Here is a 142426-nt window from a genome sequence, read left to right as displayed (position 1 = left end):
GATGTGTCTATGTGTAATCCTTATTTCATCTGTTTTTTTATTCTGTGTACACACTGCACCTCCAAAAGTGCAGCCGTTCGGAAGGATTAAGGCATGGCAGGGAGCAAAGTTTGGGTAAAGTCGTCGCTTTCTGCTCCAAGGAATCGTGGGACCAGCAGCTGGCAGGTGCAGCAGTTTATCACAAACCCAGAAATAATTGAAAGTGACAACTGGCAGCACCACAAATGATTTATTAGTCTTTTACTCAGCTCCTAACCATCCTCGGGGCTGGAATCAATTATTCACCAACTATGTGTCTTCAAATCATTAATTCTACTGTGTGGAGCCAAACTCCATCCCAGCTTCATGTACCTCCTCGTGTACAAAAACCTAGGAGTTGTTTCCTCAAGTTCTGCTCCGGTAGGAAGACTATCGTTTCTGAGTGTCCAGCAGAATTAAAGTCACTCTTGGTCCGCGTCCCGGCTGGCTCTGGACGGGGTCACATGAGGTCATTTGAAGCCCTGAATGGAGGAACCGCATCAGATCGACTGCAGATGTACCATCAATCCAGTTCATTTGCAGTGTGAATCATCAGCAGAAACAACTTCTAGATTCAAGACTCAATCCTGTATCGCCAAGTTACAGATTGGAGTTCGTCCCAAGTGCAGCAGCAAGTTAAAAACACAGAAACAGCAGACATTTCCATACAATACCATGTTCATCTTTTAGTTCATACTAAGGTTAGACTGATATATCGGTTTAGAGGAAAAAAGAAGAAAAACTCCAAGGCGCTCTCCTCTGCATAAAGTTAAAAATACTTTATTATTCTTGGCTATTTCATCTTAAAATGTTAGAAAACGCCACCGGGCCTCCTTCAGGGTGAAAAGAATAAAGAAACATACAATGATATATCGGTTTATCTGGACGATATTTGCGTTTTATTAAAAAATTGTCCGGTCAGTGTCACCCACCTTCTCTATGATAGATATGATGCAGTTTGTTTGGTTACATATTTATTGTATAATCTACCAATACTACACTGGTTATCCATTAACCTGAACTGATTCTAATTATTGCCATTATTATTATCCTGTGTTTTCATGGAGAGTTTTAATGCTGTTTCAGAGGCTTTCCCACTCAGACAAGAAAGAAAAAAATCTAGTGGGAAACACTGAACACTTGTAATTTTCTGAAATTTTTTGGGCATGAAAATAGTCTAATTTCAATAATAATAATATTGAATATAATCACCACAGCACAAAATATCGGCTTCAGTTAAAAGATATCATATTGGTATCGGCCTTAGAAAATATCGGTCGAGTCCGTGCTGTCTAACACAAAACTTATAGTGTGTGAAAAATTTGTTAAGATTTGTAAACATCATTCATTTGAAAACTCATATCACAACAACATTATCTACCAAGTACAATAAATACAGAGGGATTTGTCTTGGTGACACTGGAGCAGGAATATAATGACAACTAACACAGACACGTACATTTATCTACTGCCAGTGAGACTCCATGTTTCTACTGCTGCTGAGGATATGAACACATCGAAACTGACTAAACCGGGCAGAGTGAGAGATATTTGCTCTCTTGCTTTATTCCCATCTAATCCTGATATATTTCCTCATGTCTCTGGGGTAGAAAAGGAAAAAAAATGCTGTGTGGTCCGGCCTGTCTGTCTTTTTTTTTGTCCAATTTCCTATCACTGTACACGCCGAGGTACTTAACTTTGCCATTCCTCGATTTTTATTTTACTTCATCTGATCAGTTCTGCTCCTTCTCTTGAGCATATTAAAATACAGACAACAAGCAATAAGGCAATAGGGGACAAATTCCTTATTTTTCATTCAAAAGGGTTTAAGTTGTATGTATAATTAATTTGGTGTGGTTTTAAAGTTCAGCAAGCAGTATTTTATCTGTTATAACTCAAGCCTTCTCATCTTTATGAATACAAAGCATATATAATGTGCTGCCTCCCTATTATTAATTATGGAAATAACACAACAAAAGCACATCCTAAATCCATTACTGTTGTAAGCTAGACTTGTCTCAATAAATCAGCATCTACAATCAAAATTGAAATAATTTTTTATGCATAATGTATGTGCTTGTTGCCACAACATCTGTTCATTATGCAGAGTAATGCATTCTTGTAGTTTTTAAAAACTTCAGTCCTATAAAATAATCATAATGACTGCTTCATTACAGAGCGTGAGAAGACAGAAGTACATTTTACAATACGTCTCATGATTTACAGTTTCATCTACTTTTTATAGTCAAGTCAATCACAAGTTTGAGGAGAGAAGTGTGGGGGAAGAGTCATTAAGGCAGATGTTTGTCAAATCACACAGATTCACGCAAAGTGCAGATCAGTCTGAGGGGGGTTTGGACCCCGGGGTCTGATCCCCCTGACACTCATAAAGGGACCTTCAGGAATACGTTCATTCATCTACTTTTTGTACATTTAATAATTTATTTTCACTTAAAGACACTTAAAACAGGGCAGGATGTCCTTAAACACCAAGATACCTTACTAATTAAAGTGGTAACCTGCGAGATTCTTGTTTTTTTTTTTTATTTTATTCATCGCTGTGGTGTTTCTGCTCTGCACTTCCCAGAGATCACCTGTCAATCAAACAGTGTGGGCGGGACTGTGACGTTTTTTTCCTTGGGTTTTCTGTTGATGAAGTTTGAGTGTCTGTAGGTGGCGCTCTTTTCTTTGTCTGTTCAGCCATGGTGGCTATCGCTGCTCATGCTAACTACCCAGTTCTTCTTCTTCTGTTTATCCCAAACAAACCAAAAACGTTACCGAAAAGGATTTTTCCCAGGAAAGAGCTACCAGACACCGAGAGTTTAGAACAGCAAAAGTAAAAGCTTTCATGAACTGGATATAGGTTGGATCACTATTGTGTTATATCAATTTGCAATAGAGAGTAGCAAAATGTAAATGTATTTATATGAAAATGTCACAGATTATTCCTTTAAAGCACACACTGGCCTTCCTCACCAAAAACAATGTGTGTAAGTGACCGTTTTTGTTTGCCACCCAGAATGTCTTTTAAAAAAAGTTGCCATGTATGTAATCTAGTGTGTAATTGAACGCTGTCATTTCAAAATGCTATTGATCAGTTTTGTCAAACAGTACGCATGGTTCAATATTTCAAAAAGACAGGAACAGAAAAAAATTAAAAAGCTTTACTCTTCTGTAAAGATGCAGTAGCCTTTATCGTATTGCATGATTTGCCATATTTTTCAAGTGGTGTCTGTCTTGATGTGGGATGAAACTTTTTTTTTTTTTTTTTTTTGAATCAACTCCTGAATATAATCTATGGATGAATACAGCACCCATGAAATTGGATGTAATGTAAGAGAAAAAATAAACTGCGATGTTCCTGGATCTTTCTGATGAGAACAGATAAAGATATGACAATATTATTCGCCAGCATCTGACACGTTCACATCCGACTCACTTTACCGTGTGAGACAAGATCGTTTCCTAAGAGCCTTAAGAGGATGATGCTGCTTTGAGACGGGTTGCATATAAACAGTTATTATCTGTGTCACAGTACTAGTGGCAGCGCTGGAGTGATGAAGAGGAATATTGTGTCGCCCCAGTGTGCCGCCATGGGACTGTTATCTCTGCAGCACATACATCAGACAGTGATGCACACACCTCTTCCCTCTGAATGCAACATGACAGGTTCCTTTAGTTTCCCACTTCCAATTCAGATAACACACCGGTCTTGATCCGGCGTGCGGCGCTTAAGAGATGTCGGCTGATATGAATTGAACTGTCAATAACGCACGTAGCGAAACACTAGGCTTTTTAAAATGTACATGGTCCCAAAGAAGACTCATAATATTTCCTCTGATACAGAGATTAGGCTATCAGTGTGCAGAGCGTCTGTGGAGAGCGCTGTTAAAGAACTGATTGAGAATGCAATGGGGCTTTCTGCGTTTTGATTATTTGCATTTACATAAGAAGCAAGGAAATCGATTTTCTTTCCAAACGGCACAGACTCTTACATTTACATTTTAGGTCTTTAGCTGCTGCTCTTATTGAGAGCGACTTGGAATGGGTGCAGCAGTGGAATAAGCTTTAATTTCTATAGATTGTTAAGATTACAAGCAACTAATAGTAAGGAGTGCAAGGGTCAAAGGTCACAGCCTACTATACATAAAGCTCCTACCATACATATCTGTATAACTGCATCCCTTCACTCTGTTTCAGCTGTCGATCAGAAATCTTCTGTATTAAATCTACATACACTATGCATCATATTGCTGTAAATGCAGATTAAAGATTTACATAAAAATATAACAGAGGCAAACTGTTTATGGATATACAGAGTGAGTTGATATTGCGTATTACTCATAAAATAATAATTATTGACATCTTTGATCTGAATCCTCTTTTAGTTAATTTCAGTTTGTGTTTAATTCAAACAAAGGCCTGTTTCAAATACCAGCCCAGTCTCATGAAATGTTTTGAAATGAGCACAAACTCTGAAACACAGATTACATGCTGTGGACACGAATTCGGTGAACATTACATTCCTCCACCAAGAATTGGATTACGTGACAACAGCATGAATTGGACACGCCATTTTTTTCCTTTTTGTCACTGAAATGGCAAGCTAACAGTCTATAGGCAAGTCAAACAGCTTTACAAGGTACAAGGTTAGGGTTAGGGTTGGGTTAGGGTTGGGGTTGGGTTAGGTTTTGGAAAAATGAAGACTTCACTCACAGTAGAAAGCGTTTGCATGTATTTCTTGCACTTTTCATGCACATTTGCAAACGTGAAGAGTAAAAAACGTAAAACTTGCATTTTAAGATGATAGTGCTCATTTCACAAAATTTGCTCCAAACAGTGGAACAGGCAAAATAGGCATAAAACCCAAAAACCTATTTGCCCAACTATTCCTTGTGCCTTGTGGCGTTTGAAAAAGAGCACAGTTTGGATTTCCCAAACGGTTCGCCTTCAGGGTGAAGCAATATTACGCCGCAGTACAGCAAGCACGCACTAAAAAGTGGATCTTCTATATTGGCCGACCCTTACAATATCCATTGTAGAAGAGATTGCTATTGGTACCGTGGCTCTCGCCTAGCATGATCAATCAAAGAGTGATTCAGTGAATGTCGTGTGACTAATCACTCCCTCTCTTTCTGGTGTGACGACAGTTTGTATGTTAATAGCGAGCTTTCAGGATCATTTTTCTACTTCCGTCAGTTCGACGAAAAATAGCCTCAGAGGTAGATTTAATATCCTTGTCTGACTTGATGTGAAAAGGCGACCCAACACTGCAACAATGCGGCATCCTGATGCAATAATCTCAAATTAAGTCATGAATAATGTAAGGAAAGTCATGAAGAAGAATTAATAATTCAATAGATAAATAATTTACAAAATAATCAAATAAATAAATAATGACACACCATAAATAAAGCATCAGATTAAATCTTTCCACCAGGCAGCCTCATGCAAGAAGCAACACAAACAAATAACAGCCACAGTCCAGGTTAGTTTGCCTATTGTTGAAAGGAATTAGAGGATAATTCTTGTTGTTGTTGTTGTTTTTGTTGTTGTTTTTTCTACTGATATTGAGGTTGTTTGACCTGACAGAACCAGTTAAAACTGGAATGTATGGTCTGGTAATCACTATTTGAACATTTGCAAACATTAGTTCTTCCAAATTGATGGGAAAATCATACTCATTTAGCGTAAAACAAAGGATTTATGTGATATGTGAAGGATTATAAAACATGTCATGGTTGCCCCTATGACTCCAATTCATTGAGAAGCAATGCGGCTACAGTTAGCTGCTGTATGTGTCCCGACTACAGTCCAGTTTCACCTCATCCATAACCTCCATCAGGCCAAAGAACAACCTGGATAGAACTGGGGAAAGAAAAAGGAAGCCCATAATTTAAGAAAAACATTTCCCTGATCTTTTGATCACTGATTTGCAGAATCCGACTGCATAGAATTACCCAAATTTAATGACGTCGAAAGAGTGGCAGTGCAGTAATAATGTATGAGGAAACGTCTGTGTTTAGGTTGTTTGGGCCCGGGGGCATGAGTGCATTCAAGCGCTTTTAGCTCTGTTAGTGTTTATTTTATCAGCCAGAGTTTTATAAGAAATGCCGTGAAATTCCACTATAGGCTTCCATGGCGAGGACTTCTTAGCCCGTGTTCCTCTCTGCCCATTGAAAACATCCCTTTCCCAGTGCCATCTGCCTATCAACCTTACACTATCAAGAAACTGAGGAACAATCAACAGAACCATCTGCGGTCTAGTCACCAGTTCTGTTATCCCTCCCAAACCAAATAATGACAAACTGGAAAAAGTAGGGTGAGTAAGTCATTGGTGTATCTATCAAGTGAGGATGTCATCCAGGAGGAGAGCCGAATCAAACAGGAAAACACTGACAGAAAATATTTGCTTTCTCAGTGATGATGTGGGCTGTGAAGGGACTTGGACTAAATATCTCAGTGCATTTTACATGAATTAAGAGAGAGTTAGATATATTAGCGTCAGGCAAAGGTAGCGGACAGCCAGCTGGAAGAAAGTCATTTTGGAATATTACTAATGGCACTGATTTTTACTTTGTCCTTTGATGATGAAGGAAATAAAAGTTAACGCTGCACAGGTACAGACTGCTTTGAGTTTGGATATTCTTTCAAACTGCTGCCCAAAAATCCAACAACTGCTCTCTCAAGCCATTAAAATTCATTCACTCTCGGTGATTGCAAACAATGAGGATCCAAACGAAAAAAGAGGTGGCAGACACAAAGATTAATTAGAAAAAAAAAAGAAAAAAAAACGCTGTACAATGGACACATGAATTGTTTCATTAGAAGCCAGTTGTGTGGCTGCAGAAATGCCAAGAAAATATGTATGAGGGTCCGGGATGGACAGCGCTTAAGATAAAACAGTCGAAAAATGTGCAACAGACAAAACCAGGCGATGTGGAATGGAGGAGGCCCCTAATGAAGCCAGCTGGTCCCAGTCCAGACAGGCAGAGGAGGGGGAAGGATTGATAGAGGGAGAGACCCACGGGGGTGGGTGGAGAGAGAGAGAGAGAGAGAGAGAGGGAGAGGGAGTAAGACATGCAGGATGTATGGCCGCCGAGGCAGCTCTATTGTATCAGGAGGCACCAGTAGGTGTATTTCTTCCAAACTCCGCGGAAAAACCTAAAGCCATGCCAAATACAGCACGTCTGCTAATCGTGCAGCAATTACTAGCCTAATAGATGTTTTTTTGTTCCGCTTCTCTCTCTCTCCCCCGCTCGCCGCCGCCATGTTGAGAGGGAAGAGCATCATTATGCGAGGCGGATGCAGAAATTCACCGGCTGCTTTTTCCGTACACCAACCGTGATCTTATCCACATCGCTCCAACTTCCTAGCAGTGTAACTGTTTCTCGGGGCGGCGGTCCAACATGCTGCCGGAGACCCGCCGTACCTCCGTACAGCTGCAGCCCGCTCCCCGCCATGCCGCCCCAATGCACATGCTGCTGAAATATATTTGTGGTGTGATATGTATAGTTGCTGTTGACTGTGCAGCATTTGTGTTTTTATGTAAGCATCATGATGTCTCCGCACAGATCTAAACAAGACAAATGTTTTTTTTTATATTTGGTGATTAAAATGATTCCTAGAGCAAGAGCAAATGCAACGTACCATGAAATGGCCTTTACATTACTACTGTATGTCATGTTGAAGGGATGCTCAAAATTTGTCATTTGTCTTGAGGTTAACTGGGAAGCAATCCTGTCTTCCACTACATGTTACTTAGCCTTTTGATATGTAAGAATCATTGCTTACTGTACAAATGTGACTTATCTTACTACTACTAGTCAAAGTGGTCCTAATTCTTTATTTTATTGTATCCTGGTTTTAAACTTTGTGCATATGTTTTTGGGTGTATATTGTGTTTTAATGGACCCCAGGAAGAATAGCTGACACCCTTGTGTACAGCTTATTAATAATCAATAAACAATATAATTGTAGAATACACTTCATCCGGTCATTGTCTGAGGGACACTGAAAATGAGGCTTAAACGTAATAAATAAATTCAGAATATTTTGTATACTGTATATATTTTATCACTGCTGCTGGATGTAAACCGTAGCTTCAAAAACTCATCTTTTCAGGAATAAAGAAAACTTTTCTTATTTTTTCAGAGTGACGACTTTCGGATGCAGCAAGCATCTAAATTCCACGTCTTAATAACAATCCGTTAAAAATGTATTGCCTTTACTCCCACCATTATAGCTTGGGGTATAGCAGCTAGATCAATGGCCACAGAGACACAAAATGTAGTCGCTGACAAGTTTAGACTCTTGTTTGAGTCATGAGAAGCTGCATCTGGTCTCTTTTTCGCCTTATATTGTTGGGTTTTTGGAACAAAGGTAGTTTTCATCTACAAATCCATCTTAAATTGCAATATGTTTTCTCTAGGCTACAAAGAACAGTGTACCTCAGTGTTCCTTGTTCAAGCCTACAGTGTGTGTGAAGGCGGTCTGAGAACAGTGGATGGACTCGAAATTCAAGCAAAAAATGTGAGATGTTCTGTGTTGGTTTTTCATTTTGAAAGACAACCAGCTCCACATCACACAGTGACTGTTTGGTCAGTGAAATGTTCCAAGTTGCTTGCTGAATCGTTGCCAGCTAACTTGCCGTCTATCCAGCATATTATTTAAATATCGACTCTGTTTACAGCGCTTGTAGCTTGAGTTTCTCTTTCCCGTCGGCCAGCTGTCTCTGCAGCTAGCTTGTCTGTCTGGACTGAAAACATCCAGCTTTGTTATCTCATCTCACTGAATAACTACACGAGGAAAATGATGTGCTTATGCTAGGGTTTGACCTATAGGGGTGTTTTGATACTGGGACTGAAGTCGCCCGTAGCTGATATTTTGTGCTGATGTTCCATATCTTTAAATTTGGCCATTTTCATGTAAAAAATGTACAAGTATTCAGTGTTTCCCCACAAAATGTTATTGTTGTCAGGGTGGTGGAAAAGCCTCTGAAACAGCATTTACACTATTATGGGACACTAAAACTCCCCACTGAAATCAAGACTAATTAAATTATTTTAGGGTTTACGGTTATCTTTAAGGTAGGGTGACCCACCACATGCATTCAAGGGAGAAATAACCCTAACCCTAACCCTAAACCTGACCCTAAACCTAACCAAAAAACACAACTAAAGAATAAAATCAATAATAAAAGCAAAGAAAACACAATTTCGTTGCAGGTTTTACAGGCTGTTTATCAAGGAGGAACCTCCATCTTATCAGCGGTGGATGACATGATTGGATGATATCTGATATTTAATAAAAAGCCATTATCGGCCCGATATATTGGTCTAACCCTAAATTATACAATGCATAACCTCCAACTGTAGCTCAGATTCTAAATCAGTGTGGTGGTAAAAGTACATTATTAAATGAGCAGAGGGCTCAGTTTAATTTTAAATATGTGGTCACTGTCATAGTAAGAGTGCAATTAAATTGTTTTTGTCTTAAACCACAGAACAGTGTATCCACATTTGCCCACTCATTCCAAAGTGGTTCTTACCAAATTTGCTGTGGCAAAGCAGATCCTTCATCCACACAACACTGTGTATTTTCATCTCCAAATAACATCTTCTTCTTTTAATTCTGGAGCATTACCATAACACAGCACCATGCTTATAAGATTCACTTTCGTACGGTTATCTATTAGGGAAGCATTTTTTCAAATGTATGAATTTATTTGGAGCGTCGTCGTTCCCAGGAGGTTTTCATAGTATAAACACTGGAAGCTCATTATTAATAGTTCTTTTGACATGGAAATGAACTTTTTTTTTCTGCCCTGCTCCTTCGTCTTCACTGACATGATAACATGTTCATTTAAATCTCTGTTACTTTTTAAAGATTTATTATTTGCTCTGAAAAACAACTTAAACTGTACTGAAGGATGCTGTTGAGGCGCTGGTCGTGTCTTCAGTCACCAGTTTGTTCTGCCTCCATCTGAAGCTCATAACCTGCAGTATGACTCAGCTCACTCATCTGACACATGACTCAGCGCAAGTATGACAACATCTGAGTCTCTTCCTTGACCCCGATTTGAATGAGTACCGATATAAAAGGCATTATTAAAGCAATGCCTCAATTCGGCACAGTATAACATTTCAGATTGTTAATACACATTAGTCTTGTGCATGTTTTGGCTGTGCCAGATATCTGAAGTGATGTCATGAGTTTCGCTTCTCTTTTCATTCTGGCAAACTGAACATTTTACTTAGAAACATACAAGTACTTTCCACAAGGTTGTGTTCTGTTTCTTTCCTTTATTTTCCACTGACATGAGATGTAAATAAGCTCCTAATTTGTTTCATTCTGCATACGTTTGAACAGTTGCTTCTCCTATTTTGGGTTTTTACTGTAATTTGGATTTTTTTATCACTGTTACATCAACTCTATTCAACCATGATGCAAATTAACAAAACACAACTATAACAAAGCATTGGTATTATTATTGAATCACATTGTGAACCACATGTCAGTTGGATGCTCTAATTAGCTGGCTCACTCGTCGTCTTGTGACATTATTGTTTATGGCAGCTACAGGCCACCGTAGCTCAAGGGGACAGGAACCCATATTGTGCCTGTCAGTGTTGTTGCACTTTCTACTGTTCACCAATAGAGCTTGATAGAAGTCATAGATTATTGAATGCACCTTTAAAAGATAGTAAGAGAGTTGAGAAAATGGCGAATAAACAGATGAATCAAGTGTCACAGATTTCAAGCTTGTAAGTGGTCATGTATGTTTGAATGACCGTCGCTTTAGACAGTCTTCTTCTTCACTTAGCTGATGCCAAGGCTTTGACTCTTCAGTGTGTGTTTTGTTAGGCAGACTGCCTCTTGATGATAGATGATTAACAGCATTTCCAAAAGCGGCAGTCGCTGAGCGTTAACCAAAGCGAGCACTTGAAGGGCATCGAGGGTTGATCTCCTGTGGGCTGTCGGCTGCTCCGTGGGTTCACATCCTTAATAGCCATTTGTCATTTCATAATCCCTGCAATTTTCTCAAGTGATGCCTGCAGAACACTTTCTTCATCATCAGCACAATTACATTTAATAAAGTTCCATCTAAAATCCACTACGCTTAATGTCTAAACCTGACACCAACCGAGATTCAAAGAGGATGCCATTACGTTATTTAGGGCTAATTTTTTTAGATGCCACGTTAATGATATTTGTGGAGGGGGGCGGGGGGGGGGGGAAGAGGAATCAAATGTAAATATGAGGCATCCTGGTTGATTTAGTGGAGTTATTGGCTTTGCAAATGTTTGAATAACTCCTCAAACAGCTCCCACTCTCCGCGGGTTTCAGCGTCTCATCACAGCTTTGGAGCAAAGTGATCGTTTGGTTAAACGAGGAGCCCCTGTCTCCGCGCCTTTGTGGGAGCTGTAATGACACTGTACTCTCAGCAGGGCTGAGCTACACGGCTTTGGAGAACGGGGGAGACTGCTGGGCCTCCAGCATGCCGTGGCCCTGACTCATTCCTCGCCTCCTATGGACCCATTACTCTACTGAGCGCTGATGCTCAAGCAGCAGCAGCAACGTCTCTTCCTATGGACCCATTAGGCTGCTGAATGCTGACAGTAAAAAAAAAGCAACAATGTGGATTCCAGATGCTGCAAGATGGTTCAATTCCTGCTTGTTAAGAATGTATTTAGCAGTTTATTTGCAACTAATTATTCAGATTCTCCACTGCTGTAAATGACATAAACATGACAAACAGTAAATATCAGGGGACGGCGATGGGGTTTTGAATGTAACAGCGGTGTCACCGTCTGAGATGACGCAGCTACAAGTGAATGGATTGTTTGGGAGACTGGGAAAATGAGTCAGCAAATATCAAAACTGACTATCTCCGAGGGAAACTGAGACAAATACACTGAATCTTGTTTGCAACCAATCTTTGTCTTTCAGGTTGCGTGATTGGTAAAAAAAAAAAAACGTCACAAATGTAAAAGAGCATACTATATTGCAGACTTAAGTGAAGTAGTTTGGATTGGCTTTGAGTTTCAGAAAGCGGGCATATCAACTTGGAGACTGAATTCACAATATGCTATTCCTATGATCTGACACAGTTCAGTCAATTTTCTCCCTATAAGCTAGAAACCAGAGAACAAAGGCTTTAATCTGTGATGTCACCAAGAGACTAAATGTAGGAAACAATCGCAAACTGTCCATGTGGACTTGTAGCGTTTGTTTTAGAGTTTCTGACGACCAAATAAGCCTCGTTTCATTGTGGCGCTAACAGGCGTGAACTGCAGCACATGCCCATATCCGTAAAATCAGCCTGCCTACTGGATTTATCTCTTTGAAAGATTTTGGATAGAGACTGATGTTCACAAACCGTAGTTTCAGTCAAGGAATCGATTGGTTAAAGCCGAGTTCCAACTGTATTGATAATTCCTGTGCTTTATTGGCTGTTATACCGACTTGTGGTAAACAGGTAGATCTTTCTTGTTCTCGCCTGCATTTTATTCTTCTGTAGGAGATGTATGCTACTTTTCCTTTTCAGCCAATACACATGCATTGGTCACCATGTATAAAAGCCATAATATCTTTAAGTACATTCTTTACTATGACTGTGGGTGCTTGGTACTTGGTACTGGCTGCGTTTTGCATTACCTTCGTACCCACAATCGCAGTAAAGAATGCCCTCTCACATATTATCTCTACGATCAAAACCTGAACTGTCCAAGATAATGTACAGTCTCCACATCTGACATCACATCCTTTTGGACATCTTTTTGATCTCTGCACAGTGAACATATTCTCTATACTACATACTGTTAACCTTTGCACATTCTCTGGTCAATATTTTGCACATTCCTGCACAACTGTACAGCTTTTTTGTTTCACTTTAAAAAAACCAGATATATTGCACATATTTTTTATTATATTTTTATTATATTTGTTTTCATATTCTGTATTATTTATGTTTCTTGACTTTCTTGACTTGCAGTACTTCCTCCTCTTCCTCCTCCCCCATACTGAAAACAGGAGTGAAAGGCCCAGGTCAGGGATTTCCTCCTTTATTTTATTTCCACTTTTATTTTTCTCCATGTTTATGTTTATTGTATGCACCTACATACCAAGGCAAATTCCTTGTATTGTGAAAACTTACTTGGCAATAAACCTGATTCTGATTCTGATAATGGATATAACATGTTGCTGCTGTCGGGTGAAAACCTCATATTTCCAAAATGTCAACTTTTCAGGAACTAGGAAAAACAGTCTTGTGTGTAGCTTGCCCACAATGTATTTTTGACTTTTTGACCAATGGCTGAAGGTCCTACAGGTAGTTACTGGCACACAGAAACTGTATCTGGTCTTGTTGGTAGATGCAGTTTCCACCGCATATCAGCGACTTTTTCTTCCTCACAAGGACTACATTTTGATGAAACACGCCTCTGTATTTGTTGAAAGTTGGTGAAATCATGTCAGTGGTGTTACCGAATAGACTAGACATTAAAAACTTAAGTACCGGCCATCAAACCATGCAGTCAAGCATTAAACAAAAGAAAACATTTTCCCGAGATAATTTTAATCTCATAGAAATTCAGTGGTTTGAGTCAAATTCAAGGACTGCAATTGTTTTGTGTACATCGACAGTAATTTTCACCACAAAATCTCCCCCCACCTTCCAAAAAAAACAAAAAAAAAAACCCATTACAAAACAAAGCAAATAAATAGTTTCTCAATCTTCAATGGGGAGGAGAACAAACACCCATTTACCAAATTGAGGAAAAACAATAGAAAAAAAAAAACAATGCAAAAAAATGTCTGAAGAAGAAAGACAGGCAGACGGAGCAGGAGGCTTTGACGACAACAGGGGATGGCATTGTCTGCAGATCACACAAGACGCATATAGGAGGCGTGTAAGTCATCAGCTACAGAATATCATTTGTTTCATGGATGAGAGAGAGAGAGAGGGAGAGAGAGAGAGATTCTCCTGGGGGATCAAGGAGTCGGACAGCTTTGTCTGCCCGGCGCTGGAGCGACGCCCCGATGAGGGAGCTGGGCGTGTCCGCACGGCCACCTGGGAGCTTGTGTTTTGGGGCAGAGGGCCAGGCGAGGCCCCCGGGGGCCTCGATGAGGGCCCGAGCCTCCAGAGTTCACGTCACGGAGAGCGACGTGGCTGCCTCCGACGCCTGCAGGAGGGAACAGGTGGGACGGATCCTGAAGGTGTAAATCAGGTGTTGATACTTGGAAATACATCTGTCTCATCAGCCTAAATCACAAAGTGAGGCTACAACAGAAAAGCCTCCTGTAGAGTCTCCCTATTTGCCCAAATTAACTTCTGGTCATTTCTCCACCCACAGGAAAAGACAAATTGAAACTTAAGAGTGACAGAGGAGAAATCCAAACTGTCTCCGTCCAGAGAAGATCTTCTCCTCTCTCGTCTCTTCAGTTTCCTTTGGTATAAAGCACCACAGACCAGCCGGATGGTAAACATGAGCGAGCTGTGTGCAGTTTACTGACCTCATGTTATTTCTTTCTTCAAACTGTTTTCAGACAGTTACCTCTCCCTGCCATTTGGGCCCGACAAAACATGCAAAATTGCCTAGTGCAGCTTTAATTAAAGCAATAATCTGCTAATAATTCATGTAAATAAATTTACATTTTGCTAATCTCTATCACTGATTGATATAGCACAATAGTGATTCAACCTATATCCAGTTCATGAAAGCTTTTACATTTGCTGTTCTAAACACCCGATGTCTGGTAGCTCTTTCCCAGGAAGCACCCTCTGGTGCACAGGAAGTGATGCGTTCTACGTTTCCAGCAGCAACAACAGCGGTTTGTTTGGAATAAATAGAAGAAGAAGAACTGGGTAGTTAGCATGAGCAGCGATAGCCACCAAGGCTGAACAGACAAAAGAAAAGAGAAACTCAAACTGCATCAACAGAAAAGCCAAGCTCCACCCACACCGTTTGATTGACAGGTGATCTCTGGGTGGGAAGTGCAGCGCAGAAACACCACAGCGATGAGCGCTGAGCAACAAAGATGTCACCATGATAAAAACCAAGATTGCAGGTATTACCACTTTAATTACAGTAAGAGAATCTGAGAAAAAGAACATAGTGAGCATAAAATGACATGTGATATGTGTCTCCTGGACAGTTTCAGAGCATGTGACCAAGCAAAAAACAAAAAAAATTGTTTGGATCCAACATCAGACCAATCTGTCACACACTTCCTCTTATTCACACCCAGCAAAACACAGAATACGCCTTCAACAGAACACAGCTCCGCTTTCCCCTTATTGATGCTCAAATCATATTATTTAATTTAATTTCAAGGCAATATGTTTGTAAAGAGAATAAAAGGAGCCACTCCACATCCTCAGACTCCTGTTTCCCATGCTCTGTGCCTTATGTTTAGCAACATGAAAAGCAGGGAAGCCGCCTGTTTCCCTCCGGAGCGCTAACATCTCTATTTGTGGTCCCGGGGGAGCGGCTTGTCAGCGTGCAGCTCTGCGGAGACAGATCCTCCTCTGACTCTGAGGGAAATCACCTCGTTTGTTTTATGTCAATCCGCTCAAATCCTACAATGGCATTGTGCCGCCGCTCCCTCGGCCCCGCCGCTCTCCCCGGAGAGCACAGGCAGCGCTATCTCTGTCTTCACACGATGAAGGCCGGAAAGGTCAGCTTCACCTGAAATAGACAGAAATAGAGTTTACCCAGCTTTTTTTTCAACTGATATGCAGTAAATATTTATGATTTGAATCCATTGTGTGATAGTAGGGTTAGACCGATGTACAGTATCAGGGCGATATTGGCCTTTTATTAAATATCAACTCCACTGTCAATATGATGGAGTTTCCTTCCTGACCACACCTACATTAAAACAGTCTGTAAAACCTGCAATGAAATTTGATTTCTTTGCTCATTTTACATATTCATTTAATCATTCATTCATGTTTTTAATTAATTAATTGTTCATTTATGTAAGAGTAAAATCTATCCCGCAGTTTCCTCTTGCCACTGAAGAGTTGGATAGGTTCTTAAAGAGCTGCGAACACTAACAGAATTTAATTAGTTTGGGTTTCAGTGTAGAGGTTTAGTGTCCCATGATGGTCTAAATGTTGTTTCAGAGGCTTTTCTACCCTACAAGAATAAAATTCTCAGGGGAAACACTGAATACTTGTACATTTTTGGCATGTAAATGGCCAAATTTAAAGATATGGAATATTACAGTAAACCCTAGCATGTAATGGTATACATATCAGTGTGTTTGGTATATTGGTGGCTGTTTACCTTTTGGTGATCATCAGCTGGATCATCAGTTCTTAGTTTTATTTTATTTTACCAACGCATCTGATAGCTATCATGGAAGCTCCTCATCCGATATAAGTACTGCTGCAGAATAAATTTTATGTAGTAATGCAAATAGTACAATAAAATTGGTGTGATTTCACGTCAATCTTTCAAATTTTTGGCAATTCCTAGAACTGTCTGTTTCCTTCTGAAACGAAAACAAATTCTGAAAAAAATTCTGAACAATTCCTCTAGGGGGCGGAGCTACAGCGCAGCAATACTGCGATGCTGCAGACCTGTAGATCACTGCAGGTGAAGCAGCTACAGAGTCTTCATCACATGGGAACACACTGTCAATTAAATCCTTTCATTAAAGCTTTTCTGTTTACTGTAAGAACAAAATGCAGGTGAAGCTGCATCTATCAGATTATAGATAGATAGATAGATAGATAGATAGATAGATAAACAGACAGATAGATAGATAAACAGACAGATAGATAGATAGATGGATAGACAGACAGACAGACAGACAGACAGATAGATAGATAGATAGATAGATAGATAGATAGATAGATAGATAGATAAACTGATAGATAGATAGATAGATAGATAGATAGATAGATAGATAGATAGATAGATAGATAGATAAACTGATAGATAGATAGATAGATAGATAGATAGATAGATAGATAAACAGACAGACATAGATAGATAGATGGATAGACAGACAGACAGACAGACAGACAGATAGATAGATAGATAGATATATAGATAAACAGACAGATAGATAGATAGATAAACAGACAGATAGATAGATAGATAGATAGATAGATAGATAAACAGACAGATAGATAGATAGATAAACAGACAGATAGATAGATAGATAGATAGATAGATAGATAGATAAACAGACAGATAGATAGATAGATAGATAGATAGATAGATAAACAGACAGATAGATAGATAGATAAATAGATAGATAGATAGATAGATAGATAAACAGACAGATAGATAGATAGATAGATAGATAGATATATAGATAAACAGACAGATAGATAGATAAACAGACAGACAGACAGATAGATAGATAGATAAACAGACAGACAGATAGATAGATAGATGGATAGACAGACAGACAGACAGACAGACAGACAGACAGACAGACAGACAGATAGATAGATAGATAGATAGATAGATAGATAGATAAACAGACAGATAGATAGATAAACAGACAGACAGACAGATAGATAGATAGATAGATAGATAAACAGACAGACAGATAGATAGATAGACAGACAGATAGATAGATAAACAGACAGACAGACAGATAGATATATAGATAGATAGATAAACAGACAGACAGATAGATAGATAGATAGACAGACAGATAGACAAACAGACAGACAGACAGATAGATATATAGATAGATAGATAGATAGATAGATAGACAGATAGATAGATAATAGATAGATAGATACAGTGACACTAACAGTTCACAGCACACAGACTTGTTGTTGCACCAGAGATAAAGAAGAAGTTCCACCAGCAGTCGTCCATGATGTGACTGCAGTTAGCTGAAGGTTGAAAGGAGGAGGGTGAGACGTGGGGTGAGACGTGGGGTGAGAGGGTGTTCAGGGTCGTCTGCTACAGTGAGTGCTTGAAATCCGCACCGTTATGTTCAGATGTTTTAAAAAGCATTTAAGTTTATGTGACTTCAAATGCTGATTGCACAACATGTGAGACAGGATGCTTCAGGCAGAAATCAAACCCGCCTCATCAAACGAGCCTCCTCGACGTGCAGCCTCACTGACGTACGTACTTAACCGTAAAAAGTTGCCCAATATCGAACCGCTAGTCAACCTGTTGGCGGCGACAGAGTTAATACTGCCCAAGTCGACAGCATGCGGCGGCGCAAACAACGTGAAACACCTCCAGCAGAAATAATAAGCATTGTGGAGCGGTGCACCGAAGCAGGTGCAAAGACGCCCACTTTTTCCTCCCCCATCCCGGACGAGCCCCCATATCACACACAGATGTTTCCCATCAAAGGCACCCACAAACCTCTCCACCCCGAGAATGCAAACCAAGATAAGGAGCCATTCAAACAGAGCGGCTCTACACACCGCACCTCGCTGCTTAGCTTTCGCTTTCTCTGCTCAAAACACACTTTACTAAGACAGGGAGCTGTGTGTGTGTGTGTGTGTGTGTGTTTTTTTTTTCTCTTTTCTGTGGGGTCACATATGCTCTAGCGCCATGAGCAAAACATGTAGGTAGGACGCGTGTGATAGGCATTTTGTAAATTGACAAGAAAAACGGATAATACCAGAGTGGTATTTGGACGAGGCGGGAAAAAAAAAGCGAATGATTGAATAACAGTAATTAAAGCAGTTATTCGTTCGGCGAGCACCTGCATGAGGGATGATATTGCTCCTTAATTCAGCTCAGTTTAACTTCTCTCAGCCGGTGGTTCCAGCGTCGCCTCATTAATCGCTGATTGGCATCGAGCTGTTCACAGGAACAAACTGTTTACTCTGTCATCGCCTGCTTTCTCCTGGCTGCGTGTGGCGAGGGCCGCTCTCAAACACTGCATTAAGGCCTATTGTGCCGAATGTGGCCCGGCTACGCGCTTTTTTTCAGCGTTCTTTTGTGGGGCGCTGTGACGCACCTCACGCATATACAAACACCGCAGAATATGATGTATTACGGCGCGGCGACATATGCGTCATATCTGAACACGTAATGTGGAGAAGAGGCGCGCTTAGTCAAAGACACAAACAGCACCAGTCGCTGACAAAGAGGGGTTCGACTGATATGGGTTTTGAAGGCCGATATCTTTAGAATGAATTCACCTATAGCCGATATTTAATGCTGATAGTCAATATCTTTAAATTTGACTATTTTCATGCTAAAAAATGACAAGTATTTACTGTTTCCCCCAGAGTTTTATTCTTGTCAGGGTGGAAAATCCTCTGAAACTGCATTTAGAGCATCATGGGACACTAAAACTCTCCACTGAAACCCAGACTAATGAAATCATTTTAGTGTCAGCAGCTCTTTAAGGCAGGGAGACCCACCACTCTTCAAATTCAATGGTAGAGGAAACTCAGGGATACAATTAATTTACATTAAAAATGTCACATTAAAACAAATTTTACATTAAATTTCACTGCAGGTTTCATGTAGCTGTGGTCAGAGAGGAATCTCCTTCATATCAGAAGAGGACAACATGACATGCCGATATCTGATATTTAGTAAAAAGCCAATACTGGCAAACATATACAGTATATCAACCCTACTGACTGTTAATGAAGTTTGACAACAATGTCTAAATACTTTCAACTGAAGTTGTTGTTGACTGGTGAGACATTTGTTTTAATGAATTTCTCCTTTAAACAACTATACTTATATAAAACACATTAATTAAGCTGACTTTAGCACACACACACACACACACACACACGTTTCTCGGGGCCATGCAGGGGCGAACCTCCCACTCCTGCTGCCTCTAAACACACCTGCCAGTCAACTTCAAGTGGGGTCAAATCCCAAAGGGCATCGACTGTAAAGCATCCTACAGACAAACACTCTAATGTATGCTAGACGGATTGGGGGTGGGAATAAACCATACATTCTCCAATATATCACAACACAATTAAGTGAACTGACAATTACAGTGAAAAGAGACCCCGTAATTATCTCTTCCCGGACTAAAACTTCAACCGATGCAAAATAATAGCCGGTTATGGATGATAACGTGGTCATATTGTTGTTTATCTGCCAAGCGAGTTTGATCAACTCACAAACGTAACTTATAAATAGTAAATTAGTAGTTTCATTATCACCAGCTCTATTTTTGAATGCGGCCTCCTATTCAATTATGCTGTTAATAATGCAAGGCTTACCAGCGACACTTAAGGAACCACATAGAAACCGAGCTTCAGTACGTGAACGCAGTATTTCTACTCTTCAATACTTAACTGTGCCAAATGTTGAATTACATTTATCACGATTATTGTCTCATATGCTGATACTTTAATAAGCTGTGTCACTGTACAGGGGAACAAATGCAGCATTTTTATTATTATTATTTAATTTTTATTAGCTCTATCATCACATTTTGTTATTTATTGTGTCTCAAGTGTGTTGTTGCCACGTGAAGAAAGCAACTTTTTTTTCAATGGGCGTTTTTTGCCGCTTTAATCTGATTTTTAGGGCCGTTTTGGTCCTTTTCGGCACTTCGGTTCAATTTTATTGAACTATGAAATAATAATAGTTTGCAAATTGGGAAATAAACATTAAATTTCTACCGCTGGAAATGGTGGATGGTGCTGTTTTCTCCTTTCTGTCCTCAACCAGTCCGTCTTCTGCCCCTCGATTGTTGAATTTTTTTACTATATTAGTTGTTTTATTTTTTGTTGACCCAGTGGTTTGTGGAGAGTTGGCTTTTTCTCCTACTGCTGGCTGCCAACATTTTCTCCTGCTTCAGGCTGTGTACTCGGGTGTTTTCTGATATTTCTCACGCAGAACGCACTGGAAAGAATCGTTATAGGCCCCCGTGGATCATCTACGGTGGCCCATGAGGGGCATTAGTCGCGTTCGCACATGAATATATGACAATAAAAAAAAGGTGAAATGCAAAAAAGGCTATTCCTCACTTTTGGGGGGCATTTTTTGCTCCATCAGTTTATATTTCACAGACATTTTATGTACTTTTAAGTTAATTTTTGCCTTGAGCCTCTTTAATTTCTGGTCTGGTGATGAGAGGGAACATTTGTCTACTGGAACACCACAGATCAAACCTCTTGTCAGCGAGCATCCGCCCTGCTGAAGTGTCTTCGAGCAAGGCACCGAATCCCTTCCGGCTCCAGGGGTTTCGGTTCTCTAGCTCAGTGGTTCTCAACCTGCGGGTCGGGACCCCCCAGGGGCGTCGCAAGATCATTTTGGCGGGTCGTGAGATGTTTTATGGGACAGGAAAAGCGTAGTTCGACTATACAAATTTATTATCATGCCTGTTTTTCAGATTTCTCTCTAATTTTGTATTTTTCCCTGTGAAATACTGAATAGTTTTCAGCCTCTCCGCCTCCACTGATATCAAATGAAACAACCCGAAAAGGGAAAATCATTCTTTGGTTGAACTCTTCACCTCTCTGCATATGCAGCCTGCGATGGGGGTCGCGAATTGGCATCGCTTCATTTTGAGGGGGTCACAAGCCAAAAAGGTTGAGAACCACTGCTCCAGCTGACCTTTGACCTCTGACCTCCCTGGAAAAGAGAGTTTCCCCATGAGGATCGATAAAGCATCACATATTACTTTATTATCTATCCAGTATGTGTTCAGTTCCATTGTCGTCACGTTTTGGAACGAGCGTGTGTGAAAGAGAGTTGTAGGGAGGGAGAGAGAGAGAGAGAGAGAGAGAGAGAGAGAGATATGGAGTGAATGAGCAGCTGTGGCAATATTTCCAATATTTACTCTCCTCCACCGAGTGCAGTTGCTCAGGCCTTTGAGGAGCAATCAAACACCCGGAGATGGTCGGAAGATTCTCCCTTTAAGCCACAAGGTTTTATTTGAGAGAGAATACCTTCTGTTCATAGGATTTGCAGCCATTTCATTTGATTCCGTCTGTTTTTAAGGTGAAAAAGAGAAAGGGGGGGGGGGGGGAGTGAGAAAAAAAACAACCCCCAAACAAACAAAAAAAAAAAAACAGGCTATTGAACAGAGCATGTTTGTGCATCATATTGTGCTTGATGTAATGTAGGTCAGTGTTCTGCACAGCACCAGATAAGACACAGGGAACAAGTGTTGTGTGTACTTACAAGCAAATATCTGTCAAAATAGCAATTGACAGATCTACAAGAGCCTTCTCTCCCTCTCTCTCTTTTTTTTTTTTTTTTTTTTTTTTTTGGCCGGGGAAGTGTTTCCTTCGTCATTAGCATTTTGAAAAAAGGGCCAGAGATTTGGGCCTATCTGCTTCCACTCGCTGCTGCAAAGCCAGTCTGGCCCAGGTTGTTATCTGTGCACTACAGAGGTGCAGCTGTTTAGCAAATGGATTTGCAGATTTTTAAAGGGAGATGAGGAAAAAAGAGGGGGAAGAATCAGGTATTCACAACAACCCTCCCCAAACTGGCGTTTTGTGTGTGTGTGTGTGTGTGTGTTTGCGCGGACATGTATGTGTATGCGTGTGTTTTCTTATAAATCTTTACCTTCTGTTTTCTGAGGCCCACATTATTTTTGGAAATGGCATTAAACACAAAAAAGCATGAAAAATGCTTATTCTCTCTTTCTGCGCGTTCCTTTATTCGCTCTCCAGCGTCCCGAGGGGCCGCTCCTCCTGCTGAGCCGGAGCCATCGCCGCTCCGCTCGCCTAACTGGACCGAGGCAGGCTGGGAGTGGAGCGGGGAACCAATGGGGCGCTTTAGGTGGGGTGGGGATGCTGCTGTCTTCGCCACAGCTGCTGGCAAGTGCGTCTCTTTTGTCTAATGCAATCCCAGCGAGGCCGACACACACTTACACACACACACATACGCACACACACACACACACACATTCACACAAACACACGTGGAGGAATTCTGGCCTGAGTCGAGGGCCCCCGCGGGAGAGGGAGAAGGGCCCCAAGCCATTGGAGACACTGAGAGTGGCTGGCTTTCCTGAGTGGGGGTATGTGTATGTACGCACACACACACACACAAACACACACACACACACACACACACACACACACGCACAGTGTCATTCACAGTCTCTGTTCTTTCTCTCTCTCTCAAAGACGCAAATACACAAGCACTTGCAAACACACATTCACACACACGTGGATGCGCTCACACACACAAATGCACATACACACACACACACACACACACACACACACACACCACACACAGACCATGCAATGTGGCTGTCACGCCTCAGAGCTGCAGCCTCTGTCTCGACCAGGAGGTGTCGTGTAACAAACCAGTGAATCCAGAGAGTCTCACCCAGAGAGGAGGGAGCTGAGCGTGACACCCACAGAAAACTAATGACACCCAGACACAACTAATGACACCCAGAACTCAGTATTTCAACTCCTGACCCGTCAGAAAGCATCTGCAAATCATTTTGGGCTTTTGAGTTTTACCTGGAGCCCCGGATGGTTTGCTAGACAATATACTGAACCTTATAACATGTGCCAAAATGTATTTGAAAGACAGTTAAGTATACAGATAAGCATAATATAAATGTATTTATATATTTATCTGTATATTTAACTGTCTTTCAAATACATTTTGGCACTATTGTCCTATGGAGCAAATATATATGTAGCAAATTCATAGATACTTTTCGTAATGATTCCACTATTTCATACTGTATACATGTTGATATTTCTAGATTATTATTATTTTATTTTATGTTTTAATGTGATGCGTTAAAAATGCCATGCACATATTTCATATTTAGTAATCCATATTTAAATGAGCAATCGACACTGTGAGTAACAACTATAAATAGTAACTGTAAGTCAATCCATGCATGTAAGTAATTCATATTCTTTCCTATTCTTCCCACCTATTCATTTCACTTCTACATAAGTTGAAATTGTCGGCTGCATGTGTTTATGTGACTCCAATTCTTTATAGTATAGTTTTATGTTTATATTCTATTTTTCCCCGCTGTATCCTGTTACTGTTGCTGTTGCAATGACACGATTTCCACATGGAGATCATTAAAGTTTCATCTTATCTTATCTCGGTAAGCTCCACCCATCTGGCACTTCAAGCAAGAATTGAAGAATTATTCACTACTATTTGACCCCAGTCTGTCTGACTCACACTGAGCGTCTCGTCATGTTATCAGCAGCGATGACTCAAATCATCTGGGAGAACTCAGCACAATGAAGTCTCAGTTAGTACATTTTGCTAATAAATGTGATCTTTTAAGTAATGAGTCTGAGTGAGAAATAACCTGATTTAACTCAACCTGGGATCAGTTATTTTAATACATTAAACATTAATTATGGAAGTTCATTTCAAAATAGTGAAAAGGTGACTAATAAAGTTTCCTAGCTTTTAATTACTGTTGAATATATCAGTGAGGAGGTCATGTGCAGAAGTAATACTGTTTCAGTAGAATCAAACATGAATTGCAATTAATTGATTTCTGTATATATGTCATGTGCCACTAACTCATGCAAATAATGAGTCAATACTTGAATCAAAAGCATCATTGGCTCTTCCATGGCACTAGGGACAGACATTTCCCATCATGCTCTGCAACTTTATTGTTTATGCTGTCTTGTCACATTTTCCTTAAATTGCTCAAAGTTTCCGTGCTCAAAAAACACAAATTTGACTTTGATCCTCTAAAAGTCAAAGTGATTATTTAATTTCAGTCATGACTGCTGCTCCACTATTAACTGCGCCCATTGTATTTAAAACCTGAGTAATGACTGCAGACTCCGGCTTAAAGCTCACAGTGATGGAAATTAATTCAGAGGAAGTTTCAGCATTCGTCTCAAAATGTCAAGTTATATTTTGTCTTTTTTTTTAAGCGAGAAATAAGATATTCCAAAAGTTAAATCAACAGATGCACTACTTTGCATTTGTTATCAATGTAATTGAATAGGCTATTGTGCTGATAAATGCTTAAATGCTTTAAACTGCAGCTTAGGGGACAGTAGGTGTTCTTGGTAATGACTGAACTCGCTTCCAAAATTAACAAAGAAATCTATTCAAATAGAAGAGAAGGGGTGTGCAGGTGTCTTTTAATTTTATTCATCTTTTTCTTTGCTGAGCCATTAGCGGTTTTTGTCTTTGCCCAACCATTGTGTGGGCGGCGAAGCTAACAATTAAACTATTGTTAAGACAATTGAGAACTGATAAAACTGTATTTAGAGAGTATAATATTCAAATATTGCTTTACTATAATTACTATTAAACCATTTAACCCTGAAGGATCCAGTGATCTAATGAAACTAAAAAAGAAAAGCAGAAAAGTTGAGGAATTATCAAATGTCAAAGTTTGTGAAACACAGAAAGATGAATGTTTTTTCATCAGTTTAAATGAGGGTAAATCAACTTTGGCCCTAATGTTTCTGAATTTCACCGTATCAGCATGTAACTTTGCTTTTCAGGCTGCAGAAGATCAGGATTAGTCAACAGAGAGGTGAAAGCACCGTTGTCATCGCTTTGACGAATGGGTGCAGAGGAGAGTTTTTTTGGCCTTCGTCGGTGGGTCTAACAGATGCTGCCTGTCCGCATGTTCCTCCCCTCTGCCAGAAATATCAGGCCGGGAATTAAGAGAGGCCATCTATAATTTAACGTAACAAGTGACAGTTCATATGCTGCAGCAGTGAGGAGCCACAACAGAAGTGCATCTCGGTGTTAGGGATCCAGGCTCGCCCCAAGCCATCGCCTCTTCCCTTAAAGTGGAGTAGGAGGGAGGGGGGAGGGGTGGGGTGGGGGTGATGAGGAAAGAAAACACAGCTAACACCAACACACACACACACACACACACACACACACACACACACACACATCCCCCGTGCTTCGCTCTCTTGGTTTCTGCCAGGGAGAGGAAAAAAGAACCTCCAGTGTGGCATAATGACTTTGCAGGGAAACAATAAGAAATAAATACCTTGGAGCTCCTCTATTAGTCAACACTTAAAAATCGTTTTTTCCCTCCCTCTCTCTCTCTCGCTCTTAATGAGCCTCTTGTTGGAGGGAGCTCGCGAGGTAACTAGGGCCGCCGCTCTGCTCCGCGGCGTTCGCCACGACGAGAGCGTTCCCTGTAATCACACAGAGGCTTGAGATGGAGGGAGCCTGGATTAGCTACTTTACCGTATGTGGAGTGTTTAACATGGCACCCGACACCGGCTTCTTCCTGTCTTCGCTAGACAAACACTCACCGTCATTAATTTCATTTGCTTATCACAATCACCCCCTTCCGCTCCTCCCTTCCCCACATCCCTCCAAAAACCTTCAATTTGGACCTTTCCTGCTTCTCGTTTCAGGCGTCAGTGCAAATTATTGCAGCCCGCTGCTAAGAATTACTAGGTAAGGAAGCTAAATGAAGATGAAGAATTGGAAAATGTTTCCAGTTGGAAGAATGTTGATTACCAGGCCGGGGTCCTGGAGGATTCCCCACTATTTATCCTCATATTTTGGGCTGCCTCGCCCTTCCCGCTCCCCTCCATGCTTCTCCTGGGGCCTTGGAGAAGCAGCTTGCACTCAGCGCTGCCAAAAGAATTTATTAGAGCAAATGGTATTGTAAGCCCTATGGAAGGCATACCTTATGTGAAGATTTAAAAGATATTAGGAGGATGGCGCAGGCGGGAACCCAGGTGTGCCTGGTAATAGCCATTGTCTTGACTGTGCGTGTGTGTGTGTGTGTGTGGTATGTGTGTGTGTGGTGTGTGTATTTACATGTGGCTCAGTTTCTGTGTTTATAGAGCTTCTGCCTGGAAGAGGAGAGGAGGAGCACAGTACGCCCAAGACAGCAGAGCAGACTGAGTCTAGCAGTCAGTGTGTATATACATAGCTCCTCATAAACCTGCGGCCAAGTCTTTCAGCAGTCTACAGTCAAGCTACTATACCCACCACACCCGGGTCAAATAGTACAAAATTATTCTCACTGTTTGTTTTTACTTGGCTGGTGCGCCAGATGGGTGGGGTTTACCGCACCAGGACAATCCTGATAGGTTCAGGTACGCTGTCAATCACAGAAAAGTATACCAAATTGAATTTCAAATATTTTCCTGTGATTGTCAAAACTTCTTGGTGCTCAGGACAACGGCAATGACAGCAGTAATGGATGTTAAAATAACTCTGCTGTCCTCATTTAGAGAGTTAATGAAGCAAACTAGCTGAGTATACAGATACAGACAATTCAATCAGTTTCTTTTTTATTCCTCCAGTTAAAATATATTTGTCTTGTGATTTGATTAGGACTTGATTAAACTACATTTTGCAAAAGTCATTCATCTATCCTATTCTATTCTGTTCTATTCTATTCTATTCTATTCTACCTGTGTAAGTTTACAAATAGTTTTACAAAAACAAAACATTTCCATTGCAAAATCAATTTTGGTCTCCCAAACTAAACTTGTAATGATTTTGGGCTTTTGTACCGGCTGGAACTGTTTTGGTGCTTAAAATGCGTATTAAGTGTAGTATGGTATCAACACCTTATCCACATTATGCAGCTCAATTATTCCATGAGCAACACCTGCAAAACAAATTTGGCATTCAAATTTGCTAAGGATGATCAAACAACGCCGAAACACTGTCATTATTTCTCCCTCACATACAGCAGTGAGGAAAAAAATGACTAGTTTTCTCTGGATGCACTGAATTAGCTATTCAGCTGGAAGCAAACTTCATTTTATAGGTTTCATTCACCTCATTTCCCAAAGTGTATTTAACTGTCATAGCAGAAACAACAACGTAAATCGATTTGGATCCACAAAATCTCGGCTGCCAAAAAATTCACTCTGAAAATACTCCAAAGGAACTTTTTGGGAAATTTTTTTTTTCCCCCTCCATAAAAGTGTGGATGTGTTCGGCCTCACCTTTGATAACGGAGCTGCTTGAGTTTAAGACGACTGCAGCCGCACCACAGAGACGCTTCCTCTCCAGTCAGGTATAAGCGGCTCTCAGAAACCCATAGGTTGACGAGGATTCTTAAACCCAAGACGCTCTGCTTTCTTCTTCCATCTGGCTGGGGAAAAAATAACAACATTTATCTTGCTCTGCACCACTAAGCTAGCCTTGCACTCTGACGCTAGATAAAGAGAAATCAGGGCTAATGAATTGCGCCTCCCCGGATATAATTCTGTAATAGCTATAATCAGGCCGTTCTGAGCGCATGAATATACATGGCCAGCATCAGCTGCAATCCTGTTGGTGGTCAATATTCTTGAAGCTTTGCCAGTCAGGGAATATTCCTGCTTCCCTGCTCTGCCTTAATGTTATCAGGTAACACACACTGGCATTAAATCCCACAACAAAATAAAAGCCCCTTTCTGGAAGCCTTCACAGTAGACAATGCGGCTCTCACCGAAAGCCCTTTAAGTGTTCGTGTTTTAATGTCATTACGGCACCACGAAGCACACAGACCGGGCGGGAGGAGGAAAAAAAAAGGCACAGCTTGAAAAGAGAAACCCTACACAAGACCTCAAGGTACATTTGCTCTGAGGAGAGACAAAAAGACTTGAGCAATGGCAAAAACAAACGGGACGGGTTTATTACGTTTGTGCGGTGAATAGTGGAACAACGGCCTCGGCAGTCCTCACTGACAGCTTCTAAAGCCGCAGATTTGTGCCCATTAGTCACACATTTTAGGAAGAAGGTGGTTTCTAAAGTGCATTGATAGGGATTACAGTTCTATCCTTTCCTGTCTTTCTTTCAGCACCGAAACATGCGGCTGATTCCTGAGACGCCAGGAGGTTTCTCCAAAGAAAAGAGTGGGGGAACTATTGTATTTGTTTTCTAAAATGGCAATCCATAGGGTATTAAGGGGCTTAATCTGCGATTAATATTTTAATGATACAAAATAAGCAGTGAATTCTGAAGTTTTCACCGTCCCACACCACAGGAAGGTTTATTTACATGGTGTCTGGGAGAGAGAGACACATGAATGCAGAACACGTTTGATTGAGATTACATGGTGGCACTTGGGTGCGATTACACCAAGAGGGATTTGAATAATCTCAGTTTATTGAGTTCGAGATATTTTGTAATCGTAGATTAGTTTTAACAGGAACATTCTTAACCATGCTCTCAAAAGCTAGGATTAAGGCAGATAAGAGTTTGTGTCAGTGAATCCAAAAGCAGTATTTCAGGCCCTCGGTACCATTAGTCCTTTCACAAACTCAGCAAGACAGATATTTCCCATATATATATATATTTAACCTTTATTCATCCAGGGGAAAGTCGTCTGAGCACGCTTGCTCTTTTTCCAGCGACTCCCTGCTTCACATTCATACATTTCCACACATTCACACCTGGAAGCTGCCAGTTGTCAGAGAATCTGGCTCGTGATTGGAAGATCGCTGGTTTGAATCCCAGCGATCTTCCAATCGCAAGGGAGCTCCTTTAGCTTCTAGGCTGCTGCCACTTGCATTATTAAAAAAAAATAGACCCGTCCTACTTTTCAATTAACAACATCAAGTCAACTAATAATTGTAAAGTCAACTGCTTTTACTGCCATCTCAGTAAACGCATGCACAAGCCTAATTCATATTCTAAAATATGCATGAAGGCCATAAAAAGTAGTGTCAGCTTTTTACCTATGAGGATAATAGTAGTTATCAATTTAAAAATCATGAAGTGTAATTTGTTCATAAGGTATTACCATCAAATACAAATGTAATCATATACCTGAAACCTTCACTCAGCATATTTGCTCTGTTTTTTTTTTTTTTACCTGCAAAAATCCTTGTAGGCCTAATAATCTTTGTGTGCAGAGAATCAAATAAAGATTTGCCTGATACTTGTAGAAAATGAAAATAAAATCTCAAGTGGGGTTTTTTTTTGGTCTTGCACGCACTCGTATCGTCTCCCATGACCTCAGACGTTGCTGGTTGGATCAAGGCAGGAAAAAAAAAAAAAAAAAAGACTAGATAACCATCAACGTCTCCAATATCTTTCCTCAAAGAGGCTGAAGGCCCACATTGCCTATAATTGGATTTGATTTGCACTCCCAGCATCAGTTAGAGAGATTAAGGGCAAGCACAGAAATCCCCACGATTCCTTTTCATCCAGATGACAAGCAAGGCCAAACAGATCCTGAAAGGAATATTTGTGATGGAAACCTTAGCGTCTCTCTGCTCGGAGACTGCTGAAAATGACAGTCCCAGGAACAATGAACATATAATAAAAGGTAGATTATTATGGGTGTCTTAAGGATTCGTTTGATGTTCCCGCGGCATCAAAGTGAGAAAGAAAGTGGCGTACCTGGATGATAAAGACGATGGAACATCTCTGTTGACAAAAACTTAACCGGAAATTCCTCAACGACTTGCAACTTAGAAGAGTTACAACTGCAAGTATTACAAGGTCGAACAATAGTTTTACTTGTTACAAAGAAGGAGATAAAATGCATACTTAAAGGTAGTGGAAAAAGTTCTAAAAAATGTTCCACAATATTCAGTATACAGGGAAAGAAATTCACGCAAACAAAAGCTCTCAGTCGGAATGATACATTTCTGCAAAGACTTAACTTATTTTTCTTCTTGTTCGTTGCCTGTGGGGAGAAGGAGGTTCTGTTCTGGCCTGATAAGTCATCTATTTGAATGGATCGTCGTTCTCACAGGTATGTAAATAAAAAAAACACAACAACCCATATTCCTCTTCCCTTTATTCCACTCTTTTGACAACGAGCAATGCTTACACTAGATTAAATATCACCATCAATAGACTTCCCCACGCCTGAGTGTCGTATTCACTCTACCCCATGCCAAAAGACTAATATTAGTATCTCCAGAAAATAATCTCTCTCTTTATTTCGCAACTTCCCCGCGAAGGCATTCACATTCGCATTTATCAGAGGATTTAAACGCGGATGAAATAGTATATAAGCTGGATCCCCCCAGGAGAGGTTCTCATTCTCTTGTATTCTTTCAGATGGGGAGAGAAAGAGAGGGAGGATGCTGCACCTTGGCGGAGAAAGGGAGGAGGAGGATGACGAGGAGGAGGAATTAATTTTTCCCCTCTGGGAGAAACACATGCTGGATCTCAAGAGTTGGAGGGAATCTTCCCATCTTGCTCTGATTGGCATTAAGAGGGTGGGGGGGGGGGGGGTGGGGGGGTGTGGAGAGGATGAGAGGGAAAGAGATGCTATGGTTGTTACTAATGATTTATTGTTTGAAATGTGAACGGTGTTTCGGTGGGTACTTGTCGTTCAAACCGTTCGGTAGATATCTCCTCACAGTACGCGCAGTTTGGCTCGCTGTCTTTCAGCTTCACTTCACTAAGGCTGGATTCATTGTCAGGTGGGTGAGGTTCAAACGACCAGGACGCTTGTTTCATCATCCCAGGCGAGCTGAGACTCAAATCGAGTGAAGCAAAAAACTTTGAGCCAAGGTTTGGTATCTGCATACAACAGACAAGAAGACAAATAACACAAATAACCGACAAAGACAAAAGAAAAACATGCCGTTATTCATATGATAGCCTTCGATACAGTTATAAATACACACACAATTAATGGCTTTGGTTCTTACAGTGTATGCACTGACCGGACTCTTCACTGACATCTCTGCTACATCACACTTTACACTTTTTGAACTTGGAGAGGAAATGGATTTATATCATGTATAAGAAACCTTAAAGTAATACTCCATCACATTTTCATATAAATACATTTCCATTTTGCTACTCTATAAGCAGTGCAGGAAGGTTTTTATATTTGCTGTTCTGTTCTTTCCTGGGAAAAATCCTCTGGCGCACAGGAAATTATGTTTTACGTTTCCAGCAGTAGCAAAACCGGTTTGTTTGGAATAAAAAGAAGAAGAACTGGGTAGTTAGCATGAGCAGCGACAGCCACCATGGCTGAACAGACAAATAAAAGAGCGCCACCTACGGAAACTCAAACTGCATCAACAGAAAATCCAAGGAAAAAGACGTCACAGTCCCGCCCACACTGTTTGATTGACAGATGAAGTCTGGGAAGTGCAGTGCAGAAACACCACAGCAATGAGCGCTTGGCAACAAAGATGTTGCCAAAATAAAGAGAAAAAAAAAACAAGAATCTCACGGATTACCACTTTAATATTTGATTGCATGTGGGTTTCCTATATAATTAAATGAGTTGAGACCTACACACCTAAAAAAAACTGAGCTTGGGTTTCATCACTGAAACAACTGGGACTTTGGTTTCATCATGACAGGCAGGCTCTGCTGTGAATCTAGGAAATGAAAAAAAAACAAAAAACAATCTTGCCCCAGAGTTTGATGCATTTACACAACAGACGCACAGATAATACAGTTAATGGGCAGACGTCTAGCCAGACACTGTCCTCTGAGTGTTGACGGGGAGACAGAAGGCTGCGGAGCTGCACACAGATCAGCCCATATTGACTGAATGTATTGACAAATGAATTTGGGGGCAAAGTCCTTCTGCGAGTTGTTGATTTAGGTGTCACAGTTCATTCCTGTTAGTGCCAACACTCACAGTACATATCTCTGCCTTGATCTGACAGCATGGGGAGTCAAGCTGTGAGTTCAAATATCCTTTTATTAGAGTATAATAAATCATAATTTTATACAATTATCATAATGCTGTGTATTTTCATAGCTCTGCTCATTAGATGAGAAACGAGACATTGCAAAGTGAAGCTTAGGATGCAAATAACAGTATGAAACATATCATAGTGAGCCATTAAAAATTCTGAAATAATGTCTGTGAATTCAAAATGGAAATGAGATGAATGCAACACAAAGTTTGTTTTCTGCAATATTATAGTCAACCGACTACATTAAAAAGCAATTAAACCTAACTATTGCATTACAAGGAAATGAATTAACTTTCAGCACACAGCAATGCATGTTTTCTCTATAAGCATGGTGTAAATGAAACTCTTCATTAAGGATTAAGAAATAATAAAGAAAATTAGTGAGTAGTATGAGCCTTTAAAATGTTCATTATTAGCTGTATTTGCTTTAATAAGCGCTCTGAGAAAAGAATAATAAACAATGCCGAAATAAAGCCGGCGTAAACTTTAATGCCTCGATAACTTGATATCAAGTTTCCAAGTTCATATTGGGGGAGAAGTTAACGAAATCTCCAAGCGAGATCAGCCAATTTCATTTCAGCAACTTCACGACTTTATACAAAGATACAGCAGGTGTTGGCTCCCGAGAAGAATTTTGGGTAAATATTGATCCTGTAAATATGTGTGCGCTATTCACACCCTCCCTATTTCTCCCTCCCCTTCCCGCTGCCTCCTCACAAAGAGACGCCACCCTCCCTGCAGCCAACATGGGAGCTAGTTAAGTGAGGTATCATCTTCAGTCCGCAGCTAGCCCACCATCTCCCACAAGGCCACTGTGGGTAGGGTACAACTGTTGCGAGTGGGTGGCACATCTGTTCCCTGAGACAGGCGAGGCCCCGGGGGTCACCGTGCGCCTCGGCTAGCGTTTCACACGCATCACTAATAACCGCTCTGATATCTCCGCTTAGCTGAAGACAAAGGGCCTTGACGGGTGCCACTCGCCTTCAGATCCGAGCCCCGACATTTCTAATAGAAAGTGCATTAAGAGTCATGTTTACCTTATTCTCAGCCGTCTATCCATCTGGCGCACCGTTCACACTTAGCGGGTTAAGTATATTCAAGATATACACGTCTGAAACGGAATACATTTGCAGTCGATAGCACAGGTTCTCGATTGAAGCACCATATGTACAGCGCCGCATTCTATAGTTGCCAGGTTTCAGAGACACAGGAGCTTATGAAATGTGCAAAGACACAATGAGGACAATTTATGGATAAATATGGTATCACTTTCTCAGCTTACCCCGGGAACTTTACTATAGGAATATTCAAAATCACAACAGTACAGCTTTTGTCAAAGTCAGTAGTACTTCCTCCTACAATAGCCAGGGATATGCCCACCCCCACACCAAACTAAAAGTTTAAATCCAACTCAAGCTCTGAAAGAGAGAGGGGACAGAGAGAGAGAGAGAGAGAGCGAGACAGAGAGAGATTGTGTGTGCATGTTTGCAATCCCTGTGCACGGTTAAAAGAGCCGGAGGGGGGGAAGAGGGTGGAACGGAGAGAGATAGCGGCAGGTGAGTTTGTGTTCTGTGTTGGAGGTAAAAAAAGAATGGGATGTGAGCTTGCGTGTGTGCATGTATCCACGGGGCTGGTTCAGTAGCGCATGGGGAGCGGCGATGGCTCCGGTAGTAGAGGGCGAGCAGAGAGCGTGGAGGATGAAAGATGGAGCCTAATCCTCCACATGTGGCGTCTTTTTCTTTTTTTAAAGGAAAGCCAACTGGAGCCATTCTTTGGACTCTAGGCCAGGGGCTCCAGGAAAGCATTGCCTCCAGCCAAAGCACATAGTGTGAAATGAGAAGCTAAAGCTTGAATGTGCTTTTGTTTATCAGAAAACTGCACTCTAAGTGGGATTGGCAGTAGAGGGGCCCAAACTCCATAAGTCATATAGACTGGCGCGGGCCGGAGTGGGGATGGCACGGGGAGGTTTCAGGCTTGAGCGGCCCAGGAAAGGCAGCTCGTCAGGCAGCCACTTGGCAGCCGCCCTCCCCCTTCATCGCCCCACTCCTATAATCTTGGTACCAACACAAAGGGGGATCAAAGAGGTCAATCTAAAGTAGGAAAATTTGGTCACAAGTTGAGAAAAGGGAGAGGAGGAAGCATTCGATATCCACCGGTCTGGTTGGAGCGACTGGAACAGCGCTAAGGGAGCTCCAAAGGCCAAACCTAAGCCCGGGGAATTGGGGACGCAGATTTCTGGGTGAGGCGAGGCCATGCAGGGTGCCAAAGACTGATCAATTTTTGAAATGGATTCTATAGAGAGATCCGTGACCGCGAGCCTCTTTGCTCTAAAGTAGCACAAAGATAACTTCAAAGTAGGCAGAAAGTTACAGAGGAGCTCAAAGCTTTGGGTGAAATTGAGAGGAGGTAGAGGATCCAGCAGGGACAAGCACAGTGTTGAGGGAAATACAATGCATTTCCACTTCCACTGGTTAACTGCTTTGGACATTTATAAGGATGCTGGACCTAAGGATACATTCTGTAATTAATTTGACCATCTAGATTTTGGATATATTCACGTATGTTCTTGAAGAGTTTGACTTATACTCATACCTCAAAATACAGGTTCTGTATTCCTCCAGTGGTTACAAACACACAAATGTGAAACCTTTTAGAGCCTTGCAACACCTGGGGTCCATCATTACATGTTGTGCATGTTGCACAGCCAAGCTTTGTTCAAATCCACAGAAGTTTATTTAAATTCTAGTCAAGATCCCAAAGATTTCCAAAGATACCAAACATGTCATGCTGAATTACAGGGAAATGCGTATAAAATGATGCACAAGACGTCTAGATTTTTTCCATTAGATGTAATGGTGTAGCCATAAAAAATGGCATCTTGGGTTTGAATATTTCACTCAATATAAGCGTGCTGTAGCTTCAGTGAAGCACTGGAACGAGTAGATACACAATATGTATGTAACAAAAGACGTTTTTTTCTAACTTTGAAGCTACTTAAGGGGAAACTGAAGTGGAAATCAGAGTGCAAGGGGTTAGGTCCTGATTTCACAAAACGATGATGGTAGCAGCTATGGACGACCACAGACATCGTCTCAGCTTTCAATTTGGAGTTATATTTACACAGGTTTTCATGGTGTGCAGGCCGTGGTATCAACATCAAAATACATCGAAAGTGATCTTGTAGTTACCACATTAAACAGTGATGCTGACAGCAGAAAAACAGAGCAGGCTCTCTCAGTCAAGCAGGTGATTACTGAGTGATGAACAAGGGTGTGAACCCTGTCAGTAATACACATGAAAATTTCCTTTATTGCTTTTCTTTTTAACCTTTATTTAGCTAGAGTGGGCGTGCTGACCACACATGCTTTAGTTTTCCCGTCCCGTTTTCCTTTATGTACCATGCATCATACGTAACTTCCACAGTTGACATTGACTTGCTCAAACAAACCAATCCTGCATGCAAGAGAAAGAAAAGTCGCAACTGGATCAGTTTTGAGACTTTAGGTCTGAGCAGATGGTTCCCTCAGGGATATCAATTCATACGGGACTAGTTTTACCTGAGGTTATTTTTGCTGGGCGTGCGCAGTCCGTAAAAATTACTGACATGGTAGATTCGGATGGGACTAAAATTATAGACATTACTCCACCTCGGCCTGCAAAACTAATCCCATTCAAAGAGGGCTAAGCTGTGAGTGAAGTTTTCATTTTCCTTCTTTTGTTAGATGGAAAACCCCATGATCAAAACCCAACCCTAACCCTAAATTTTAGTTTCCTAAACCTAACCCTAACCTTAATCAAAGTTGTTTTACTTGACTAAACTTAACCGTTAGCTAACCTTTTCACGTGACAAACACAAAAAACTGCTTGTCCAATCCATGCTATTGTCACATAATCCTTTTGTAGCGGAGGAACGTAATCTTCACATTATTCATGTCCACAACGCATAATCTGCATTTCAGCTTTCATGCTCATTTAACAACATTTTGTAAGACTGCATTGCCACTGGAGAATCAGGGGTTAATGCTTCATTCTGTAGTAGCTTTTCAGGGAATAAAGACTGTTAACAGGGATTCGAACCGGCAACCATCCGATCGCAAGCCCACTTCTCTAACTGTGGGATTGTATAACCATTCCCATTGATATCCAATACACTTCAGGGCCAAGATACTTTGTGGCTGGCCCTGTTAAACAACAATGCAATATAAAGCCAGCACATCATCCCAGTGCATTTACCACACCGCAGCAGCCCTGCGTTACTCTTTCATTTAAAAGGCTGTACCACTTTCAGTCACTCGAGGACAGACACAAAGAGCAGGCGCTTTTCAAAGGGCCCATTGTGGAGCCCAGTGAAATTATTCAATTAGTGAATTTAGCACCTGATCTGGTTAGCCAGTAGCCCTGAGGACGCTACAGCTGCAATGCTGAGAGAGAGAGAGAGAGGGAGAGAGAGAGAGAGAGAGAGAGCGGGAGAGAGGGAGAGAGGGAGAGAGAGAGATAAAAGAAGAGGGGGGGCTGGACGGACCAGACGGTGTAATATTCATTACCTCCCACTCCCCCCTGTTTTATGAGAGCGAAATTAGCCAGTATTCATATCACACACTGTAAAATATTGCTTTTCATAACACATATCCATCGCTCTTTACAGTGTAAGACATTATCACAAATTGTAGGCATACATGCATTTTTTTTAAACAGATTGTACATTTGTAATTTTCAGGTTTAATCAAGTACATTTACCCTGAATATCATCACACATGACATTGTGTTTTTTAGATAACAGGCAGCAAAGCAGGTGTATCTCGACACAGCATGAAAGAGCAGAAAGGAAAATGCTCCAAACTGATGAAGTCCTCCAGATGGTTCTTTATATTGTCTTGTTGTAGTGCTCTCTTTTAAAGATACAATAAGCAATTTATTGACCATCTGAATTGCAGATATATTAGCATATGTTTTTGAAGAGTGTGACTTGTAGAAGGAAAATAGGTTTTTTAGAACTTTCTTAATCATGATTAATCGTACAAGCATTACAAATGTGAACAAACCTTTAATCGCAATTGTATGAGCATTACAAATGTGAACAAACCTTTAATCGCAATTGTATGAGCATTACAAATGTGAACAAACCTTTAATTGCAATCGTACGAGCATTACAAATGTGAACAAACCTTTAATCGCAATCGTACGAGCATTACAAATGTGAACAAACCATTAATCGCAGCCGTACAAGCATTACAAATGTGAACAAATATTTAATCACAATTGTACAAGCATCACAAATGTGAACAAACCATTAATCGCAGCCGTACAAGCATTACAAATGTGAACAAATATTTAATCACAATTGTACAAGCATTACAAATGTGAACAAACATTTAATCGCAATTGTACGAGCATTACAAATGTGCACAGACCTATAATCACATTTTTATAAGCATCACAAATGTGAACAAACCTTCAATCGCAATCATATGAGCATTACAAATGTGAACAAACCTTTAACAGTCTCAAAATAAGTCATGTTCAGCTGTCAGATAAGGTCAGTCCTTATTTCAAATGTTCAAACTATAAATTTCAGAGTGGAAAAACGTAACATCAATCCTATAAATCAACATATAAACAAAGACAGAGGTGGAAAAATAGTGTTTCAAAGGAGGGTGTCACAGACTGGGGCTTTAAATTGGTTGGGCCTAATTCATGGCCAAACTACCTCTACATGTTCTTAGGTTATTCAAGACTATTATGTTAAATCCAAGGCAAATCAAAAGTGTTCTAACCTCACCAGCCGTCTGGATTTTGCAAGCTCCTTTTCAGTTTTCAGAAAGGATTGCATTGCGAAAAAATGAAATTTGAGCCCGCGAGAGCCAGATGGCTTGCAAGGTTAGAGTTGTACAGCACACAAGCCTTTTAAAAGACGGGAGCAGTGGTGAGTATATGGAGGACATTACAGTATACCATGCTTTCTGTATGAGTTTCACAGTGCTGTGATCATTTTGACAAACTGAAACTAATAAACTAGATCTAAATGGAGGAAAATGTGTTTTTTTTCTGATATGTATGGAAGATTCCTTGATCACTATAATTAGGAGAACTCTAATGAGGCAATTATAGACAACTGATGAAAGCTGTTTGATGAGTTGTACACAAAAAAGAGGGAATATCTGGAAAAAAGCAGCAATAAATGTAAGTTTGAATTGACCTGGGTAATTAAAGGCCATGTAAATACTTACTTCCAAAGTAGCTACACTAAATATTAATCATGCAGGTGCTGGCCAGAAATTTCCCAGAAGTTGTGGGCAAACTTCAGGAACAAAATGTACAGCAATGTATTAAATCACAAACCTACATGTAGAGCGAATTAAAATAGCACATTTACCAGCCAATTGTTACACTTTTACAGCATTTTTCTCAACTCAATCTCTCACTTCTCAGTGTTTGGAGAGACACTAGCTATAATCCAGTCTGAAACGCAGTGATGAGACAAGAGAGCTTCAGTAAAACTGTTTAGGCTTGGCTACCTAATTTGCGCTTGCAGCAGTGCAGCAAATACTTCCACTGCTTAGGGCAGATACCGAGCTGCTAGCTTACAGTTTATTGTTAAAGACCTATCCAAGATGCGGCGAAGACCAGCTGGGCTCCGACAGACATGTTTGTCACAAAACAGAACAGGGCTGCTGTTCTGTTTGAAGGAGTAGCACTGAAAATGCTTGATGTGAACAGCGAGTCTCCACTTTATGCTGTAATCAAGGTCGATTCGGATTTCCTCAGGCTACCTGAAATCTTTCTCACATCAGCCACAGAAGCTATCTTTTGAAGGGCCAGATAAGGACACAGCACATCCTCATCACCACCCTGCTGGTTATTTGATGACCGTGATGCAGAGGCGACAGAGTCACCTGATGCTGCTGACGTTACAGCGCTGGACGGGTGGCCGGTTTAGACTGACTGTCTGCGGTGTTTGTGTGGGCACCGTGTGCCAGCTCCACACAGCAGGAGTGTGGCCGAGGAGAAAGGAGGCGGCCCGGGGGCAGACTCTGTGTCAGCTGATAGTGCAGAGGGTGGGCAGGGCCGGGGGGAGGGTGGCGTGCCTGGGCGGGAGAGGCTCGCCAAGACCCACACTCTTTTGGCATTTTGGCAGGGGCAAGCGGCGCAATAAAATGATCCAATTTAAGCTGGTTTAGGAGTGCCGGAGAATATTCAAATATTTATTTTTGCAGGGCATTCAGGGAGGCTGTGCTTGCTCCGGAGATCAGCAGAGCCCAAGTTTTCGTCTAAGCCTCGGCGACGGCAGCGCCATCTTGATAGCCAGTTGGCCTCCAGTGGTGGAAAATGGATCTGACGGTGGAGTTGTGGATCCGCCTGCTTTGCTCTCTTTCTCTCTCTCTCTCTCTCTCTCTCTCTCTCTCTCTCTCTCTCTCTCTCTCTCTCTCTCTCTCTCTCTCTCTCTCTCTCTTCCTCCTTGTTCTCGATCCTCTTTCTACTCTCTCCTGCTCAGCTCTCCTTTCATAATTACTGTACTTCTCATTTCATGTGTCGTTTTCAGGTCCTTTTTTTTGTGTCAGTCTTTCTCCCTGCACCCTTATCTGGTCAGAACTTACAATCTGACATTGACTCAAAACCTAACGAGACAAAACCCATCGTCACGTTTTCCATCCAGCTGCGCATAAAATAATTATAGCACATCTTTGCATTTTATACTCCATTTGTATTTTGTTTTTGTTTCAGCTTTTACAGGCTTAGAGTACTTTGTCTGATATATGTAACTCATCTATGTGCGCTATGATAATAATGCCTACCCTAAATTCTCTGACATAAGTACCAAAAAATAATGTCCAGTGCCAATCTGTATTTTCTGTACGAGACTGACATTGACAGCGGGATCTTTCAAATGATTGCTTTTTAATGCCATTATTGTTATTATGGTTATTATTACTGCTAATGAGGGAAATACGGCCCTGGTTTTCCTCAGCACAAATTTCACCATGGAAATAAATGAGTAAAAAAGCCTTTATTGAATTACACTAAAAGCAATCTCAAATAAATGGGCCTTGAATCTGCCTCCATGAGACGATGCTTGCTATGGTATAATTTCATTGTGCGGGGAACGAGAACAGTGGGGCCAAAGACAGAGACAGACCCCTGATATGGAGTATTGTCTTGGAAATGGTAATGTGTGTGTATGTGTGTGTGTGTGTGTGTGTGTGCTGTGTGTAGGATGAACTAAATGTCTTTTTTATGTCGTTTTATGTGTCAACCTCTCCTACTTTCTATTTGAAAGATGTGAAGCAAAGCGGCACTGCTGCAGCTGCTGATCTGTGCAAGGTTGAACATATTCAATTTATAAATAGAACAATTATGCAATTATGATAACTGCAACTCTGACCTACTGTATGTGTCATTATGCAGCAACAAAGCTTTTCAGCATGCGCTCAACATCAATATAGAGTAGCAGCCGTTGCAGAAGCTCCCCTTCATGCATGGATCCTGCATCTGTACTGCAGAAAAGTTTTGAATGTTTTACAGCAGGACCATATTAGCATGTTGTACCACAAAAATATGACTGTTACCTATTAGTGATGGGACAATATGCTTATCTCACAATACGATTTGATACGCGATATGGGGTTCACGATTCGATACAACCACGATACGATGTAATAAATAAAAGTTAGAAGCTGACTGTGGAGAATTATGTTTATTTCTGAGCCAGAAAATCTTTCTAGCAATGGAATTGGCTCGCTAGAATGTAAAAAACAATTTAAAAATGTCATATAATAGAATTTCAACAGAGACATTTTTTCTGCCCAACGATACATATTGTCACATTTTTGTATTGCGATATATTAAAATTCGATATATCATCCCATCCCTATTACTTATAATTTAGTGAAATTTAGTGACTTATAATAGCTAAAAATTAGCAAAGCTTGATTCTTCCAACAAATTATCTTTGGTATGGAGCCAAAGTGCAGCAGCAGTTTAGCAAGCGTCCAGTAAAAAAAAAAGGGGATTTCTACAAAAGCTAAATCTGTAGCATTTCTGTGTTTAGACCGACGCACGGCTATCAACAAGTTACATCAACAGTCATTCTATGCACTATATGAGCCGCTGAAGTCTCTGGGGATGTTTATTGTGAGCACATCAATAGACTTTGTTATGGTTTCAGAGGTCAGGACCTCTGTCACATAAACCCTCCATTGTATGCTTGAATAGATGAACATCTCAGCAGGTCGCTGCAGCCTGTCGCTCTTATCAGATGAACACTGTGTGTCATTTTAGACTGGCAATCATGTTTTTTTTTCCACATTGTTTTGATCAAATTGTCCCTAGGATCCTAGAACTTTCTTAACCCACAGAGGAAAATGTAATCCTTCAACTCCGATAAATAGACGATCACTAAAACTGGAGATACAAGGTCTTCAACAGCGGCACGAGCTTCCGAAAAATATAGGAGCTCAGGAAAGGAGTTTAGCATGATCTGTGTAACTAATGGGACATTACCACCCAGGCTTAAAGTCTCAAGTTGGGCACTTGGTCCTTCTTCAATTCACTTTAAAGGAGGAAATGCTACTACAGCGTTAGTGCTGTGAAATCCTGCAGCCTATACCGAGTGACGAAAGAAGAAAAAGAAAGAACTACTTTATTCATTTCCTTGCTCATTTCTAGTACGCCTGATTTTCTAGGAATATTCTGTTACATCTATAATCAGGCTCTGACCTTTGCACTCCTTACTGTTGATTGCTTGTAATATTGATGAGCTAGGAACTTGATTTTTTTTTTCTGAAGGGGGAAAAGATGGAAGAGTCAGCTCAATACCTAACATGTAAATATAAATGTAAGATTGCTGTCTCCGATATCAAAAGGCCAAGTGTCAGGCTTTGTATGATGTGTGCTTGAGCAACTTGCAATGGGTAACTCTATATTCTGCTTACCTTTATGCTAATGTAATGTGTGAAACAGGTTTGATCTTGTGTTGCATTTTAAAAAAGGCACCAGAGCTGAGAATCCCAAAGCGAGTTCAGTTTTAACCTGACCTGAACATGGATCTTCAGCAATAAAGGAAGACTGGAGATACAGAGATACAGAGTCGTGTTACCACACACACACACACACACACACACACACACACACACACAGCATATAGTCACAATGAAACCTCATATTGAGAGCATCTTGCTTACTTCATGTGATGTATTTCCTGTTGAAACAGGATGCTGGGGCGGGACATAACGCAGGGAGGGATCATTAAAAAGTGTAAACCAATGGGAGATCAGTCAGGAAGAGAAAGGCAGTTTTATTTGATGGGCGGGGCGGAGGGGCGGGACTGTTCAAAAATCTGTGATGGTTTTATTGGTTGGAATTTGAATGTTGCCTCCTGGTACACGATGATATCACCACTAAAGAGTTTGTTTTCCAGGGGGTAAAACTGATGAGATTTTGATGTAAAAATACAAGGAAAGACATTTTTTTTTGGCATAAATTGTCAAATCAGAGTATGGTATGATGAGCTAAAAAGTCAGTCATAAAAAAGTCATTTTTAATTTCAGTGTGACTTTAAGTGGTTGGATAGTGGAATAGGTACAGTGAACATGCAAAGTTACAAATGTGCCAAAGTTTTAGTGTCTGTCTTCAGCCGCTCTGTGTACAAATTGCTGTCGTCCATTTTTGGGTGCTTTTCATGTTTTAACTTCACTTGAAGGATTACATGGTTCTCTATGGGTGGAGAAAAGTCTACGGCCCTTGGGCTTATGAAACCCTTTTAAAATCCTATTGGAAATCCTATTGCAAACTTTTCATAGTTCCTGAAGAGTTTACATTTTAGAGATACAAGGTTTTCACGACGATATGCATTAGAAATATGATACAATTCAGAACTTTTATGAACAATATTCTTGTAGCGTGTTGTAACCTGACCTGCCGCTTGCATGAGCAAAATAAAACAGAGAGGGAGTATGAGGTACCAGCATGTACGCATTTTAATCAATTATAGAAGAGATTGTGAAAATATCCATATGTACATATCTGGCACAGCGGCAGATGGAAACATTATTAACCCTGTTACCGCTCCAAAACGTCAACTGGAAAACTGGAAAAAACATCAGATGCATTTTGAAACTTACTGTAAGTATCTGATACACACTTTCTGCCATTACAAGCGCATAGACATGTATGAGCACATACTGTACGAACACACACACACACAGGGACACATGGACACACACACACACACACATGCAGATACACACACTTGAATGGTCTGATAAAGTCATCATCCATCAGGATTCTGTCAAAATCTCAAACCCAATCAGCAGACGAGAGGTTACAGCAGCAAACTGTTTCCACACATCCGCTCTCAACCTAAAGCTCAGGCAATTAATTGAAATTATCTGGGAGAACGCTAACAGAGTGGAGAGAAACAGACAGAGGTCACACCGCTGGCCTAAAAATAGTAGAGCGCCGCTCAAACGCTCGCGACGAGAGGAGAATTATTTTCTATTTAGAGCCAGTTAGGCACGTAGAAAATCAACCCATTTACTCTCTGCTGACTTTAAAACCCCGGAGCACGCATCAATCCACTTATTACGCAACCAGGGGTAAGAAATATAAACACCAGTGAAATTAATATTTACACTGGTGTTGGCATGTCTTACTTAGGCGTGCGTTTTAATCGTCAACATTAAAGTTAACAGTGTAATTCTATTGCACTTACTGCTCCGTCGTTATTTGTTACTGTCACCTCTGTTTCTATGGCTATGCAGCTCCATGGGTGATGATTTTTTTTTTTTTGTGAAGTGACTTTGCTTTGAGTGCTGTCAAAACCTGAAACCTTGAAATGTACCAAATTAACTTTAAATTTCATTACCTATTTGCTTGATAAAAGAAGTTTTGACAGTCAGCTCATTTCACGGTATGAATTCATATCTTTCTTGTTTTCTTTTACTGAAAAATGAAGTGGATGATATATAAAGCTCAGTGACCGGCTGGTGATACCCATTCAGTTCTACATTCAAACATTTTTTCACCTTCATAACAAAGTCCAGCAAGCATTTCTCTGCAGTTACTGAGACTGAGGAATCAGTAGATTAAGGTTCTGTCCCAGACTTGAGTCAAATGAGTGGAAATCAGTCAGTTGTCAATCACAGAACAGGCCTTAGTTTGTAAGTATTTTGTCTCTAAAGTGGCTTCAATTGAACACCGGATCCAAATAAAAGAAATTATTTATCCTGTCCTTGGAGAGCTGCAACAGTAAATTCCACTTATTCGTCTACTTTGACAACAAAGATCAGAAAACCTAACCAGGTCAAGGGTCAAAGCTGGAGGTGGAAAAACAAACACATTTTTTGCATTTTGTGTATCGTTAAAAAACACTTCACTTCAGTTTTTAAGAGAAATAATGTTGCAGTCTGTCTTTGGAGTTCATGTTATTGAGACTTGATGCCAAGAAAGACACATTTTTGATTTGTCTGTTGAAAATTTGTCTGAATTTCCAAGTCAGTTGCCTTGAGTTGAGGTTATAGTATGAAGGGCAAAATCAGAAAATGTTGCTCTACTGTATCTGTCCCCCAATACCAACAAGTAACACATTCAGATATGAAAATGACTGTAAAAAATGGAAAATGCCCAGCCACCGTGCCCTGCTCCGCCACTGAATTCGCTACCTGTATGTTTTGTCTCAGTTGCATATTACTGCCATACAAGGACTCCCATCAGGATGACTGATTAACCGAAGCAGTGGCGTTATTGTGCTTAAGTTGCACGGAGAGCTATTGCAGTAAATCAAAATGCCATGATCTGAGAAAAAGATAACTAACATTTAAGATCCAAGGGCACAGCAGCCGCGCCTGGTGATACACTTATTGCCCGAGGGCAAAGCCATGAATGAAACATCAGATTTCTCTTTCAGACAGTCTTTTATACACACCCAGCTAAAGGGAAAAAACACATCTCCATTAATGGTGCTCTTAGCATCCATTTGCTACCTGCAAATGAGACACATTGAGACACCTGCGTGTTCTAGTGAAACAAGAGGCCTCGGCGCCCTCCTCCCATTTACACTGGCAAAGATAACAGCAAGTAGTGAGTCGTTGGCGAATAGGGGAGGTGAGACCGTTAACTATGAGGGATGATGTCGATTTATCATGATATTACAGCTCTGACAGGGAAACACACCTGTACTTTTTGATGTAATTTATTGACTGGTTTGTGGATGCTGAGCGAGAGAGGGAAAAAATTAGCGCGGCTTTAATTACTGCTGCTGCTGGTTAAAATATTAATGGGGCACAGAGTGTTGCATGCTCATTTCTGTTGATTTTTAATTAGCAGTAATTCATTTCGCACAAAGCATGTTGATGCCTGTGCCGCAGACATTAGCGAAGAAGCTGAATAAAGATGTTTTTCAGGGGGAGAGAGGCAATGTGCATACTGAGCGGAGCTGGGCACGCATCTCAGACACTCTCCAGGCCAGAGAAGAGGCAAGGACAGGCGTCTCCGAAGAAAACCCCTCCATCAAGTCTGACAAATCCAAATCAGCGCCTTCGACTGCCGCTTTGGGGAAGAGAGCAGGGAGGAGGAGATGAAGGAGGGGATGAACTGGGAAGGGGGAAAAAAGGGAAATGGATATAAGCTGACTGAGTGTCTCACAGCAGTGTTTCGGTGAATGGCTGCCGTCTTATCACAGCTCAATCATTAGACAGCTTAATACGTGTTGTCTTCACATGCCGAACAAAATCGAATTAAGTCACAATGACCTCGGAGTCCGCATTCCCCTGCTTTTGTGTATCCAATCTTTTGCGAGATTGGATACATTCGGCGTGCGCACTGTGTATTTTTTTTTTTCTTTAAATGAAGCAATTTGCTTCTAAGTGACAGATGTGCGCAGGCCTATTAGTACACTGGCGATTAAGAATCTTCCAAAGGATGGAGAAGAAAAAAAAACAAAACACACTCACACCCACATCAGGTATATTTTAGATGTCGATTTGTGGCTGGCACGCGACCAAAGCTCTTTTCAAACATTTCCGTCAAAGCAGCGTTTCGCCCTCTGACCCTTAACAAGGAGGAACACGCTCTCTTCTCCATCCTACTCTATTACCCAGAGTTCCCTCCTCCTCCCTCCCTCCCCCTCCCCCCTCCCCCCCCGCCCCCCCCCTCTCCCTCTGGGTGTGCGTGCCACGCCAGAGTCCGGGCTGGCATCTGGGAGGCTGTGATTGAGAAGTGTAAATAAATAATAATCCCTGGAAAGGAGACCGGCACATCAGCATCTGTCGACTCCCCAGCTAATAGTTTTTATTGTGGCGCCATCAATTTAGCACTCTTTGTTTCCTCGATTCCCCCTCCCGCGCCGGAGCAGATAGCTCCCCGTTTTTTAATTGAACTGAACAGATTTTTGTTTAAGGATCTCTTCCTCCTGTCTGTGGCGTTTTGGAGTAAAATCCGGAAATATACTGTTGATGCTTTTACACACAGCGGCTCCGCAGCCCTCGACAACACAGTGGTGTATTTTGAGGCAGTTATCTCATTGAGAACGCCGGAGGAGCTAATGTGTGTTTGGTATATGTTGCGTGTATGCTCACTTGTGCATATGCAGAACACGGATGCATATGTGTAAGAGGATGCATGCATTTGCACGTAGCGCACAGAGTGGCGTGTGTGTGTGTGTGTATTTGGGTCAGGAGGCTGCAACGGTAGGATTTGGGTGGAAAATACCAAGTCTGTCTGTCTGTCAATGCTACAATATAAACTCTATTGATATTGCGTACGGTGGATTTGGACATCTGCATCCTTGTTTCTTCGTAAACAGAAGATCTCCGCTTCGACTCCCATCTCCGTAAAACTTCAACTGGAGATGATTGCAGCTAACTGGGAATGTTCGCTAATTGTCCAAACCTTTCCCGTCCCGCGGTTCCACATGACAGGCACACGCTCCTCAACACACACCCCGAAAATCAGTGAAAAGCGGCACTCTTTCAGGAGGCGCTGTGTGTGAGTTTAAAAGGTAAAAATATGCTGGTGTTTTGTGGACATGGGAAGCAGGCTGATGGGTGCATAAATAAGGCATGTTGGAACATCTGGTCTTTGTTGTGCGTTCAGCTTTTTAATGTCTTCAAAGAGCAACTCTGACGCATCGCTGACTACCACTCCTTGCTCCCGCTTCATTTTAGCACGGAATAATAAACCATCTTTGGGGAATTGAGTCCCTCAGTCTCTCTCTCTCTCTCTCTCTCTCTCTCTCTCTCTATTGCTTTCTCTCTCTCTCTCTCTTCATTTGGATATGCCATTGCCACCATCCCCCCCCCCCCCCCCCCCACCCCCCCTCCATTTATGGCAACTTTCTTTTTTACTTAGTTGATTTTAAATTTTTATACCTTGGGGAACGCTAGTGTGTGTCACTGTAGTCGCTGGCTGTGTTGCTGCAAGCGCAATTAAAATTCACGCACACTTTCCTTCGTCCCCGTTCCCCAGCATGCTCAGGCGCCGCTTCTTTGGACGGTGCCAGAGATGGCAAAGTTGTAAATTTCTGATTATATGCAGAATAGATTTAGTCTGGAAGGCCCCTCTCAACACAATTAGAGCACCCAACGCCCATAAATTAAACACATATAACACTTCGTATCTGAATGATAAAAACTAATCCTGTTGACCATGAGAGGCCTGTTCAACTTGTACATTCATTATGGGAGTAGTTAGCGATTGTGTTGGACCACAGCGCTCCTACTCAAGTCAAATCAACCAGCTACATGACACATTAGGCAATGTTTCTGCCGCCCCGCCGCAGAAAAGTTGCTCTATTGTGGGCGCCAAAGAGATGGCGGCGCACTCAGCTGAGTGTGTCACGCTGCTATTTTAAGAGAATTCATTCACTTTCGCACAAGGTAATTGAAAGATGACGGCAGACTCTGTTCCCTGAGAAAATGATAATTCGCTAGTGGGTTTCAATGGGAGGAAGTGTTGAGGAACAAAAGGCATTTTTATGACTTCAGTGAAATGTTATTGTGGGATCTGAATGCTGTGAAAATCGGTGCGCGCTCTGAGGTCAGTCCTGCTTTAATATTCGGTTATATTGCCTCACAGGAGACACATAATATGGATTCTGTGTGTCTGGCCAAGGAAACTGAATCGATGCGGCGCATAAGAAAACTGATGTCAGAGAAATCCTTACAGATATAAACAGACGAGTGATTCTGTGCTTTGATTTGAATGTGACATCTTTGAGCTCTTCATTCAAAATTTAGATTGTATCAGAATTGTATCAGAAATCAGTCAATAAAAAGGATCAGAGAGGATAAAGATTATAATATCCCCTAAAATTTCTCACATGGTACATAGTTCCATGCCAGACTCTCCTCATCCCTCTCTACAGCTGCAGCCATACTGTGTGCCACGCTGCCTCAATGCACATAGTGACAGAATGCTGACTGTACATATAGAGAGTGATATATATATAGTCTGCTGTCTAATGTATGACCTGTACTGTGCCTTTGCACTGTATGTTGGGTCCTCAGTCATCAGTATCTGCTTATGTCACGACATTAGTTGTTGCTGCTGATTCTAAGACAAATTCCTGTTAATTTACTGCATGTGGCAAATCAGATTTTGGTTCTGATTCTCTGCTCTGATGCTTTTCTGTGTTTCTGATTTTGCAGTGGTGTAATATCCTCACTGGCCACAAGGGGCTCTGCTGCAAACGCATTTATGGCACATTGGACCTGCCAATATTGTGACACAAAACCCATTTTTAACTAATTTCGCTGAAGTTATCATGTCCGAACGTTTTGCTCTGAGTGCAGACCTCTCGCACAGAAATAACAAAACGCATCAGAGAGGTGAAAAAGTGAAAAATCTCATTCCTTTCTGCACATTCAACCACCGTCGCGTCGAAGTCTACCACAGACTGGAAGGTAGATGCTCTTTTATGCACGGTAACAGGAAAAAAAGGTATGATACCAGAGGATTTACCTTCTTTTCCCTTGAAATCAACCATTAATTAGCAATAAACAATTTCTCCTCACTATCTAATTGGCATCACATTTGTCAAGATACAGTTAAAAAGACTGCTTAATTAATTAAACATGAAATAACACCTTCCCAGAGTGTTTGAGAATACAGATATAACCGTGGATTTTTCTCTACACCTCCCCCTCCCCACATCCCCCCCCCCCCCCCCCCCCTCCCCCCACCCTCTAAAAAAAAAAAATCCAGCGCCAGATTTGATAAGATTTGTTCTCTTTATCACTTTAATTAGCACCTCCCTCCTGTCCCCTTTGGAAATGAGGGGTAGGTGAGGAGGTTCGGGATTTGATAACTTAAAATGCACAGAGCTAACGAGTTATTCATACCCTGCACAGCTGTTAAGGCAATTTAACTGCTTCCACTCCATTCTCCCTCCTTTCTCTCGATGCTTACTTGCTGAGGAGGGAGGTGCGGCGAGGGGCCTTCGCAACTGTTCTGCTATCTTGGTAGAAAACCGATTCAAAAATGTCCACCGCAGCCCACAGCATCCATCATTCACATGCAACGGGAAAGATTTACATCCCGAACCTTGCATCTTTCCCGGATCTTATGCCCGTTTCTATGCGACTCTGCCCCGGCGGCGAAGAAGTAGGTGTTACACAGTCAGCTGGGGCGCCCAAAAACCCACCTGAACGCTTTGATGCGGCTCCGCTCAGAACTATGAGCACATTTCTATGCAGGCTGTATACTTGCGCGCTCCACCATTGCCCATCTGTCACTGTGCAATTATGATCAGAGGAAGGGAGTGCCTGAATGAAGTATCCGCACCTCAGCTCCCATGCAGATTGCCGACGAGGAAGTGTTGACTCGTGCACGTTTCTCCTGGATCAGCGTCCCGTGATTGGAAGATCACAACTCAGATCTACAAACACTGACACAGATGCAAGCGGCCATTTTAAACGCTTTGTCTGAATCCACTGAATTATATTCAATAAGGTTCAAATATTGCAAAGGTTCAACGTGGCTTAAGGACATTTAGGAATATAAAAAGCAGAGGCTGAGTGAAATTCCGCTCGTTCGGTTTGGTAATTTTATTGGACAGGCCTTCAATCTGTAAGCCTCCGAGGGCAAGTTTGTGAAAATGTCCAAGACTGCGAAATGTCATGCACAACATGACCACACACACACACACACACACACACACACACACACATATGCAGGCATGTAGGCAATGGTTTGCAAGGGAGGCTTACCCAACTTCATCTGCTGAGAGCAATGCACGCTGTCAACGCCGGCTTGAAAAACAACCAAAACCGTGAATATATTAAACACAATTCATTTTGATAAGTGGCGAGGCTCTCTCAAGCCCAATAATGAACCAATGGTTTGAAATCTGTGATGCAACTTTCACTGTTGAGTCTGTTTTGGTCAATGCATAAGTGGAACCATTGTGACAAGTGGCATCTGCTGAGTGGTGTTGTTCATCGATGAGTTATTGCTTTAAAATGAAAGTGGGGAGACAGGTTTAGAAAAGGAAAATGGGTTCAATTAGTACTTCAAATAACAAGAGGCCACTTCAGCTAAATTCCTCGAAAATGAACAACAGGCCGCAGACTCAATAAATAGAGATGAGTTGATTTTCACTGTAATTTTTCCTCCCTCTCACTGGCTGCACGGTAAGTAATGTGTAGTTCTCTGCAAGGCGAAGAAGAGGGGAGCAGAACCAGTATTTCTCCTGATTTAATAACACTTTTGCTGATTCTGGACTGCCCTTTTAGTTAAAAACGTATTTATTTTGTATTTTTTTAAGTATTTTTTGTTATTCTTTTTTAAATTCCTGCTCAAATGTATTGCAACATTCCTTTTAAGCGCACTTTAAATTCACTTAAAACTAAAATAAATGTAAAACAAACAAAAAAAAAAGCTATTCTCTTTTTCCATATGCAGGATTGCATTCATTTTATCTTGGAAACGTGACACAATGGAGGCATCACCCAAGTTTATGTACACTTAATATTGCCAGAGAAATAATTTAAGTAAATTAGCGCTGTGGCTCAAATCTTTAAAATGACTGGCACAGACTTTGAAGATAACCGAATTCTTTGGAGGCTCAATAGATCCATCTGTGCATTTCACAACATTATGCTTGAAATACCTGCATTGTAAACAGGGAGGTGGAAGGCAGGAGCGCTGCTGGAGCCACGGCTGCTGTGTTGTGTCTGCCTCGCACTTCAAACTAAAGCTGTTATGTCTGGAGCTGAGGGGGGAAATAAAAGGGCAGCCGGAGGTGTCGGCCCCAAACATAAATACAATACCTGGGACGGAATACTTCACGCTTCGGCTGAGATCGCTTACCGCCAGCCGAAGGGCCCCGACTTCACCGCAGATCAGACGCGATAGGGACGGCTAAAGTTCGGTTGCTTTCTCCAACGCTGAATTCACTGCGTCTGTCTGTTGATCTGAGGCTATAGAAATCACCTGACTGAGAAATGTTGGGCGGCATACTGAAAATTAAAACATGATAATAAAATTAATTATGATAAGGCAAGGCCATGTGCCACTTTTTCCACAAATCTCCATACATATTCATGTGAGTGTGATGTTGCTGAAATTAATGTGATCAGAAGGATGGTTTCAATCCCCCTGAGTTGGTTCATGTTTAATCTTGTCTCTTCAAAACCGGAAGGCAAAGAGCAGGAGAGGAGGGGAGAAAGCAACTCAGCGATTAATGTTATTAATTTCTACACCCTAACCTTCTGTTTCCGCTTCTCCACGTTTGGGGGTTGAAAAAAAAAAAAAAAACGTGTTTCTGAAAATGTTTGGCTTTGCCAAGCGGCTCGGCGGAGGGGAGAGAACTTCCCGATTTACGTCGGGTGATTCCGCGGAGATTGCTATCATTAGAATAACTTTATTAGGCTTTCTGCCGCATTTCCTGTTTGATTTACTGCGCAGTCCCAAGGGCTCATGGGTAGGCACTGAGGACTCCCCTGCACAAGCCAGACCTGCAGTTGTTGTGCTGCAGCAACCTGAGTGTAACGCCGCTATTAATCTGGAGCTAAACGTTGCAGAAACATTACCAAGGCGCTGCCCAATAAATCTGCTCCTCCAGGCCTTTAAGCACAGCACATGCACGGGCTGGTGTGTAAACGGCTGTATTGATAGAAAATCAACAACTATTTGTGGCCCTACATAGATTTATGGGTCGAGTGCAGCCCTAACACTGCCGTGGTTAGAGGTTTCACTCCCTGGGCCTTTCTCAAAATGTTTTCTTGAGCATTCTTATGTCTTACTCTTATGTTTGACACAAGGATGGAATAAGGATAAAGATGACAGAAGTTTACTCGCCACCTGAGGAAGCATCAGATGGTCACTTGTCCGATGAGCACGAACGCGAGGCCCCAAGATTCATTGTGAGAACGACGCATCGCATCCAAACAGTCTATAGTACAGAGCCGGGAGAAACATCTGGGAAAACGAACAGCTGCGCGTCTTCATCAGATCGCGTGACGTCGAGCGCACGGTCCGTCTCACGCTGCGAGGACGCCTCTCTGCTCTCGCGTTCTTGAGACGCTCGTTCTCTCCGAGACAATTTGGAAAGATCGTTCTCCACAAGGACACAAAGTACCGACTTGGCATTCTTGGAGCTGATCCTGAGCCTCTGTGCAGCTCAGCTAATATCGCATGGCACTTCTGTTTTCCACTGGGTTTCCATTGGCTTGTGTCTTGCAGTAGGTATAGAGCATCAACGCTGCAAGGGTTGGGGGTTCGATTCCCGCCGGGCTGCCCGGAATAAAACCGCACGCACTCCTGGTTCTGCAAAACGCTTTGGATGAACGTTTCCACTAAGTGATGCATGTTATATATTAAGCTTGTGAGCGCTTACACCGGCTTCTCTAAAGTATCGTAAGTGATGGATTGTATAAAAGAAAACTGCGGGGTGCCGAGCCAAATTTTGAGCCGTTCCATTCATGGTTTCCCCCCCCCAACAGACACACGTGAAGAAGAACCAACTGGCTGCCAGAGCTGCCGGTGTCTCAGACCCCACCAAGTGAAAAATGACTTTTTAGAGTTGTTAAGTGATGTACATAACGAGGAGATGATACAGGCTGGAAGAAAAATTACTATGCATGCTTGAAATCTGCATTTAAAAAGCCCAAACTCATGTTCCTCCGCAGCGGCTTTAAATGCAAGTGTTAAATACTCAAGGTGCGCTTTTGATTGACATCTCAGTGAGTTTGAAGCACGCCGGGGTTTTGTGTTCAGAGAAGCGTGTATACGTTCCTTAAATTTGGCCATATCGCACATGAGCATGCTTGCAATTTAAAAAAAAAAAAAAATGCCCCTCATCCCAATAAGTTACACCTAGTTTAAGTGATAAAGTCTGTTTAACTACAATATTTCATTAGTGCTGCTTTGCTTCTTACTGTCACTGTGAATTCATTTTCTGGCGGAATTCTAGTCTTGTACTTGTTCTTAAGATTCATCGAATAAATTCAATCAATCAATCAATCAATCAGTTCTTATCTGTTGTTTTACGATGCTCAACTCTCCGAACTCCTGCCCATCATTTTTCTTCTTCTAATCAGAACCGAACACGATGAACCGAGCTCTCGTCTCTGTTTAAATGTGTCTTATCAACGGATTATATCTTTATGAAGTTATGTATTCTACTACTTCTACTTCTACTCTGCTACTTTATAGTTGGGTGACAGCAGTGAGCCAAAAATGTGCACAAAAATAGAGCGATTTGTGCGTCTAACCGGGCTAGAATCGCACTTTATTCAGCAGCCTCGTCTCATGAGCTCCACCCAAACCTCAGCCAACCTCGTGCGTCAACAGCAACCTTTATGTGGATATTATGTTTATTTGCCAAGACGTCGAGTATGCCTAAAAATACCACTAGAAGATATCTGCTGTACCTTCTTCCACGAGCGAGCGGCGACGGTGTCTTATGAGCGCTTTCAGGGGGAAACTTATCTTCTACAACCTGCTAATGTTTAGAATAGGCGACGGCATCAGAAGCCTGAGGTAACGAGGGCAGTGATTCATCAGAAATAACCATTCTTCTTGTAATTATGATTCCTATTTTGACACCGTGGAGTGTGTTTGATACCGTGAAGAGCCGGCGAAAAGCCTGATGGTGAACGATTTTAAAACCGTCCTGTGCTTGCCAGTCTTCTCTGAGCAATCACCCATGATATCCGCCCGTGGCCCCGCTCCAGCGTTTAGCACAGAGCAGGAGCCTGATCCTGCACACACAAGAAGAAAGGTGCGAACTGGAACCCGCAAAATGGCTTTTCGGAGAAGAAGAGCCAATTCTGGTTCCACAAAAAAACCTTTCAGACCAAGGTTCATTAAAGAACCATTTCTGGAGTCCTTTGGTTAGACACCTGCATTGTGTTTTTGTTTATCTGCCCTTGTATAGACTCGTTTGCAATTGCACAATATATACTATGGAGGAGTTTGGTTATTTTTTTCACATTTATGCCGTCACCCACCATCCAGTAACTAAGAATTAAGAACCTTTTAATATCCCAAATAACCATATATGGCTGTTTAAAAGGTTCTTGAAAGGTTCTTTGTGGAACCAGAAACGGTTCTTCTATGACATCACTCCGAAGAGCCATTGTCGGTTCCAGTTTGCACTTTTATTTTTCTGTGTGTGGTTTTGTTATAAAACTGGGCTGCGGACAGAATGGTGAACTTTGCCACCAAATGATCACTGTTTTTATTTTCTTTTTTCAGGATAAATTGCCTAATTAATTATTGGACTATCACAAGAACTAAAAACATATTATTAGTAGTACATTACCAGTCAAAAGTTTGGACACACCTGATTGAATGCACTATGTTTTTCATCCTCTTAAAGCCATTTTGATCTAAAGGCTTATGCTTAAATGCTTGAAATTTGTTTCTTAGGCAAATATAAATAGTGAAGTTGATGCCTGTGTATGAATTTCTTTCCAAAGCGGCTACTTTAAAGAATCTAAAATATAAGATAGTTTTGACACTTTTTTGGTCGCTGCATAATTCCATTTGTGTTGTTTCATAGTTTTGATGTCTTTACTATTATTCTAAAATGTGGAAAATAGTAAAAATAAAGAAAAATGTGGTGTGTCCAAACTTTGGACTAGTGGTGTATTTTAAAATTAAAAAAATGTCAGAAATCATCTCACCAACCCCACTAAAAAAAATCTTGTGACCCGAACCAGTTGCGATAGAAAAGTATTCTGCCATCTGCGTGGAAAAACAATTTCTGAGGCTGAGGCAAATACGACAGATCCTTATGAAAACAACCATAATGAGGGAGAGTATTACGCTAGAGTTGCCTTTGTTTGTTAGTGCCTTCACCTCTGTTTGTCAGTGAGTAAATCACTTGTAATGTCAAAATCTGGAAATAATGAAGCTTAATGGCGCCTCTCTAATTGGTAATGTGTGGTATTCAAGGAGCTGTGACTGTTTTCCCCCCTTTCACGTGTCAACGCGCCCGCTGATCCTCCACCTTTACCCAAATGATGAATACCGCCTGAGCGTCTGACACTCCTGTTGTACATTTTCTTCCTCTGAACACACACAATGTTGCACTCTGGCTTTTTATTCAGGAAAAAAAAAAAAAGAGAGAGGGGGAAACATCAAGGGAACGCCGGCCCAGACTGGCTGGCACATATCGCAGGGTGTGAACAGGTGAAGGTAATTTCCTGGTGGTGCGGCTTCACCCGGGGTTCAGGCAGAGGTCGGGACACCTGCGCCGCTTTACATGTTTCCTCCCTGCAGAGGGCTTCGCTATTACAGGTGTTCACACCTAACATTTATTTATTTCAAACTTCACAGGTGCTTCAAATACACTCAGCAAGAGAAGTGAAGATGCATAAGAAGAGCCCAGATACAGTCGGTCTGATAGGAAGAGGCACGACATAAACGTTGATGGAAGATTTTCAATTGTTGTACGGTGAGCTCTTGCACAAACTTCAAATATATTTACAATAAACAATCAATGATTCATAAGATGTGATATTTACAGTTATTACAAATACATGTGTTCAGTGATTGCAACTGAATGAGTCAGTAACCGGAGTTGAAATCTCTTAGCAGTAATTTTCAAAACAATTCACTTTGTTGTTGTTTTTTTTTTTTTGTTTGTTGCCAGAGGGGGAAAACCCTTCTGATGTCAAAAGAGTCTGGTCAAGTTAATGCCAAGAAATCTGTGGTACAATACAAACAGTTTAATTGTGTAATTAACAATCAATAACCACTTCTAGTTAGAACATTTCTGCATAAAGGAACCGAGAAACACTTATAAAACAGTCAGTCGTAACAAAATAACTGGTGTTCTCATTGAAATAAACTCATAAAAAAGAAACACTTTTATACAGAATATTTATACAGGAATAGCTTTTGAATTGGATTGTTAACCAAAGGAAGACACATCGCAGACATCGATTTTCACACAGATTGCATATGTTTTTCTTTCTAAGGTGTTCTATAGGTTAGTCATTTTACCTAAGCTTATTTGCATGATAGTAAAAATTGCATACAACATTAATTGTGAAGCTTGTAGCATGAGTTGCTCGACATACAGCACTTTTTATAGGCAACCTTTAAAGCACATTTCTCCATTTAAAACGTTTAAGACACTTTTTGTTTTTACTGCCCATCGAAATTACATTTATAAATAGAAAAGATTGGTGAAATTAAAAAAAAAAAGCGCTACGTAACATAAACTTTCCAAAAAAAGTAATTACATCAGAAACACTGCATGAACTGCAAATAAATAATGTAGGACAACATAAACAGGGTGTAATTCACATTTCTAACTGTGTGGCAATTCAGAAAGTTACAGTGACAAAGGTTTTGCAAAATAATCTAACATCGGCAGTGCCGTATAGTACAAGGCATTTGTTGGCATAGTTTCTTTAAGACTGTATTTTTTTACAGTTACAATATATGTCTATATATATATTTATATTTCTTCCCTAACAAATAATATGTAAAGACTGAGCTATTCTCGGAGATGCACCTGGGCTGGGTGATCGCGTTCCAGAGTTTGGAGTGATCCATAATCACATTTTGCGCTTTTTAAAACAATAACTAATCTGCCAGCAGGCTCCAGACTCGGTACCTCATCATTAAGGCCTTGTCAACCACTTGGTCCTTGATTTCATATGCTTTTTTTTTAAAAATCCAGTTAAACATCACATACGTAAACACCTATTCAAAGTCCTAGCAAACTCCAGGGGGACTTTTTTTATTTTTAAATATAATCAGTAGCTCAAAAAAGAGAAAGTAAATCAGTGTAAAACAACAGACATAGAGTGCAGTCAGCAAATATCCACGGCAACATACTTAGAATAATTTTTTGTGCAGATTATTTAAATGATGCATCAGTCTTTACAGTGAATAATACAAGTTTTACAAAATTCAAAAAGTAATACTTGTTGTATTACTGAGTCTGAAATGGGCTTTCCAGTGTGTGAACACTCGCTTCACAGAGCCTGTCAGTCTGCAATTGATATATAAACACTCGTCATACAGTCCAGGCGCTGTATCGATTAAAAACACTACTTTTTTTTTGTCTGCAGTGCGGTGGTTCTGTGTCGGCCGGAGCTTTACCTTTCAGCATAGTCATCGGTCTGTGTGTGTGCACGAGAAAACTCTCAGTACGTGATTCAGACCGCGCGGCCGAGTCCTACTCCTTCGCCTCGTGCTCCGACTCCAACTGGGCCTCGGCGCGGCTCAGGTGCTCTTCGATCTTGATGGAGAAGATGGTGCTGTTGGTCTGCGTGCTTTCGTCCAGCTCCTTCAGCAGCTCTCCTCCCTCCCTGAAGTCCGTCAGCTCCTCCTCGAAGGCGGGGCTGCTGCCGCTGCTGCTGCTGCTGGTGGTGTTGGCGGCGGCCGTGGCGCTGTTGCTGGGCTCCTTGGGCGCCTTGGCCGGGTGGTTGACGTAGAAGCGCTGGTTCTGGAAGAACTTGATGATGGTGAGCTTGGGCAGGTCCAGCTGGGCCGACAGGGTGTGGATGGCCTCCTCGTCGGGGTACAGGCCCACGTCCTGGATGAAGCTCTGCAGGATGCCCAGAGCCTCCAGGGAGATCTTGCCTCCGGCGGCGCGGGCCTTGGCGCTCGCTCCGCGGCTGCCCTCGTCCTCGGTCTCGGCCGGAGAGGCGGTGGAGGGCTGGCGGGGGGGCAGTCGGGGGCCGGCGGTGGGCAGCTGCTGCTGATGCAGGGGCTGCTGGCACAGCGGGGGCTGGGAGGGGTGCTGCAGGGAGAGGGGGGGCTGGTGCTGCTGCTGAGACTGGGGTGGCTGAGCCTGCGGTGGGAAAGAGTGGAAGAGAAACGAGACGGGGATGTTATCAGTGAACACTTATCGGCGCCTTAATAAGGCCTTTCATTAAAATCAATTGAGTTGTGTGGAAAAATGGGCCCGCTGTGTATAGAACAGGCGCTTCGTTGAAGGAATTTTCCATGTAATATCTCATTGAATGTAATCAGTTCTGCAGATATGATTTTTTTTCCTTTTTTGGAAGTGGGAGATTGTGTCTCTCATTGTGGGGGCAGAGGCAACAGCAAAACACTAATAGAAACACACACACACACACACACACACACACACACTCAGACACATTCACCCCTACACACAGTGGGAATTCACAGGGAAACTGGCCTCTCCATTATAGCCTCTGCTGCTTATCAGGCTCTATTGCCAGGCAGTGATAAACAAGCTCCCTGTGCACAATTCTCGTTGCGATGGTCTGGCTGATTTGCCGCGGTGTGAGAATGCTATCGATGGCTTTCACTTTGCCGTCAGAATCCCGTTAGTGTAAACACATGACACATTACTCGTAAAATGTCTCATTGTGTGGCTGGAGAGGGAGTGAGTGGGCAACTCGTGGTCCCTATTGACCCCGCAAAATGGGCGCTCTTTTATTTTCATTTCTGAGTCACACACTCCAGAATAGGTGTTTCATAATGAAGTTTGCAAAACAGCACTTTGCAGATCGTCCTGTTGGCCAGCTGCAAAAACGCATCCAAATATGTGCTTTTCCAGTACCAATATACTGAGCTATGATAGTTCTGGTTGAGGCAATGCGAGCTAATTTGACTGACATTATGTCCCACTGTATTATAAATCCCTGCACAAAAACTAGAGGATTTTAATACACATGGACTGACCACATTCCCACATTCCAAATCTGCTGGTAAAATTGATTTCTAAAAGAAATCCTATTACCTTATTTATATCCAGTAAATGGCAGCCTTTGTGAAACACTGGCCATATGTTTCTAAGTAACCGAATAACTAATCAACCACTCAGCTGTGGCTCAGACTTTTAATAGAAGTATTATTGTACTTCATTAAGATGTTTCGACGGTGAACCAAATCTCTGCATTCTTTTCATTCATCTGCCAGATGTCCCTTATAAAGCAACTCTGTTGAATAAGTTAAGGCTAATGATATCTTTGAAAACAGCTCCCACTGAAAAGTAGGAACTTTTAAGTATTGCTGTATTTGTAATTAACAGAGCTCATAAAAACTCCTTAAGTATTGTTTATTACCAATACTAGAAAAATGAGTTAAGATTTAAATGAAAGGGGAGGAAAAGTCTCTGTGCTGCGGTTGTTTATTTGATGTAGCGCTTTAGGAGCTGTAGGAAAATATGCACAAATAATTAGAGATGCATCAGGGGTGTGTGTGTGTGTGTGTGTGTGTGTGTGTGTTTCTGTGTGTGTGCTCTTGTCTCACCTGCGGCGGGTCTGTGGACATGAACATCAGAGTTGGAGTCTGTGGGCACATACAGTACATCACAATTGAGACCTTGTATGTGCTTGTGTGTTTGTGTGTGTGCAAGTGTGTACTCATGCATCTATGTTTGATCTTAAATGTACGTCCACATAAACATATGCAAAGTGTGTAAAAAAGAATCCTATTTTATAAGCATTTCCATGTTCGTATGCACATATCATTCATATTTCGTTCGTATGTGTGTGTGTGTGCTCCAATGTGTTGTCATGCTTTCATGTGTCATCATTAACATATGTCCACAGTGTGTACGTCAGCAAACGATCATGTGTACTTTCATGTAATTCACATACATCCACTTATGTTTTGTGTGTGTTTGTGCATCCGCACCGCACAAACATTTGCACAGTGTTCGTGTGCCAATACGCCATCACTCCTGTTGTGTTTCTATGTACTTTGTGTACATCCTTTCATTTACATTTTAGTCATTTAAGTCAGTGATTCTCAACCTTTTTCATGTCAAGGACCCCTAATTTAGTACACATTTGGGCCACGGATAAAATTGTGTCTCTTAAACCCAAACCTGAGAATATTTTTATTGTCAGATATGATTTTGTCCAGAATTCCACGACTCTCTGTACTGTAGGTAGAGAGATAACAGTGAAACTATGATCAAAACAGTCATTCTTCTATATTCTCTAATTTTCTAACTTCTTATAAATGAAATAATGCTGAAGTTAAACAATTCATCAGTTTCATGGGGACCCCCTGGAACTCCCTCAAGGACCCTTGTTGGTCCCTGGACCCCACGTTGAGAACCACTGATTTAACTGATGCTTTTATCCAGAGAAACTTGGAGTGAGTGAGCTGGTAGCGGCTCGCGGGCACGTCGCGGCGTCCTCACCTGCAGCGGGTCGGTGGAGACGTGCATCATGTGCGGCGGCCGCTCGCCGTGGTGCTGCTGCCCGGCGCTGCTCTCCTGCTCGTAGATGGCGTCGCGCTCGACCTGGGAGAGGCTCAGGAAGCGCCGGATCATGGACAGGTTCTCCCAGAGCGTCCGGTTCTCCGGGGACGGGTCCTCCTTCCAGCGCAGGAGCTCGCACAGCCAACCCTGATTAGAGAAAGAGAGAGAGAGAGGGGGGAGAGAGAGAGAGAGAGAGAGAGAGAGAGAGAGAGAGAGAAACAGTAGGGAAGGAAGGAGAAGGTCATCAATGAAAACAGGGCTTGAAATGTTTGTGTTATTTGTTCACCTGCTGCTGCTTTTTGCATAAATGCATTAATATTCATTTTTGAGTTCAATGCCCTGATCCCCCCCCCCACCCCCACCCCCCACCCCCACACACACACACCAAAATAACCTAAGAATCATTTCCACATCGTCTACACTCAATCTTCAGTATAAGGCTGCATTTTCACCATGATGTTGCAACAGTGGTAAAACTAATTTAGGCCTGGGAGTAAAAAAAAAAAAAAAAGTTCATATAGTCAAACAGTTTTTGAGTGCTTTACCTATGAGGAGAAACAGATCGTTAAATATGCTTCTTTCGGTATTAAAATAGATCTGAGGGTTACGGGAAAACTCGCACACACCTTAGCGCAGGTGTGTCTGAATGAAGCATGAAAGTATTGAGATGAAAAAGATCCAACACTATTTTAAATGATTTCTCTGAGTGAGAAAAAGTAGTAAAATAAATGAAAACAGTATTGCATTGCATTGTAAAAGCAGTGTGCGGTATTAAAATAGATCAAAAATAAAAATACACACACACACACACACACACAAAAAACACATTGTTTCACGACAGCTGCGGAGCCATGGTGTATTTTCTGCTACAGGGAAACCGAGGCCTTTGTGAGTTAGCCGAGGCCGGGCGACGCAGGAGGAAGGAACGAGTTCTGTAGCCGTTTAACGAGACGAGGAACACACACGAGCACATAGAGTAGCACCCTTGGGAGGCGGCGAGTGACTCCCATATTTGAAACACTCCAGCAGAGGGCCATGAAAGATAGATTTGTGGAACGGCAGAGGGCAATTACAATCAGAATCGGTTTATTTTGCCGAATGCAACGAGGAATCTGACCTGGTTAATTGGTGCCGACACGTTTGACGAAGACGGTGACACAGTACAAGATTGACACGCTATTTGTAGGTGCAGGACAAAACGCAGAAGGATCTCACAGAGTGCAGAGAAGGCATATTGTGTGACAGTAGACGCCACATAAAAAAAACACCAAGTATGCTTTCAAAGCTGAGGAATTGGACCCGTTTGTAGCAGTTTTGGCACAGTCACAGATCTGCAAAGTGCAGCTACGTTGATACACAGCAAAAGATGCCTATGTGACAGATGTGCAAAATACAACTAGGTTAACAGACAGACTGAGCAGCTTCTATTAGTGTTCATTAGCAGGGTTCAGCCAGTCTGTCGCTCCTGGGTGGCGTGCTCTCGGGTTTCTATACTTGCGAGGACCGAATGTCCTCACAGAGCGCCATCCTCCAAAGTGAGGACATTTTGCCGGTCCTCATTTTTCAAGGGGCTTTGGGTTAGAATTAGGAGGTGTAAATTAGGGTAAAGTAATGTATCTAGTGGAGAAATGAATGTAGCCAATGGAAACTCCTCACAAGTATAGTAATGCAAACCTGTGTGTGTGTGTGTTTGTGCATACGGCTGATAGATTGACTACTGAAGAAACAGAAGGGCTCTATAGCGGCTGAGTGACGTGGTCCTCTGACTCAGACGCGAAGACCTAAATAGGTAACCTCAGCGGGGCAATGTGTGTATGTGTGTGTGTGAGAGTGAGGGTGAAGGGAAATAACGCACACTGTGGAGCTGAGTGGGAGGCCGAGAGAGAGAGAAAGAGAGAGAGAGAGAGAGAGAGAGAGTGGGGGGGTGAGATTGAAGCGGCAGTGAAGCTACAAGAGAGCTGTAAAGGGACAGGAGTGGAGGGAGGAGGAGGAGGAGGAGGAGGGACGGCCGGGGCGGAGGAAGGGAGGGGAACCAGCGAGGGGGAAACACAGCGTCAAAGAGGAGCAGCGAGGTGTGTGTGTGTGTGTGTGTTCCCCTATGTGTGTGTGTGTTTGAGAGGGCTACTCGCTCAGCCTGTCCTGGCAGCGTGACAGAGCAGTGCTGTAATCTCCCGGCCAGTGTGCGGCAGCACCTTTCATTTCCACAGGATTACACCGCGCTGCTGGTCCGCACACAGACACACACACAGAGGGCAGAGCCACGCCGCCACACACTGCATGCAAGAGATAACTCAGCAGTTTGGTTGTCCCCTGTTCCAACTCCTCCCATAAGCCACATCAAACCCAGGAGGGGTTTTGGAGAAAGCCGAGAGGGAGGGAGGGAGAGAGAGCGGGAGAGAGAGAGAGACAGAGGGAGAGAGAGAGAGGGAGAGAGAGGAGGGTAGAGGGGGCCATAAAGCCTGTGTGCCCACCTTGTTCCTTTGCCACGTTTATTGTTGCGTTTTTAATTTGCATGCAGAGGGATTTGGACGGCGCTCCAGTTGGGCTGTCTGTGGCTTCAGCTGATTCGGTAGTGAGGGAGAACACCCTCCCCGCTTTACACACACACACACACACACACACCAAATACAAACACAAACCGAACACACACAACCACACAGCATCTCGTCAAAGCCAGAGAAACAGTACCCCGGCCCAACGATGGAGTAATCCAACTCAAACACTCCCCAAACCAGCAGGATTAAACCCAAAGTACTAGAGCCAATCAAACAAAAGCGCGACGTGAACTCCATTCCAATGCCGGGAAGTCCATTTGATGAAATAAAGTACAGACAGTTTATTAGTTCACTCGTGTGAATGCTCGTTTCTGTTCCTTTTTCCTTCTCTGCATGTGATCGATCATTTCTCCATTTTTTGAAAAAGACACTTAGCAATTCCAAATCAGTTGATTGAGGAATCCGACATGCAAAAACGACGTAACGACATTCGCTGAGAGATTTTCTATACGTAAAACGGGAGTTAGCGCTGCTCCTGGCCAGCAGTGTGGACAGTGGACAGTCAGCATTTTCCATGGCGGGTTTCAAGAGCTTTGTTTGTGTTTGTCTAATTGCATTGCTTCCACAGGCCAGGCAGAGGCAGTGGGGGGGGGGGGAGAGAGAGAGAGAGAGAGAGAGAGAGAGAGAGAGAGAGAGAGACAGAGAGAGAGAGAGATGTGGGAGAGCTTTCGCCTCCATGCCAGTAAACCTAAAAAAAAACCTGGGTTATGGTAAAGGGAAAAAATGAAAATCTCATTCCATCTCAGAAGCATCGGTATATCAATATGCTTTTGTAAGAATTATTAAATCATCACTGTTTTTTTTTTGTTAAACATTCCTGCACACTGATGATATTACCATATTGTGGCAAATCCGTTTTCCCCTTTTATGCTTTAATATAATTTGTTGAGGCTCTCCACCACAGCTGACAAGCACCAACCGCTCTTGATTGGATCATGGAAGTTGTTGCCCCTGCTGCTAAGTGTTGCAACACCGTCCAGAAAACAAAAATCTAGGGCTCTTCAGTTCAGTGTACTCTGTGTTTTGTTGAAGATCATTAAGAGCCCTCTATAAATAAATAGAACAGGTTCAAACCAGGCCTTGTGACTGGCTAAGAGTGACTATACACTGACTATATTTCACAACTCGTGGTCAAATAATGAATTTTCTCTTGTCCAGCTAATCCAGATATAGTATTATTTTGCAAGAGACTATGACTGAAACCTATGGCGGGCTAGATAGATAACTATCACTGCGATTTTCTAATTTTTACCATCAACATTACAAATATTGTAATTGTGTAATTGTGTTGCATACCCACACTCTAGGGTTCAACTGATTTTTGAGGGCATTTAGATGATATTTAGCACCAAAATTCTTTACATTTTAAAATTTTTCTGTCCACATGATGAGTATTCAGTGTTTCCCACAGAACTGTATTCTTGTCAGGGTGGAAAATCCTCTGAAACTGCATTTAGACCATCATGGGACACTAAAACTCTCCACTGTAACCCAGAATTAAATAACAATTAAAAAAACATTTAATTCCATCATATCGGCATGGGACGACACTGCCATTTTGTTGACATTGCTATTTAATAAAATCCCAATATCAGCCTGATATATCGACAAACCAATATATCAATTTAACCCTAATAGAAACATACCACTGCTGCTACTAGGCCTACTACTTATATTTACTCCGACTTATAATAATGATAATAATATACGATGATATAATACTGATAATAGTAATTGTATAGTGTTTTTTTTAACAAAGTGCTATAACTTTGTACATGATACAGTGTTGAATATTGGGCAGATAACAACATTAAAGTGCTTAAACTGGTTAGTGTGGCAGAGACAAAAACAGTAGGATTACCTACAAAAGAACCAAAAACAAATAAGCTTTTCAATCAAGCTAGCTAGCTAAACCAATGTCTCTTCCCAAACTAGATTACCTTAGATACCATATATACCATTGGTAACCATAGTAACCAGTGAACTGTAAAGCGAGTTCATTTTGTTGCTAAGTAAATCTTTCAATTGAAATCACAGATGCTGGGAACAGGTTCATCCAAGCAATAACTACTGACAGGCATAGGATTATCTTGCTATGTTGGCACACACCTGTGACAATATTGCACAATAATCCGCTGCCTCTAGGTCATCATCGCTTAATTATTAATTATTTTCAAACAAGGGGAACGGCAGACCGAGAGCGAGCAGCCCTTCCTGGTTTCTAGCAGACACAGATCTGACCGGAGACCCGCGGGGCTCCGGGGTCAAGAGGTGCCAAATTAAAAGGGTAATAAACTCCTCAGCAGGCCATTGTATGGTCCTGGTATAAATAGCAACCAGGCGTTCTGATAAAAAATATTTTGCTCGCAACACAATGGCTGAATTCATGCGCGAGATTCACCCAGCTATGCAATGCGGTGCGGCGTGTATGTGTGTGTTGCAGTCACAAGCTGCCAATGAGAGCATAGGCCCGCTCTGTCAGAGGACAGCGTGGTATTCAACCCCCCCAGCCCAACCAACACTACCACAACCCCCCCCCCCCCACTGCAACATGGAAACACACAGCTACATTAATGAACAAGTGGCTTTGCTGTGAGAGAGACAGACAGGCAGACAGACAGGCAGACAGGCAGGCAGGCAGACAGACGGCTGTCACACGGCCTGGCCAACACCTTCCCTCTAATCTCATTTGCTTGTTATCAGCCCCATCAGGCTGACCTCGGCCACTGCGAAAATAAATAAATAAAATAAGCCAACAGATGTCCATCAATTCCCCAGTTTTCTAGTTCCCCCCCCCCCCTCTTCTTCAGATTACGACACAACCAAAAATAATGCCTACATTTCTAAGCGTGGGAGTGTAACGTCTATCGTTTGGATTTCAGAGTTTTGAGCTTTGTTGTTAGGAGCGGAGAAACAAAGAAGGGCAAGATGACGCGTTCAAAAGTTGAAAAAAAAAAAAAAAAAAAAAAAAAAGATTGAAGAAGAAATGATTGCGGCCATTGTTGTGGCTGGCTCGTGGAGGATGGGACCGTTTCAGAGGCAGCCAGACAAGCCTCTCCTGTGTCCAAACGGGAGAGAGAGCTAAAAGTAGGGGGGAAGACAATGCATTATTGTCTCTCTCCCTCCTTGAACCTGGCAGAGGCCCAGCACTGGCAGACAGCGCTATGCAGATAAATGCGGCCGATAACACGGTATGTTCAAACCTGTTTCTCTTCCCCGAGCGAGCCAACCGCCGACTGCACGTGCGCGTTCACCCTGCAAAGTAACGTGTGCTGCGTTGTAAATACATTACGGCATGGGGGACGCCCATCTGCTGACGGTGGCGGAGTCTTGAAACGTTCCTGATGCTCGGGCATATGCGGATCTCCCGCAACAATAAGCAAAAATTGACTGCACAATACAGGGCCGGATTTTTTTGGGGGGGGAGAGGAAGTCTTAATATGCAAATAGAACAGCGCTGAGTGCCTATTCAAATGGTCTTTGGCATACGGTGGGGAAGACAGGGCGATGGAAATGGGGTCAATGGTCTTAATTGAACTGCAACAGCACTTGGAGGGACAGGAGGACTACAGAAGATGTGCTGAAAAATATCCTGAAAAATGCATTTGTTCCCTGCCTGCACACCGACCATGAAACTGCAAAGTCCCTGAGCTTCCTCCTATATTTATAACACTAACATGGAGAAGGAGTCCTTTTCACAGAGCTAATTGCAATGGTATTCGTCTTTCGTCAGCGGCAAATTTTAGGATTCACTCAATTTACTGGGAACCAAAAGTATAAATGGATAGTGGTTTTGTCTGTCTATTTATGCACTTACTTACTTATTTGACTTTTATTATCACTTAACATACTTGTATTCTACAGTGTTAGCATGCACACTGGACAGACCTATCTACCGGACTCACAGATGATTTTGGTGCCAATCCTCTCTTCACATAATGGGTAAGATGGCCAAACTCCCACAAAGTCAGTGTAGTCCTTTAAGGGAGGGGAGAGTGTTACTCATTCCCCCCCGCTCTGGGGATTCAAACCAGCAACCCTCTGGCTACAGGCTTCACAGGCTACAGGGGACTACAGAGGGTAATACTCATAGGTTTAGTGTGTAGGGTAAACCCAGCTAAACACAGTATACCCTTTTTATTATATGCCTCTGTATTGATCTTTTATACACTACTAGTCAAAAGTTTGGACAAACCTGATTGAATGTACTATGTTTTTCATTATCTTAAAGCCATTTTGATCTAAAGACTTATGCTTAAATGCTTGAAATTAGTTTTTTTTAGACAAATATAAATAGTGAAGTTGATACTATGTATGAATTTCTTTCCAAAGCCTTTGCCTTTCCATCAAGGCAAAGGGCGGCTACTTTAAAGAATCTAAAATAGTTAGATTTGATTTGATTAGTTTTGATTTGTTTAACACTTTTTTGGTCACTGCATAATTCCATTTGTGTTATTTCATAGTTTTGATGTCTTTACTATTCCTCTAAAATGTGGAAAATAGTAAAAATAAAGAAAAATGTGTGTGTCCAAACTTTTGACTGGTAGTGTATATACTATGGATAGATATCATATAGTCAGTAGTGTCAGTTTGATTTAAGTTACATGAAATTAGAAGATTAGATGAGAGCTTTATTTGTCCTCAAGGAGGAAATTCATTTCCACAGCCGGTCAGACACAGATACACCATACAAGACCATTATCACTCGGACATGACTTGAGACACACACAGCGCAATGCAGACACAACGAGAAGACATTTGATATAGTTACACAGAAAAAACATAATTTAAAGATAGGAAACAAATTAATACTTTTCTGAAAATATGATTTTTAGTTTCGGCCTGTATCAGAGGCTGTTCAGCATATGGTGCTCAAAGACCGGAATTTATAGTTTAGCCACCTTTTTATTTACCTCTACATCGCTTTTCATAACCTCACCATCTGATTCCAATTCACAGAGTGCACAGTCTGGGCCTGAGCATCCGTAAGGAGGCATAGTACAAAACAGATGGATCAAACAGACATCTTTTTGAAATGACAGACAGGCCCTAAGGAGGGTCGGATTTGCGACCACAGAAATGGATGATGAAATTTCTGGTCCTCCAATGTACAAAACACGCGGTGCCTTCCCTTCTGACAAAAGGTTTTGAGGATTAAAAACTCATCCGAGTCATTTGAAACTTACTTAAAAAAATAATCTTATTAAATCATGTTGATATGACTGATGTCTAGTCAGAGTGGATGTGTTCAAACCGGTTGTTTCGCTGTCCTCTTTTGTGAGGAGGTCAGTTTCTCAGTTTGAACAGAGAAATTTGCCAATCTGAATCATACATGCCAAACTACTTCTCTCTATTCTGACTGTGAGATGGAGAAGTCTTAGCCAAACAGTGAACGTTTTCTGAAGCGGGGTCACGACCTTTCCAGTCACAATAAGCAAGTTGACAACAATAACAGACTGAAAGCTAACACGACACACATTGTCGAAGCAAGGCATGACTGTGCAGGAAATGGCCCTCTCTGTGTCAGCACTTGCTCCCAGAAACAATACTAACCAGTTCTGTGTGGCAGCCCACGTCATGGCTGCTGAGCTCATAAAATGTGCAGGGAATTTTCTAGCAACCAAATAGGGGCAGATGGAGCATAAAGAATAACCAAAAGCAAATGACCAGTCCCTCTAAAATGGTGCACATTACACATCTGTGTGGTACCGGGTTTTTTTTATTTTTTATGTTTTGCTGTGTTGCTCTTTTTCAGCAATGCCCTGCCTCACACACACAGTTGCACACAATCTGGGAGCTGCCCAGTACAACCAGTCTACTAGTGTTGGCACCTGAGCAGCCACTCTGGAGCAGCTGGGGGTTAAGTGCCTTGCTCAAGGACATCCTCACAGCAGTTAATGGAGGAGACAGCATGTCTGATTCGCATATCTACAAATGCAATATCTGTAAAGTGGTATAGCAAGACTATTTTAGTGTTTTGCTTAATATTTTCATCCACAGTATTGACACAAAATGTGATGGCAACAGATATAAGGATACCTTTTAAATGGCCAATGATCAAGAGAATTGACTGGGTAACCCGCTGCAACATTTGCACGGCCAATAACAAATACTGATTTCATTCATACTGAAATTTCATTCATTTTGTCCAGTAAAGCAGGCCAGCATGCGTATGTGTACAAAATGGCAGAACATCAAGTCACTTTGCTTTGATTTCAGTGATTCTTGATGATGCTAGACTAGTTTATCCTGGTGGCAGGCTGATATTCAGGCACCAGTGTTGTTGCATAGCTACAGTGAATGTTTAAACACTGTTCTTGCACCACAGCTTTACCTCTTGGTTATAATCTTGTCTGTTCAATACTGCTGAGGCAGATGGAGAGTGAATGCACAGAGGACAAGCAACACACCGAAGACGAAGTTGGAAATAAACAACAACAGCGGCGACATTACAAACACATCAAGCACCTACATGGAGTCTGATTCCATCAATTATAAGTGCTTGATTGAGATTTAATTCAAAGCTGGGGTTTAATTGCTAATATCAGAGTATAATTAAGCTGATAAATCATGACTGATCTTATTGAATTAGGGATTGAAATAGCGGAGAACCTGCAAATTGTCTGTGTCAGCTAAATAAGCGTTCTTAATTGGCCTACAAGTTTGCTTCAGATACTAACATTATAAATTTCAAGAACTTGGTTGATGATTTCATAGAAAAGCTTGAGAAATACAATGATGGGTATAGTTTCTTTCCCAAATGAGATGTCCACCATTTGAAAACAGACACCTGCTCTAGTCTGAGGTCAACATAATGACTTAGATGATCTTAGATAATAGATGATCTACATTTTTGAGATATTAAGTGATGAACTTCAAGTCATGAGGTTCTTCCCAAAAATGGATATAGCGTTTGGGAATGGCTATCTTCATATGCAGTGGTCTATTCAGCACTATAGCTGTGCGTCTTGTTCAGATTGGAAATGCATCCTGACCCAAATAGAATAAGTGGCTAAAAAGCAAACACAAAGTCTGAACTGTTTCTCTGTACAAGGCTGAAATGGCAACTTATACAACCTCCTTGAGGCTCAATTTATGGAACACGTTGTAAAAATAGTGACTGAAGAATGAGAAGGAGAGAAAATTATGAGGTTGGAGAGTCAATCTCCCATGGAGAGAGAGAGAGAGAAGGAGAGAGAGCCGAGATAGTGAGAGAGAGAGAGAGAGAGAGAGCAAATAATGCTAGTGAGTGCACACAAGCACCACAAGCACCAGCATGAGCACTTGGATAGGTCCTAATATCTCCCCATGCAATTCCCCCTCTCTCACACACACACACACACACACACTCAGACTGCATCTGCCGGAGCTAGTGGCTGTAGTTAAATTGAAATATTTCCCGGCGTGTGTCAGAAGCATGCAGAATGGTAATTATGACAGATCTGATTAGGCGGGCCGAGTCGGGCGGCTCCGGGCTGCAGGTGCGACCTTGTGCATTCCTGCGTGTGTAAATAAAATTAATTACAAGCGTGGGGGGCGCGCAGCGCGTGACATCAGCGCGCACAGGGGGGACTCCCACGGGGGGCACCCTAATGGAATATTTTCCCCGAGTCTAATAATACAGTTGGTATTGACTTGAGGTAATTAGGGGGATCATTAAAGCGCTTTTCCCGGCGTATTTGCCTGCCTGATCAGATTAGCGAGAATGGGCCTCAGAACAAGCCCTGTGTGGTCTGTCAGGAGGAGTGGAGACAGTGGGAGAGGGCTAGCTAGCTAACATTTGTAGGAAAGAACCAGCAAGCAAAATAATGTGCCCGTCAGTGAGAGAGGGGAGGAAAATTGCTAACAAGGTAACAACTGTTTAGTGGGAGAGGACTAGCAAGCCAGGAAACAGAGTGGGAGCAGGACTAGTAAAGATTAGGTACATGGCTAGCAGGATAATAAACATGGAATAGGGAGCTAGTAGAGGGCTAGTGCAGCTAGCTAGTGAGCTGGCTAACACTGTACAATACATTTGCCGTACAATAATGCATTAGAGAGGTGATGAAGAACAGAGAATTTGGACTCCTGACAAGAGGGGGCAGATTCCTGATTTGGAATGGAGGGTAGGAGGTAGGCGAAGAGGAGGGAGCGAGTTGTGCAAGTGGAGACAGATGGGGTGAGAGGTGGCATGTGAGGCGTAAGTGAGAGAGATGGCAGGAGAGAGACAAAGTGCTCTGGGCATGCTCAGTGAGACCCCGTCCTCCTGCTAAAAGGAGGAAGGTTCGATAAAACAGGCACCCGAGAGAGGGGAGGGAGGCAAGAGGCTGGTGGGAATTCCACTGTCCATTAAACAATAAGAGAAAGGCTCATTTCAGAGGGAGGGGAAGACTTACCGTTTGCAAGATAATTCATACGCTAAATTAATTATTCAGACATCTGGGTCTCCAGTTCAAGAAATTGTGTCTTTAATAATAGAGAGGATCTGGCCTAGCCTGTTTCCCATGGCAACCTAATAACCAAGCAGGCACAAGAGATAAATAAATAAATCAATTAATAAACAGTCACGGCCTTTTAGGTCCCTAGGGGTAGCAATGTGCTCGCTCTGATCTGCCTAATTTGAGGAAGAGGGGGATGGAGAACTGTAAGTCCACAAACAAACAATGAAACATCCTGATGGCCGCTCAGCCACAACAAGGGAAGTAAAACTTATGAGAAGTGACGCAAAATGTAAGTGTCGTTCCAAACCTAACCTTTACAATGACCGCAACCCAGTCACAGTTCCCAATATTCAAAAAGTGTTTATCTGATAACATCACGGCTATATCCATATTACTACCCTACAATGTAATTTCATATTTGTATATAACTTTTCATGCAAGACACAACTCCTAACCTCCTGACCCCCAGCGGCTCCTCAGTAACAGAGGATCGTCTGAACGGTCACAACCTGGAAATAGACACTCAAAAAGGTCAGCCATCTGCCCCTCTTGTTAAACAGCCATTGGATGGAACAGAGGGGTAGTGGCAGTGTGTGTGTGTGTGTGTGTTTGTGTGTGTGTGTGTGTGGGCTGGTGGTTTGGTATTCTGGTGGGTCATATGCTAAATATTTGGAATTTAGGCTAAGCAAGGCGTTCAAGCGGCCGTAAAAAATGCACAACCACAAAACGGCTTCCACCCATTCCAGGAAATGAGTCATTTTTGAAACAGGAAGGGGGCAGCACCAGTTATTCTACTATCACCCTCCCTTCCTACTCATATCACTGCCCCCACCCGCCCCCCCACTCCAGACCAGCGAGGCACTCAGTACCCCCCCACCCCCACCCCATCCCCCACCCCAGGGAGTGCCGTGCCAGGCGGGCGCAGGGTGACAGATGGCATACACCAACTCCCCCCCCCCCTCCCACCCCTTCCCCCCTACTGCACCAGCCCCCCTGCCCGGCCCCCCCGGTGGCGCAGCGGCGGACCAGATCAGTGCCATTCTGTCTCATTAGAGCCTGGCTAATTAGCGTAGCCTCTTCCAGGGGAGAACGAGGGAGCGGGAGAGAGATAGAGAGAGAAAGAGAGATGGGGGAGGGGGGTGGAGGGGGGGGGGGGGAGTTGGTGGCGTTCTGTACTCTACTGGTCATTGAGGAGTCGGAGGGCTTTGAGCCCTGCGGTGCGCGGGGCTCCCGGGGTGCTTGTTTTGTGACAGCAGGGACTCTGATTCCATCAGTCGCACAATTCCTCTCAGGAAGTGTCGGGGTTGTTTAGACATAAAAGTCGTGTCAAAGGATTGCCCGCCCCCCCCCACCCCACCCCACCCCACCCTCGGCTAACCTCCCGTCGCTCGGCTAAACGTTAGCCGCCCTCTCTGTCGGGCTAGCCAACACAGCAAGCCTCCCCTGTCAACTTGACTCAAAACAAAACGCGCTAGCTTGCTAGATAGCTCCCTGGCTCTACTGGGCCGGTTAATAATGTTGACATCAACACTAGGCTATCCGCAACATAGCCTAAAATGAAACGGGCCGTTGACTAATGCTAGCGACTTCTGGCAGTGCTATTGCTGGACTCGAACCAGTAGGACGCGGTTGTTTTCTCCAAGTCTGACGTCTCCCGCAGCTAAATGGAGACGGAGCATTCTTGGAGCATTCGATCAGTTTGAATCATAAAGGAACGGATCATGAATAATGATTTCGATTTTATCAAAGGGTAAAAGTAATAGCTGTCCTAATAAATCAAAACGGCTGCGCGGACTAGTTGAAAAATATACATGCCCAGACCTGAAGTGACTGGCGACCATTAATCTGATAAAGTAATATGGCTTAGGTTAGATTCACTGCTCTATAGTTACTACTCCTGAATATGTGGCTGTAAAAGGGTGATTGAAATGCTACATTGAATATGAGAGAGAGAGAGAGAGAGAGAGAGAGAGAGAGAGAGAGAGAGAGAGAGAGAGAGAGAGAGAGAGAGAGAGAGAGAGAGAGAGGGAGAGAGAGAGAGAGAGAGAGACCAGTTAAGGGCTGGCAGAGGCCTGCTGTGGTTACGAGCCCTGAGAGAGGACGGGATGGCAGCATTCCAGCACCCCCCCCCCCCCCAACACACACACACACACACACACACACACCAGTGCACATCCTTGTACACACTCAAATGTGCCTCCACATAAACCCATATTTGACACACAGGCAAGCGTGCAAACACACACACACACACACACACACACACACACACACACTCTCAGTGGAGCATGCACCAATCAGTAAACTCCTGCTTACTGCTATTCTACCCAGGGGACCGGTGCTTGCGACCTCCTTCAACTCCACATCTCTCTTCTCTCCGTCCTCCTCAGATCTCCGCCCCTCTCCTACCTTCCCCTCCTCTCCTGTATCATCTGTCTTTCACTGGGCGAGGCAAATACGCCATACACACACACACACACACACACACACACACACACAGTGCCAAGACTCGCCCCGCCTCCCTCCCACACCGTCTCATCCTCCTCGTCACCTGTAAACGTGCCTGCGTGACCCTGCTGAGAAACCCTGAGCCGAGCTGAAGCGGTGGAGGTTGCGCGGCACATCGAGCCGACAGGCATGTGCCAGGCTCAGCGGTGAGGCCTCTTCCCCCCTAGCCCGCCCCCCCTACCCCCACTGTTATTACCCAGAACCCCATATGGGCCTCCTGCCAGTCCCTCCCATCCCCCCCATCATCATCACCAACCCCATCCACGCTCACACTCCCAACCCCAGTACCAGCAATCCCTACTGGCCTGCTGCTCTACCCAGGGCCTGGATCTTTCACTGGGATCTTTAGGCCTAAATCTAAATAATGATCTGCCATTTTTCATATAAATATCTATTTCGCTACACTCCCTCATTGATTGATTAAACCTATATCCAGTTCATGAAAGCTCCTACATTTGCTGTTCTAAACACCGGGTGTCTGGAAGCTCTTTCCCGGGAAAAATCCTGTGGTGCTCAGGAAGTGATGCGTTTTACCAGGAGGAGCAACAGCGGTTTGTTTGGAATAAATAGAAGAAATATGTAGTTAGCATGAGCAGCGATAGTTGTCTTGTTTCACCATGGCTGAACAGACAAAGAAAAGAGCGCCACCTCCAGAAACCCAAACTTAACAGAAAATCCAAAGGAAAAAGACGTCACAGTGCTGGATACACTGTTTGATTGACAGGTGATCTCTGCGCAGTGCAAAAACACACAGCAGCACCAAAAATGTCACCCCAAAAAAAAAAAAAAAGCAGGATCTCACGATTACCACTTTAAATAGAGAAGAGATAAAACAAATTTGAAATCGGTGATTTTAGAAGATACATCGATATATGACAAATTTCGAAACTGAAAAGCGGGCCGGGGTCTGTGGTTGTCAGGGTCCAGGGGTCCCGGTGGGGCGGAGCAGCCGCTGGCCTGGCGGTGCCGGTGGCTGTGGCGCTGCCGGCTGGGTAGCGAGGGGGGAGACCAGCTGCCCGGGGAGCGCCCATTACGAGATGGAGCCAGAGATAAGTGCTCTCCCAGGCCCCCTTTCACAGGCGTAATTAGCACACTTCTTATCTGCTGCTCAATTCACATTCACACCCGCCCGCCATGAATGGAACGAGAAAGAGAGAGAGAAAGCGGAGGGGGAAAAGAGAGAGGGAGAGGGGCATGGGAGAAAGATGGGAGGGAGCGAGAGAGAGAGAGAGAGAGAAAGAAGGGGAAAGGGAGAGAGAGAGAGAGAGAGAGAGAGGGGCAAGGGAGAAAGATGGGAGGGAGAGAGAGAGAGAGAGAGAGAGAGGAGGTGGAGGAGGCACAGTGGAAACCTGTTCCCAGACAAACGATCATTTGAGAAGAGAGAGACATTTTGCGAGTTAATACCGCGGCCGCCTCGCTCTCCCCCTCTCCCTTTCTCCATCCTTCCAAGGAGTCTTTGAACTCCTGAACAAAAACAGTGGTTTGTGCATCAAACTGCAATTTGGTAAAACAAAGCTATCTGGGGGTATAATCATCCTAATCAGCAAGAAAAAAATAAAGCCTGCGCAGATATTTCTCGATTATTCCGCCCTTGGTGATCTATTTTTCCCCCCCTCATCTTCTTCATCAAGCACAATTGTGAAAATCTTCCCAACTCTGCCGCCGACAGACACGTGAAAACCTTTAATAATAACGCCTTGCACCGCATTTTCTTTAATTGCTTTTAATAAAGAGTTAAACTGGTGGCGTGTTTTCTCCCCCCCCCCCCCCCCCGTTCCAACGCGCACACAAGCTGGTATTGTGCGAGCAGCGTTGCTCTCTGGGAGAAGATAACAGGGGCCCCTTCGTCTAACTGGGGGAGCCATTCAGAGCACAGCTAATATAAACAGGTTTGTTTTGTGTTGAAACAGTGTCGGCTGCTCAACTCCAAACCCACAATAAAGGAGACATATGTCATTATGCCGATAAATCACCGCTCTGCTGCGTGGAGGCAAGTTTTGTAATGTGTTGGATGGCTTTCTGTTTTGGTTTTTTTCCCCTCCCCTTTAACTTTATGAATATTATGATGTTATGTGCAGCTAGTATTGGTTGTGTTATGACTTCAGTTCAGTTTTTATGGTATTTTGTAAACCTCACCGGGAAACCCGACCAGTTCAGATGTCATGTGAAATACTGTCTCTGTAAACACCGGTGTGTGTGTGTGTGTGTGTGTGTGTGTACACAGTTCGAGCTGTTATGTCTACAGGTATGGAATTTCATAATGATTCATGATGCATCGACACCAAAGAGTCTCGTTGCAAAGTGAGATCTCCACCATTTGAAAAAGTGACGCCTACTCTTACAAAATAATTAACAGGATAAACACACTGTGGTGCTTTTTAAAGGATAGTAGGTAACTTAAATCCCTATGTGATTTTACAGACTGGATCCACTTTTTAGATTTACTGAATTAAAAACTTCAGCTAATGTTTTTTTCTCCAAAATAAGGATACATAGTGAGCTCAAAAAAGCAAAAATTCCTCTGAAATGAAAAAATGCTCTTTTTCTTCTTTTGAAACTTTTTCTTCCATTATGGTTCTGAAAGCTTGAACCAAAACGGTCACTGAAGTGTTTTGGAGGATAGAAAGGAACTCACATTGGCAGGATGCCTGCTAGCGGAAAAGACCACCAAATAAAAGTAAAAAATTGTTTTATATTTTTGCATTAGAGCTGTGGGTATGCGGCCAACTTTTCTTTCAATTTTATTCACTTGAGTGTTTTGGTCAACTGTTGTACTGTTCGTGTGTGTGTGTGTGTGTCTCTCTCTCTCTCTGTGTGTGTCTGTGTGTGTGTGTGTGTGTGTGTTTCAGTACCTGGCTCTTGGAGGCAGCCACCTTAGCGAACAAAGCCTGGGAAACCTTGGCCCTCTTCATCTCCTGCTGAATCTCGTCGTAGATGGTGGAGTTGATGTTGAGGATGCAGCTCTCCGTCTTGCCGTTCCACTCGCTGGGCAGAGGGGACGGTTTCACCTGGTTACAAGAGTGAAGAGCAAAGAAAATCAGCGTAATCCCATTTAAAAATTCCATACTTGACTTAATTTCTTGAGTATTTCTTGTGTATTTGACAAGAGTTTGATTGGTGTGCAATAGACTAAGCAGCAACTAGGCCACAACACTTTTGCTGAAGATTATTCTTCATAGTAATATCAGAATCACATGTGAGAGTGGGTCTACATGAAATGTGAAGCCATATGTGTTTTGTGACTGAATATTTCCCCAATACTTTTCCAGAGTTTTTGTGCAATTCCAAAGCTTTTCAAGATGTGGACATAATCAAATTAATATAATATATCCATTAATTTTGACTGCATAGGAAGCCGCATAGGAAGTTCATATCAGCTCAGGTAAGTTGTCAGTCACACAAAAGTATACTAAACTGACTTTCACATATATTCTTGGTTTTTTTTTTGTAACTATTTGGGACACATTGTATTGTCCAATGCTGAAAATAGGCTGAAATAAAACAATAAAAAGCATTTGCAAATATTATTTTACCCAGGTCTGGCCTGAGAGATCACCTGGATCTAAAGATTTGCATCAGTGTAAAAAATAGCACATTTTCATTATCTTATTTATATTTGACCGAAAGTCAACCAAATACTGACCAAAATGAGAGTGTAAGCCCTGCACTTGAAAATTCACACGTTACTCCTGTTTGTGTTTTCTTCTCCGCAAACATGTCCAATACTGAAATAACAATGAATTGCATGTTGGGAGATGATAAGCTCCAGTGTGTGTGTTGTCCCTGCCTGTGAGAATATGAGTAAAGATAGGTGGTGGTGGTGGTGGGAGAGGTGAAGGGGGTGGGGTGGGGGGGGTGGAGTTATTTGCTCACAGGGGAAATGCCCACGGGGATTCGGGGGTTCCAGTCCTCGGGCCTTACGTTGTTACAGTCTTCCCTCCGGGGCTGCGGGGTCAGGAACACAACACAACCATGTTTGTTCAGGCTCACATGATGGGGGGGAAAAAGAGGGAATTGGGCTAAACACAAGCATGCACACACACGCTCATGCATACACACACACACACACACACACACACACATGCAGAGTGTAGACTACACCCATGTACAGTACCAGTCTTACTTTGCACAAAAACAGTTAGAGGTGTTATTTTTCTTATGTCAAGCTGATGATTAGAAAATAAATGCAAGTCAAGTGAAATCAAATCATCCTCATTCAAGGGCTTGTTGCATCTTGAAAAAACCTTTTGACAAGGTAACAAGTATCCTAATAAAAACATTACCCAAGAATGATTAGCATATGAATCATTCCATACGAGTCATTTTGTAAAGAGACGCCTTTGGGAAAAAAAAAAAAAAATCTAAAGGATACGAGTACAAGTACATGATATTCAAATGATCCGCTAATAGTACAAACAGCTACAAACTCGCCATGCAGCCTGTGCTTGAAAAACATATATTCAAGCATTTGTCTAGACACCTAACATGAGCCCTTTTGTGGCTTTCAAAAAAAATAAATAAAAAAAATAAAAAATCCCTCAAATAATCCTCAAACTTGTGGTGAAACTGGAATGTCGGAGCATTCCTGGGCCTTTCATCCTGTTTTACGACGGCTCACCGTGAGCTTGTCAGTCTGAGCGGTGGGTTACCACGTCAAGCTAATTGTTAAGGCAGGGACGTGCGCTAACTGGCTCGTGGAGTCGCGCTACCCATCGGCACACGTGAGAGAAACATACCTCCGCATCTGTTTTTACGAGGCCTATAAAAACCCTCCTCTGTCTCTGGCTCAATTGCCACCCTGGCTGATTTATGTGGCTAAATTCACACCGCATTGCTCCATAGGAGAGGCTGGCATATGGCCAGGTGTGTGAGTGTGCAAACGTGTGTGTTTGTGGGTGTGTGTGAGAACTGCCTTGCATAGAAGAACAGATCTAACATGATATACGTCTATGGGCGTAAGTCGTACAGGTGAGCATTTGTGAATGTACAAGTATGTTAGGCCTCCAGATATTGTACTGAGTGATGTGAACATTTTAAAACAGAAGCACAAACCAAAGGCTTTGAGTTCTGGTTTATGTTTGAAATTTAGACATGGCTACATAATACTTTAGGATGGCATGTCAAGCAGTAATCATTGCTTTCAGAAACACTAGAAGGGCAAGTACTGGACATTCAGATTTTAAACAAGCAGACTTCTGACACTGACAACTCCTGATGCAATTATTCAAACCTAAAAATTGTAGACATCTCCTGATCCACGCTTTTGGGGTGCTTATTTCAAATTAGGACATCAACCGTGTTATATCCAACTGCTGAAAATCTTTTTTTTTATTTTTTTTACTTCAATGCATCCTTGTACAAAGGTCCACTCTCACACTTTGAATCTCTGTCCTGAACTGACACAGTCTCCTGATTGTAAAGATGGGCTGTGAACTGCAAAGTGGCCTTGTTTAGGTTCGACCCCACTGGTTCAGAATCAGGCTCTCTTTCATTTTGGTTTTGTAAGGACAGCCGCTGCGATCTCGCTGTGCAGTTGAAGGGGGAGGCTCCATTTTGGACATGGGTGGGCCTGGGCTTCGAGGAAACCTCTTTCTCTGTTTCTCTGTCTTTTTTTCTCCCCTTTCTTTTTATCTCCCTCTCCTAAATAAAAGCCCCATCTTCACCGGGGACGGGACAGAGGAGGCCTTTGTCAGCCTCTCTCACCTCCCAGACACACTCGACCGCACTTCAAATGGGCTTAAGTGGTAAGAAGTTGCCACATACCTTTCAAATGAGGGACACTGATTTGCGGTGGGGGTAGAAAGTTGTGGCGAGGCAGCCAGAGAGGTTGAATGAGGCATTGACTGAGAGACGGAAAGATGTTTGATCTTTCGCGGAGCTTGTCGTCACTGAGTGAGCCTTATTTTTAGAATGGGGGCTGTTAATGCCGCCTAATGCGTGGTAAAAGGTCAAAATTAGCACAAAAAATTAGCCATCATTTGCGTGCCATTCTCACCTGTGTGTTGAGGGTGAGGACGATGCTAGAGTCATTTACATGCAAGGAGAGCGGGAGGTATGTTCTGCGCTGTGTACTCTGATGGTACAAACTGCATTCATTCTGTGTGGTTCCAGACAGGTTGCTGTCTGATACAATAGAGGGGTATGTGAGGTGTGGAACAAAACAATGTGTTCGAATGGTGCGTCTATGCATACTTGGTGTCTGCATTCTTAGGTTTGTAAACATAAGAGTGTGCTAGTGAGTGCATGTGTGTGCGTGTGTGCAGGTTGTTTCTGTACAGTATACGCTTGTGTAATGTGGCCACACAAAAAAATCTTCAGCTATGCATTCCTATACTCTTCCGACGAGATTACATGTCAAAAGTTTCGTTCCAAAATGACATAAACAGCATTTGACACATATTCTAACATAATGAAAGATAGGTATGTAGCTTATGTTTTTGGTTGACATTTACAGACTGGATCTTCTATATTTTAGAGATACTGAATGATGAACAAATGGTAATGTGTTGTTTTTGTTCCAAAATGGACATATACAGAGACATTTACCAATACAAAATAGCTGATTTGACTATCCCTTGTGCTATGTAGTGCCTATGAAACCTGGCTTGGATGTAAGAGGACAGGGGGACGGGTGATAGCAGGTATGTCACTAGGGTCAGAGTTTCACACATTTCATTGAATCAGGCCCATGACACCACCAGAAGGACAGACCACTCCCCTATACACCTGCTCTCAGCACAGATCTGACCGACAACATCTAAACAACATCTGACCCATTAGCCTGAAATGGCCCGCTCAGCAGTTCAGAAACCGGACTGTACTGACAATAGGAACAGATCTCTTCATATGAACTGTGTTATGGCACACAGATGTTGTCCCACTGTTGCAGTCCCACTTTTTACTGCACACTTTCTGATGCTGCATGTTTGCTCCATCCCCAAGAAAGAGGAATTGTTTAGAAAAATTAAGTTTTGCTCTCTTTTCAGCCGTTGGAGCTTATAATGAGTGGCCTTGCAACTAGATGACTGAGAGACACTTTTTTGTTTTACAACATACTAATCTGGTGCACTGGTGCACATTTGGTTGAGTTAAACCTCAATGGGCGGAGCCAAAGAACCACAGTTTTTCAGTGCACAAGTTAGCTGACTGGCAAACTTGAATGGCTAAGAAGAAACTCTGATGAGCATATAAATAAAATATAAATAAAATATAGCAATGACTTGTTTTTCACATTCATTCATGACCATGGCATTCATGATGTTGAAGGTCAGCAGCTAGCTAACTAGCTTACCTAGATAGCTATAGCCTAGTATGGCTAGTTTGAACTTGAAACATAAGCTAGGCTAACTAGCTAACCTATATATTATCATATTAGCTATCATAATATTATCATAATCATATCATAGTATTAGCTACCTCCTCTCTTACCCCTTGCCTTTTTCACTGGGCTTCAGTCTAATATTACTCAGCCAGAAAAACTGTTAGCTCCGCCCACTGAGGCAACCAATGAGATTATTTCTGCCTCCAGAGCAGCTCTTCCTCCGAGAAATTGTGTACAACTAAAACTCCAATCTGCTAATTTGGTCCTTTTGTGTAACATTCAGGAAAGAATCATCTTCGACATTCATGCAGGATTTGACGCAGGATAAATTCACAAAAAGGTACCTGTACAGGTCGGTTAGGCGGGGTGCTGATGAGCGGGGCGGGACCCATGGCCGAGGCGGCTGTCAGGCTGCGCTCCCTCTCGTCCTGGTAGATGCGATCGCGCTCCGCCTCCGGCAGCTGCAGGAAGTTCTGCATGGCGCGCAGGTTGACCAGCAGCGACTGGGACGCCGTCTTGGGGTCTTCCTCCTTACGCAGGATCTCAGACAGAAGCCCCTGCATGGTGGGGTGGGAGGTAGAGGGGGGGGGGGTAGGGGTGAAAACGAAAGGGAGCAGAGGAGAGCGAGAGGAGGAGGTGGAGGAGGAGAGGGAGAAGGATACATACAAGAGAAGGGAAGGGAAGAGAAGAGAAGAGAAGAGAAGAGAAGAGAAGAGAAGAGAAGAGAAGAGAAGAGAAGAGAATAATCACATTAGAGGATTGTTAAATAAGAGAGCAAGGGAGACCCATAAGTGTAAATGGAGACTCGGTAATGACAATGGAGATGTGAAGCTTTTATTCGTACTTGTGTGTAAAGTAATACCGCCTTTTAGGGACTCAGTATTTAGACCACTGTTTCTTGCTTCGAATGAGTGTTTCTGAAGAGGACGGGGGAGTCGCCAGCCTCGCCTGTGTTTTCTATTTTTCTGTCTGAGTCGCCTGATCATGACAGTGCCTCCATCTCTCTCGGACTCAGCAGAGTCACTCCCCATCTTCCATCGTAAGCTTCGTGAAAATCATCTCTTCAAAGAATACTTCGCATCCCCCCTCTTCCTCCTCTACTCTCTACAATGCTTGTTCAAGCATTTCATCACTCATGATCAAGCTTGGACGGTAACACTTAAATCTACTGTCATGGCACTATGGCTCTGGCCCTTCCTTATTCACGGTTACTTGTTTATTTTTGGGTATCTTGGACACTTTAAACATATTCTTATCACTGTATGCTGCACTAGATAAGAGCGTCAGCTAAATGCCTGAAATGTAAATGTCTTGTACAGCGGGCAATCAGCGGATCCTCTGTTTGCTTTTCAATAGCGCTCAATTCCGTCATTACGAGACCGCGATGACTCCATTATCAGAGACGTGTGATTGGGCCTTTTCATCAGCTGTTGGACACACACTGTGCAAACCATCGCTCCGCTTCTCTCACCATCAATAGGTGTGATTTGGTAATAAACCAAAGTAATGGGAAAAACATGTTGGAATGATTTTTTTTTAGTGTAGAAGTCCTCTCGGGAAACGAGTGGTGCTGCAAATAACTGGTTGGTGTCATTTCCAATGGTGGGGGAATATACTGGCTGGTGAGGAGGCTTGTCTGACTGCTGAAAAGTATGCAGCTATGTGTCGTGTTCAAAAAAGGTAGGACTTTGGTAGCCAGGCAAGCATAAACAGATACAGACATGAAGTCAGAGGCAGAGATAAGTTTTTATGACGAGGGAGACAGTACACAGAACGTACACAGGTATTTGGAGATGGAGATAAGTGTGCCTCGTTGTGGCTGTATGTGTGTGGGTGTGTGTTCATGTATGTTTGTACTGTGTGTGTGTGTGTGTGTGTCTGCCTGTCTGTCTGTGTGTGCATGCTTATCGTTCCTCGCCATCATCCCTTTCCGTCTATCTCTTGGGTCAATCGGCTTCCTCTCCAAAAAAGAAAAAAAAAAAGAAAAAGAAAGAGAAAGATGCCTCTGCTCCTCCCCTCCACTTCTTCTGATCCACCTCCTGCGACGACGCCAGCCCCTTCATGTCACCGCTCCACACCCCTCCCCCCTCCCCTTTTTATTAACACAGACTCGTGGAAAAAACATACGCCTAATAAATAATCCTCCAAAGACAGACTCTCCAACGGCACATTGGGCTAATTCCTCATATCAGCCACAGATAAGACTGTTTGTGTAAGGGCTTGCCAATCTGCACAAAAACACCACTGTCTGGCTCTACCATTTAACACACACACACACACACATTTTTTTTGGGGGGGGGGGGCTGTACGTACTGATTCCAATTGATCCTTATCTGTGTTTTTTTTCTCCCCCCTTTTTTCCACACACAGCAACTTCAAAGCGACTGGAGTCGTAATGAGGTTTGCTGTCACCTCCCTCTACCCCCCGCTCATACATACAGAATGTCTTAAGACGTTATCGTTGCCTCTGTGTGTGTGTGTGTGTGTGTGTGTGTATGGCCTCTGACTGTAAAGTGAAATCACATGTTTTGGCAGGGGGAGGAGGCACACCATGACCAAGCCCGGGTCTTTCGTATGGCAGGCTGCCAGCTATCTTGTAGTGCAGAGCGGGTGCTAGATTACCTGAGCGTACTAGTAATTAGTGATTTAGAAGCAGTAGAAACTAACAGGTTCCACCACCATGCCTTTTATAAGCATTTGGCTTGAAGGCACTACTTGTACTCCAAACTATTTCTGCCCTTGTGACTGAGTTGAGTCAGGGTGTTAGAAAAAATGTAAGTGAATCGGGGCATAATGAGAGAAAAAGAAGTTAAATCTTCAACCAAACTTTAAAAAAGTATCTAAATGATACTGTAGACTTCCCATGATTCCACTACTTCACTACCAAGGTAACTAAAATAATGCCTGCATTTTGAAAGATGCTATATGTAGGCATTACTCATTAATATATCACATGAAATATTAATACAATTTCTAATGCTAGCAAAAAAAAGTATTGACATGACAAACCGCAGTTACAGTAATCTGCTCTGTAATTTAATTTGGTTAAATTTGAGAGTTCTCAGTCTTAATTTGCAACCAAATCAGACTAGCAAGTTCTGCAACAAAAGCAGCAGGGAAATAAAGCAGCAGGGAAATGAAGAACCAAATTGATAGGAAGCAGCTCACAGAGGGTTCAGAATGAGGCGGTGATAGTCAGCATCCCATCTGACATTAATTGGACATTTTTTCTATTTAGAGAAAACCCTTTCAGTCTCGCCCCACCAAATTTCTCTCCTCACCTGGGTCCTATTGAAGGCCACGCGGGCGAAGACGGCCTGCGAGATGCCGGCCCGCTTCAGCTCGTCCCTCACCCACTGGTAGATCTCGGAGGACACCTCGGTGTTGGAGGCCACCTGCGGCTCCAGCGGCTTGGTGAGCGAGCTGCGGTTGACGGGCGGGTGGTTGAGGTACTGCTGCGACAGCGACTGCTGCGCCAGCAGCCGGTTGACCGCGTACTGCTGGTTGAGGATCTGCGCCATCACCAGCTGCTGGTTGACCAACTGGGGGCTGATGGGCGTGGACACCAGGCCCGGGTGGTGCAGGCCGGGGATCTGGGGCTGCCGGCTGCCCGTCTGGCCCCCGTGCGGCGGCGGGGCGTGGGACATCGGGGGCACCGGCGACGAGGGGGTCTGCTCCGCCGTGCTGCCGGGGATAGGCTGCTGCTGCTGCTGGGAGAAGCCCAGGTGGTTGTGGTTGTGGCTGTGGTTAGAGCCGGGCGGGGAGAGGTCGGCCAGGCCGTCCATTTCCGCTGGAGGAAGGGAGAGGATGGAAATGGGGTGGTGGAGGGACAGAGGCAGCGAGGGGAAAGAGAGAAGGGTCAATAATCGGTTCAAATTCTATTTTGAGCATTGTAATGAAAACACAGGAAAAGGGACATGGCCAATATAGAAGAAGGAACAAGCCAACGCTACAAACCAGTCTTGGAGATTCCATAACAAGGAAAAAATAAATTTCAAAATCAGAACATCAATTTAACCCTGCAAGCTTAGCCCCAGTGTCTAATCTGAATAAATGAAATGGAGCTGCTCTGCATCAAACCAAACTTGAGCTTCTGACTGAACCAGCCAGTCAGCTAACATTCCCATCAGTAGGGATTACTCTGTGACCTACACCCTGCATGCACATATTTCACTGGAAAACTTTGCCAGGGAATAGATTGTTAGTGGGAATCTAAATACTACTGTTCTGAATCATATTTAGGAAACCAAACTGCTTACTAAAAGCTACAGTAGCGTGGTGTAAACGCCTCGTCCACCCTAACCGTTGGAATTGACACCGACGTGGTTAAAAAAAAAAAAAAAAAAAAAAGCAGGCATCTAGATGGAAACCGTAGATAAAAGAGCTTCATTGTGTTTAACCTGCGTCTCCCACAGCTTGTGCCTTCGAAATTAAGTTCAGAATGTCTGTGGCCTCATCATGTGAGCAAAAAAACACAACACAAAAAACAAAACAAGCAGGGAAAGACAGTGTCTGAGGAGGACTTTTACGTGTGTGCGCGAGTGTGTGTGTAGGTATTAGAGAGTGTGTGTGTGTGTGCATACACATATGCAGAAGCGCTGCTGATAAATCTGATTCGCTCTTTATGTCCTTAATTCTAAAATAAGGAACACAAGCTAGCCAGTATGACATTTTTGGGGGAGGATGGCCTAAATATAAATGTAGGGAGTGGTGAACAGAGACACAGAAAGAGGCCATCGTAGGAGATGTAACCCTAGAAATGGCCTTGCTTGAATATACCAGAATCGACACGTCTGTAACACTAGGAATCGAATGCGGCATCACTTGATGGCATTTTGGAGCTATTTGTGGCATCTTTTTGCTTTGGGAATCTTTAAGTCCATAATAGTCGCTTGGGAATATTTTAAGATGGGTTTAAATTATGTGCTTAGTGGATGAAAACAATGATTTAAGATCCAAAGTGTACTACCCAAGGCGAAGTGAATGAGCATTTGGAGCGGCTCAGTGTTTTGCGGTTTTTCGCCTCTCTTTAAGGAATTCACATATGCTGGGGCTTTTTTGCGTGCTCTACACTGACTGACTGAGTGAGAGAGAGAGAGAGAGAGAGTGAGGGGGCAGCCTTTAAGAATTTATACGGATGGCAACATTAACACCTTAAAAGTGCGCGACGGCCTCCGCATCCCACAGAAAAGCATCGTATATGATTCTGAAAAGCGCAAATTGCTGTTAAGGAGAAGGGGGGGGGGGGGTCGGGGGATCTTCAACAAGCTGAATTTTTCAGCAGATGAAAGATTAAGTGCATGGATGTTTTCCAAAAATACCCGCAATAATCGTGTGTTTGAGCTGCCTGTTTCTTAACTGTCAGCAACCACAAAACACCCGGCCAAGACGGGTCTATTGAGCGTTTGTCGAAAACAAATGATGTGGGGGGGGGGAAAAACAAAAAAATCTTGGTAATAATCACATCTCTTCCCATAATCCCTGGCATTCCCTGGCTCTGATGGTATGGCGTGCCTATTCACTCCTAAGTGAGAGAGTATGTGTGTGTGTGTGTGTGTGCATATGCTCGCTCACACAGACTGCTGGGGGGCATGCTCACAACACACAAACACACAGGCACACGGAGGCATTTCCATGCAAATTGAAAAGAGAAGGGGTGACAGAATAGCATGGCAGGCCCTGGGAGAAAAAGGCTGCCACAGAAGCGGGAGTCCTCGTGTGGAATCCTGCCACAAAAGAGCCCCGGATTAAACACACAATGGGAATGGGATGTGGGCTGAGGGAGGGAGAGAGGGAGGAGGGAGGGAGAGAAAGAGGGAGAGAGAGAGGCAATGAGGGAGAGAGACATACAAACGACCCAGCTCTCTCTCCTGTGTTGGCTACAAGGCTGCCCTGCACTAGCTCTGCCACTTCAAAAGAAGAGACACCACTTTTGCCGGCTCCCAGTATTGCCGCTTCTGCCGGCGAAGCCTGCTGCTACCTGTGACCAGGCACTTACCGAGGAACCTTTTCCCTCGACTTCAGTCTCAGAGTGTTTGGTAAACGCCGTGTGGTGAAGTAAATGCAGAGTCACATTTGAGGACATCGCCAAAGCACAAAGGGATGACCGCGCCGCTCTCTCTTCCAGCCTTCGAGCTTGGCATTTCACCAGTGCTCGCTTTTCCTCCGCTGCCATTTGCGGGCACGTATGGCAGACAGCAGCCCGTCATGAATATTAAGGTTGGGAGAGTGTCGCCGCGGGCGACCGGCGGGCACCTGAGGCTTGCGTGCCAGGTTTTGTGTCTGGGGTTTGGCTAACATGGCGCGTGGGCGCTGGGAGTTTGTGCGAATGTGTGTGTGAACATCTTGAGACATTATCGGTGCCTCTGTGTGCGTACGCATGTGCATGTGTGTTTTTTTTCCCGATACTTATCAGGACCAAATGTCCTCACAAAGACAGAAAGATGAGGAAAATCCTCCAAAATTAGATTTTGCCCGTCCTCGCTACTTTAAAGTCAAAAGGAAATGCTATTTCAATGGTGTCTTGCTTCCTTAATTTGAGGGATTTCCAGTTGAAACAGGATGTTGGGGCGGGACATAACAGGGAGGGACTGTTCAAAAGTAGGCAGGTTGGGCTTGTTCAAAAATCTGTGATGGTATTATTGGTTAGAATTTCTATGTATGCCATGAAGTAACCACTAAATAAATGTAAAATTCTATTTAAATAATTAAATGTTGTATTTTTTGGGGCATGTATTGTTAAATAGGACTACATTATCATATGGAGAATTAGCTAATCTGGTGAAAAAGTCATTTTTAATTTTATTGTGACTACTAGGGGCTATTTAGTGTTAGGGGTTAAGATCAGAACTAGGATTAGGGTTAGGTTAGGCATAATGTGGTGAGTGTTAGGGTTATGAATGTAGTCAGTGAAGGTCCTCACAAGTATAGCAATATAAACATGTGTCTGTGTGTGTGTGTGTGTGTGTGTGTGTGTGTGTGCCGTGATGCGACATACCTAGTGCATTGGCACGCGGGCTCTCGCGGAGGACACACGTCCCCAGGTAGCCCTCCAGCTGGGAGGGTTGGCGCATGCCTGCACAGCCGGATGGCAGGGCACACATGCACGCACGCACACACACACACACACACACACACACACACACACACACACACACACACACACACACACACACAGAGTAGAGGTGTGAGGAAAGAAACACAGGGTTAAGGCTGTCTACAGTCTGAGGCACAGTACAGGGCAACAGAAGGGGGGGGTGGGCTAAAACAACCCCCCTCCACCCCCTCCTTTCCCCCACCAGCACGCTTCCCTCCACACTCCAAATAACCAGAAATATCACATTCAAAACACATACAGGCTCCACAGACCAGTGTCAACAAGGTTAAATTGGTAGCCACAGCAGCCCCTCTTTTCAGGAAAACAAGAAAAAACATTAACAGAAAACACTTGTTACGAAAAAGTGTGTAGAAGTCCGCAAGAGAATACACAAGTAGGTCTGAAGTAAGACACGTTTCCACTGCATGTTGCCACTTTAAGTGAAAAAAAAAAAAATCAGATAAGATATGATCACAACACTTCATTTGCATGGAGGCTGTGAAAACATTTTGATATAATATCTCAGCTGTCATCAACGCAGGCAGCAGCGTACTGGCAAAGAAAAAAAAAAAAAAAAAAGATTGCTCAACAGATTGTTAAGGCTAATATCTCAACATTACACGGCCATGTAACCCCCGCAACAGCATGGTATTCTACTTAATCAGAAGACATAAAAATATATCGGAATTCCATCTCCAGCTAGTGTGCTACTGGTATTATATAACCTCATTTCCTGGCGGGTCAAAGGGGATTTCTTTGAAATAATATAAAGCATGCGTTGTTAGAGGTTTGATAAGAAAATCTAATTGATTTTCAGACTAGACGGTGGCCGGGAGAAATCATTGCTGCCTTTTGTTCATGGGAAACTAAAGCACTGCACTCACAAGAAGAAAAAATAGACAGAGGCCTCAATTCGCCTCTGCCATTGGTGTAACATTTAGGCAAGGTGATAATGGATAAATCAAAGATAGCACTGTTTTCACCCGCAACACGAAGTGTGGAAAAATCTTGAATTATTAGATAACAAGATTAAAATGTATTTTTGCTTCATGCCACAGTCAGGAAGACAAAGAGACAGTTGGTTGGAAAGCGTATTGAAATGGTGACTGGTGTGTGTGTGTGTGTGTGTGTGTGTGTGTGTGTGTGCGTGCATGCAACGAGACAAAAGTGTGAGCGCCATACTTTGCGCCCCTCCGTTTTGCTTACCCATCATATCTTTTGTCTTCTTGAAATGTTTATACCAGCGCCCAAATTCCTGACACTTCGCCGCCGACACATTTGCATAGTAAGTGCTGTTCACAATGGAGGAAATCATACTCTGAAAGAGAGAGATTGATTGAGAGAGAGACAGAGAGAGAGAGAGAGAGGGAGGGAGAGAGAGAGAGAGAGAGAGAGAGAGAGAGAGAACGAGAGAGAGAGAGACTTCAGATTCTCACTGTAGAAAATACAGACATAATATTAAAGCTTGTGAAACATGCAGTAATACTGTATCTTGTCAAAACAAATAAAAGATCGGGATGCAGTAAAACCCAGCAAAAAAAAAAAAGGCCAAATCAAAGTACCAGACATGCAGAAATTTGGATCTTGTCTACTCAAGATAAAACAAATAAAACAAATCAAAGAAGGCCTAAACCTTTCTTTTTTATCAAATGCCATCGAGTTTGACAGAACTTTTTTATTTCAGAGGGGTAAATTAGAAGGTCGGCTGAATTAGTAGCTCTGTTGACATCAAGAGCGAGCGGCAGAAAAGATATTTACCTTCAAAAGCAAAGGAGATTGTGGCTTATTAAATATCAGCATCTGGGAAGTCAGGCGATGTAAACAGATGAACCTCTTTTTTTTTCTTTCCGACTCTTTATTTATACAATCTGTTAAAGAACAACAACTTCAAGCGGTTCGAGGGCCGCGCTGAGCGTGTAGTTCTCCGACGCATGTGTGCTCCCATCTCCCCCTTTACAGTCGGCTCTTTGCCCTCTCTATATTTACTTCAACCGCCCTCCTTCACCCGAGAAACACAACGAAGAAAGATCTTTTTTTTTCTCCCTCCCGTTTCATTAAAATGAATGTTTTAACACCTTGCCGGCCTCCGGGCGAATAGCGGGGTTGGTGCGGGAGAAATTGTTTTTGATTGTTATAAATATTCAAAAGAACCAAACCATCTGTTTTCAAATTACAGGTATGCCATCTTTATCATTTTCTTTAATATATGCGCTTGGAGGACGGCGGGGAACCTTCTGGCGGAGCAGCATGGCGGCGTGAGCACAGCGAGCTGGAAGAGGAGGACGCTGGTCCTTTCTCTCCAGTTTCTCGACACAAGGAGAGGGCAGTCGGTGGGATTCGTGCCGTCAGAATGGTCGATCTGACTCTTGACCTCCTGACCTCCTGCCAACGCTCCACCACCAGCCACAAGAACTAGACTACTGACTCTAACCTCTAGGCAGCTCGAGTGAGAAATTCGCCTGACGCAGTAAGACGAAAGCCAATCAGCTTCAAGCAGGACTCTAACCAGGTATCAGTAAATTTCCAATGGGTATTCGTGACCAATAACCCTGACCGACGACATCTGCACAAACAGTTTATAAAAGCTAGACTCCTCAAAAACAACACTGGTAGCTAGCTGCCAAGCCTGACACACAACGATTAAAATTCAAGCGTGACGGAATAAAAACTATAATGCCGAAGCAAAGTTGTCTCATCATCCCTCACCTTTCGAAAAGATGTCAACCAAAACCACAATATAATCATAACGACTGCGACTGTGGCCCTGCCTGCCTGAGTCAGGTCAGGTTACATGTCGTCACGCCAATTTCGCTGCTTATAGTCAAACTCATGCAAGTAAAGCGAGGGTAACGTGGACGACTGCGACTGGATGCAAAGTCGTGGGCCACCATGCTGTGGTGCATCATGCCTGGCTGGATCGCTGCCATCACAAAAACAGCAGGGTAAAAAGGTCAGCATGTGGACTGGGACGGTAAACAAGGCAGTCTTTATAGATCTGTTTAAAAGCCTTCATTCAGTGAAAACGCTGATAGGGTTAGGGTTAGGAAGTTAAAATTGCCCTGGTAAAGGCTCATAAATTCATATAAGAGGTTCCTTCTTTTGCATTTATACAATATTAGTAGTAGAAAATGCGAGTACAGCCTCCACTCACTTATGCTGGTTCAAATAACTGTCTTAAAGGATAATTCCCCTTTATTCCTTGTGACGTTCAGATGGTGCTTTGGCCTGTGTATGTGCAAGAACCAGGTCAAATCTGAATGAATGGTTTCGTTCTTGATTAATTGCCTTGCAAAAGATAAAAAATGCAGATATTTGGGTGACGATTACCAGAGAACCGAACCATGCATTCCAGTTTAACCTGGTTCTGGTAGGCTACTCCCAAGCCAAAGACCCATCTGAATATCATATATAAAATAAGACGAATTCTCCTCAGAGTCAGAGGGATAATGAACTCCTCTCCTCCAGCCTGCCATGTTTTATTTACAGTAGATCTGGGCTAAGGCGGCGCCAGGCAACAAACAAGAGGCCTGGAGAAGACAGTGTGCCTCTCTCTCTCTCTCTTCCTGTCTCTCTCTCTCTCTATCTCTCTCGCTCCCTCTTTCTCCGCCATCTTTGACACAGATGTTCTAATAAACGCTCCTCATTAATCAGCCCTCTCCCTCAATACATCACTCCACCTCTCACAGGGGGCCCTGTGTGTATGTGTGTGTGTGTGTGTGTGTGTGTACACACACCTATTCTCTCTCTCTCTGTCACACACACACACATGCACGCACGCACGCACACACACACAAGTGAAATCATGCACATAAGCACAGTCTCTGCTGCCACTGTGGTGCCCGCAGGAGGGCTGTGCCAGAGCTTGTCAACAGGTAGCGTGTGTGTGTGTGTGCGTGCATGCATGCGTGTGTGTGGACCCTTTAAGTGATAGCCATCTGCAGCACAGAAAGCTTATCAGCAAGACCAGGAAGTGGCACTGGGCTACTATCGGCCCCCAACATCTTCTCCACTCCCCGTCATGGGAGAGAGAAGAGAGAGAGAGAGAGGGAGAGAGAGAGAGAGAGAGAGAGAGAGAGAGAGAGAGAGAGAGAGAGAGAGAGAGAGAGAAGAGAAGAGAGAGAGAGAGGGAGGGAGAGAGAGAGAGAGAGAGAGAGAGAGAGAGAGAGAGGCAGATGAGAGAGAGTGTGTGTAAGAGAACAGGGGTGCAGCAGGCAGGTAGGCACCCAGCTGCCAGCGGAAGAGTGTGTGTTGCACACACACACACACACACGCATACTCACACAAAGTACACATCCTGCAGATAAACACACACAGTGCAGATACACAAATACACACATACAGGCCCACACACATGCATGTACACACTCTCACACACACACACACTCTCACATTCCAACTTAGCCTGATGTCTTGAATCAGCTGGGGAAGAAGCGTAACCCATTTGCAACACTGTGCCTTGTCTCTCGCCAACATCTAACACAGCTCAATTATGGCGCATCTCCACTTCAACTGGGGTGACCCCCTCCCTCCAATCTTACACACACACACACACACACACACACACACGCACGCACACACACACACTGGCAACCAGGTTGTGCCTGGTGGCGAAGGCCCTGCAAAGATGGCATTTTGATGACTATTTGCTGCTACGCAACACAGCAGCTGGTGCATCAGGGGCCGCCCAGTGAGAGAGGAGTGGGGGGGGGGTGGTGGTGGTGGTGGTGGCAGTGGGGTGGTGGCGGGGGGGGTCTCATTTGTTGCCATAGTTTCCGAGGACGAGGCAGAGGGGGGTGCTAAGCTTGCTAGCATCCAAGCAGACTTCCCTTAAAAAAAATAAATAAAATAAAAAAAAATAAAAAAACTGACTGGCTGATTGAGGCGGAATCAGGAGAAGTTTTATTCTGATGATCCTTCTCCGAGCTATTAACTCTGAACGTTTAAGCTTGCTTCTTATGAGCGTACGTCAGAATCTATTCCTCCGGAGGAACGGGTGACAATCGGCATGAGTGAATACATTTTCTCTCTCTCTCTCTCTTTCTCTCTCTCTCTCTCTCTCTCTCTCATGGAGTCTCTTCAAGCCATTTGTAGGCCAAACACACAAAGCGTGACTCCCCGCTACAAAAGAATGAAACTAAATGTTTGACAAGGTCCCGGACAAAAGCAGCATTTCACAAAATAACCCCCCGCCCCTCCCCTCCCTGTTCTGCTCCTCTCCCCCCCCCTCCTCCCTCTCTCTCTATAGAGTCCTGTTCGGAGGTGGGCTAATTCTCTTTCTCCCTCTCGCTGCGATTCTCTCGTCTGTTAACCTCTCTTTTCGGTCTAGGATTACGCTCCTGATTATCAAGGAGACACTAATCCTATAAAAAGGTGCCAATCATCTGTGCCCTGCTAGCACGCCCCCTTCCCCCCTCCTACTCACTTCACTTTTTGGTCAGCGCAAAAGCCTCAGAGGGCGGGCCGAACGCTTCCTGGCTTCTCACCTGCGACCAATCGGCTTCCCCCGTCGGCGCTGACGTCACCGCTCGCACAGCGGGGCTCGATGCACCGAGGCGACGTGGGAACACTGATCGAACAGAGAAGTGAAACCAGTTGGCTTTTTTGGAGGAACAAGCTGCCGCTCTATGGGTGAAGCAGGCCGCATAAAACCCCACAGAGTAACAGATGTCAAACGCTGTCGCGGCGGCCATCTTTGAACGGGGCAGATATAGATACACACAGACCATAATGGGTACTGGCGGCATACGGCTGACTTAATAGCGAAGCTGCCAGTCTCTCTTTATGACTGCTGACATTACATACTTGTAATAAAGTCTTAGTGTTTTGAAGTCTGTTGGCAGCAAAGCGTGTAAAAACCAACACATCATGACAAGCTAAAAAAAAATAGATCGTTGGATTTGGGTCAGTGGCAGTCAAAAAATTGCGTTCTTATGTGAGATCTATGAGCAGGAGTGTTTTTCCTGCTAAGCCATAACGCTCCATGTATGTATATCTATGGCGTAAAAAATCTGCTCTGTTAAAGAAAGTTGATGACGTTTGCAATGAACTCCAAGACTGGATTCACTCGCACCATTTGGCATTCCCAACTGAATTAAACCCTTGCTACAAGGGATGCAGAATGAGCGCAGAAGGGAGTGAAAGCAAAGGAATGTAATTACACCACATTGTAATGGAAAGAGAAAAAAATGGATATTTGCGCACCTTTGTTTGCAACGACTAAAGCTACCATTTGAATCTGAAACGCCTAGCCAGAGGGTCTGCAGGCGTCAGCACATTTAAGACGTTTTAAGACCATTTTAATGCCATTTAGAACAGAATTAAAGGCCAATTTGACTATTAAAATACATACAAGAGACAAATAGAAAGATTCAACTCAAGACATTTTCAGGACCTACAGGCACCCTGGCTGGAAAGCTAAAATGGTCTACGGTTTATTTTAAGAGTAGCTTGTGTGTGTGAAAAACTGTGTGAGAGAGTGTGTGTGTGTGTGGGTGTGTGTGTATGTGTGTGTAAGATCCTCTGAGCTAGCGTGTGCTCTCTTCTGAGCCGTCTTCACATATGGACCGTAAACAGGGTGATTACCAGACCGGGCTAGGCTCCGCCTGAACGCCACCCAGGGACTCTTTACATCATCAGCGCGCCGCTCATGCCCGGCTAAACACACAAACACACACTGGTAGAGCAGTCGCACACTCACTCACACACACACACACACACACACAGTGAATGAGGGTCTCCAGGTGACCATACGGTGGCCTAGGAGGAGAGCTGGCTTCGTACCGGAGGCGCACACGCACGCGCTTTGATTTACTCACGCATGCACACCCACACACACACACACACACAAACACAAATAGCATTCACACATACACGTACATCGATATACGTATAAAAAAAACACACCCAAGTGCGCACGCAGAAGCACACGTACGCATCCCCTAGCACTGCAACACACACACACACACACACACACACACACATTATTGGCCCCAGTGAGAGATATACTGCTGTTTCATTCCATTCACTCCAGAGCTGCCTCTATGATATACTGGCTACAGTGGCTGTTAATACAATATCCACTAGTGCTTTCTCTCCACAATATAGCACCTAACATGTGTACGTATCTCCAGCCTGACGCAATGAAATGTTGAGAATGAACAAATTGGAAAAAAAAATAATAATAAATAAATTCGAGATCATTCTGGGCTTGTGCCATTGTTTATCGAACAATGAACCAATGCGCTTGACGACACCTCTGCTTTTTAGCCACTGTGACATACAAGTCTGTGTGTGTGTTTGTGTGTGTGTGTGTGTGTGTGTGTGTGTGTGTAGGGTGGGGTCGGGCTGGTTAGAAAAAAAATAAAATAAAATGCCATGAACTAAACGGATGACAATGGCCATTGATTTGGATTTTCTATGCCGATTCTCTTTCCCACTCCATCAAACTCTGGGCATTTGATAAATAAAGGATGAAAGAAAGGGGGGGAGGGGGGATAGGGAGAGGGGTGTTTGTTTTGTTGTGCGGTGGGTCGGGGGGGGGGGGGAGGCAGGGGTGGGGTAGGGTGGGAGAGGGGTTGGGTTTTATTTATTTTTTTTGTGTTTTTTTTTTTTTTTTATAAGCAGACTGGGCTCCAGCACCTGTGATAAGGGACATTCTTTAGCCAGAGAGCTCTGATTCATGTCTTTGAGTAACTCCTTGAGGGCGTTTCTTACTGTAGAGTGGCTCCATTGCTCGGGCGGCAGGTCCTCCAGCTTAGGACAACTGTGGAGAGAGAGGAGAGGAGATATGGGGGGAGGGGGGGGGGTAAGGGAGAGAGAGATAGGGTAAGGCGAGAGGGAGAAGAAGAGGGGGGGGGTGGTAGATAGGGATGCAGAGGGAGAACGAGAGGGGAAAGGAGAGAGAAGGGATGAGGGAATAAGGGGAGAACATGAGAAACAATTCAGAGGGAGAGAGGAGAGAGAGAGAGAGAGAAAGAGAGAGCGGGAGAGGAGGAAACCAGAGAGGGAGAGAGCCGAACACACACAGGCCCTCGCTCGCTTTTCCTGCTGCAAGCGCCCCTCCAAGACAGACAGATTTCATTTGGCGCATCAAGCAGATGCATCTGGAGATTGCTCTCTCTCTCTCTCTCTCTCTCTCCATCCGCCTTTCTCCCTCTCCCCTCTCTCATTCTCTCTCTCTCTCTCTCTCCCGCTTTCTCTCTCTCCTGATTGTTCTGATTAGTTAATTACTTTATACAACACATCTGCTGGATTGATGCATGAATTATACATCAGCTGCATGTGGCGACTATTATTTCGTGTTACTTCTACCTTCCTGGCTCGTTGTGCTCGGCGAAACAATTTAAGGTGTTACTGGCTAGATTTCTGCGGCAGTGGGGGCGGGGGTGGGGGGCAGCGGTGGGAAGAGAAAAAAGAGGAAAAACAACAATAACAATACTAACAACAACAATTTGCTACAAAATAGAGATAGATTTTTATATCAAATAGATGGAGAAAAATTGGTTTAGCCGGCGCTAGAGACGCAAGGCGCAGGAATACAGTTATACTTGAAGTACAATCTGGTTTCTGCTTTTTGAAAATGAGACAATATATATTAACATAAAGGTGGGGGGGGGGGCGGGGGGGTTAATATTAACTGAACTGAACTGAACTGGGTCTCCGGTGAGTGTGTCCAGTTTGCTCTGGATAAGCACCTCACGTGTGCGGGACAGATGGCGGTGCGTTTCGTATCGCATGTATCGCCGAATTACGTTGCGTGAAACCGAGCTCGAACACTCGGAAAGTGAGAGAGCTGAGAGACTGAGCGGTGGGTGATGACTGTGTGAGTGTCTCCATGCGTGAGACACCGTGTGTGTGTGTGTGTGTGTGTGTGTCCATAAATCGGTCGGTTGGTCTGTTTGAAATGTTTTGAGCAAGAAGACAACAGGAGAGAGGAGGGATGAAGAGAGAAAGATGCATGCAATGGTCGAGGCTAACATCTGCTTATAAAAAAACATGTGCATGTGCAGACACACACGCACACACACACACACACGCACACACACCCACACACACACACACACACACACACACACACACACACATACACACATACAGACAATGGATTTTCCAGAACACCTTAAACTGCTCTAGCAGCGAGAAAGCCTCTGGGGAGAAGGAAGTGAACAAGAGGAGGGAGGGAGAGAGGGAGGGAGAGAGAGAGACACAGAGAGAGAGAGGTAGTGGAGAGAGAGAGAGGTAGTGGAGAGAGAGAGAGGTAGTGGAGAGAGACAGCTATCCATGCATTCAGGGCTAGCGTGCCGGAAATAAACACAACCTTCTGTGTTCTGGCTGGTGTGTGTGTGTGTGTGTGAGTGCTTCAATGGTGAAGGGGGGGGAAGACAGAGACAGAAGGAGAGAGAAGAAAGAGAGAGGAAGAGAGAGAGCGAGATAGAAAGAGAGAGAGAGAATGAACAGCTCTCCAGAGGGTTGCAGAACACTGGGTTAGCGTGCAGCTGGCACAAGCCTCCACACCAGCGCCACTCGGCTCTGTGTGTGTGTGTGTGTGTGTGTGTACGCATGTGTGTGTCCATGTCTATAGATGCAAGTGAGCTACGTGTCTCAGGACGACGCCTCACACCTAAAGCTGCAATATACATCCAAGTTTTTGGGAGATTGGCCCGTTCCTCAACATTAAGTGATGAGAACATGGACATCAGAATCCCCGGTGCTCCATGCTAACACCTAGCATACACTATGTTGAGCGGTAGGAGCCAGCTAGCATTATCCAAAGTAAGAAGACTGACCTTTTAATAATGAAACAAATTGTTAGTGGTTTTTACTATATGGGATTCATAAATTTTAAAAATGAAATATCATTGACTCAAAATAGCTGCTGTAGCCAGGTTTATTTTTGGATCTATTTCAGGTGAGCAACCACGTTTTCATCTGCTGTGCAGTCACTTTTATCTGTACACACTCTCCCATCACCCACCTCACTACCTATGGAAACAGGGAAAGTTGTCCCCGGTTTTTATATTATATTTCATGTAAGTTTTACAAATTTCCTACAGAGTTAGATGCATATCATTCAATATTACTTACCATCTAGCTTTAGAGCTGCTGCAAGTCCTCATTTTTCTCACTTTTGAGATAATTATAGCAGCCTGCTATCACTCAACACAGTGCATGCTACAGAGTTAGCATGTTGCACTGCAGCAAACAATCTCCTGGGGACACATGGATGATTCTGGAGTCCATGTCTCATCACTTAATGGGTAAGATCTCCCAAAAACTTGATGTATTCCTTTAACACGCTTAAGCAAGGAATTTCAGTATTCAGATGGATTTCTCCTACTTCCTGGGAAAGGTCAGTTTGTTGTATACACAGTGGTGTGTGTGTGTGTGTGTGTGTGTGTGTGTGTGTGTGTGTGTGTGTTACAAAGCTATTCTGGGTATCAAACATGCAGAAGGCTTTGGCAGACAGGCTCATGCCTCTGGGCATAGGTGCTGTGTATGTGAGTGTGTGTGTGTTTGTTAGAGGCGAACATTAATATGTGTAATTGTGCTTTCATACGTGTTAAAGCAATCTGATACTAATGTTTGTGTGTGTGTGTGTGTGTGTGTGTGTGTGAGGTTATAATACTATACTTTTGTGGGTGGGAGGCAGGTAATAAACATGCCAAAGAGCCCGTATGAGCGGGTGGGCGTCAAAGTTTGTACATTTCGGTCTGGTACAAGTGTATATGTGCAAGTGTGTGTGTGTGTGTAGTATATATATATGTGGAATGCCGGTGTGTGTGTTTTGTGTGTGTGTGTCTGACCTGTGCAGCTGGATCTTAAGCGTGACCACGTGGTAGACGTCCTGCAGCATGTCGGCCACCGTGGCGTCCGGCGCGTCTGTCACGTACGACAGAGGGACGGGGTTCCACTTCCCCACCTGGATCAGACCTGGCCGGTGCAAGACACACACACACACACACACACACACACACACGGATGAACATGGACACACAGGCACATGGACAGATATGGACACATGAACAAGCATACACAGACACGCACACACGGACACACACACGGACACTGAGTGCATTAGTCCAAAAAGATAATACATTTTAGCATCTTAGCTAGCTATTATTCGTCTAAAATATACACTTCTATAGGATAGGTTTATTTAAAAACATCAATATATGCACATCACAAACAAAGCCACCGGTAGCTGCACCTCAATCTACGTTTTTGCCTCCACACACTTCATATGTATTACTGAAATCACAACAAATGCACGCGTTTCTCCTGAGGCTGGCTTTGAAAGACCGGCTACCCACACAGCAGGAACCAAGGAGGGAGACTGTGTGAGAGGTGGGCTAGGATAAGTGTGTGTGTGTGTGTGTGTGTGTGTGTGTGGATACATGTGTGTGTGATGGACAGGCTATAATAAAAGAGCAGGCTGAGAGGCACCTTGAAACAGCCACCCTCGGCCTGCATGTGTTCAAGTGCAATTAGCAGACCCTTCCCTCCACCTTCCCCTCCCTCCCACTGAGCCTTTGTGTGTGTGTGTATATATATATATCTCTATATGTGTGCGTGTGTGTGTGTGTGTGTGTGTGTGTGCTATTATGCTTGTGTGTATGCACAGTTTATGAACGTGCGTGTAAATGTTTCAGTGGATATGTGTGCGCATGCATGTGCATTTAGTGAGTGTACATCTGTGTGCGGGAATGTGGGTGTGTCTTTGAGTGTGTGTGCGTGTGTGTGTGTGTGTGTGTGTGTGTGTGTGTGTGTGACCCCTGGGAGACTTGCGCATCTCCTGTCTGGGATCAGTGTCAGGATGTGTTACTGTGGCTTCAGATCTGCTGGCGGTGGGCTATTATGTGACCTGGGCAGCTCACAGAGTGTGTATAGTGTGTATAGTGTGTGTGTGTGTGTGTGTGTGAGAGAGAGAGAGAGAGAGAGAGAGAGTGTATGCGAGAGTCTTGCTGCAGAGTAAAATGAGGCAGCATGAGAGAGAGAAAGCGAGAAAGAAACAGAGGGAAGAAAGAGAGAGAAAAAAAAAAAAGGGACAGACCAGAACAGAGCAGAGAGGAAACGAAAGAGGATCAAATCAAAAGAAAACTACTAGAAATCAACATCAACCTTTACACACTTCAGCTCCCCCCCCCCCCTTCCCCCCTTCCTTCCCCCCTTCCTTCCCCTCTCCCCTCTCACCTTTGGCCTGGGCTGCGGAGCTGTGGGAGTAGCCCAGCGACAGCAGGGCCATCTCGATGAGCTGGTTGAAGAGCATGTCCTTGCGCACCAGGACGAACTCGGCGTGCTCCTCCTTGCTGTCGAACTCCATGGGACTCTCGTAGTGCTCCACCACGCAGAACACGGGCAGCATGTTGCCTGGGGGGGGGGGTCGCACAGAGACACACACGGGGCGGTGAGGACCGGCGGGGGGGTCAAGTTCAGGACGTGACAAACCCTGACCTTCAGTAGCGTGCGTTTGCGTGGGGATGAGATTAATATATAGTGCGGGTGTGTCAAGGGACTATGAGGGAGTGCAAGTTCTGGGAAAAAATGAACTAAAGGAAGCTTTCTGACCATGTGAACTATTTTGCGGGGGGGGAATTTTTCATCGCTTATAGGGCAATTTCTATCTGAATCCTTGCCGCTACTGTGCAACGAAACCAAACTCTCACATCCATGTGAGATATCAAACACTCCAATCTGGGAGACTGACCTTTTACCGTAATCTCTCATTTTCTTGTAATTTAATAATACTTTCTTTTTTTCTTTCTCCTCTTCTTAATTTTTCCCGGGGAGGTTTTTGCACCTGCAATCCCAATTTAAGAGGCTTTTTATTAAGTCTTGTGAGGACTCTTTCCTTCAGTCTGATGTTTTTCAACCTGGCTTTAAGGTGAAATCATAACGGTAAGGGGAGATGTTGCACTGCGGCCTGCAATGGCTAGTATGGCTCGCGTCTGTTTTGTTTAATGAGACTATATTCATTATGGAATTATCACCTTTACCTCAGTTGGAACAAACATGAAACAGCAACAAAAAAGCCTCCAATTCATCTTTCTCTTTTTGGCTCCAAACTGTTTTATTCCCTGTCAAGGTGCTGGGATCACATTAGCCTGCCTTCTGCCTGCCAACCCCAAATCATCTTCCCATGATGCAGCGCTTCAAATCCCAAGCCGCCTCTGCGCCCTGAGGTTTACTAGTCTGTGTCAACAGTGGCTCTGCTGTTAGGTGGAACGAGCAATCCTTGTCCAAAGATTGCCGAATGTTCAGGGGACGCGCTGTGCAAATATCACCCGCTATGCCATTCGGCTAAAATAACATCCCTGAAATTTAAGAAAGTTTCAGGGCACCGGGAGAGCTTGGCCTTTCGAAGTCTCACTCTGCATAACAACAACGATGAAAATATATTCTGAGTCTAACGCACTGGCTTCAAGCAGCTGCGGCGACTCGAAATATGGAGCGTTGATGTATGTACGTAGAGGGAGATGTGTGCCGTTCGCTGCCCATAGTAACTCTTTCACTGACGCTGTATGTGAGGTCCTGTTGCCCCGAGTTGTCAGTATGTCTCCACACTGCTATCACCAGGACAAATTCCTGTACATTTATTGTCCAAGTCGATTAAAATGATTCGGATTCTGATATTTCCCAATCCCATGCACTCCAGAAGATGCACACAGCTCTGGCAAAACAATCAATAAGCCGGCAGATGCCAGGGAATGTGCTGAAAGAGCTGCTTTTCTCCTCCCCCGATTTTAATAGATAAAGATCTAACAATAAAGACTGCTGTGTAGGTTCATTTGGGGGATCAATACTGGCTTTGTTTCCAGGGAGCCCAGAGAGGGCCGCGGTAAATATTGTTTCGGGCTCGGACACAATGCCCGCTGTGGGCCCTCTGCGAAGCCTCCGCCGCGGCAGCTTCGCCCTTTCCTCTGGAAGAGGCTGAAAAACGAACAGAGGCATGTCGGGAGGGAAGGGGGGGAGGGAGGGAGGGAGGGAGGCGGGCGGCGAGGAGGCTTGGAGGAACGAACGTTGTAGGTGGCCAAAAGAAGCAGAGATGATGAAGGTGAAAAATTAAGCTCTCTCAGCTGGAGCGCGACACGTAGATTAAAGGAGCAAATAAGAGAAACGGCCCATCCGAGGACACTCACACAGCAACATTCCAAGAGTTCCTGAGTCCCTCTTGCACAAAGAAAACCAAACCAGCCAAACAAACAAACAGATGAGCCTTAACGGCCAAATGCTATTACAACTCCAAACCTGCAGGTTTTGAAACTCATTTCGAAGCGGCTGGAAAAAAAAAACAAAAAAAAAAAACTCATACAGTCATAAAAAGGTTTATTTTTTGGATAGCGGGACCCGCCGTATTTTTCACGAAACGACACCAGTTATATTAAAAAGCTATGTCATAATCTCAAAGTAAAGGCTCCCTTTAAACGGCAATGGCTCTTAAAGGACTTGAAACTTTCTCTTAATAAACAAATGTCGGAGCAGGAGGGCTGGGGTTGGAGGGAGGAGCGGTGACACAGCGCTATGCAGCACGACACAGGAATAATTCTCACAGCGCTCCTCTATTAGCTATTGTCTGGGCAAATAAGTGGGAGTGTGTGCAGTGTGTGTGTGTGTGTGTGTGTGTGTGTGTGTGTGTGTGTGCGCGTGCTAAGATGACTAAAGAGGCATTGTAAAATGGTTTAAGAGTTTTGGAGAGCATGCAGGGGGTGGTGGAGGTTGGAGGGGGGGAAGAGGAGGGGAGCGCAGAGCCATGACAACACCAAAAGTGGTAAACACACCAAACAATTTAAGAGCATCAATAGCATTTAAACAGCTTTCCTCTATTTAATTTCTTCTTCTTTCTCATGCACAAACACACTCAGTTCGACGATATCTGCGTTTTCACCACTTCTCTACACACACACACACCCCACTCACCCTTCTTGTGGCAGGTCTTCAGCAGGTGACTGGTGGGTTTGTACGGGACCCCGGCTAGCTTGGCCCCGGTGCTGCCCAGCCTGGCCCGGCCCAGGGGGCTGCCGTTCTGCTCCAGTCGGGCCAGCTTGGCCGGCGGGGCCTTGGCCTCTGCCATGCTGTTGACCAGCTCGCAGTTCTCCTTGCCCAGGCACGTCTCGCTGAGATGCTCCATCATTCTCAGCACCTCTGCTCACTATCACCTGGGGAGAGGAAAAAAAACGGGATGCCATCAGCTGTCAGCTATAGGATTTGTAGTTTTTTTTATGTGTGTGGCGTAAAGGAACTACAAAAAAATAGAAAAAGAATTGCTCAAATGTGTTTGCGAGGGAAGTGTTGAACGCAGAACCTTTTGTCTAGATATCTGGGATGCAAAAGACGTGAGCGGACATTTATATAGGGCAAAAAAAAATGCGCTTTAAGTAATCGAGACCTCTGAGAACGGACCCATTACAGCAATAACTGTCAATTCGCCTCGGTTATGACGACTCGGGGCCACGGTGACGTTTTCGTGCCACCGTAATGTTCCCATTTTTCAGCGCATGTATTATGTATGGGTGTCCCGCTAGAGACTCCCATGCGAGAAGGGGCAAACAAGCCCCCGTTTTAGTGCAAACACATTAATTTGCTGAGAGAGATTCCACTTGGATGAGTACAGTGCAGTTCAAGGAACAGGGTTCTGCCGTGGCAAACGCACGGAGGGGGAACTAACGTTTTTCGGTTTCTGAGTCACTTTGTGTGGCTTCACATTCATGACGCAGCTCAGAGGGGAAGGGAGGCGAAGGCCCCGGGTGACACACACACACACACATACACACACACACACACACACACACCAACATGGGACTTAACAGGTATGAACTTTTTTCTTTTTTTTATGTTTTACGAGTGCAGACACTTGATAGCGAGCGATGAGTTTACAAACTGTACTTTGGGATGGGAGAAAAAAAAAAAAGACGGCTTCAGTAAAAACTTCTAAACAGAAGAGTTGCTGACTCATCGGCTGCTCGTCAAAAGTCAAACTGGAGGAAGAAAAGAAATAAAGAAAGGAGGAATAGGTAGGAACAGGAGAGTGGGAGTCTGTATGGCTGCTTTACCCACAGGTGCTGTATTGTACAGAAGATACAAAGCCACTGAGGAGGAACCTGTCAATTAATGCCTTGGCTGCAGCTAAAGGGTTAAACACCTGACACATTTGATGTAATCCTCTACAAATACAAGCTATGCTGATTTTTTTTTTTAACTTGTTTGCAATTGGAAACTCTTTACAAGTAGCTTACTGATGATACTGCATCCCAGTTAGTGCATTGTGTTGATGAAAATGAACTGGCATGCTGTTGTCAAAGAGTGAAAGGGGCAAAATCATCCACCCCCACGCAAAAGATCATGAACTCTCCCATTCATAACATGCAATGAGGCAACTAATTCTCCAAAATAGGGAGGAGGGGGGAGGGGGGGGGGGGGCAAAAGAATCCAGACCCGGATATGGTCCGGATCCAGGTCAGGATTTTTAAATGACCTTAAAACACACACAAAAAAAAACACGAGCAATAGTTCAAATGGACACACAACCCAAAAAAGAGAGAGAGAGACCCGTTAAGGGAAGGGGAAGTTGAGTTAAAAATGTGCCAAACCAACCTGAAACGCAGCACTTCAGCACTGGAGAGCATATAACACAGCCTGGAAAAACGCGTCTTCTTCAAGTTTGGCCAGGGTAGAAAAACCAAAACAACTCCCACTTCACTTGTCGGTGTCTCTCTTACGTCTGCATGACAACAACGGTTATTTATTCAGTTTAAAAAAGACGCTTTCTTCTTGCTCTTCAGAGAGGATTGGGTGGCGGTGTGTGTGTGTGTGTGTGAGAGAGAGAGAGAGAAGAAGAAGAGAAAAAAAAAAAAAAAAACAGAAACCCGAATCTGTAGAAGAGACGAGGAGGTCGAGATGGACCGTGATAGGCGAACATTGGTAAGCGGTTGTGTGTGTGTATGTGTGTGTGTGTGTGTGTAGCCCCAAACGTTAGCTAATTCTGCCTAACTGGAGGAAAACGGCCATCGCGACCGTTAAAAACAACGACATTTAAACACAAAGTGAGCGAATAACTGCGTCCATCGGTTACAAGTGAGGCGACTTCTGCTTTAGTTCACACACTACAACATCCACCGCTATCGCCAGGCAGTCGTACAGTACAGTTAGCAGTCGCCAATATTAAGCCAAAGCACATCGGACACAGTAGTAATAATAACGGCTGCCGAGAACCTAATATCCCCTCGCTGTATGTTTACGGAGGGGACTAACGTACAAAAAAAAGATAACCGTTACGACGGCTTTAGATTTGACTACCGGTAGAAAAATAACCCGACAGTGATCTTGCTATCGCGTATGGAGCCGATGTGGAGAGACGATATGCGGACAGTCGAAACAGGTTCCCAAAAAAAAAAAAAAAAAAAAAAAAAACACAACAAGGGAGGAGGAAAAAAGTGCGATTTACTTTCCGATGTCGAAAATAAATAAGGCTTTGCCGTGGATGCATAAGGAGAGCTGCCTGCGATAGTAATAGTAGGAGGTGTCCTGTTGGTTGGGATTGGCGTCCGGACGGAGCTCTTCTTTCTTTCTATCTCTCTCTCTCCCTCCTCTCCCTCTCTCTCTCTCTCGCGCTCTCTCTCTCTCTCTCTCTCTCTCTCTCTCCCTCTCTCTCTGTGTCCCCATTAAATTATTAGTTGTATTGACTCATCACTCCCCCCTCTCCTCGCTGGTGCTGGCGCTGCCTGTGCTTTCCCTTTCTCCTCCTCATTTCAAATGGGGTGGTGATAGTGTGATGGTGGGGGTAAAAAAAAAAAAAAAAAAAAAAGAAAGAAAGAAAGAAGGGGGGGGGGGGAGTGTGTGTGAAAAATAAGCCTTTAAAAACGAGATGATTTCCTCCGCATCTCGGGGGGATTCACACAGGCCGAAAAGTCCTGGCGGAGAGAGGGAAATAAAGTGGAGAAAGTGGACAGAAAAGCACACACACACACACACATACACACCCACATGCACACACACACACACAACGAAGGGGGAACGGTGGTGCGATTTCCGGCTGTGCGCGCAGGAATTTTTAATCAGCTTGATTAGAGTGAGGCGGTCCTGCATTTATTACTGAGTAACACACAGATGCACACACACACACACACACACACACACACACACACACACACACATACTAGGAGCTAACAGGCTTTATGCATCATGTAGTGGGGTTTAGTAAAAAAAATAGTCCGTTATGTAGGTTTTATTTTGCAAAACAGCAGAATAAGTTTCATGCAGTGATGTGTTGGGAAATAAAAAGGTGGGTGAACTATTTGACCTCCAGGTAGTGGTCATTTGGAGACAAACCAGCGCCGTAATAAACACAAAAAATCAATAATATTTTCATGAAGGCATTAATTTATGCTTTCCCCTTCTTAAAAGACCCCCCATCCTCATATAACTTACATCAGTTTGACACTATTTAGCATGATGTATGCTATGGATTTACATCATGAATATTTATATCAGCCTGAAAAAGTGGGTAAGCTCTAATTCTGCTAATAATAAAAAGGTGAGTGAACTATATGAACTCCAGTGGTTATTCTAAGACAAACAGCCACCATAATAAACAAAAATATCAATTCAAATTTCCTTAAAACAACAATTAATGTATTTCCCCCCTTAAAGACCCCATTCACATATAACTTACATACTACTTAGTATGATGTATCTTATGAATTTACATCAAAAAGTTTTATATCAGCCTAAAAAAAGAGGGTATGCTCTATTCTGCAAATAAAAAGGAGGCTAAACTACATGAGCTCCAGTTAGTGGTCATTCTAAGACAAACAACCAACATGATAAACAAAAAAAAATCAATTATATTTTCAGGAAAGCATTAATTCATGATTGCCCCCCCTTTAAAGACCCTATTTATAATATGAATTTACATCACAAAGATTTATATCAGCCTAAAAAAGTGGGTAAGTTCTGTCTGCACATTAAAGATGGGCAAACTGAGCTGCTACATGCCTCGTAGGTTGTTGATCTGTCTGTCAACTGTATACAACAGACAATAACAAGTTTCTCAGCTTAATATCTAGTTACTGCATTGTAAGTATTGTAAATAAAAGGATGGGTAGACTATATTACCTCCAGTCAGTTACCATTATAAGGCAAATGACCACCATAATAAACCCAAAAAATCAATTCTATTTTCAGGAAATCACTAGTTTATGTTAATTTATGCTTGCTTAAAAGACCCTACCCTCATCAGTTCGATACTAGTTAATAGTAATTCACATCATAAAGACTTATATCAGCCTAAAAAAGTGGTTAAAAAGCTCTATTCCACAAATAGAGAAGTGAGTTTTGGTGGGTTTACCCTCCAAAACTGCATCCCTGATAGAAGGTTGTTGTTGATCTGACAATATATAACTGTCTTCTTAATAGTAAATAAACAATGCAAAGTTGGGAGGGTTTCTCAGTTTAACGTTTAGCTATTGCATTGTTATTATTCTGCTATTATCTCGTTACCTTTTCCTTCATGACAGGCCACGCTGTGCTATGTCAAACTGGATTATGTCAAAATATTAGAAGAGGTAATCACTGTTGATATTGTCAATAAAACCCTGACCAAGGGATCATCAAAAAGTCAGAGTGGTGGAAGAAAGAAAGAAAGAAAGAAAGAAAGGAGGAATAGATAGAGGCAGGGGATTGGTACAATCTCTACAAACAATAGCAAACTGTAAGGTTTTCTTAACTTGACATTTTAGCTATTGTTATTATTTTGTTATTATTTCATGAACTTTTCCCTGAAGGCAGGCTGCGCTGTATTATATCAAACCGGATTAAGTCAAATTATTAGACGAGGTAATCTCTGTTGATATTGTCAACAGAAGCCTGATATGGTGTTTGCACCTAACCTTAAGGCGGCCTAATAATAACTGTTTCACCTCGCCTTCTTGAACAAAGGCTAGACTAATATCTGATGAACACACACACACACACACACACAGAGGTGACAGTGAATGCACCAATGCTGTTGTCTACTGGTGTGAATATTGGTACAAGGTGTTGAGAGCGACTATCTTTTGCTCTCCATCTTTGGGTCCTATAACCTCTGAAAAGCCAGAGGGGGGAGTGTGTGAGGCGAGGTTCAGTGTCAAAACCACAAGGGAAATGCTCTTCACGTCCGTTAAATACACACTTTTACACACATGTGAAATATATATGCTGATACTGCTAAATAAATTGTATGCTGGACGAAAGCGCCGAATGGCAGAACCAAAGTAGCATTCACTGCCAATATACTGCAAATTCAAAATTGGGCTTTTTTTGTTGCAGCCGAGGAAAATGACAGGCAGTGTGGGGGAATCTGGTCCAACTCATAAAGCTAATAACTGAATCAAACAAAAAAGCATGTCTGTCCAGGTTCTGAAAGAGCAAAAACAGGAAACGAACAGAAAACAGGAAGTGCGTACACCTATCACAATGACAAACCAGTGGGTGTTGGTCTAGCGCGGAGGTCAGACGCATGTGAAACGCTACATAACACTACGTACTTATTAATAAATCCTGCCAGGGCCCATAAATTCCCTCCGTGTAAGACCATAAATACAATAATAGTCGGCGTCTCACACAAAGCTGTTGTTCCATAAACAACGCCGACCGCAGACGTGAGCCTCTAAGATTAGCTTGACAGTAACCACTGTCAGGTGACGGTAGTCAAAGAAACTGCAGGGGAACGACTTATGAAAAAACATGTGATTTTAGGAAACTGGAGTGGATTCTTAGAAATGAATTTGGGTCCATGTAGAGGAACGCTGAAATTTCAACAGATGACAAACCAGTCACTGGGAAGTTTACTTTGCTGAAGCACTTTGTAACGTGGATTTTGAAAAGTGCTCTATAAATAAAGATTATTATTATTATTATTATTATTATAAGTGATGGCTGAAATGGTGTGGCTTTGTTATTACTGTACTAGTGATACAGTACAATTGCAGTTCCCACTCTTGCCCTTGTTGTGAAACCATATCTTTGTTCCTCCCACCCACGGGAGGTCAAAAGTTTTCTCTTTTTGAATGGCCAAGAGGTTACATTATATAAAGAGCTCACAGCACAAGGCCAGCGGACGAGCCTGTGATGGAACAAGACAATGCGAGGCGCGCCTTCTGCACCTGAGATGGAACAATCTCTTGTAATATTGACACCTACTTAACATGATGTGTTAGTTTTGAGGGGGTGGGTGCATTCTGAATTGGTCCCATGTCTGTGGTTTCTGACAGGAAATGGAAGAGTTGTCGAAACAGCTAGTATTAGACCCGAAATGTTTGCATTCATGAGCAGAGAGGCTGCTGCACAGATTCAACGATCATTTCTTATCTTGCCATTCTCAGGGTTTCAGTGAGATGCCAACATTGTGTACTAAACACAGCTGCGGTATGCAGTGTGGTTAAATGGCTCTGCTATGTCTGTGAAAAAAGGACCCAAACTGTGGAGTAATTACTATATTTGCAGAGATTCATTCCAACATGAGATATTATTCACCGTCTGAAAAATGTGACACGTATTCCGATAAAGTGACTGAAGGCATGAAAGTAAAACTCACACGTGAATATTGCTGAAGTTATTAGCTATCTTTAGCCCTTTACTCACACAGTAGTTACATGTAAGAGGATGGAATTAGCCTGTAATTATGTATTTATTATTTTTGATATTGGACAAAGAACATAAGGTAAAACGTTTTCCTGAAATATATGAAGTCCTTCAGTTTTACAGAATGTGGCTACTGTTCACTAAGGTTCACTGGTGTCACTCTGACAAATACAAACATGTAACACACACAGGCAGACAGCCCCCCCACCCCCACCCCCCCTCCTCAGCAGATCACTTTGCATCACCTAGACCTGCACGCCACAGACACATATTCCCGACAGTCGCTGCATCATGTTTTGCATGTTGACATGTTTTCCATGTTGACATGTTTTACACGATGTTCACTACGGCTCCCATTCTCTCTTTGTTGTTTTTTTTTTTTTTTTCCTTGGCGACAGAGAACGGCGTTCGGAAAACAGGAGCGACGGTGAAAGCGAGCCATTGTCGGCAAATGCTCTTTTCTATCTGGCATGACGCAAGCAGCCGCAGTCATTTCCACTGTGATTGTCGGGCACCATCAGAGAGCATCGATAACCCCTGCCAGGCCTTGGCACCGCCAACAGGTGCCGGCACTGCCAGCTAGGTTGGCACCGACGTGGCTGTGAAAACCCTCTGACATCCAGAAGGGCACAGATTTGCACTGAATGCACCACTGAATCAACACTGCTGATTATCAATTAACATATACCGTTTTGTATCGCACAGAAAGAGGAAAAAATGGGCGGTTTTGAAACACAGAAAGCCTGTTTCACAAAATAAAAAAAAATAACTAGCTGTGTGCTATTATAGTCATGCATTGAATACAGATTTAGCTCTGTTCAAGGTGGGTTTTTACAGGTCTGTGCTGCCTCGCGTTGGAGAGATCCGTGGTATGCAATGCGTGTATAAAAGTGTAATTGTTCAGACTGGATTCTGTGCCTGTTGGCTACGTTTCTAAAGAAAACATGAAAAAGAACATGAGGAACATGAAAGACTGGATGCTAAATTGCAACAGAAAGAACCTCATATTTAAATGTCAGAAGTCATAGCATTACACCACAGATACATTTCACCTTCACTGTGTGTATTACCACAGCTATGTTGTTGTCACCCTCACAGTTATCACAACTTTGACGTTTGGCCTCCCGTTCCTTAAACCACATGTTTATGTCTCAGGGAGCAGGAATGAAATAATGTGGCTCCTTATTCAAAAAGCCACCGATGGTCTCCGCACATAAGAAAGAAAAAAAAGACTGAAAAGGAATAAGAAAGTGTATCATTGTTGGCTCGGCAATGGGGAACGGCTTTATTTATTGTGGCAGGCGAAGCCGGCGCCATCACTTACTGTACGTAGGTGTTGTGATGTCTTCATGCTCGCCACTTGTGATGCTTCTAATGGGCATTAATAAGATTATTTGGATTACTAATACAAATTAGTCTGCGCGTCGAGTCTGAGCGCTCAGCGAACACAAACGGCATGGGGTAAGCGCTGTCAGCGGTTAGACCTTGAGCTTTCTGCGAGTGTCTCCCACAATAAAAACACACACAAACATAATAGTATTATTAAAGGCTGCAAAGGATTTAATAATCTGTCGGGGAACGTGTCGGAACACGCCTGCATCAGTGTCGGTTCTCAGATGAACCTCAGTGAGACAGACGATGATGTGTACAGTAAAAAAAAGGAGGACGGTGTACAGTAGAGGCCTGCAAAGCCAAAAAAGCTGTTAAACTGGTAGTGAGACTGGTGAAAATGCCATTTGTCTCTAGATTTTGTCCAGATAAAAGTAGAAGCAGGTAGTATATTATGCAATGGCATTTATGGGTCTAATTTTTGTTGATATGAATTCTAAACCCTAGTCAGACCTTTGACCTTTACAGCACGAAAGTGAAAAGTAGTGCTGTTTGCCTTTGTAGGGCAATATGTAAATATGTAGACAAACACGTTTCGAAACAAGCGACAGATAGAAACCAAACTAAACCAATGCATGAGCCACTAAAACAACAACATGATGACTTCATTTCCAACATGATGTATGGAAAAAAATAACTACTGGAAGTCGGAGATATTGAATGACGATCACAGAGGATCCGGTCTGTAACGGTGTTATCATTCTGTCAACCGGTGACTCAAGTTGCCCATTGTCTGTTAAGAAGTACAATAATTTGTTTTAATTTCGCGCTGTCAATGATTTTATAAGAAATCAGTGTCACTTTTTCCAAACGGTCGGTACCTCCACACAGCTGCCCACATGAGCCACGCAAACTCCGACCGGCTCTTCCTCTTACTCTCCTTTACTTCTTCACTCCTACAGAGACTTTAGGGTCCAGTAGCATTGTTTATTAATGTTTCTTAATAAGACATCTGGGGACTATGAAAAGTCGCTTAATCAGTCGCTAGGAAGTAAGCGTAGATATGCTGGATATTCCATAATGAACATATCCTCCAAATCAGATTAGTTTCATATTTTCTGTTAGGTCCTCACACAGCGAGTATGGCTTTCAATTACTAGCGAAATAGGTTTTTTTACATCTCTCAAATGTCCGTGCCGCGTTGTGGGAGGAGGGAGGCAGCGAGCGAGCAGAGAGGGAAAGAAAGAACAAGGGGAATGTAATGAACTTCTGAGAGTCGCCTCCTAAGTGCTTAATTGTTTTATAATCACATGAAGTCGACAAAAATAGAAGAGGAGCGAGAGGTCTCCACCTCAGGTCTGCTGACAGGAAGGCCTACCGCCGCCGCCGCGCCTCGCCGGGCCTCCGCCGCGCCTCGCCGCCGAAGTACAAACTACACCGAAACCCACCGATCTCCGCTGCTGTACGAAACCCCCCGCCGCCCCCCGCCTCTCCCTTTTCTCATATCGTAACTCTCGACGCCCACCCTTACGATATGTGGTGTGCACTGTACGCAATGCAACTCCCACACACACGAACACACAGGCAAGCAGCACACTCACACACACACACACACACACACACACTCACACACACTCACACACACTCACATCCGCTCAGCCACAGCGAGCTGGCGTGTGTCAGCGCTGTGTCTAACAAGGCCTTGGCCCTGACCCCGACACCGCGCCCCGGCCCCGGTGTCGCCGGGGTCGACAGCGGTGCCGCCGCCGCGCCGCCGCGCCGTAATTACCTCCGAGCCACCGCCAGGCCGCTGTCAGGAATCTGTATTAATGATTCCAAACTCGTTACTGCGTCCCCGGGTCGCTGAGAGAGGACCCTTTATCGGCTCGCCGCCTTGTTTATCACCCCACACCCCTCCTCCTCCTCCTCCTCCTCCTCCTTCTCTCTCTCTCTCTCTCTCTCTCGCTCTCTTTGCCTTTATCGAATTATAAAACCAATTAGTCATAGAACAATCAAGGGGCATCAGAGGCAGGGTGGTTTTTAAAGAAATGACTTTTCTGTCACTGCTTGCGGGACCCGGGTCATCACATGACCGAATAATTACAACTCTAATTTCTGCCTCGTGGATTGCAACATATAAACAATTAATAGAGTTAGAAAGACAGGCTTGTGTGTGTGTTTGTGTGTGTGTGTGTGTGAGAGAGAGAGAGAGAAAAAGAGAGAGAGGGAGAGATACTGAAGATGGCTTTGTCCACACTTTGTTGTCGCACTGAGAGAGGACAGACTGAAGGGGGTGAGAAAGGTTGCCATGTCCTGCTGGGTTTTCCTGTAGCGGCGGAGAGGCGGGGAAGGGCAAACTCCCCGGCCTTGTGGGGAGTTCTTGAGAGTGTTAAGGAAATGAAGGCAGGTGATGGGATGGTGTTACTCTCCTCTGTGCACGAGTAATGAGGCTCCACTGAGATAAAGGGGAAAATGGAATATATACAGCATATATCGGGAAAAAGACTCTTAATATCTAGGCTTAGGCAGAAGTATTGAATAAGAGGTGCAGACTTAAGGATGGGTTTTTTTATCTACATATTTTTCTTTGCACATTTAATCCCTTGTCAAAGGATGCATCATCCATCCACTGACGAACAAAGCAGTTGATAAGGCAAGGGTGTGTGTGTGTGTGTGTGTGTGTGTGTGCATGCATGTGTGTGTGTGAGAGAGAGTGAAAGAGAATACAGTATCTGTTGAAATTGTTTCATCGGAGTATGTGGGTGGGTATTAACAACCTGATCTTAGCGGGATGCGCTTTCCTGCAAATCGCTCTCTATTTTTTTTTCTTGCATTATCTGAACAAAGGATTCAGAAAAACCTACACAGATCGGATAAAGACAAGCATCGGAATAAAAGACAATGACTTTTTTTTTTTTTTTTTTTTTTCAAGAAATAAAAACATATGTTGAGACCTGTAATAATGTGATTTGAATCATAGAAACTTAGATGTATATGCTCTCTTAAATTGTATTTGCTACGGTAGCATGAAGCATGCTAAACAACAACAAAAAAAAAAATCTAACATAGGGGGGGAATGTCATTTTGTCAAAGCGTGACAAAATCGACATGACGGACTTTGGTGTTTTATCTCCCGGGGAGGACACGCCAACCCATTCGGCAAACAGGGCTGATTGTGAGGACCCAAAAACAATGTGACGCTTTTATCACTAAGCCAAGGAATCTGGATCAACAGTATGTAAAGCATATGCCAGAATAAATGCAGTTGAACATGCCGGGACAACATAACCCCCCTTTTCTATTTTTTTTTTACAAAGAAGTTTCCAGATAATGACAAAACGAGCTATAACTCCCGAGTCACACACTAAGCACGCACCCAGGGTGGTATGTCTGTAATTGTTGGGGGTGGGGGGACTTCTTACATTTTTGACACTGAGCCCTGGAATGCACAAACAATCCCTATTAAGACACCCAGTTTTTCTGTTTCCAAACTGGTTGTGACATGTCATCAAAAAAAAAAAGGCTGGGAATCATTGTTACCTTTCTTCTCTATTAGCAATCATAACAGAGCTATTTCATACGGGGGGTGGGGGTGGGGTGGGGGGGGGAGGGAGGTGGAATCCCCAAAGAGCCACACATTAAAAAACGAGACAGGCCTCTTATTTACTGGCGACAGTCTAATAAATACATTTGCTGGCAGCTAAACAGGTATTTACTCTGCTCCCTACCACAGGTATAATTTCACTGTTTGCTGAGCTGTTATTTCGCTACAGCGATAATTATCGAGGTGGTAAAGAAAGACGATTAATGGTTTTAGCCTAGATATCAGTCTCAGCAAAGTGAGGCGCAGCCCAGCTCTAAACTCCAAGCAAATACTCAACAGTAGGAGTTTTAATAATGTGCGTCTTTGCCGGGGGAATTCGAGGCGCCACCCTCCTCCGTATTGCATTTCACACAAAAAAGCTAAGGCGTTGTTTAGCTGCTGCACACGTATACAGGTTTTCCACTGTAGTGTCAACAACGTTCCTTGGCTTTTGCTTTTTCTGAAACCAATAAAGAAGCTTCAGTGCACGGTTCAGCTTTAAACTTAAGTGATAAAGCGGTCTTAATGTCTTTTCGAAGCGAACCGCACCGCAACAACAAAAAAACAACCTCTTGTTTTCCACCGTGCAGACTAATTGGTCTCTCAGGGTCGCGGGACAAACTTTGGCGTTTACTCTCGGCTTCATCTGACAACCTGCTCTTCTTTCGTCTTCTAACCCGCGCTCCGCATCCCGACGTGCGTCCACTGTATTCTACTGTGTTTCGCTGTGTCACTGCGTTCGCTTTCCGTCACACCTGGCCTCCACCGCGAGGAGCGAGGAGGAAGCCGGCGCGAAGCGAGAGCCCGCCGCGCCTCCGGGTCCCCTCGGCGTCTTTGAGCGTACGCGCCGACGACCTGACAAATGAAGTGGCAATTAAGGGAGATGTGATGCAAAAGTGTCACAGGGATTAGAAAGGGTCTGGAGGAGTGTGTGTGTGTGTGGGGGGGGGGGAGCGAGAGGGCCGGAGGGAAGATCAAGCGAGAGATCACCTCTACTGTAGCCACGTTTCTCACTGCCTGCGAACGCTACAAGTCTGATTTCCTGCTGTACTGCCATAAAGCGTGCAGCGTGCAGTAGTTTCGATTAGGGGTAATGAAAAGATAACCTAAGAGCGAAAAAAAAAACAAAAAAAAACCTCTGGGGATGACGGGGCTAAAACCTGCTACTGGAAAGTCAGAGGAAGGGTGGAAAGGTTTGAGATCTTTTCCTAATTGTTAATTGCACTGCAGGTACAAAAACACATTCAGAGGAATTAATTAAACCCAGCTGACTTGTAGGCTTTACAGCTGGATGTGTGTGTGTGTGTGTGTGTGTGTGTGTGTGTGTGACCCTTTAGGCACACGTACGCACCCGTGGCACCGTCCTCACCCTGTGATTCTCATCATTCCTGCCAAACAAGTTTAGTTGGGAGACATTTTTTTTTTTTTGGCCAAAAAGATCAACAAGCTACTGTGGACGCGTTCGCGAGCGCCTTTGTGCCACTTTCGCAAACCGCCACGCGATAAAGACTCTGAAGGCTGAGAGCGAGGAGTAAAACCGAGAGGTCTTGTGTCAACGCTCGCAAGCTGCCGTTGCAGGCTTTTCGTCTGTCTGAGGACTTTTCAAAGAAGTGACACTGGCAGCCTGAGACAGGAAAAGGGCTGTGTGTCACTGCTCTCGAAGGCACTGACCAGATCAACCGCAGCACCTTGAGCTGCCACAGATCTGCGAAGAAGACAAACGAAAAACAAACACAAAGCAACAACAAACAAAACAAAAAAAATCACCGCTATTATGCCATAACCTGTTTTTTTTTTTTTTCCTCCTGCAAAGTTCCCAGGCTTGACCTTGTAAATCGCACGCGAAGGAGAAAAGTACACAACCTGACAGCAAGCAGCCGGCGGGAACTGTCAGCCATCACAAATTGTTGAGGATATTTACTTTTTTTTTTTTTATAATATTCCAATCAAGTTTCCGCTTTGAATGCAAAGTTGTTTATGAGCTTTTACTTTGATTTACTCTGCATCTTGGGTCTACGATAATTCTCATGGTGCATCACTGAATTAACAAATTAAAAGCATCTTTATGGGAGGTTATACCTACAATACAAACTCTAGTCTTTGTTTTATGAATGCATTACGACTGATATCTTTATAGAAATGATCTCAAACAGCACAGTTAAGGACAGTGGCCTGGTGTGTGTGAGAAATGTGAGTTGTTTTCTATGCAGAGGAGCAGAAGAGTGAAACCTTTAAAACCTGACAAAACCACAGAGCACCAATGCCCACGCAATCTTAAGATGGTACTACACCTTCTTATAACTGCTCTCTCTCTCTCTCTCTCTGTCTCTTTCTCTCTCTGACACACACACTCACACACACTCACACACACATACAGGTCTGGCTGTACCTGAAATGACTTTATCAGCACTGTGACACAAGCCACAAGGCAGACCAACAACATTACTACTCACACTACCAACTGTGTATCATCACACCCATCTGAATACCTCACATCAAGTCAAGCAGAGAGAAAGTAGCAAATATATTTAACTGTTCAATTCCCTTTGAGCCTGTCACAGCTTCTGTTTTTTTTTCTTTCTTCTCACAGCAATCATTTTGGCCTCAGTGCGCTTTTGAGAGCTAAGTGAAACACAAAAGTATTTCATGCTAAAGCTATAAATGTGTTGAAGCAAGTTGACACGTAATTAAATAGTAAGTATATGGAGAGAATAAATGAAGTGGCTCTAATGGCCTAATAAAAAGTAGTAAAAGTAGATGGCCAGTTGGAATGGGATAGAGCCTCAGCCTTTATAACAGATATGTCAGCGATTTGATAAAGAATGTGGTTTGTCAACACACACACACACACACACACACAGAGAGAGACACACACACGCACAGACACACACACTTCATTACAGTAGGTAAAAGAACAAAAATGAGAAAGGCCTGCACTAAATTATAATCCAAGATACTCCTCACATCTTCATGCACAGAACTGCAACAGCGTGGCAATATTGAGTATTTCTTTAAGAGGAATAATTTGGAAGAAAAAAATAAATATAAGCAACTTTCTTTCAACCAAATTCGACCGGTTTCTAAAATCATCAGGTTGGTTATGGAGCAGCGAGGAAGGCGACACTTCTTGCTCTTCTGCTATGCGCGATGAATAAGTTGTTAAATGAATTAGGCGAGATGAATACTTAACCCCACGTAGCCTATATCACATGAGCGCTGCTTATTCGACACAGGCCTGTTTCTACAAAATTAAAAACAATACAACGGCTGGCAACAAAAGTCAAGTTATGGGTGCTCGTATATATTTATCATTGATGACATTCATATCCTGAGTTATTTTTTTTGCCTATCAAATATTAAATCCTAACAGCCACTTTTGGTCTTTATGGGTTATAAAGTTATTTTGATGTCTCGAAATTGCCTGTAATTCATTTAGACGCCAGTAATTTATCCGTTCTTATTCCAAGGACGCACACCTTATTTTTATGAGTCATGCAATATACGAATATGATTTAAAAAAAAAACAAAAATCAACCGTATCCAGTTTGCGAGAGAAACAGTTAAAAGAGGCAAGTGACATGAAGACAGCAGAGAAACAGATGATTCAGGATACAGAGTCTACAGTGTGGAGCCGTACCTTTAAAGTCAGCAGTCGCCCGACCTCTTGTTTTCCATCAAAAGTTGAGCAACCTCTAGACACTGCTCCACGACGAGAGATCCAAAAAATAGGCAACTGTTCTGTGGGAGAAAAAAAAGTGGAAAAAAAGTCAAAAGTCCTAAGGATGAGAGGGGGAGTGCAGTCTAAACCGCACTGGCGGAGACTGCGTAAAAAACGGCTGAAGTTGGGGAGCGCACAGCGGATGGAGCGCAAAAATGCGAGCAACCGTGCGCTGCGGGCAAAGGGGCTGAAGTCGAGTAGAGGAGAGTAGCGGCATGTGAGGAGGGCTGCTTTGAGAGGGTGGCAGGTAAACGAACCGCCCCTCCCCGTTTCTGATGCTCAAATCGATGATTTGCCAGCTGTGGCGCAGCTTGTCTCATTGCCCCACTTTGGTTTTTACAGCCGCTCCTCTCCGACGCGCTGCTCTCCGGGGAGAGAGAGAGAGAGCGAGAGAGAGAGAGAGAGAGAGAGAGAGAGAGAGAGAGAAGGCTACTGCCAGGAGAGCCCTCACACTCATTCATTTTCATATTTACACGCCACATGTTTGCATGTCAAGAAGGAGAAGGAGAAGAAGAAGGGGGAAAAAAAGTCTGGTAAAATACAGCATTGCGCGCACTGATATGCGTTTTGCTTGGTATAGAGTGAAAGCCTGTTGTTTTACCGGTGGAGGATGGCAACCTGCCAACTATCCTCCCCTCACACCTGAGGAGAATATGAAACCGTAGCCCGGTAGTCTGCAGGTTTGTTATATCAGATGCTCTTACCGATATAAAAGAGCCGCTCATTAAAGCAGATGGGTTGATTCGTTTGAAAACCGAACTGTGCAAAAAAAAAAGTTTTCTAAAATAATTAAGTTTGAACAATGCTGGTTGAAAGCGAGGCTAATACAGCAGTCTGTTCCCTTGCAGTGTTTGCTGAAAGCTATTTTTGCAATTAATTTCACAAATTTAAAGTAGGCTTTTAGTGGAAAATATTAATTATTCGCAGTATTCAGTGATGAACCTATTAAATGCAGGATTATTGCACCAGACAGACTTCTTTTTTTTCCCAATGCAAGCTGTTGCTTTTCTCTTAGAAGTTAGTTGGCTCCGGCAATCGCACAAAGCCTCTCCATCACATTTTAAGAGTCTAACAATCCGACCGTGGGCCTATCCAAAAATAACAAGGTCTGCAAAAGGAATGCACAATCGTAAATTTACACGGATAGCAACAACAATTTGACAGAAAAATTGTTTCTTTTCTGGACACCTTTAAGAACACAGCCAGAGGCGAAAGCAGCCACCAGAGGCAAAGAGGATAAAGACAGATAACGGGGGGAAAAAAAGGAGTATAACGCCTTTTATTTTCGCCTTCACAGTGTCTAAATGTATCTGAGCTATTTTAATTGATTTCCAGCTGTGACTGCATTGATTGCCGTTTGAAAAGTACAAATGGGACAAATTGAAGTTTGAGAGAGTGGTTTATATAAATTCCATAAAAAAAAGAGGAAGATGGTATAAAGAGAAATCTGTGCTGGTAACTAAGAAACGTCTCGGAGTGGTGAACCGTGTTACAGCCGAGGCTGAGGTTGTAAAACAGCAGCATTAATGTTACATTCATGTTTAGATGGATTTTCACACTGAAATAACTTGAAATGAACATGAACATGAAAATTCCTCATGCAAGAACAACAGCATGGATATATAACTCATTCTATAATGTGTGTGTGTGTGGGCATGCTCATTTGTGATTGTATGATTGTGTGTGTATGTATCCGTGCCCTTGCACACACACGTATATGCCTCTCTTCATGTGTTTGTATGTCTTTGTATGTGTGTGTGAGTGTGTGTCTGTGTGTGCATGTGCATCATAGACTGTGGCGTGCATGCACATTTGTGTTTGCGTCAGTGTGTGTGTGAGTGTGTGTGTGAGAGAGAGAGAGTTTGTGTGTGTGCCCTTGCAAACGCTTATATGCTTGTGTTCTTATGTGTATGTCTTTATGGATGTCTTTCTCTCTCTGTGTGTGTGTGTGTGTGTAAAATGATTGACAGTTTGCATCTGCACACAGGCTAACTGCTCTGCACTAGCAGGTGTGCTGGAGCCCGCAGGTAATGCAGCTGTTTATGTACAATATGAGTGTGTCTCTCTCTCAGGTTTATCATACGTAACAGACTGATCACTTTACATCTACACTTCATTTCTACATCCTGTTTAACATAAAATGAGTGGAAAAAATAGCTAAAATAGATTGATTTCAAGCCCGCAGGAGCTGAAAGCCGAAGAAAAGGTTTCGGTCTTAAAATCACCCGAATCATTTTGATTGTCCACGGTGACTTTATCAGACATTTATCAGAGAAAACACAGAAGCACTCTAGCCTTTATCGTAAGCCGTCACGTACAAATACTTCTCAGAAAAGTTCATTTGTTGTGGTTTTGGGACTCCACAAAAGTTTCATTATGAAGCATCCGAGATCTGCATTTCAAAAAAAGCACACAGACACACACACACATATACACACACACACACACACACACACACACACAGACACACACTGTCTCTCCATATGATTCACAACAGCACCGTTTCCTGCACTCTCCTGGGAGAATGAATGGGAATTGAAAAGTTCCAGTAAAGAGATTCAGATTTGCCTCGTGCATAATTGTAAATTCATGCTAAGTTAAGGATGTTTTCATCATTACGGACAACAGCTGGTGATTTCAATGCAGCATTTATTTATCCAACAATTCAAAGATTGGATTATGCATGTTGGTGCTGCCGAGTCCGCCCGCAGTTCTCAGCTGGACCACAAGGGGGACCGGTGAGTCTCTCCGGCACAAAGTGGGTAGAGAGAGAAGAGAGAATAACAGGGCAGCTAATGATGACCCCCCTCTCCTTAGGCTCTTTTAAATTCAGGGTTTTAACATCGCATGTTGTGATTCAGCAGGTCGTGCCAATATATTTCTGATGCTCTAGATTAAAAAACAACAAACCCTGACCTCTCCATTAAAACACATGCAAAGACTACGCAGAGAGGATTATTAGTGCAAAAGCTCTGTGTGAGAGCTGTGGAGGAGTTCCAAACGTTAATGCAAATTGGTAATGTGCATCTATGTTGTTGAAGCATAAAGAGGGCACGGGTAAAGTACAAAAAAGAAAAAAGAAATGTGTGAAGTGTAAACAAATCAAAGTAGACCTTGAGCCGGGCCCTGAGACATTTCAATCGTCTGCACTTTTTTCTGAGGACAATAAACAGCACTTGGAAAATTACAAGGGTTATACACCCCAGAATTAATCTTTCCAACCCGTAACTAAATAGAGAGACACCGTTGCCTCTCCATCAAGTGGGTATATTTTAATTACAGGCTATTGACTACTGAAAGTAATTTGTCTCAGAAAGATGCCCAAGAGCTAAAAGACAGACGTCTCGTCTAAATCTGGAATGCTCAGCCCTTTTTTTAGTTCTGATTTTGTGGTTACCCTTTGCAACTTTCTTCAGTCACTCTTTTATAATTGCTCACCTTTTAAAGATTAACAAGGATTCCTGAGACGACTAGCACTTGCCTACTCGCCTTATCCGGGGTAAGCTCTGGATTTTCAGATTTTTCCTTTTCTCTGATCACCTCAGCGGGCGACTCCTCTCTGTGTTTCACCCTTTTGAAACTGAACAGGGTGCAGCGGTGTAACCTGCAACCTGGACGTCCCGGGTTTGACTCCGGACCAGGACCTTCGTCGCGTGTCACATTTCCGGTCTGTCCTCCCTGTCAATCGCCTCATTAAGGCAAAATGCCACCTATAAAAAAACAATTTAAATGTTGAATTCTCTGTCTTGTCCGCCTCACTTTTCTATTCGATATCTCTTTGAATTTGCGAGAGAAGCGATGGAGACCTCGATTTTTTTTTTTTTAAACGGAGGTGTTTGACTGCATTTAACAAGCTCACCTCTCAAACGAAACACTTATTAATCCTCATTTATTTGCTCTCCCAAGATGCACTGCAGCGCCGGGGAGGACAGTGGAGATGAGAGCCAATCGGAACAATAAAAGCTGACCCGCACGCCTACAGCTGCTAATGGGATGTCAGTCAGCTGGGCAAAAGAAAACAGCAAAGAAGCGTAATTACTGCCTGGTGCTGGTGTAAACTCTCCCATCATCTGTGGCAGCTTAGTGTCACTGAGTGTGTCGCCGCATGTGGAGAACACGGTCTGTGACTCGGAGATCCGGTGGTTCCAGTCCTTCGTACATTTGTGTTGGAGAAGTGAACAAGCAACCTCTCTCCTTCTACAACTACTCTCCTATTTGTTGTACGGCAGAATGCATTCTCAGTTTACTTGCCCGGGTAAATATGGATTAAAAGAAACATGAATGTGCGACTTTTGGTTAGTTTCCTTGAAGGCGTGTGACCATAAAGGAAAGATCCACCCTAAAACACTGTTAAAAAAGAGCACAGCTATTGGCGATGTACCGACCGTTTCTGCGGCCATTTTGTTGCCTGGCGGTGGATTTTTCTGATTCCCACAGATAACCGGCCAAATTTCGATGACGCAGAGCATGTTTCAGCGATCTAAAACATCAAAGGCACATGACAGGTTTTGGTTTCTGTCCCTCTGAATCAAAGAGCGAGGGCTTCTTTACAGACTCACCGTTTTGCACCAACGTTTAAATGTACAGGAAGAAATCCATCATCAAAGAGGCAGACAGACCAATTTCTCCACCGACAGTAGCCTCAACCAACCAGCATGCAATGCAGCTACAGCTTGCATCGTCGCAGATGTGTCGTCATCAGTAGCATCTGCATTTTTTTTAACGTGAACAACCTGACACAGAACACCGTGGTATCACTCAAACTGGTAGTTTCTCGACTGGAAAAACTGGCTTTCGCTATTCGCTATTGCTCTCTCCAATAACATGTATACAGCGTTCTTGTTCATTTTTTTTTGTTTTGTCTCCATCTGTGGTGCTCAGCGCTCATTGCCGCGGCGTTTTTGCACTGCACTTCCCAGAAATCACCTGTCATTTGCACAGTGTGGGCGGGACTGTGACGTCTTTTTCCTTGGATTTTCTGTTGATGCAGTTTGAGTTTCTGTAGGTGGCGCTCTTTCCTTTGTCTGTCACGGTGGCTGTCGCTGCTCATGCTAACTGCCCAGTTCTTCTTCTTCTGTTTATTACAAACCGCTGCTGCTGGAAACGGAGAACGCATCACTTCCTGTGCGTCAGAGGATTTTTCCTGAGAAATACCTACCAGACAGCGGGCGTTTAGAACAACAAATGTAAAAGCTTTCATGAACTGGATACAGGTTGAATCACTGTGTTACAGCAATCAGAGGTAGAGAGAGGCAAAATGGACTTTCATTTCTATGAAAATGTCACAGATTATTACTTTAAGAGGCGTGCCGCCTGTATGCGGAGGACAGATTTACAAACATGGCAGGATCGTGAAGGAAGAGCATGTTCGAAATGTTAAAAAGTCAATCGCTCACTAATTACTACAAGGGGAACTTCATGTCAGACATCCGGCGAAGCTCCGTGGTTTGGTTAACTCCCGTTCAACCTTCAGCATTCAGCCTGGCTTGTTTGCGTCAGGTCTGCAGACGTGGCGGGACGTCGGGCATGTCAACCAGCACAGAGCCTTGGGAGCTCCCTGCGATACCGGGCCGCCGTGTTTGACATGCATCTCAATGCGGCGCCGCCGTCACAGCGAGACACCCTATCTCCTGGAGAGTCTATTAGCTGTGCTTAATTAAACAAATGTGATTAGACTGATCCAAACTCACACAACTGAATCCCCGGTAAGGAGTCGGGCATGAGAAGGGGCTGCGGAGAAGAGGCAGCGTCACGCATGGCTCGTCTTTATTAATAGTGCCTATTACACACTAATGCGCAACTCGGCGAGCCGCAGAGCTTCTGCGTGGATAATGCGCTCGGTCGGCGACGTTTTTTTAAAGTTTTGTTAATCACAGTTTAGTGTCGACTGTGAGAGAGAATGAAGCTTGGACTGTAAAGAAAAAGCTGATAACTAATAACAGATTGATTGCTGGTAATTCGGTGCAAGACAGGTGGGTTGGATTTAGATGTGGCTGTCAATCACAGCCTGGTAGAAAGCAACGGAAATTCTCACTAACTTGTAATGGATGAATCATCGAAAGAGACAGAGAAAGAGCGGGCGAGAGAGAGAGACTAAAGTGACTCGGTGTGCTAATATTTTAAGGGGAATTTAACTGTGACTCATCTCAATTCGCCATCACATGTAAACCATTTCTGTCAAAAATAAGTTCTGTTCAATACCGCTTAGTCGAGGCAAGAGCGAGCAGAAAGATCCGGAGGCTCAGGCAGTGAGTTTAGGAGGCATTAGGGAAGCTCACTCAGTTAAGGTCTGAACTTTCTCTACCCTCTGCATCTCCTGAATTTGATTGCGCACTCATTACTCAATCGCAGGCCAACTACACATCCAGGGCATTGCTACTTAAAAACAATGGCCTGTCTATGTCTGGGTGAATTGAAGGGATCTGATGAGGCACTATAGGTAATATGGCCCTGATATGTTATTGGGTCGTCGCCAATTCAAACTAATGAGGCCTCCAGGAGTTTCTTCAAAAGTTCACTCAGGTAATAGTTCAGAGTTTAGTTCAGTTAAATCATCCGTCCTAACTTCCCTCTTTTGAACATAGCTGAGTCCTGTTATGGTCCAATATCAGCAGACTCTATAGAAATACACAGTAGGGTTACACTGATATATCAGGTCGATTTTGGCCTTTTATTAAATATCAAATATCAGCTAATGTCACCCACCCTCAATATAATGGAGGTTCCTCCCTGACCAGTCTGTAAAACCTGCAATTTTATCGTCTTTGCACATTTTATTTATTCATTTAATTGTTCAATTGTGTTTCTCGTTAATTCGTTCTTCAGTAATCCCCTACTATTGATTATTGGTGCCTTAAAGAGCTGCTAATGCTAAAATAATTTCATTAATGTGAGTTTCAGTGGAGAGTTTTAGTGTCCCATGATGGTCTAAATGCTGTTTTAGAGATTTAGATTTTTTTGCCCTGAAAACAATAAAGTTCTGAAGGAAACACTGAATACTGGTATTTTTTTGGCATTAAAATGATCAAATTTATAGACACTGAATATCAGAGAGTTCAATCTAAAGATATTGCCTTCAAAACGTATATTTGGTCAAACCCAAATACCCAGACCATCCAGGTACTTGTGGGATACAACTATGTGGCTTGGAAAGCTCCCAGTCTCTGTTAATGCCTACTAGCATTATGAAATGGTCAGTTCTTGTAAGCTGATATGACTTACATCATGACAGGCTAAGATAAATATGTAGATTTTGTTCAGTGAAAATGTAAAAATACGTAGTAGAGATGTGGATCTACAAGTTGCTGCTGTGCTGATGTTGTTATTTCCCGGTTATTCCCGTTTCTCTCTGTGAGTCTATAGTGACAAACAGAATGAAGCGTATTGAAGCATATGAGAAAAGAAACTGTGATGTCTTTGCCAAGAAAGATGCAACAAGACAAGGAGGAGGGACGGAGCGATGTATTTACGCTATTTTGTTTTGTTGAAGAAGCGTGACATGGTATTCCACATAATTATATAGGACCGGTATGCATGATGTAACCATGGCAACATCTGTAGGCACCAGGGCACACCTGTGTTGAGGCCAATCAAGAGTGAGAGATGTGTGTATGTGTGTGTGTGTGTGTGTGTGTGTGTGGGTGGTGGATGAGTGCACGTGAATGTGTGTTGGTGGGAGGGAAACTGAACAACTTTGTGAACACGGTTGAAGTTTAAGCTTCAGTGGAGACATCAAAACAGTCAGGCGAAGCATTAAGACTGATTCAATTAACATTTTGTCCAAGTGAGAGATACATTAAAGGCACATCGACGTTAAACAACTACGTGGTGAATGCTAAGTACTCAGTTGTTGAGTTGTTAAGGTGTATAATTACTGTAAAGTTTTATTAAATTAAATGCTTTTACGTATGTCAACCGGCTGCATGACTATGGACCCAAATAGATAAGATCAACAGAAACATGTTCTGTTGTTGCACAGCTGTAGTCACACACAACTTCAAGTCTCCGGCATGGAGGTTTCTGCACAATCTAAAAAAAAAAGGTGTGCATTTTTGTTCTTTTATAATAAATCAATATATTTTAATGTATTTAGATGTTTGGATGTACAGTTTCTAGTTTTTAATCATAACTTTTTGGATTTAAACAGCTTTGAGTTAAAAGAACAACATTCAATGAACTCCACATATGGCATTTTTTTTTTTTTTTTTAATGGCACACACTGCGTTTGAATTTACTTTGGGAAAACCTTTTCTCCCAGTTGTTTTGATGAACTTGGAACACAGAGGCTGGTTGTATATATCTTTTAACTGGGCTATATCTATACTGAATGATTTATTCAGACCTGCAATGCCATTTTGTTCTGGCTCTGCCATCACATCACCATTAAGAATTGGGATGCCTTTAAGCCTCTTATACACATTTCCCTTTTAGCTACCATGACTTTTATGATACCATTGGAACCAGTGGAATCTCTAATTTTGCATAAATTTGAGCGAAGCCTGGCTATACTAATTGTGCTCTAATGTCTATCGCTGCACAAGTAAAGACGGAGTTTAAAGAATGTTATGTAAGGTTAAGTATTTTCGTTAACGCATTGTTTTGGGACTAAATAATAATGGCAACTGTGCATGAATTTGCAGTTGCAGTATAATCGGATAAGGTGAAATGTAACAAATAACCACCATGGGAATTTTTGAGAAACACTGTCCAATTACTATATTAACAGATCAAGACAACAACATAATGCAACTTGTCAAAATGTCTATAGATCTGTGGGTTCAACGCTGAGTTAGTGCAACTATGAGAACTGAGCAGACTCAACTTAAGTCACCTAAAAAGCACTCCGGCCGGCCAGGTGACTTATACGCTGAACGCTGAAGCCCCTTTTCAGTTTTTAGCAGTGTTGGTGAAGTGTCAGTGGATCATCCGTCAGTTCAGACAGTTCAGATCTCCACATGCATCACTTCACTTTTAACAATCACTCATAAAGCAAAGCGCTAATCCAGCTCACACTCCCAAGTTGCCTTTGACAGCAGCTTAGCCACCCTGCCATACAGCGCAACACAGCGGGTGTGGAGAAGCCCTCAGGGGTGAGATACCCCCCCAACACACACACACACACACACACACACACACCCTCCAACCCCACCCCTCCCCTCCCCGGTTGCCCCCGGTGACAGTGACAGAAGTCTGTAATTGCCACCTCGTCAGACGGCTTCATTAAGATGAGTATTGTCTGCGCAGCTGAACGACAGAGGATGGGGAAGAGAGCAGAGCGGAGGAGAGAGCCCACAATGCAATTACTGCATCGCTGTGACAGGTGGGGCCTCCAATCCTCTGCGTCGGTGGGGCCCCGATGCATGTTGGGAAGCTGCGGCGGCCTCGCATCATTTTTCACCCCCCCCCCCCTGTCATTAGTTGGTAATGATTGGATTATTTTGCAGATGAATCGCGGTATATGTCTTGCTCACAAACATTTCCTGGCCATATTAATCAAAACCATCAAGGCAGAGCAGTCGGAGCGAATTAAAAAAACAACACGTCTAGATTAAAAATTACGGTAATCCTTCATAAATGTGCTTTTAACCCCTTGATGTGTGTGTGTGTGTGTGTGTGTGTTTGTGTTGCAAGGTGCACCATCTTGTTTGAATGACTTTGACACCGTGACAGTCTTTATGAATTGTAAAACCCAGTCTAATGATTATGTTTGACACTCATAAGACTCCTAAAGAGCAGGAGCACTGATACAGCAATACAACAACAAACAATGTTAAAATATGTGTGTGTGTGTGTGTGTGTGTGTGTGTGTCATCCAAATCAGCTATTTGCCCCACACTTAAGATACATGAGGAGAGACACCAGATTCAATTAATCCATTAGCAGTGAATGGAGTAGACAGCATGCAGGTTTGATGTTACTTTAGTTGAATATGCAGCTCAGAATGCCTACTAAATGTTGCTAAAACGTGACATGATACCACTGGAACATAAACGGTGCCATTTAAATATTTTCACACCAGAGGACAAATACTTATTATTTCAGGTACATTTGAACCCCTATATAGCGTCTTTTTTGAATCCTAATTCCGTTTAACCCTTCCTCCGCCAGGCACCGCGACGAAGGATGCGTTCGTTCTCTCTGTCGGGGGAGAGGGGAACGCGCGGAGCCAGCAGCCTAACTCTCTCTCCGTCGGTCCACCCCCGGCGAAACGCATTCCTTTCATCCGTCGAAATTCCACACGGCTGAAATTGCCCTCGGTGGAAACGTATCATAGCCCATCCACGGCTCTTGGACGGCTCCCGTTTGGGCGGCTCGGCCCATGCCAAGCGCCCGGGTTGGCCGAGAGCCCCCAGGGAGGCCGGGGCTTATGTCTCCGTGGGCCAGTAAGCCTAGAGGCCCCCCGTCGCCCCGGGAGACGTAGCAAATCAGGGGAGCACCTTGGCAGTGCAGCCCCCCCCCCCCACCCTCCCCACACCCCTTAGCCTTAGGACTGTCATAGCTGAAACAAGGCTAATGGTGGCCAACTGTGCAGCGAGTGGGTCTGGGGTATTGGGGAAGCGTGTCTGTAGGTTCATCTGGATTGGCGTCGATAAGGATGCGCGCTATTCGTCCTCTGCCTATCACTGCCATGCACAGGGTGGGAGCCGAGTGTGACGCTCTCTGTGCTTCTGTGTGTGTGTGTGTGTGTGTGTGTGTGTGTGTGTGTGCAGCGGTGGCACAATGATGAGGGACTGGCAGGCCATCTCCAGAATGCCAGCAGTGACTGATGCCACACCAGACATTCCTTTCATAGGAAGCGGCGGCGTGGTCAGCGCCATGCCAGCTCCCAGAGGCCCGCGGGACGCTGCCCCCCCCCCCCTCCCCCCCCCCCCTTCCTCCTCTCCCCCCTCCATCCCTCCCTCCCCCCCCCCCCCCCCCCCTCCTCCTCTTCCTGTAAGCAAAGACCGCGGCAGTGATGGCATGAGCTTCCAACGACTGTGCGGAGCTGTGGGAACGGGGGAGAGGAACAAAGTAGAGAAGATGTGTTCGGTCTCAACTTTTTTGTGGTTCATTTTTTAGTAGTTCTGCACTTTTTTTTGGAGCGTTCTCATGATTGAATTAAACTGTAAAGGAATGCACAAATTGATGATATCTAACAGTGTAAGAGCATCTGAAGGAGGATTTTTTTCCTTTAAGCCCTTTCAAATCATTAAAATTGTCATACAGGGAGGATTTTTTTCCTTTAAGCCTTCACAATGATTTGAAAGGCTTAACGGAATAATCCTCCTTCAGATACTCTTACTCTGTTAGATATCATCAATCTATGATGTTCAATGCTTTCCAGGAGTTATTTTGTGATTTCTTGTAATTTGCTTTTTTGGTGAACCCACTTTCCCTCAACCTGCCTCATCTACTTCTACTTCAGTTAGTGATGACTTTTACCCTTTACTCAAAACTCCACATGTCTTGTAGCTGCATTGCATTCTGGTCTATTGAGGAGAAATTGTTATCTCTGCCTCTTCTACGGAGGGATTTCTCCCTATATGATTGTTGAACGCCGATGCAAAATGGCGTCTCTAGAAAGAAGCCCTGACATCGATGTTTTAGATAGCTGAAAAAAAAAATTGTGCTATCAAACTCCATTGTAGCTGCGCTGGAAATATCGTCACATCGTCTACGTTTGGCCAGTTGTTCATGGGAATAAGAGAGATGCACCACAAAAATCTAAAAATCACTAAAAATCACTAAAATCCCAGAAATGCAAGGTACCTCGCCAATAGCTGTTTTTTTTTTTTAGCAGCGTTGAAGTGTTTTAGGGTGGATTTTTTTCTTTAATCTATCTGGTGGGTGATTAAAACATCACTGAAAAAAAGCGACACTGAGGTATCATGAACCTCCTTGCACTCCTCATGTCACGCATGCCGCTCCGTCCCGTACCTCAGATTATTTCAGAGGTTAAGGGGGGGGGGGACTCGCTCGCCACGGCCCCCGGTGCTCCGCCGGGGCTTAAGCGATGACACAGAACGATTATACCACGGTTAAATACCTGGTCTAATGAGCCAATTAGCCCTATTGACACCCGTGGCTGTCTCGGAGGTGGAGCAGGTAGCACGTACATGCTCCTTAATCAGGACCGATAACACCATTTAGCCTTCAGACACTAATCCCGACTCCCAGGCTCACGCTGGAATCCACTGTGATTTCTCTATACTCACGCACAGGAACTTCACGCCTGATTCATTTTCAATTTGACTCTTCCTGCACAGTTGTAACTCAGTCGTGGTTTTACAACCGTTATGACTGATGAGTTTTGATATGATTTTTTTTTTTTTTTTTGCACAGGATACATGTTTCCTTGCTCGATACCTTTTGAAACTATTTCTGCGGAGAACATCCCCTTATGCCTTTTGAAGCTCTTTAACCCTATTTAAACCCCCGGATATATATTTTAGTTATTGAAGGTGAAGGATGTTTTGAAGACTTTTTTTTTTTTTTTTTTTAAACAAACCAGGACAGTGTCGCTTGATTTCCTTTTAATGGTTTAGAAATAACGAAACCGAAAAAAGCGGTGACAACTACTTCAGGTAAATTTAGGGTGTTTCATTAAAAACACGTGCCACAACAAAGAGAGCGAAAGAAAGAGTTTTAGCCGCGGGCACTTGATGAGTCACGATGGTGTGAATGTTTTGATATTATTCAAGTTACTGTAAAAATTCTGCGTTTCGCCCTCTCAGCACCGTGAGAGTTTCTGAACGTGTGCATGTGAAACCTCCTCTCTAGATGCTGCATTGTTGCTCGGCTTTGATAAGAAATGAAATGGTGAAAAAGAAAAGAAAAAAATCAGTTTTGCACTCTGACCAGATGCAGCAGCAGATTCTCGCCTGAAAAATAAGCCCGCGTGCGCTTTGCGGCTCCTTCGCAAAAGCTTAGCTACATAAAAAAGGTTTAAATGTCATATTCAAGGAAATGTGATGGCACAGAAGCTTTATATTGTGCGGTATCACGCGCAGACAGGATATGCACAGACTGAGTTCTAGTAAGCTGCAGTTTGACATGGAATCTAGTGTAGATCTCAGTCTGCTGCTTCGAGGCTGAAGGAAGTGAAACAGCAGATTAACAACAGAAGTGGTGGTCTGCAGGAGAACAACCCATCTGCATATCTTCACTTCTAAGAAGTATGGAACCAAAAATCAAGGTCAGCTCCACCGAGCCCCTTTCAGAAAGGAGGCCGCCTGTACACACACACACACACACACACACACACTCGCTAATGTGCCCACGCACATGCCAGCATACACTAACGTGAGCATGCATGCTTACACACAAACACCCACAGATCACCACATACACACACACTTAAATTTACAAACACAAACACACGAATGTGCACTTGCACACACACACTAACGTGAGCAAGCATGCTTACACGCATGCACGTGTGTACACATGCACAAACACGTGCGCACACACACACCCCAAGCCCACAATTCCCACTATCTCTCTATCACATTATACACTCACTCACACACACACACACACACACACACACACTAAAGTGCACTTGCACATGCCCGCACACACACACACACAGTGACATGAAGATGTATGCTTACACACAAACATGCAGGCACATACCCACAACACACACACATACGCACACACACTTACACACACCAAGCCCACAATTCCCACTACCTCCATATCAAACCATACACTCCCTACACATCGACACACACAAACACACTAATGTACGCTCACACATGCACGCACATTCCTAACACGAGCACCCATGTATACACACACACACACACACATACATACATACATAAAAACATGCACATATACACACACCCCAAGCCCAAAATCCCCACTATATCCCAATCACCCCACACACTCCCACACATCTACAGTCTCTCTCTCTCTCTCTCTCTCACACACACACACACACACACACACACACACCACTCTGAACATACAGCGCTGCCTCTGCTAACATCACGCTGTCCCTGACGGTTCCTCAGTAAATCTGGTGGCCAGATGGTGAAAGAGTGAGACAGTAGAGTCTCGGCGCTGCAGCAGAACCAGCGAGCGGCGTAGACGGCGTGGATCTCTCCTCCGCCGCCGTCCCACCGGACCGGAGAAGTGTCTACCGGGCCACGTCTGCCTGCTTCTCCAAGTGGCCACGGGGGACGGCCAATTAGCAGTTCCCATGGAGAGGCGCCGTGGCCCTAATAAGAGATGGAGGGAGAAGGAGAATCAATTAAACCTGCGCTGACCCTCAGAAACAACACAGGAGGATCCGTCTCAACACAGCCTTTCAGATGAGACGGCTCCGCTGCACGTTACACCGCCGGCCCAAACTCAGCCAGCGGTGGAAAGAGTAGAATGTCCTGCTCAGCTAGAAGTGTTGGTACTGTGCTGATAATTTTACCTAAGTAGAAGTAAAAGTACTGGTGTAAAAATCTGCTGAAGTATAAGGAAAAAGTAGATAATAGAAGAACTGAAGATAATAAGAGAACATTGTTAGCTGTGATCTTTCCATGTGGTTTTAAAGGGATGAGAGGACAGAGTTCAAACTAGATTCTTTTAATTATAAAAATTAGAAACTACAAAATAAAGTGCACTTACAAGGTAAATCCAGATTACTCTTCTCTTCTCTGCTGACTGACCGTTCACTGTGAATGGCTCCACATTTGGCCAATTTACAATGTTCCAGTATCAGTTGCTTATGGAGACAAAATCTGTACTCTGAAATAGATGTGATTTAAAATGTACTACTTGTAATACTTAAAAAAAACAGATTTAAGTAAAAGTAAAATTACTGACTTTAAAAAATACTCAAAAAAGTACACAAAAAAGCTACTGAATTGCAGGTACTTGAGTAAATGTATTTAGTTACTTCCACCCTTGAAGCCAGCATGGGTCAGTTTGGGGAAAAGCAGAACTCTTATAGGTTTATCCAGCCTGATCTCAGAAAATTGATGTATTAAAATACACATTACCTAAGCCTAACCATAACCCCAAGTTCAAAACCAAAACCTTAACCCTAACCAAAACAACCAAAGATGTTTTATTTGCCTAAACTTAACCGTTAGCTTACCTTTTCACATGATGAACTCGTGAAAACGTCCTGTTGTCACATAATCCTTCTGAGGTGGAGGAACGTAATCTTCATGTTCTTCGTGTTCGCAGCACATGATCTGCGTTTCACAGTTTCCACGTTTTTTGCGACTGTGTTGGTTTATCTGGGTTCGTCTTTACATCACAGAGAAATCACTGGTGAACGGGCAAACGTTTGAGATATTGCTTAGTTCACACACATTGTTGGCGTTCCTCGTGAAGTAGCTTAATGTTTGTGGTATTTCGAATATCGCTGATCGCAACACTCTCGAGACAGTTATCTGCTCCAGACGGAGCCGCGACTTTAAACCTTTGTTCGTGGAAAACAAAAAAAAACTCGGACAAGGTTTTCAGAGGGAAGTTGGTGTGTGAGAACTTGCCTTTCAGAAAATAAAGGAGAAAACTTGCAGATATGCAATGCATTGTGGGTAACTTCCTCTCATTTATGTTTTGGGAGCAGTCAACAAAGATGTAGTGTAGCAGAGAAACAACAGAGGCTCCTCAGGAGGGAGGGAAGGATAATGAAAAGTTTGATTATCTGAGTTGCACTCTGTTTTAGACAATAATTCATACAAGAAATTAAATTCTGCATACAGTTCTCTTAATTTGACTTTAATTAAACAATACTCTATAAATGGTACTTTCAATGACCAAATGTTCCCACGTAGCAAAGCGGAGGGTCCCCAGCCATTAAGACTGATATAAAGTTGGTCTCGGGGGGCCGTACTACAATCTGATTTGCAGGAATGACAGCTGATGACTTCAAAAAGTTAATTAACTTTTCAATTAGGACTGCATCTGACATTGCAGTTGTGTCTGCTAGAGCAACTAGACTGCTGTTTAGGGAGAAACAGACTTGTGTAATAGATTGATGCACTTTAGTGTCTTTGAGCACTTGAATAATGGTTTGTAATGTGAGCATGTGGCATCAAAGTGATTGTGCGGTGTTTATTATTTTTTTCACTAGGCGGTTGCTATCGTTATGCTTGAGGGTGATTTTGTTGGTGTGGTCTAAGACAAAACAATTATTTACATACACATTTTATTCATATACAGAGGAATTTAGCTGCTACTTTTGGTCAAAGGTTGAATTAAAGAATTACTTTTTTAATTTACTAATGCTACTGTATATTGAGTAGCTTGTTTGTGTACTTGTACTTTTTGGAGTGTTTTTTGGATTCAGTCATTTTACTTTTACTTAAGACTTTTGACTAATATTGTGCTTTACTGCATTTTAAATTGCATCCATTACAGAGTACAGATTTTGATAAGCGTTGCATCAAAAACCGGTTATTCGTAATCGTTTTGAATGATTGAAATTAAATTGTTCGGTCCTCTCTACCTTTTTGCACTGCATTGTGAAATATCACATGTAACAATGTTATTTTTGTAAAAAAAAGAAAAATTTGGAATGAGCAACCTTTTAGTTTTAATCAAAGGTTGCTCATTTCAAATTTTTAGTAAAACTCAAAGGTTGCTCATTCCAAACTTTTAGTTTTACTCAAGCAGATTTTTACATCAGCAATTTCACTTCTAGTTAAGTCAAATTTCAGCACAGTAATATTTGAATAGGATATTCTGTTACTCTGTCCACCCCAGTTTTTAGTAACTTATGTCATCATGGGTGTAATAAATTTGCCCAACACTGATGAATGACAGAGATGAAAATAAAAAATCCTGTTCATTTTGAAGTATCTTATCAATGAGCATCAAACCTCAGCGTTACTGTAGACGTCATCCTTCCCTGCAGATAGCAACTCACGACATTCACACTTCACCCACTGATGAGTGAATCCTCCACGATATTAGATCAGATATCCTCACCGTTTGTTTACAGGCTCTCTCTCTCTCTCTTGAATGCAATGTTTTCAATTAGCGGCTGATTCTTCATTTTGGGCTAATATTAAGGCCTGCGCCGGCTCTAATTGAGGAGGCTGGGCGGCGGCGCGGCGTGTGCGGTGACGTGGGGACAATGTGCCGGCGTGGCGCTCCTCATTAGCCCGACAGTGCCATACACCTGGGGTTCATTCAGAGCACGGGTCAGAGGCCACGGGAATTTGTACAATAATTATTGACAAGCAGATGTTATAAAATCATTTATGGTAATGCAATCATAATAAATGGCTTTGTGTAGCCGGGCAGATGAGCGGAGGGGGAGAAAGTTTATGCGAGAGGGGGAGCAAGGAGGGGAAATTTATACAAAGCTGCCGGAGTGATTGCACTAAAGGCTATGTAGATGGTAGAGTAATGTATGGAGTAAACACATGTCACCACCTGCATGCAACACACACGCGCGCTCGCAAAGCACGCGCATGCACACACACACACACGCACACACACACATTCACATTGTGAATGCTAGAGAATGGTGGCAAAAGCCGCTTTTATACTCTTGCTCTTGTGCTTTGTTGACTGCAAATTCTGCAAAATCAAAAGCTGAAAAATTACCTACCATTTAGCGCATTCACATTCAGATTTCTATTCATTCTGTATAGGAAACCGGTGTGATGTTATGCCGCACATACAGCATTTTCCTCCTGTCTGTAGACCTACGGCCCGACTTATAGTGTGCGTTTAGGTATTTTGCTGTGTCTAATTGACAAGTATGTCTAGCTGCTTTTGATCGTAACACCGCCATTTGATTATAAAAATAACCTCTATCCCCGACATAAGGAGGCTCCTCACAAATAAAATATTAGGAACTGAAAGGGGGGGGATGGGGGGGGAGCTAGGTGTCTTTACATATATTGTCATTTGCTATAAGACACCCTATCTGTCTCTCGAAATGTGTCAGGAATTACCGCCAATTCCAAAAACATGCATTAGCCCCCTCCTTAGGTGCAATAGTTCTTTTTACAGCGGGCAAATATCGCAGCGAAACACGGCTGTGCGAGGCAGCTAACCTGGCAGCTGGCGGAGAATAACCCTGCACAGGAAGAAAGCAACCATGTTATCATGCACACACATGTGGCCTGGGTAAAGATTAAGCCGTATTCATCCCTGGCTGCTTCTCTCTCTCCTGCCTCAGTCCATCACAAGATATGGCAGCCGTTCAGCCAGGAAGCCAGGAGAGGTGCCACGGATTTCACGGCGTTCCCAAATCAGGCCGTCTGGAGACGCGGGCGAGGCGCTCTGCAGCGCCGCAACTCGCCTCGGCTTTCCCACAGATCATAAGCTCCGCTCCGATGCCGGGGGTTTGGAATTTTGTCGGATGCGAGCGTCAATGCTAACAGAGACCCCCCTCCTTACCCTAACACACACACATACACCCTAACACACACACACACACACACACACACACACACACATACCCTCAATACAATCCCCTGTTGTGTGCATGGAATTGGGAATCATCTGCTGATTCATGCTTTCTGAGGACTATTGTTCGGCAGCGTGTTAATATTTGCTGGGAGTTTTTTTTAGGGGAGTGGATTTACTTGAATGAAAGAAAGAGTGGAAGAAAGAAAATGATCATTTAGCATGGAGAAGTGAGGGATCACTGCATGTCCCTGCTGACATGTACATTATCAGTGAATGGGCTGGGGGCTCACACTGCACTGTTGGCCTTGACTTGGGAGAGAGGCTTACACCCCTAGAGCTACTTAGGGGCCTCTCACTGCTAAGCCTCTAATAATTCCTGCAGTTCCCTTAAAAAAGGGAGAAACACAAAGGCCAAACAAAGTAATGAATGGCTGCTGTATGGTAATATATCAGACCGCGATAACAATGAACCTCAGGCTGCTTTCAGCGAGACCTCTAGGTGTGGCTGCTGGGCCGAAACCAGACCGGCCAAATTATCTCCCTCGTATTCATTTTATTAATGATAAAAATAACAATATTTGTATTGCGCTTTTCTTAACAATATGATATTGAGCTGCAAAATAAAAAGACAACCAGCTGTGATAAAGGGAAGACTTTTATTCCATCAACACCTATAGCTCATTAGGACCCGCTTGACAAAATTCAGAAGCAATTATGATCACGGTTATTTAGTTAAATGTAATTTAGTAAGTTTACAATCTCAAAATTTCAATCATGTCGTGCATACCTTGCAGTTGCAACCATGTCAGTCATAACTATTGCGTATTGTCAAATATAAAAGGCTAAATTTATAAAACAACATAAAATTTGCATGACATGAATACGATTTTTTTTTTTTAATCTTTTACTGTTTTATAAAAGAGAAATAAATATGCTATATGCTATATTAAATATGTTTTACACCGACAGTAACGAGTCTACAAGACTGAAACTTTGCTCATTTACACCTGCTATTAAATGTTAAATATCTTTCTCTTTTGACATTCAAGATGCACTCTTTTTTGGTTTTTGTCACAAGGAATGACAACAAGCTCAATTTCTCTACACTTTTATGACAGTTTGGTTTGCACTTTTTACAATAACCACAGGTTGTTAAAGGGGGAAAAAGATTTCATTTATTGATGTAAATTTATTGCAGAACTTGGCGATAAAACGATAATGTGTTTGGTCTAAACTTTTTAATGGCGCCATTGAAAACACTGTTGCCTTGAGACGGCTCAGAAGCGATGCCAAAGGAGCCAGGTAATCACAATGGTGTATCCAGGCATAAACGATTAGCTAACCCGTCTGAATATTCAAGGTGATGCCGAGCCATTTGTGTTGTGCTTCCTACATCCTCGCTTCACCACACACAGATGAGGGGGGCAGTCGTGCTGCCGTGGTGATTCCAAAGTGGTTTCCCTGTGTCAGTAATTTTTTATTTTCGAAAAAGCCACTGGTGCAGCGTATTAGTCATAATTTATGTTTATCATCCCTTGTACCCCGATTGACTTCAACAAACCGTTTAACGCTTTAAGCTGCTGCATATGGCCGCTTTAATAGCTATTCTGCATGGAGGAGCACTTTAAAGACTTTAAATCATCTCTCTGGACAAACACTAATGAATTATGTCACCATAAGTGCAATTCAAAAGTGCATGGGAACTAGTGGTAATTATCGGGAGACTGGAGATCTGAATTATCAGAAGGAGACTCCTTCAAAGTCTAACTAACAAGACTCAGAGGGAAGATGATGGCGGGACATGCAAGTCATTACATACCATGAGGCCACTGGACCAAACACACCATGAAGCTTTCAATGAAGAGTTTCATTCCAAAATGAGATAGACAACATTTGATAAATGATATGTGCTGTAACAAAATGACAGATAGCACACAGTCAAAACTAAATGTTGACCTTTTAAAGGTATAGTGGATATCTTAAGTCTTTAGTTGACAAAATAACACTTTACAAACTGGATCCTCTATATTTTAGACATATTGATTAATTAATTTCAGGCAATGATTTCCCCCCCCAAAATATATATGGCATTTTGGAAATTAAGCATTTTTGATTCTTCATAAATTGATTTACCCTTTAAATGCAAGAAAGAGACACTACTCCACAACAGATAGGCTTAGCTGTTAATGAGAAATACTATGTTATGATACAGAGAAAGATATTTGTCCTGATTTTAAGTGAGTTCATCCTCCCCTGGCTGGCTGGAAATAGCAACTTGTTTGTCAGGAGACAGGAGCACCAGAAATAAAATCACTCTGCAGCTATGGAGTTAGCATAACTATGCATTAAAACCTGCTGTAATTTCATCTCTTCTTTTTTAATCATAATTACTGTCATTTTATTAAGTTTCTGTTGACGAAGCCAGTGACAGCAGTGAAGGTTCTTCTCACCACACAGTGTGTATTTATGTCTCCAGACGTAAGCAGGACCATTATGAATGTCCTGAAATCAGAATATTTATTCCAGTAAAAATATCCTCATTCAAAACCATTAAAAAATGGCAACAAGCTGTGGGTTTTTCACAAAAAAAAATAGCTGAAATATGGCATGTGAGAAATGTGCAAGGTGGCCGTCTTACAGAAGGTGTAGAGGTGGGATAAATTTAATTAGAGCTTCAAATATTCATTTGGCAAATATATCAAGGTTGGAAACACAGGCCCAGAAATGGCAAGCCAGGCTGGCAGGCGCTCACAATAGCGGATGGCAAATGACAGTAATCCATGAAAAGAGACCAGACATTTATAGAATTTATAGAGAAGGACTCGCCATTCCAGATCTCTGATGTTTGTGGGATTTGTTCATTGGCATGTTAAATGTAGAAAAATATATATAATAACCCCAACCTGTTTTTCCCACTACTTTGGTTGCTAAATTTCCAAATCAATTTAGGTTAATTATTGAGCCACATATAACACATTTTTGCAAGTTGTGAGCTTGGAATTGTAAGGTTTTATCTGACTTTTGTTTTTTTTTTAATCAAAATTAATCCACATATTCATGATCTTTGAATGTTACTTTATGCTTGTGTGGTTAAATGGGGTTTTGGGGTTAAATATTAAATAAAAGCTAGAACGTACACAACAGTAATGCCAGCTGGTGTCAAATCTTTGACGCTCAGTAGTATCAGACCTGCACTCCACCCAGATACAATTTTATTATTCCAAGGTCACAAAGGGTTATATCAGTTCAACTCTGGCATTCATTTATAATATCAATATATTTTTTTTAAAGAGAGGTTTGTAATTTCAAACATCCTCGATTAAGACAGAAAATAACCAGCTTTTCTCTCGGGAGTGATACTCGTGTCGCGCGTCTTTTGTTCTGCAGGCCTGGAACGGTCAGTCACACAGGAAGCGCAGGAAGCGCGACACGTGAGCCCCGCTGCTCTGATCTCACGCGCCCGCCGCCGCCGCCTCGGCTCCAGCTGCGTGCCAGTTTGTAGCAGCAGCATCACAGGTGAAGGTGCACCGGGGCACTTCCTCTTCCTGTGACAGCGAGGCGAGAGAAAGGCGGCCTACTTTCTCTCTCTCTGCGTTATCGCGCCTGGCCCTGCGCGTGGCGTCGATGTAATCAGCAGGTGGGGGGGGGGGGCTGGGCGGGGGAGGTGGGGGGGGGCGGGGGGGGTAGGAGGGGTAGGGGTTGGGGTGTCGGGGGGGTACAGAGCCGAGCCGAGCGCCCGCCTCGCCTCGCCTCGCCTTCCCGAGCCTGGGACCCGGAGGAGGGAGCGGGGGTGGAACGTGGTTCTCCGAAGACCACACAGTCACGAGAGTCCCGGCCTCGCTGCCAAACACCCCCCCCCCCGTCTCTCCCCCCTCCTCCCCCCGACCCCGACAACCAGATTACAGTAGATCAGACCTCTCCCACCTCACTGCCACCTCCACCAGCGCTGGATTCCCTCCGCAGCGCAGGCAGAAGGAGAGCGTCGGGCCGTCGGCTGGGACTCAGGTGTCTGATGTGAACGCAGCCGTTGGGTTTTTGTCAGAGCGCTAATAACAAATGAGTGCAGAACAGTCGAGTCAAACATACAAACCGCTGATGACCTACATTGCCGAAGCCACAAGCCCCTGCAGTTCATGTCTTTCCTGTACGCCTGCATCATTGTAATTTCATAGTAACACCACACAGCATCCTTCTTGTAGAGTTTAATGTTATGAATGTCTGAAAAAGCGAAGTAGGCTGATGGATATTTATGAATTGAATGTGATAAACAGACATTTTCCTATAAATAAATGTCTGTGTTTCTAGTCTATCGCTGATTGCTATAACACAATAGTGATTCAACCTATATCCAGTTCATTAAAGTTTCTACATCATGCTGTTCTAAACACCCGGTGCCTGGTAGGTCTTTCCCGGGAAAAATCCTCTGCCGCACAGGAAGTGATGCGTTTTACGTTTCCTGCAGCAGCAACAGCGGTTTGTTTGGAATAAATAGAAGAAGAACTGGGTAGTTAGCATGAGCAGTGATAGCCACCGTGGCTGAACAGACAAAGAAAAGAGCGCCACCTACAGAAACTCAAACTGCATCAACAGGAAATCTAAGCTCCGCCCACATTGTTTGATTGACAGGTGATCTCTGGGAAGTGCAGAAACACCACAGCAATGAGGCTGAGCAACAAAAGATGGAGACAAAAAAGACAAAAAAAAAAAACAAACCCACAGGATCTCATGGATTACCACTTTAAATAGAGAGGAAAT

The 142426-nt window shown here is 43.3% G+C and overlaps 1 protein-coding gene across 3 annotated transcripts; it reads right to left on the bottom strand.

The window, feature by feature from the left end:
• Positions 1 to 56047: 56047 nt before the first annotated feature.
• On the bottom strand, positions 56048 to 119580 carry satb1b (SATB homeobox 1b). 3 transcript variants are annotated; one of them, XM_071924390.2, is made up of 14 exons: positions 119231 to 119580; positions 103980 to 104218; positions 101256 to 101432; positions 99869 to 99995; positions 96705 to 96828; positions 90273 to 90384; positions 88968 to 89045; positions 85252 to 85760; positions 82315 to 82527; positions 78523 to 78594; positions 77502 to 77657; positions 61107 to 61313; positions 60206 to 60244; positions 56048 to 58772 (listed from the first exon to the last, which is right to left on the bottom strand). In XM_071924390.2, exons 2-14 carry the CDS (start codon positions 104191 to 104193, stop codon positions 58155 to 58157), a joined length of 2646 nt encoding a protein of 881 aa, XP_071780491.1. In that variant the 5' UTR covers positions 104194 to 104218; positions 119231 to 119580; the 3' UTR covers positions 56048 to 58154. The 3 variants fall into 3 exon arrangements, with proteins under 3 accessions (XP_071780491.1, XP_071780492.1, XP_078143481.1); XM_071924391.2 differs by having other exon boundaries at positions 96780 to 96828; XM_078287355.1 differs by lacking the exon at positions 119231 to 119580 and adding an exon at positions 105654 to 105823.
• Positions 119581 to 142426: the final 22846 nt, after the last annotated feature.

This window comes from Centroberyx gerrardi, chromosome 12, assembly GCF_048128805.1.
Source record: "Centroberyx gerrardi isolate f3 chromosome 12, fCenGer3.hap1.cur.20231027, whole genome shotgun sequence".
Taxonomy (NCBI): Eukaryota; Metazoa; Chordata; class Actinopteri; order Beryciformes; family Berycidae; genus Centroberyx; species Centroberyx gerrardi.
This window is presented reverse-complemented; position numbering and strand designations above follow the sequence as displayed.

Bases quoted from the DNA above. Each gene is read 5' to 3' on its own strand.
- satb1b (XM_071924390.2), bottom strand. From the start codon at position 104,193: ATGATGGAGCATCTCAGCGAGACGTGCCTGGGCAAGGAGAACTGCGAG. The intron at 61,314-77,501 runs GTACTGAAACAC...TTCTCTAATCAG, and splicing joins TGGCTGCCTCCAAGAGCCAG to GGTTGGCTGTGCGAGCTCCT. The intron at 60,245-61,106 runs GTGAGGACGCCG...ATGTGCCCACAG, and splicing joins TCTCCACCGACCCGCTGCAG to ACTCCAACTCTGATGTTCAT.